At 25.7% G+C, this 134,688-nt stretch overlaps 2 long non-coding RNA genes across 2 annotated transcripts; both read left to right on the forward strand.

The window, feature by feature from the left end:
* Positions 1-4,686: 4,686 nt before the first annotated feature.
* Positions 4,687-5,529, forward strand: LOC129612088 (uncharacterized). Its single transcript, XR_008697202.1, has 3 exons — positions 4,687-4,847; positions 5,092-5,229; positions 5,292-5,529. It is a non-coding gene; the product is annotated as an uncharacterized LOC129612088 (long non-coding RNA).
* Positions 5,530-6,471: 942 nt separating this feature from the next.
* Positions 6,472-72,518, forward strand: LOC129612066 (uncharacterized). The gene is made up of 3 exons (XR_008697199.1): positions 6,472-7,298; positions 60,864-60,954; positions 72,149-72,518. It is a non-coding gene; the product is annotated as an uncharacterized LOC129612066 (long non-coding RNA).
* Positions 72,519-134,688: the final 62,170 nt, after the last annotated feature.

Below are 134,688 nucleotides of genomic sequence, written 5' to 3' on the forward strand. Positions count from 1 at the left end.
TATTCAGTAACTAATATATACTAAATATACACTAATATACTCAATATACTATCAAACTAATACACACTATAATATACTTACATAATACGTGTATAATTATTTTGCGATTTGTAAAAACGTTTAATACCTGTTCCTGTTGCCATTATAAAATTGTTCCATATTAATAATTTCGTAGTGAGCGATAAATATTTTAATTAAGAAATAAAAATTAAATTTTCATTATGATTTTAAAACCTTACAATCATTGTTTTGAATTCCAGCAATCCTTTTCAAATGACTCTGACTGTGACTTAATAGGACGAATAGGACTCAATTATTCTCATCAGCAAACAGAATTGAGTTATGGAATAGTTTACATATGCAGGAAGAGAAATTTATGAATAGAAAAATATGGTAATTACAGATCCGGGAGGCTAATACAATAGTAACATTTTTGCTCTTGTTCAATTATAATTATGGGTTATTTATGGTTACCACCTAATAAATGAGTTACATGGCATAGTGTTTGAAATTAAAGAAAATTTGAGTAATTTAAGTAATTAGCTTATAACATAAATAAAAATTTCACTTTCTGCTATCAAAGTATCAGAAGCTTTTCTAAATCTCTTAAAATATGAGCACAATTAGTGCTTTTTTTTTGTTTAATGGAAACGTTGCACTTATAGTTCGACTTTTGTAAATTTAAAGTAATGTCAGACGTTCTAGGTTTGAATAGAGAATACAAAGACACCAAATTAATAAAATGTCAGCAAATTAATAAAATGACTTTAAATAATTAAATTTGCTGAAAAAATTTTGACAAGATTTGAAAATTTTCATTTTACAAAACCTTGCGTTAGGTGGTTTCATGCAGTTTTCAACATACAATACAAAAAAGCAAATTTTTCGAAACTTTTATTGGAATATAATTTTTTGGATTTAGATCTTATTAAACGATTATATCATTAGCATTGCCTTGAAGAACTGCGTCTAAAGTGTACATTCATATTATTTATTTATGTATATTTCGATCAAGAAATTTATTATATTTAAAATAAATTTAAATGAAATTTTTTTATAAAATTTTGTTTTTTTCAAAAATATTGTCAAAAGAAATGAAATATCGTCAAAACCGAAAAAGATAAATTGGTTACTTTTTGTTTTTAAAATTTTTGCATAGTTTTACTAAAAAAAAATTTGGGTTTTTTTTTTCTTTATTGTTATTTTGTTTTTCTTCTTATGAAGAGCGATCCATGATTAACGGGTAATGTATGTACGTGAATATGTAAAATTCGATTTTACATATTATAAAGTCGTTCATTTTCAGTTGTTTTTGTTTATCTCAAATTCGAAATCTAAGAGATGAGTTGAGAGCAGAAAAAGCGTCACATAAATTCTGCTTGTACATAAATTGCGATTGTTCCTTTTTTGTCTTATAATATTTGATTTAAACTTCTTACAAAAATATAAATACGATATTACTTTATTTTTAAATTATAGCAATTAAATTCATTTAGGTAATAATAGCTTGGATATGTAGAAAGAAATACTGAGTACTCCTGCACCATAAACGAATAATATTTTTCTTACACAATATTCGATTTAAAAAGTAATCCAATCACAAAAATAATTTCTACGAGATTTACTAAACATTTGAATATTGAATTATTTATTATGTACCAGTAGTATATGTGTGACAATCTATAGTGTGTCCAGTTCAAGGGGAACAATATTCATCTTGACCCTTATTTTTCTTTCGAAGAAAATAAAATTATACTTAGAGTTTCCACACAATTTTTATTTGTGGTCACTATGAATTGCTCTCAAAATTATTACATTGAAAAAAAAAAAAAAATTTTTGTTTTGTTAAATAATATCGTAAAATTTAAAAGAAAAAACAAAATCTATATATTTTCGAAGAAAATGTGTAAAAATAAAAAAAATCGCCTTGAAAAGGTAAATAACGATCACGAAAAATTTGTGTGATAACAAGAAATAAGACAACAAAAAAAAAACAAATAAAAACACAATTTAAGTCAACGATTTTTATAGTTCATAAACCGTGGAATTTTTAAAAATGCTTTTCGTTCAATATAAAGAGTAGAATATAAAAGTGGTGGGTGGTAAAATTATGTGATCGCCAAAAATAAATCGACATCAAAATAAAAAAAAAAACAAAATGTGTGTAAAATGAGAAATGATAAGAAATGCTATTATTAAACAGTTATCACGACTTATTATGGGATATGTTTGCATAATTTGTTACTTTGTTTTTCTTGTCAAAAGAAAAATAATTACTATGAAATTAAAATAATATAAAACATAATTAAAAATGAATTATATTCTGGCCGGAAAATTATTGAGTTCTGACTAAACTAGCCAACTACTGTCTCAATTTTATGCTATTATAACTAAATCGACTAAGATTACATGCTATGTATATCGTCTTGTTTTTTAAAAACAAGTTAGTAATTTATTTACTCTGCCACTCTTATTATTTATATTCTATTGTTATACATACCATTAACAAGAAATTTGAAACACTTTGAAAAAGAAATTTTAAAACTTCCAAATTTCTTTATAGATTTTCCGAATTTAGTTAGAGCTGCAATTAATCGAAACCTTTGTTTGATTATCAGACAAACCATTTAAATTATTTTTTTTTAAATTTTTATATGTCTTGTTGCTGATCACTCAGCTTATTGAGGGTTAAAATATGTTGGAAAATTGAAGGAACATTGAAAATAATTTTATTAAAAGATATTTTCCTTTTATTGCGGTATCTAACGTATTATTCAAATTCCATAGTAGCAGTTTTTAAAGAATGCTAATAAGCAGCCGTATGTGTACATTTATATTATATTGATATACATATATGTATATATTACATCGGTTTCTCAAAGTCCACGAGAATGCGATCAAAAAAATTAATGGTCAATGATTTCGTGAACATTGTTTGATTTTCAAATTTTTTACATACACACTATCAAAAATAAAAAGTTATGCAAGTACCACACACATTAATTAAGCATTGAAACTTAAACTTTAAATTCATTCTATTAGAGTGCATAATATAAATTTACATGTTTTATTGAAATTAGAAGTCAGAATAGCCCTAATGCTGTTCATGCGCCTTAACCAAATGTAAGGGTAAGTTTGTCGGTTTTTATTTTAAAATTTAATAGATATTAAATTTAATTTTTTTTTCTTTAACATTTCGAATAAAAGAAAAAGAAATTTCTTTTTCATTTTAAAATAATTTCGAATTAAATGAAATTGTCTAGACTAAATTCTTATATTGAAGCAAAAATTATTGTAATTATATGTGAATCAGTCTAACCACCTACTCATTCCTAAAACAAAAGAATTTTAGCAACAATATGTAGTAATAAAGTCATTTGTATATTTTAAAATTTTAACCGGTTATTGCCAAAAATGTTTATATAATTAGAATAAGAAAATTTTTTTTTTTTGTTTAATAATATTATTAAAATAATAAAAATTTAATAGACATTTAAAATAATTATTATGGGAATAAAAATAATTGCTTTTTTTTTTCCTAGTTGCGTATTTAAAAATTTTCAAATTAATTTCCATGAATTTTTCCGTTTATTATCCGTAGAATTTATTTTGTTTTGATGTGACGCATTTTACGTCTTATAAATTTAAATAATAAATAGTGATTATTATTTTGCTTTAGTAATTTTGGGATATTTAAGATACAATCTTATGACAATCGAGAATATTCAATTATGTAAATTATTTGAAAAATTTTGAAATGTGCAGCATATTGCTAATTTTCAATGTTCATTTGTTTAATGTTTTTTTATAAACGGATGAGTGTTATTTACGGATAAAATATTATCGGCTGAGATTAAAAAACAGAAAGATTTTGTGTGCCGCAGGTCGGAATAATTATATAAATGTTAAAAGACGAAACTTTCAAATCTATATGCATGTACCGCAATCACATAGTTATGGAAAACTAGTTTGACGAAGTGTTTTACAAATGCTTCACAAATGTGGATTGAAGGTAATGTGAGTTTTCAAATTATCACTTCATAAATTATGAATCATGTTCTGCGACATCTTCAAACAAGTTATTAAAAAAAGATAAAAGTTTGTTAAGTAGATTTTTAGAAAAATAATTAAAAATTTTATTCCTAATGGATATAAGGGGCTGGATTTACTATAAAAATAAAAGGGCCAAGGTTTTTCGAACAATTTTCAGTGGTAGCTTATAAAATTGAATATAATTTTTATATGTGTAGACCTGATCGGGCTTTGATCTTGAGAACATTTTGTTAAAGGACCGATACAATAACGACTGCACCGTTGGTCAGGTCAGTTAAAATTATTTATACTTTTGACAAACTCACATACTTATGCCAAATGATATAGACAAGTTACTTATGGAATTTTTATTTTCCAGATTTTTTGTCGAATTCGGAAACGAATTGGATCAAGTTGCTATAGATAACATCAAACTGTGGCATTTGCAATATTTCTTGGCGCCACACTTGGTATGCCGATACCAATTATAATATGTATTATGTAAGTGTTTTATTTATGTTTTATAAATTTGAGTTGAATATGGACAATATTTGAAAGACATTTTACAATTAATAAAATGGTAGTAAAACCGAAAATAACTTTACAAATGAACTTGTATACGCTAACTAAAATTATTGCTCAAAATAATTCAGTTTGTGATCTTAGAACAAAATATTCTATAAGATCGTTCATCTATGTTTACAAAATATTGAATCATATCATCAACAAAAATTTCCATTTGAATTTCTTCATCATTTTAGATATCATTTTTTTTTTTGGGGGTCAAGAACTGAAACAATAATTTGATACACGCGGTAAGTATGTACATATATGAGTACATAAAAATGTTTATGTATATTTTAAACATTATAGTAAAATTTCTGTTTTATATTCTTTCATGTAAAAAAAAAAAATTTTGTTCAAATTCTACGTTTTTCTTACCTTATTATCTCCTTTATCGTTATGATTTTTGAAGAAAATTTATCCACATTTTAAAGAATATGCGCATTTTACAATTAAGAAAATTTTATCGTCATTTTATTTACTATTTCATTGCAGAGAGGAAAACAAAAAGTGTGAGAGAAATGAAACGAATAAAATGAAGATTGGAGAATATTAAAGTAAATTGAGAGGATGAAAATCGTTAAAGTGAGTTAATTTACTCACAGATTAATAATTTTGACAACAAACTGCAAAGTGGGAACTTTTATGTTATTTTATAGAAAATTTATAAAATATATAATGTGTATAATTTGCAGAAAATTCACACGTTTTTCGTTAAAAGTATTTTCAAGGTAAAATAAATTGTAAATATTAGCAACGCTTCAAAGAGGATGACATTTTAAAAGCGGCCATTTTGTTGATATTAATGAAAAGCTTTTTTATATTAAATTTTAGTGGAGATTGCGCTCAAATATAATTTTAATTGAACGTTTTATTTTAATATAAATTTGAAAAATCATCGTTTTTAACTTTTATTATTTATTTAAATTTAAAAGAAATTTACAATAATACAAGTGCCTAATTATGAATTTAATTATTAAAAGAAATAAATTTTCACTTAAAATGTCCGAGAGAAGAATTTCATTTACTTCAGCCTTTAAGTAATTTCAAAAACTTTAATTAAGTATTTACTTTTTTAACACCCTGTATCTAGTATTGCCTGAACAATTTGAATTAAGAAAATTTTCCCGCTCTCACTGTTTTAGTTTTATTTAATTTTACATATTATATTAAAAAATTTTTTTTTTTAAATTAAAAAATATTTTATAAAAGCAATTAATTTAAAAAAAATATTAACAGAAAATTTCAATTTACTCAAACAAATAGTTTGAGTAAATTAAATTTTACTCAAAAAATTTAAGAGAACATAATATGAGTGGAAAAGGATTTTATATACGATTTAGTAAAGAACAATCTCTTTTGATAATGATTTCTCTTTAATATATTATCGGAGTCATTCAAGCAGGTGGCATGCTGCAAAATAAACGTAAAGCATCATTTTCATTGATCACTTTATTAAGTGAAATCTTTAAAATATAATTTTTGAAAATAGTTAAAAATTTTGCTTTGATTCATCGCGCTATCATTGGCTCTTAACGTTGATGCTCTTGAATTTTTAATTTAAATTTTAAAAACTTATGTAAATTATATATTAATTTATAAACTAATAATTTTTATAAAATTCATAAATTAAATACTTTTTATTGAATTTAATGAAATTGAAGAGAAAAATATGAGAATAATAAAAGGATTTTAAAATCAGAAAACAATTTTTATGAGTTGTTTATAAGCACAGCATCTATTGTGAGAGAGAGAGAAAAGAAGAGAGCGAGATTGACTATTCTATTCTGAGAAATTTTGCTTTCTCTCAAATGTTTTTTATTTTTATTATTTTCTTGAATCCAATTTATTTTTCTGTTTGTTGTTATCTTCGAAATTTTTCTATGTTTAATCGCAATATCTATGACGATGAATTTTTCTTCATCACGTTTTCATGATGATGTTATGTGATGTTCGATAATAGTTGGCTCGGATGCACACACGGCACAATATAAGATTATTCTCGCATCTCGTATTTGTGTTTTCCTTTTGAAAATTTCTTTCAATTTCATTAACAAAAATAACGAAGAGAATATAGAAAAAAGAATAATAAAAATTAGTATTAAAAATAAAATTCGTGTATTTAAAAAAAAAAAAAGAAATATGTTAAGTATAAAGATATAAAAAATAAGATGGAAAACAAGAAGAATTGCAAATAAAAACTTTACAAAAAATAAGAGAAAAATTTAAAGAAAATAGGAATTTATTTTGAAAATAAAAACCTACAGAGTGTCATAGAACTATTGAAACACATCAAATCGAACAAGAAAATTTTATAGAGCTAGATTATTTTAATAATCTTTGGCAATTATATACTCTAAAATGACTCCCTCGATCAAAATTATCTATTTGAAACCGAAAAGTTTAATGCATCATAGCTCCTTTAAAAGTTGATACACTCCAAAAATTATTAAGGTTTGAATAGAAATTTCAATTTGAAAATCAAGTAATTTGACACAAAATGTGTTGCTATTCCACGTTAAATAGATTTAAACGGAACACCTGAATTTTCATAAGTTGGCCATTTAGATCGATAAAGAATATTTGATATTTGTTTTTGTACACAGCAACTCATATGAACCGCCAATTTTGAGTTATATTTTTACTTGAATTGGATTGGACATGAATACATAAGTGCTTGGAGTTCTCATGTATGTTTAAAGGTACGAATATTTAATAAAAATTCATTTAATTGATTTAAATTATATAAAAAAGTACAGGTTTAAATTTTCGGGGAGCCATAAAATTTTTCGACGTTACGATGTTCTATAAATTAATATTTATAATATTAAGCAAACGTATAAATGTATTTGTGAATTGAACTAAAAGAATCGCCACAGCCCCTTAAAGAATTTAGAATGTACTTGAAGGCATTGCATACAACAAGGAGAGTATTATTTTTACATTTCAAAATTTCGACAGTAATTCACTCTCCCTATTTGAGTCTTAAAGCAGTGTGATTCAAAGCAAAATGAGATTCTAACTGTCGGCTTGTTTCTTTTTTAATGCGTCGATTTTCGCCCGGCTGATTTTTATGAAATTTTATATACATTAGAGTTGATTTTGCAAGTTACGGCTTTTATTAAAAGTTTCTCAATAATTTAATCTTAAATCTAACTAACTAATCTTTCTAAAGAAATCTGGAAAAACAACATTTCTTTAAATTTTTTTTGTCAAGAGTTAATATAGAAAGTGATCATTAACGAATTTTCTCGAAATTGTACAAATATTTAATCTATCAATTAACAAAATAACTCTAAAATCCTAGAATTGCATCCGACAAAATTATTCGAGAAAGCCATGTATGTAGAATATATATTTTTTTAACACCTTTTAGTCATTTTAAAATACAACGATATTAAAATTACAAAAAACTCATTTTGCTAAATCATTGCGCTCAGATTTTAATATTTTACACTCACTTGCGATGTTATAAACGGGTGAACAAAACTAATATAACTTTCGGCTATAAATACTTTGCAGATAATAAATTTTCTAATGTTCACATTTTTTTTTTAATTATAGGCATATGAAAATGTTTTGTTAGAAATTAGAAAAATTTTGTTCTCGTGATGAAAAACAAAACAAAACCGAAAAATATTAAGTCATAGCAACATACACAGTTTATCATTGTGTATTTTGGGAAAGTGGAAAAACAAAAAATAAGAAATTAAGCAAAAAAAAAAAAAAATTGGAAAAACTATTTTTATTTTATTGTACTCTCCGGTTTTGTTTTCTTTTTTATTTCATTCTCTATTCTTTTCTCTCCATTTTTTTTTACTAAAATTTAAAAGAAGCTCCAGTCAAATCGGAGACATTATAAATCTTCAAAAGACGATGTCTGAATTCAAAATAATTATATACTTTGTTTTTTTTTAATAAAAATAGAATAAAAATTTGTTTTTCCTTTCATTTTCTTTGTTTCTTTTTTGTCTAAGTGGCTTGAAAGGTCAACTCTTTTGTCAGTTCTAATTAATTTACAAAAGAACTTCAATTTTTCTTACTTTTGAATTTTCAATGTTATCAGGAAATTTTTACTTTATTTTAAAAATATTTAACTTAAATAAAAAAAAAACACTAAGTGATGAAATGAAAAATGAAAATTATTTTTGATAGACGACAACAATGCATAATTGAAACCTTTTGTTTTAATAATTTCAAATTATCTTTTGCTCAACTTGGTGGCAATCGATAAGAAAACTGAAAGTAAAGTAATTCAATTTTCATAGTTAGTTTTTACATTTTATCAGAAGAACGGCATTTTAACAACAAGAATCTCTCAAAATAATTTTATTTTAAAATTTTTTTGCAGAATTTTGAATCTTTACAGAATTATGAAAATCCTGTTAATTCTGTATTAAAATATTTTATTGCTAACAATATAATAAATCTACAAACTGTTTAAAATCAAACAAAATTAAATTTTGCAGTTCCTTAGTACATTTACAACGAAATTGGAAAAAAATGTGCGCTTTCATTTCACTCTTTTGTTCTTATATTTGTCGGTTCGTGCGCTTGTTTTGTTTATTCAAAACTTCTTTCTTCCGAAATTCAGTAATAATGTGCAATTTTGTACAAATTACCTAAGAATATTGCCATAATGTAAAAGTTTTTACCACTCATTCATTAAATTTTCAATTTAAGAGCCCAAAAGTTTTTATTCAGAATTCTAATACGTCCGAAACAAATTTTAATTCTTTAGTTCAATAAATTTCATAAATGATTGATTTTCCCTGCAGAATATCTAATCAATTTGTTCTTTAACATTTCTCAAATGAAATTATTGAACAGAACGTAGAAATGAATTTATGAAAGAGGCGCTATTGGCGCTTTCATCAAGGTGTTTTTTATAATATTTTAAATTTTTTAATATTTAATTTTAAAAAAATATTTCTCTTCTCTTTGAAATTCAAAATATGACATACTTATTTTCTATAGTTTAGTGTGACCAAGGTTAGTTTATATAGCATAAAAGAAGAAGTGGGCGATTTCTTTTTCATTCACCATTTATTTATAATAAACTATTAATCTTGAACTTTGAAAAAATTTGTTGTTCATACCATAAGTATCATTGACAATATTCGCAAAATTTTGTGGCATGGAAGTGGAGTCAAATTGAAAAATGAACTTTTCATTGTGATTATGCTTTAATGGCTGTTAAAAAGTTTCATTGCTCCGTCAAAGTTTTATGACTAATTGATAGGGGCTAAAGTTTCATCAAAATATTTCATCAAAATTTCAAAATATGTTAAAGCCTTTTTTGATTTTTAATTTAAGTAGCAATTCCAATTTTTCTCTTAATATTATCACAAAAAAAAAAAATCTCCATTAATGGAAATCTACACTTTGTGTTAGGACGATTAACAAAAATTCATTCTTAGAATTCTTTAATGATGAATTTTCTATAAAAAAAACAAAGCCCTTACTTTTAGGCTCCCATTTAAAATTTTCAAATATCTTAGTATACCTACAATATAAAAAACAAATGTCCTTTTGTAACAGCTTTGGTATAATTTTCAATTTTCCATTTGATTTTTGCTTTTTTTAGTTTTTTTTCCCATAACCCTTTTTCCTATAATATTCGAAATCAAAAATTTTGTTTTTATTTTATCTTTTTACTGTTTTGTCTTTATTGTCTAACAAAAACAAAAAAAAAATTTTTTTTTTTTCATTTTATTTCGGGTCTATATTTATGTGCATGTAAATGTGCAAATAAACGTAATATAATTTTTGATAGAAAATACAAAACTGAAAAAAAAAAAAACAGAAAAAGGTTTTTGTTATTTTTCATTCAAGGACCTTTACACTTATTTATTTTACGAATAAAAATCTCTGAAATAGTCAAAAAGGAAAATGGTGGAGAATCAAAAAAATAAAGAATTTAGAAAAATATAAAGGGTTTGTGCAATATTAAATGAAAAATAAGTTGTGTAATAAGAGAGCGAATAATATTATTAAACAGCGGCGATGTCCACGACAATATTCTAAAGTTGAAATATGAGCAATCTACTGGGCAAATCTTTAATAATTTTCTAATAAACTATTGAAAATTTTATTGAAAAATTTCCTGTTTTACTGTCTAATATGCAATTCAATTGCAAAGAATATGTTACGTTCGTGTAAATCTTCTAGTCTGATATGATTGGAATACTACTAAGTTAATAAATAATTAAATTAATTCACTAAATTTATTGCTGTTCTTCCTTTTGCATAGCTAGATCAAAATAAGCACTATTAGAAGAGCTCTCAACATATTTTTGATTTAAAAAATATTTGAAAATTACGATAGTTTTTAATTTGGTATAGCAACATTGTACTGTTCGTAAACATTTATTGTTTAAGACAAAAAAACTTTCACAATTAACTTGAGAATATTGTTGTACGTATTGTTCCACTAAACAAAAATTTTTATTGCGAATTAGTCGACTCTGGCTCAACGCAAATTTAAATATTTTAGATAAAGCTTTATGTTATGGCTGATTGGCTTTTAATATTCTGTGGCATTAAAGATTCTTAGATTAACACATGTATCAGCATTATACTGGCTTATATTGTATGCTATTTTACGATGTCCTTTAACACCATATTTCGAAATGTAGAACCTGAACAATAATATAAATGACATATTTGACAAAGTCTGCTGAAATTTCTGTCTGAATTTATTTGTAAAATATAGTATGAGAAATTTAATGCCCCAGAATATTTAAAATTCCATATGACAAAATCTAGATTATGAGTCTAAAATTTTTTTACTTTATTTCTCATTTTCTTATTTTAGAAAATCTTTGTTCAATTATTAAATAAATGTATTTGAAGATTTTTTCTTTTAAATTTCATTCTTAAAATTATTGAACTTTTTAAAATTATTGAACCAATAAAAAAATTTATAAAAAATCAATGCTATAAATTATTATCGTCACTGTGACAAAATATACTTGTATTCTATTTATATTGATGTTTATTACTTTTGGTTCATTTTGCTTTTGTACAATTTTACAAATTGCTTATTTCTATTTTTATTACGATAGTCAAAATAATCAAAAAGTTGAAATCACAGAAAAACAGTAGAGAAAATATTGAGGTTTTCAATGTCCTAGTTAAAAATCCTTTTTTTTTTTTGCTTTGCTATTTTTTCAGTATTTTCTTCTTCATCTTCTTTGTACTCTATTGAAAATATTTAGGAATTTTATATTTTAGAACATAATAATATACAATAAGTATATTGGTATATAAATGTAAATATGTAGATTATGTATATGTACATACAGATGTAGGTACATTCAGAAAAATTATTTCATTTCATATGTATGCCTTATATGTAGATATAGATTTACAAAAAAAAAAATAAATTATAAATTTAATATAAGATTTTCAAATATACAAGTTGTTATGTAAATTCTTATATACATGTAGTTATGGTGTGTGTAATATGGCATGCTTATATTATGTAGAATATTTTAGTGCGTGTCATTATAGAAAAATGAAAATTTGTTTTGACTGAGCATTAATCCAGAAGAGTGATTTCCTTTTATATTTATTTTTTTTTTTTTTCATTTTGTACAAGTGTTATATGTTTTCCTTTTCTATTTGTTTATCAGATAGATAAATAAAAATATTAAATTTATTTTCTTTATTTAATGTTGAACGCACATACACTTATGATTTTCTTGAATTGAAATCATTTGAATATAGTGTATCGTAAGTTTTTATCGTTTGGAAAAAAAAACTCTTTACTTTCAAACAAATTATAATTACTTTGTAATTGTCAAAGAAATTTAAAATATATTTTTTGATTTTAGTTTATAACTACTTTTAAGTTTATAACATTTATAAGTAGGTATTGCTGTATTGTGAAACCCATTAAAATTAAGGATCTACTTTATATTGTCTACTCTTTAAAAATCTATAGAAAACTTATTAATTGCTTAAGTCTGTAGCATACAATTTTGAATTGTAATATAAGAGTGTATCAAATTTAAAAAGTTAGTACTGCTTGGAATACCTTAAAAATATGACAAAAACTTTTCTTAATTGAATTACATTTTCACCAGAATATGAGAAAATAACATTTACAGTTTTTAATTAAAATAAACTATTAACTATTTTAATTAAAATAAACAATTAACATTAAAATAAACAATTAACTGAAAATATTAAAAAACATTAACTCGACCTGTGTACGGCCTGTGCAGACGATCTATACAGTGTTAAAAATTGTAAATATTGTCTTTCTTGCTCTCTCTATTTTTTTTCAAAATTACAATTCTTATCGCAACTAATAAAATATATTGACTGGACAACTATATTTTTGTTATTCAAAACTAATATTTCCTATAATATATTTGAAAACTTAAATAAATTGGTAATAGAAGGCTACCGAAATTAAGCTCACACAGCGAAACTCAATATCAACAGAAACCACACATAAACGTACAGAATATGCAAAAAAAAATTGTGTATTTCAGAAATCTTATAATTTTGATTTACAAGTGATCTGTACAGGCCCGTTGAAGTTATATTTGAATTCGAATAACTCACATTTCTCTAAACGTCCTTTAAGAATATTAAAGTGTGTTATACAAATGACATATGTATTCAGAAAAGAGCCTTTATTCATAGACAACTTCCATGCACTGAATATTGTTGAATTAAATTATTTAGTCTTTGGTTTTTCTAATTATTTTTTGCTGTAATAATCCCAGTAATATTCTATTAATAAAAATCAATAACAAAATATTAGGCCGAAATACTGAAATGAGAAATATGTTTGTATGTATCTATGAAACAATCACAAATACTCTTACATTTACCGCATTTTAATTTTCGTCATAATTATTTCAAAGGCATCTATTTCAAAGAACTTAAAAGTGTTATAATAGTAATAGTAAAGAGTAAGGTAAAAGTACCAATAAAAGTTTCAAGAACATGAACAAATCTCGAATTAATTATTATTGCCGGTTGTTGAATATATGTAATTAAAATTTAAGCTCACATCGTATACCTAAGAATAATACCAGTAAATCGAATTTTTGTTTTTCTTTTCACATCATATAAATTTTGCAAATAAATTAAAAATAAAAATTAAATAGATAAAAAAGGATTCATTTTTTCTTCTTTTTATTTCATTAATGGTTTTTATTATTTCAGAAATTTAATTAAAACATAATGTTTAAGACAAGTTATTTGTCAATTTTTCGGAAAATTAATTTAAGTATTACTCTTGCTCCCGACAACAAAATTATTATTAAAATAGTGTTATTAACGATTAAGTATGAAGAATTTAGAAAATTATATCAAAAAAATTTTTTAATTTCTGCGTATTACCTATGTGTAGGTTAAGTTTTACATAAGTATATACACGCCATATCCAAAGAATTCTGAAGTATTAAAAAACGAACAAACAAAATTCCTAAAAAAATGTGTTCTTGAAAATTTTCAAAAAGAAAACACACACATATTATCTATGTATATTTTATTTCTCATATATGAAAGTTAAACATTTTGTCTACTTTTTGTATGAAAATTACGTTGATTACAAGGTTATCGCATGTTGTTGACTATAAACATTGTCATAATGGATAATTAAACTTGATGTGAAGCGTGTAATATAAGGAAATTAATTTAATAAAATTTTATTGTTAAAGTTTCATTTCATACATACGTACATATTATAATTCATAATTAGTATATACTTTGTGTAAAAAAAATTTTCATTTTTATCATGTTTTTGTATCATAGAGGAGTTGTTGAGTGGTTTTTAGGGTTTTGGGGGGGTATAACTTCTAGAGGGGGGGAGATAGGTAAAAATTTTGTTCTACGGAAATAAGTTTCTAGTGAAGATCTATGTACGTATTAAATTTCAGCTTTCTATCTTCAAAGGTGTAGAAGTTTTGTAAACAGACACACGGACAGACGGACGGACGGACGGACGGACGGACAGAGTGAAACTAATAAGCACTTTTTTCAAAAAAATTTTTGGAAAAGTGCTAAAAAATTGAAACTCAATTGGAGAGATTTACACAAGGGTTATAAGTGACTAATACATTTTCAGTAAGCCTACGAATGTAAAGCTGTTCATAGTAATACCAATAGCAGCGTATAATAATTGTAAAGTATATAAAAGTATCTGCAACGCTTTTTTGTCTAAAATTCAGTCATAACACCACCCAAAATGTCCCGTAAATGCTAAAGAAGCAAAATATCGTAAAAACACTATTGCAGTTTCTTTCAATCTTTAAAATATCTTGTGTTTCAAAGAATAAATTAGCGAAAAACTGAAATTAACTGAAAATAAATAAAATACTTGTGTTAATAATCACTTAATCATCATATCCGGAAAAATATTCTGCATAAATTTCTTTTGGATTCAATCTTTTTGGATCAAGAGTGAACATTTTGTTGTACCAGGTATACACAACAAGTCTGCTAGCACAATTTACACAATTTTGTTGAAATTGTAAATTTTGTACAACTACTATCTCACATTGAAAAATTTTCAAGGGTTTCAATGCTCGGAATTCGACAAAATAGATTTGTACTATAAGAACAGCTTTGCTGCTTCTTTACGCCTTTGTGATTGTACTCATCATTTTCCAAATAATTTAAAAAAATTGTATGACAATAAACTCCTTTCTATGCCTTTATTTTATTTTTCAAAACTAATTAAAATTTATGAAAAAAGTATTTATTTTTTTTTCATTATACATACATACGGTATAGAACAATAAAAAATTAGAATTAAAATAGTGGTATGTGCGTATACTAAGCAATACTTGCCTACATTTATTATAATCTAAATGTCCTTGAAAAACGAATAATATACAACATGCCTTGCAATAATTTTCTTTTAAAGTTATAAACATTTTAAATTCTTTTATCTTTTATTAAAATTCAAGAATATTAAATATAATCAGAAGTACATACATATATACACACATATTATGTGCGCATTCCTAGATCGTATTTTACTGTACTTATGGCTTTGTTGTATAGTAAAACTAACATTATAGTTTTAATTGAATTTCATTATTCTTTCGAAAGCTTAACATAAGTAGGTACATAATATTGTTATGTACACAAACCTATGTATGTATTTATAACTATGTAAATATGTGTATACCTAGATATTATATATATTATGCATCTAGACACAAAAAATAACATTTTAACTTAAACGCTATAGAATATAGAATTGAATGTCTGGCTGAAAGTAGAACATTTTTCTCTTTGAAATTTAATAAGGTTGGGAAAATAAATTTTTTCATTAATTTTTGTTTTTTTTTTTTTTTCATCCACTCTTTCTCTCTTAATATCTTCAACATTTTATTGTATACCAGAGCTTTACTTACCAGCACTCTATTTCTTTGACAATAACACCAAGGCTAATTTTATGCTACAAAACAACGCATAAAAATATCAAGGAAAGAATATTATAAAGATACAAAGGAAAACAAGGATAAAGAAAAACAGAAAATGAAAAAAAAAGAAACAATCTTATTTATCTTTAAACCTCCAAAAAAAAAAGAGCAAACAATTAATTCATATTAACATTCAATCTTATTCATATTAACATAAACAATTAATTAATTAACAGTTCTTATTTACGTATTTCGATGAAAAAATCTAAGCCTTTCAGTTTATTGTAAGTTCTACCCCATCAAATACTTGAAAATTGTAAAATTTTGGTCCTAGCTAAAAATTTACTCATTTGGGTACAAATTTGTCTAAAGTGCGCAAATAGAAAACATATTGCTCTCAAATATTTCCTTTTGCATTTCTCTTGCAAAAGGAAAAATGCATTACGATATTGAAACCCCGGTATGAGAAGTTGCATATGAAGACAATACTTCCCTAATGTGTGCAGTACGGTCTGTAAAACTAAAGGTTTTTAGTATAGGTACTCACCTATGTAGGTACACATACATTGTTCTTAGATGTGTGCGTGAGAAGTGTGTATATGCAACACTTTATGACTCTCATTTTTTTTTTAACTTGACAAGTTGAATTATGAAAAGGTTGAATGTTTCGGAAAATATACTTTATATGAGATAAAATAAAGGTTAAAATGGTTTTCTTTTTTTTTCATTCTTAATTTATAATTTTTTTTTTTGTTTCGTTTTTGTTTTTATTTTAGTGTCATTAAGACTATAAAAGTAGGTAGTTGCACTTTATGAATTTATTTTTTATTTTTTATGCTTTTTTATACTTTTGTACAAGCAATGTGTAATAAACAGGGTCGAACCCGCAAATTTTTTAGTACGAAAAGAATTTATTAATTTTTTTTCAATCGAATTAATCGTCTTATTCAAAGACGATTAAAGAATTTCAAGTATTTTGAGTTGAACTGATAATAAATATTTTGGTATACAAATTTTATTAACTAAATTCAAGAAATTTAGGGCAAAGTTGCGTTCATTATGCTATAGCAGTGTTTACACAATCATATTTTAATGACAATAATTTGAGTGATGAGCTGAAAGGCCCATCATTGATTTGGATCAAAACTCATGGATTTTCTCTCAATTTAATTTAAGCAAAAAAAAGTCTTATTTCATAGCGAACTTTAGAAGAAATTTTCTGCTTCAAAGATTAAAAATTTTAACAAGACAGTGGTAAATTGAATGGTTGAATAAATAAGTCAAAAAATATAACAATAACTCGATCATGATTTTTCAGAAACTTAAGCGACACTAAAGAAGTTCAATTATTTTATCTATTTTTGTGAAATATTTCCAGTTGAAAAAGTATAACAGCTTCAAAATATTCCTAATTTTTCTTTTAATTTTCTTAGTATGCCCCACATTTTGTAAGAAACTTTTAAAAATTTTTTTCAATTAAAAATTGATAATATTTTAAATTTAATGTCCTTTACAAATTTTTGAATATTAGTTATAAAATTGTTTATACATCTAAAAAGGTTTATTGCCATAATTTATCTCCTTTAATGTTATAAGTAACGTATTAAGTGGGCATAAACTCAAAAAAAAAATAGATGAGTTTCAAAATTTGTTAGTAAGTCAAGAAAAGAAAAAATTACAAGACATTTTTGTAGGTAATTTCTGTTTTTCTTTATGACTTTCGGACATTTTACAAAATAAGATTAGTAAAATGTCAAAAGTTTTGTATTAGACATTGATAAGGGATGTAAAATAAGAGTTTTATGTATAGGGTTTTTTTTTTATTACCCACGTAAATTTTTGATTAACACACAAATGTGGAAATAAATTTAATATTAAATTTATCATTATTTTAAACAATTACTTAAGAATAGAAAGAGATGGCAATGCCATTAGAGAAATATTAAAATTTCCTTTATTATAAAATTTTCACTCTTCTTAATAATTAAGATTAAATGCTTATTTGTTTAAATTTTTGAATTTAATTATACTATTAAAATATTTAATAATAATAATAATCTTGAGTTTATTAAATAAATTAAAAATTAAGAACTTTTACTATTTTTTTAAGATTTCAATAAAAGTTAAATTCGAAGATAATTTTATTTGTCGAAATTAATTTACTTGCACTGGTAATTTCCGAATATTTTAAATAATATTTAAACTAATTGAAATTTGGAAGTCATATTAATTAGCATAACATATTGTAGCGTAATACAATCTTACATCGATTATTAATTAAATTAAATATATAAGAATGTGTTTAAAGTATTCAAGATTATAGTATTCGAGTAACCATTAATATTCTATTCTGAAATTATTTTATAGGTAATAAAACCTATGTATGGAATTTAAAATTTTAGCAAAATCACACCTAATTAACTGTAGTGTTACAAAAATGATTAAGTAGTAGAGGAATTCTTAAAAATTAAATGAAGTTTATAATAGTAATTATCAATAAATATTTATAAATAATTTTATGCTGCATCACTATAAATTTCATTCTAGAAGTTTTAGCACTTCTTGTAGCGTCCAACTGCATTTCACCAAATTTCGTGTGTCGAGCTTTTGGTGGAAATGCGTTTTGTCCATGGTAAGGAGACGTGAATTCACTACCTTTAGACAAATACCGGGCAGTCGGTTTGTCTGTATTTTGCACTATAATAAATATCTCAAATTTCATATATATAAAACGTTTAAAATTTCTATTTTGTCTAAAGGTAGTCTTTATTCTCCTACTTTTATAACAAATTTTTCATATTTAATTTACAATAATTTATTTATTATTTTATTATACTTATAAAATGCTCATAGAGCACATACTATAACACATACTGTTATATTGTCTAAATATAAAATTCATTTAGTATTTATAGCTATAAGGTAGATGATAAGCTAAAAAAATAGCGAAAAAGGTTAAAATAATATTAAAATAATAAATTATTTAAAATATCGTTTGTAATTTACGCCATTTTTGTTTTTTTTTTTTTGTAAAACAAAATTTCATTTACCTTTAAAAGTAATGATGTAAATAAAGTATAATTTATAAAGATAAATTAATGATGAAATAATTCAAAGTCACATAAAACAATTTTGGCGACCCAATTATAGTCTTTTATAATTTTAATGAGTCCATTAAACCATCTAAAAACAAAAAGCAGAATAACAAATATAAAAACATTGTATGTAATGAACGAAAATATTGAATGACTACAGCAATGTGTACGAGTACACAAAATTTACGAGTATATTTTTGTAATAGTGTCTATTGTTGGAACTATTGTTATGAATGTTTTTATATAATACACCGGTTTTAGGAATTTGAACCGTTTTATATCCCTTTAAAAATAAATTTTAATAAATTATTTTTGTTTTTTTATAATCACCTAAAACAAAAATTTGCCTTACAATTAAAATAATGATGTTTTATATTTTTATATTATGTACAGGAAGCCGTAGATTATTATTTTAAGTAAACTGGGTGGAATTTAGATAAAATTTCTATATTGCAATTCTAGCGAGATTAAAGCGTAAAAGTTATATATCATATTTTGACGGTATGAATGTAAAATTTTTCAGGTATGGTTAATTGTTAATAAATTGTTGCTTGGAATTCAAGAAATTGAAAAATAAATTGAAACTGTTAAATTGTCATTCGAATGAATCTTGTAATTAGTCAACAACTTTATTGACATTAATATTATTAAATAAGAAAAAACTGTTGCTTAATATTAGTTTGGTTGCTATTGAAATTTTGAGGCAATTCTTTTTACCATTCACTTTTGCAGCATTATTGTATTATTAGCGCTTACAAGAAATTGTTTTGACTAAACATAATGGACAATCTGCCGCTTTAGTGCGACATATTTTGATATATTTGAGGAAATTAATCTCATATTTCATTGTCAAGAATCACAATTATTGCAAGGTTTTTTTTTTGCAGAGTAATAGCTCACTTTTTCGTTTTCTAAATTTTTTTTTTAACAGGGAGCATTCATCAGCTCAATATTTATTACTCAATACAGTACTGGTAGGCTTTCGTTTATATTATCGTAATCATGAGACACCCAGAACATCATTGTTGTTTCATTTGCCCTGAAAAACTGAACGGCATAGTTAAATTTTATGAAATGACCGTAAGATTTTTTATGATACTTTTCAAATTATCTATACACTTTAAAAGACATTGTCTATCTTAAAAGGCTTACATTTTCATATAGTATGAAATGGCTAAAACTCAAATACCAAGAAACATTGATAAATTCTCTATAAATTTTCTAATTTTTATTAAAATTAAAATTAAAATGCACTTACTTACTGGAAACCTACTATTTAATAAAACTGTTCAATAATGATTCAGTTCATAATTAGTGTAATATTGTAAAGCAACTTTCCTAAAAGTATGCAATATTTTCGTTCATTTATAAATTTTCTAAGTACATGTTAACAGTTTGCAGAAAAGTCATGACATTTTGTCTTATGATTGAAAAAAGAATTCGCCTAAAATATCAGTCCACTGCGGCAACACTAATGCATATTCTTACTTACTAATATATTTTGAATATGTAATTATAGTTCAATAAATTTCGTTTCTTATCAAAGTTTATTACATAATTTTTTTTTTACAATTTATTGTTACGTATACAAAATTTTATTTAATTCAAACTTTTATTTTTTTAATTTTTATCTTATGATTTCCGATTTTACTTGATTTCAGTTCTTGAATTTTTTACATAAGATGTAATATTTTTGGAAAAGCACAAAACCTCCAATATTCCAATGTTTACGAGAAAAAGAGTAAAGGAGGTAAACAAATTATTCTGATTACAAAAAGTTTGTTGGTAGATGCAAAAAAAAAAAAAGAAAATTATATTAAGTGTCAAAGAATTTGTCGTAAAAAGCCGATGTTTCTGACTGACATTTAAAAAAAAAAAATTTTTTTTTTACATAAATTTTTTACACAAAATTTTTGACTTTTTCTTTTCATTTGCATACAATTTTGGTTTTTTTTTGTAAATTATAAAATTGTCTATTTTTTTTTCTGAACATAGAAAATATTATAAAAATATAAAAATATTTTAAAATAAACTTTTTCTAAATTTTAAAGAAAATAAAATACAAGAAAATTTTTACTTTTATATTTTTTTTTTACATATAAGACGTAAACATCTGTAAATTATATACACCACATATTAATGTTATTATCGTATGAGTACCTACATGTACTTATGCATATAATTAGTATATATACATACATACATTATAATATTATCGTAGATTATTTCAATGATATTATGTGTGTTTGTATTAAAGGAGAAAAAATAATATAAATATTGTATAAATCATGAGGATCATAAAAAATATATTTTTTAACATTTTATGTTTGTTCTTGGATAGAAATAAAATTTTTTGTATAAAAATAAATATGTAAATAAAAGGACTTTTCTAGCATCTACATATATACAAACATATACATATTGTATATATATATATGCAATTTATATTTACCTTATGTTATTTATATACAGAGGACTATTAATGTATTTAAACATAAATAAAATTGTAAATAACAGTATATTTTGGTTTTTATTTTATAAATAAGAATTATAACGGTACTTACATACATGTATATGAATAAATTTATATGCGTTAAAAATATACCTACATTTTTATTCATAGATGTATGTACGTATTTATTTAAATAACATTATATTTGTAATATGCATAATAATGTTAAAATATTGGTGTGAACAGAGTTTCTCAAATAATATAGAACAATATGTGTACAATGTGTTTGTCTGCTTGTTGTTTTTTTTTATTTATTTTATTTTTATTTCTTATAGATATAGAGCTTAAGTTTTTGACTTAAGGGGTGATGACAAGAAGCGATTATCAAGAAAACAATTTTTCCTTGTGGTTTTGTGCATAAAATATTAAGGACATAATAATCATATGAAATTAATATCCATGTATTATTTACCATTACCATATTTATGTATAACATATTGTATAGGTATGGCTTTTCTATATAAATATAATAATTTTAAATCATCTGATGACAAAAATTTAAGGAGATCACATAAAATTTAAATGTAAAAAAAAAATAGGACAATACTTTCTTTTTTGGTTTTTCTTAAATTTATTAATTTTATAAAATAATTTTTAAGTTCTTGTATTGTACAATAAAATAATTTGGTAAGAGAAGAAAAAATAGTATTTACAAAATTGTATAAAGGTATTACCAGATGGAACCCGATTCAGCGTACATTCTCACAACTCATGAAACACAAAAACGGCTTGACTAAATATGCCCCAGCGTTAATAAATAAATTTGAAAAAAAAGTCGGAAATTTTTTGACACAAATTTTACTCGAAAGTGATATTGTGTACTTATACGCTTTGTAAGATGGGAAATATATTATAAGGTGTGTCTAAGTTTTTAAATTTTCAATGTAACGAAAAATATTTTTAATAATAAAATTTCCTTTAAAACGAAAACTGTCTAACTAGAATCTCGCCAGAATTATTCACATAAATTTAAAACTGAAAACTTCTCATAAAGTTTACTCGGTAAAAATTTAATGTGTGTTCCTTCATTTACGTTTTCAAGTAGGTTTCTTAAATTTTTACTGCTGAATAACCTGAAAGTTATTGCAAAAACTTTATGCTTTGTTGCATACTTTTAGGGGAAGAACTGAAAATAGTAGAACAGAACGTAATATAGAATTATGTTCTTAATTATAGAACGGCAGGAAAAAATTTTCTTCAGCTTGCTAGCTTGAAATACACTGAAAATTTGTAAAAAATTGCGTGAGCAGTCGAACTGAATTTGATTTGTATAAAAATATATAAAAATTTGAAAACATATGAAAAATATTCCCTAATGAAACTGAAACATTCAGTATTAAGAATATTAAAAATACTTTACAAATTAACAAAATAATTTGCTGATTTCAGCAAATTCAACAATTTCGTACCTAAGTTATTAATAGCAGCAAAACCCAAGTCAATAATAACTGGAATTACTTTAATCATGAAATATTCGTTTGGAAAAGGCCATAAAATCAACTTGTTAGCTATATAGTTATATAAGTGACTGTATTCTTAGAGTCTACAAAAATTTATACGAATAAAGCGCTATAGTCTTATCAAAATCATTTTCATAATTAATATTTTGTTGTCTTAACTATTATTATTGAATAATTTTAAACTTCTCATTTAATTATAAGATAGGAAAATATTTTAATCATGCTGTCAACGTTTCAAAAATTTTTTTGTTAATTCCACAACAGATTCATTCACCCACTATAATTTTTTTAATATTCATTTCAACATCATCACGTTTGCTAAAACTTTTATTCTACAATTTTCTCTATATTATTTGTTAATCCTCGAATGTCTCGTCGTAAATAATATCAAAAAAAAAGAAACACACACAGTTTCATTAATACGAGTATTAATTATTTTAAATTAAAAATTATCCTTTTAATATAAGAATAAGTAAATTTAAAAGTTTAAAATTACATTTTATCAATAATATTCAATAATAATAATTGTTGTCTAGTCCTTGTTATTTGATTGATAAAATAAGTAAGTATACCAAAAAAGGATAATGAGCTGAAGTTAACAAGCCATTGACATTTTTTTTTTTCAACTATTTGAGAATCATAGTCAATTATTTTTTTTTCTTTGTAGTTGTGATTTTTCTTATTTAATTTTTATCATCCTTTAATATTTATTTTCTCTCTAAAAAATATTTCGCCAGACACAAACAAATAATCAAACATCAAGTAAATGTAAATAAAAAATAAAGTTAAGTTGGCTATATCAAAAGAAAAAAAAAAAAAAGGATTCTAAAATTTTTTATTTGTACATTTTCTTTTATGTGCAAGTACACACAAACGTACCATTTTTACCAAGAGTATACCGTGTTTTGTGTACCCAAAACATACTTGCTTATCTATTCATTTTATTATAGAGAGAGTCCTATAAAAATTATTATTTATTATTACATTAGTACATAAAATATGGGTATATAATGTATATGTATGTTTGTGAAAAAATTCGTACTGAAAATAATGTATATGTGTATATGCATTTGTTTTGCTTTTTTCACATTTATATAAAAACGTTATTTTGATGTGGCTGTGGAGATCGTTGGAGGTTTCCCTATTAATTAAATTGTTTATGTCTTCATTAGTAGATCCTTTTTTCTTGTTGTTGTTTATTTGTTGTTTGTTCTTATTGTTTTTCTCCCTATGATGGTGAATACACAAAGTATTTTCTCTTCCTCTGAATCTTTTTTTATGTTTTTTTGCTTTTGTATCGTTTTGATGACTGATGAGTTTGTTCTTTAATTTTTAGAATATATTCGTACATATATATACACATAAAATATTGTTGTTGTATCATTTTTCCAGGACAAACATAGAAACGAAAGAAAAACCAATAACAAGCACATTATTTTTTTTTCCTCATGTTTATTTTGTATTAAATGAAAAAGGTAGCTAATGTTTATAGTTGAAAGAAAAGGTGTATACGTGGATAAATATCTAGAATAGCTACTTTGTGTTTTCCAAATCTATTTTATAATCATGTTGTTTTGTTGTATTTGTTTGAGGTGAAGTTGAAATATGGTATTGCTAGTAGGATTGTAAATTAAAGGTTTTGCTTCATTAGGCTTAAAAAAAATAATTTTTTTTTTGTCATTGATTTTATAAAATAAAAAAATTTTTGTTTTTCGTTACGGTTTTTTTTGCAGGATTCCTTCCTCTTTCTGGCTTAATTTAAAATTCCTTTTCGAAAGGAGGAGTATTTTAACCTTGAATATTTTTTACATGAAATTAATTCTTAAAAATTTAGAAATCACATGGTTTTGTAAAGTGTTGAAATTCTTGTTATTCGTTGTTCGCCGTCTTAATTATAGGTTTGGTAGGCATAGCATTGGTTTTTAAATATTAAGTTACTAAGGAATCTGAGATGGACTCACTGATTAGAAGTAAGAGAAATACTGAGACTGGAAAAAACGGAAGTGATTCTTCACACGACAAAAATAAAGATTCCAAGGTAGAGAGAATAAAGATTCACTTTGGGTTTTGCGGCTCGAATAATGGGTTAATACTGGATTTTTTTAACGAAACACGAAATGTCTGAATCGTTTTCGTGACAAAGCAATTGTTTTTCAGGTGATAGTTTCGATATATTGAAAATATACGAGATTTTGGAGGATTTTCGTGTTGTTATTAATAATATCGCATTTGTGAGAATCCTGCAGCTGCCATGAGATAGACTAATTGAGCCCATTTTCTTTATTGTTCGCGTAGGTTTGGCTGGTGTATCCGAAAAGAGCTTCGAAAATTAATATTGGGAATGCAAACGTGAAAGTCACATGATGGTGGTAGCAAAATGTTCAATTTGTCAAACAAGCCGCCATAAAAAATGCATATGCACCTCTGTAATTTTTAGATTACTAGTATATGAATTCTATGATTATTTGTGTTCAATTAGTTTTTGATTGTAATGAATGCAACTGTATGATTGCATCTAATAAAATAATCAAACATAACAAAAATGAATAGCAATTTTTTACTGTTAAATTGACTCAGTCCTTTTGTACTGATGTGGAATCTAATAAAGTGGAATGCAAATAATAAGATGGAAAACAAAAATTGAATTCTTACCGAAATTAATTACATACTAATATCTAATTATTTTATTAAATTTTATAAATTAGCGGCATGTATACTGCTTTTTATTTTATGAAGTTTTAAGACTCCTTATTAGATACGTTAAGAAGAACTTGCAATTTACTGACATTTTCCAAAATTAATAAAGCGAAAATAAAACATATTTGACAAGTAATTAATTTCATTCTGCCGCCCTTGTTTTTTCCTACCATTTTAATCCTTACCAGCAATGTGATGTTTAAATATTTCAAATATTTTTCATATTTTTCATAATTCTTAGGCGAATAAATTAATATTATACACGTTTTTATTATTGTATAGCTACGTTATGCTTATTTATGTTATTTTTTTGCAATATATAAGATAAGACTATCGGTATTGTTATCAGACCTAGAAAATTAATTCCGGATTATAAATTTTGAAAGAAGAAAAACAACCATTATGTTTTTTTAGATTTTATACTAAAGAAAAGAATTTTTGTTAATCTTAAAGCTCATACATATAGAAGATACGACGTGTGTATAGCCAGATGTGTACTTTGTGACATTTAACAATATCTGAGATATTTTATTTGTGCCGTCTTTTAAAAATAAAAACCTGTAAACAAACAAGCATATTTTTTTTACATAATTTATAAAAGGAAGAATATTCTATGTACTTTTACAAAAATATTTTTTTTTTCATAAAAGCAGAAACAAAGGGGGATTTCACGCTCTAAAAATTTCTTTTTAGATATTCCCATAGATTTTGCAGCCCGCGCTGTTCTCTCAGAGAAAGAAATCCGTTCGTTGTTTAAACCATTAAATTTATAATTATCATTGCAGTTTTTTTTTCTTGTAATTAAGCTTCTTTTTTTTTTTTTGAAAAAGTTGACAAATAAATGGTGTAATAAAATTTCCGTTAATTAAAAATCCTGAAGAGAAAAAACAATTTTTTTTTTTTGTTTTGTTCATAATAAAACCGCCAATGTTTTTCATTCTATTTTACAATGTCGAAAAAGGAAAATTTTTATTTATAGCTAATATTAAATGGGGGGGAGTTTGTTTAAGAATAAAAAAAAAGGGGCAAAATTGTAACTTCAATTCAATATATTGGGTCCAAAGAATTGAATAATGAAAGGCAACGTTTTGGATAATTCAAACTGCAATTTTTTCTTGGATGGAAAATAAATTGGTTCTATAACGAATTCAGATGAAATCTGAGACAGTGTATGAAAATTTCAAGTTTCAAGGACAACAGGTTAGAGCAACTTAAATGTAATTTAATTGTTCAATACTGAATTTCTTATAAAATAATGTTAACACTATCACTGGATCTGTTAATAGTCCGAGAACAAAAACCGTCCAATCTAAGAAACGCTAACTAGAAAATTATGGTGTCTTGAAAGATGGTTCTATTTAATACGAAATTATTTAATTGAATTAAGCCGAATTGGTATAGAAAAATAAAAAATTATAAAAAAAAGTCAATTAGGAGATTAAAATTTTTTCATAATTCCTAAGTCCAAACCATAAATATTACTATTCTTGCACAAAAATATTATATTAAAAATATTATTAAATAACAAAAATTTCCATAAATTTTAATTGTATATAATAAATTTCTATTTGAAATATGGGTATTTAAAGTACATTATTTACTTGTAACGGTACTTACGCATAAATAAGACCATATCCAAATATTACGGATCCATTCACATTAAAATATATACAATTCCAATATATTTTATATTTTTGGAATTATCTTTTTTATATTCTTTTATTATATTCATTAAGATTCGCAAAGAAAACAAAATAGAATTAAAGCAATTTATCAGGCTATAATTTTAAATAGTAAAATATAAAGATTATTTTATAACCTTAGCAAATGTCACCATATAACCTCTATTTACCACTGGGCTATAAAAACGTTAAAACAATAAAATAAGACGCTAATCTGAACTGGTAGAAATGAAAAAACAATGAAAAATAAAAATATATATGTATATTACTATAATCTTCAGTGCCGTTTAAATTGTATATTTTACGAGTACAATAACAAAATATTAATTTTCTAGAATAGAAAAGAAAATATTTGAAAATAATCCATGATAATGCTTCTACATGAGGTGAAAATACCATAATTGCATATAGCCAAGACAGAAATAATGAAATGAAAACTTGTTCGATGAGAAATATTTTAAAAAAATATAAGAAATTCAGATTACATAAATGAAAATCTCCTCATAACTTACTCAGTTTTTGTATTTAAATTAGAAACTAATTCAAGATAAGGTGGTTAACCTTATTAGGCTGTATCCGATTCTGTATAATTGGGTTCGAATTGTTGCTCTTATTCTGTTATGGCTACAAGCCGCTTCTGTTAAAATTATTCAACGAATATTGTTTAACTTTTTATTTAAAGTTGTTAAGGAGCACATGGCTGTTCAATAATTAATTAATTGGTTCTAACGAAATTCAGACCGACTATTCTATCTTTAGTATCAAGCTCCTCTTATACTAAGCTTCAGTTTTAAAATTCTTTTGTTTTAAACATTATTTTTCTAAATCCATCTGCAAAATAAGATAGAAAAATAATAAAATTGCTTTAAAAAAATTAGAAAAAAAAAAGAAATAAAATGTAGACAAAAAAAAAACAAAAGCTATAAAAGTTTTCCTTTACCTTACAAAAAAAAAAAATTTAATTTCAGTCAGTGGAAGTCGTAGCACAAAAAAAATTTTTCTTTTCAATTTCTTTTCATTATTGTTAATTTTGAGTTCTGCATTTTTATACTTGCCTTTTTTAACAATAATGTCCAACGATTTTGGAATAATTCCAAAAAAAAAAAAATCAACATCATCACTTTTGAAAACTTAACTTTTAATTTTCTTTGGTTAACACTTTGTTGGGACATACACTATACCGGGTATACAAACGATTAATTTTTATAGGTACAAGGCATTTGAATAACAGTGATGGTTACAGATTTAAAGTCAATAAAATTGAATAATTTAAGTGCTACACTGTGTTTATAATTAAGTCTTTTACATGAATTGAGCTTTGCAATTGGCATAATAGGAATTCTGACCATTTACGAAATTTTAATTCTATACGATTTAAAAGACAGACTCAGAATATTTCAATTCAATATAGAATATTGAAATTTATGTGAATTTCTCCCCAAAATCCTTAATATTAGAGACAGCGTACAAATATTATGCATAAGAATTTGCAATTTATTTTAATATTATATTTAAAGAAAATTGATGTCCCCTTTTTTGTATCGAATATTTTAAAGGATTCTCAAATTCAAGGTAAATTTATTCTTATAGAAAATTATTAATCATTTTATAAATTTTCAACGGAAGATTAATTATCAAAATTATTAGGGAAATATTGTCGTGATTTAAAAAGTTTTTAAGCAATTGTCTTCAGTATATATTGTTAATCTATACCATTTTAGATAAATAATTGGTTGGAAAAGGGAAAAATTATTAGAATTTTGATTTTCTCAATATATACAAGATACTTTAAATGATTAATCAGCTGATTGGGTGATTATTTTTAATAAAAACAAATTTTATCAGGGAATCAATAAAAATATTGAATAAGCATTTTTCATGTTCTCCCATAGAATAATTATTTTGCTTGTATTTCACCGGGGCTATAGAAAATATCGAGGTAATGATTTATGATTTAACGAAACGTGGTAAACTTAATTTTTTTTTGTTTAAAATAAAAAGATTTATTAAGATTTTAAATGCAATGTAATTTTTTTTTTTTAAATTACTTAAGAAATGTATAGGTAATTAGTTTTGTGGGAAATATAAAATTAAAATTAATTGGAAATATTAAAATTACCCATATTCGTGAGAATATTGAGAGAGGCATACCTCAGACTTGAGCAAGTATTTATAAAATATTAAATTTTAAATTACCAAATGCTTATGCGATCGATTGCAAAAATAAAAAAAAAAAATTTATGGTTGTGGATTAGATTGTTCAGCTTCTAAGCCTCTAATACAATATGCATACAAAACCTCTGTATTTGTCAACAGAAACTCCATAATTCCATTTTGTGTGGCAAAACAGATAGTAATTAAGAAATTAATAATTAAAATTAAAATTTTGGTATATATAAGACTTTTAAGTTAGAAATTGCTCTTAGACAAATTATTTTCAAAATTTCCTGATTATCTTCTTATATAATAATTAATATCAGAATTGTTGCTTCAAAGTTGTAAATAACAGATGTATGCAATTTTCATTTTGTACTTTTATTAATATTTTACATAATAATTTTCATTAATATTTTTTCTTTAAATTTATTTTGAAATTTTCAGTTCAAGAGACTCATAAAAATATTTTAATCATTTATTTTTCAATTTTTTTTTTCCAATTTTTATGGCTCATTTAAAATTATTGTATGTGTATAAGAAAAATATTGAAAATTTATTAAAGAAGAAAAATTTTATTAATGAAAATTATAAAATTCTAATAAGAAAATTTTTAATATTTTTAATGCCAAAAATAATAAGTATAAAATCAAATTTCATTGATGTTTTTCAAATTAATAACATTTTTTAGAAAAGTGTATGATTACACATGTATAAATGTATGTATAACTATAAAAATTACAAAATGTATAAATTTTAATAGTATGTATGGACATGTGTAAATTTGAAATTCAATTTAATTAATTAAATTATATGAGTATAACAGTTCAAATGTAAAATATTCTCATATTCTTAAATTATTTTGTTTAAATAAATTACCCGAATCAACACATTCATAGATTGAGTGCAGCGTTTCTTTTAAAGTTCTATAAAATACTCGGAAAACTACTGTCGGGGCAGTTCAGAGTATTTATTTTAAGTTAAAACAAATTAATTTAATTTAAATAACAGGAATTTTATACTAATAATTGCTTTCTATAAAAGTAAGTTCCTTTAGCAGAATAAATGTGCATAATCACTTCTCTCAAATTCTCGAATTGTGGCGGTAAGAGCATTTTAAGCGAAAGTGTTATACATTTAAAATGTTACTCATTTGGAGTGTTATACAACCCTCAAAAGAACGTACTTATTATATGGTATAGCCATGTCTAAGATCTCATATTAACAATGCCTCCTGACCAAATTACATCGAATCTGTAAGACTAACTAAATTTCAATAAATTAATTGACCACTTGTAGAACTCATACACACATACGGTGTACCTACACATATTATATAGAAATTTTCTTTTTACGTAACAATGACACAATACTCGTGTAAATAAAATACATGGCTACTTATATTATACTGTGTATTCATGTATATATGATATAAACATTTACATTATAAACTATAGTTTTGCAACATGTTGCGTTATTATGAATCACATAATTCTATAATATAATCGAAAAACTCATATACTCGTATATTAGCTGTATACATATAGAAAAATGTTATAAATATAAATTTGCTATTTTTGTGGTGTTTATTCTAATATTAATGAGTCAAGGGAAGTATATTTCAAATATTTATGGGAAAATATTTTTAGAAAAAAAAAAATTTGTTTTATTTTTTCATAAATATTTAGAATAGAAAATTATAGATAATAATTAAAAGATACAATAATATTTTTGTAATATAAAAATGTATGAGTTCATTATGTACGTGTGAACTTAATGAAAAACAACCGCGAATTTATTTTTTTTTTTTTTTATAAACAATATTGAAGCAGAATTATGTATGCTTTGTTGGAAATCGCGTTAAACAATGAATTTTAAGCATGTATGTATAACAATTTTCGGTTTTATATTTTCGAAGTTAATTGAAAATAATTAACTTTAAAAATATTTAATTGAAAAATTTTTTGTCTATATTATTTTTTAATTTTCTAATTTTTCATTAATTATGAAAATTGTTTTTGTATATTAATATTATTGACTATAATGAATGAGTTAATTTTATGATATCGAACAACAATGTTGAATGAAATAGTAATAATTATTAAAGAAATGGTATGATTTTAAATTTTGTAAAATGTTTGATCGACCAGATCTTAATAAAAACTCCAAGCACTTGTATCTATACTATGATAATTTGAAAATATTGTAAATAAAATTCCTATGGAAATACACACATTTCAATAAGGTTAGAGAAAATATTGGAAAATTAAATTCTCAGAATATTAGAAATTTTTGGAATTTGAGGTTTTTGGAAAACATCATTAATTTAGATCGACTCCCCTGCAATTTTAGATGCTTCAGAGTTTCAGATTCAAATATATTTAAAATGTTGAATATTACAAGGAATAATATGCAATTCGTTGACAAAGAGTTTTAATATTACAAGAATAATAATGGAAAACCAATTTAAATAGCAAAACTTTTCGATTCCTTTACAAAATGTGGCAAACATATAACAGATTTACTATTTAAATAATAAAATTAGTTTACAATTCTTTCATAAAAATTTTAAATTTTAAAAATTTTTAATCAAATATTATTCTTAATTAAGGGTTATCTTTAAAAATATCGTATTTGCTTTAGTTCAAACTAAGTACATACATCTAATTTTGAGATATTGAATGTATATTTTAGGTTAATTCCCGAATAATCTCGAAATAAAAAATTTGGGATATTCCGGAGACATTTTCAAATGATCTAATTCCAATTTCTTAGATAAAACAAAAATTTTGAACATTATAAGATTTTGTTAAAGAATTAAGAATTCTGTTTTTGAGTAAATCTTAAAATTCTTATTTTACACCCAAAATTCATACTCTATTTTCTATTTTCAAAAATGTCCTCGTTTCTTACATATTAAATTTATAAAAATTAATTGTTAAAGAATAATCAGCTGAGCTATTTTTGAGTAATTAATTATCTATAAAAATTTTCGTTCCTTTTGTTGTGAAAATAGAATTAAAGCGGTAAGCGGCAACGGTGAACGATTTCCGTTGTTAATCCAGAACAAGTGTGACGAAATAGACCAGCGGTACAATTGGAATTTAGATAGCCAGCGGTAAAATTGAAATTTGGACTATTTCACCATCGGCGTAAAAATCCATGACGGTAACTTCGATTGATTGTATGATTCCCATTTAAATATGAATCTATATGAATTTTGACATTCGCTGTCGAAAATTGCTTTTGTTCTATTGTTAACTTTATTCTTAACTAGGCGATCGTACGAAGAGGATATTGTGATATGATAGAACGACATCTTATAAACTCAATATTATTCGTCTCCGAATTGTCAAAATTAAATTTTCAATTAGCTTTGATTTAATTTATTAAGTATATATAATAATAAGTCTATAATAATAACAAGTGTGCCAATATAACACTTTTAATTTGAAAATTTCTATTAATTCATTTTCATAAAAAATTCCCACTTGCCTATGCTATTGAAATATTTAAAGTTATTTTCACACTATTTTAAAGTAAAATTTTTTTTTTTTTTGTATAACACATAATTATTATTACTGCTTATACAGAAAATATAATTTTTCTTTCCAAGTGTACTGTACTTAATATCTGATAACATTAGCAAAAATATTTTTTAGAGAAAAATGTAAAGAGAGAAAATTTATTTTGCAATAAGGAAAAAAAATATAGAACTTTCATTTTCATGCCATAGAAAATGCATTTTAAAAGTAAATTGTGCCAAATTCACAGAAACACAAATTGATTTATTACTCAAATATGTTTCTGAAATTCTTCTAATTTATTTTTATTTTTCTGCAGGATCCTAAAAAAATCTATATGAAAATATTTCATTTTTAAACGGAAATTTTATTTGCATTTTAAAAGAATTTCAAAAAAAAAAATAATTTTTTTTTCCAAAGTAGAATATTTGCTTAGCAGGGAAAAAAGAAACGTAAAAAATATAGTTTGGTGCTCATAACCGTAATGATTATTTTTTTTTTTAGAAATAAAGTCAGTATTGTCTTCATTACACTAACAAAATCTCAACAAGAATATACAGAGTTGTGCTAAACAAGGTGTCCGAGATTGAATGCTCTGCCGAAACATGGTGATAGAATGGATTTAACAATAACATTTTAGTTTTTCCACCCTGCTTATAGAGTTGTAAAGCCATAAAGTTGATTTTATTGAACACGTCTAGTTTTTATACATTTTTCAATATAAAGCCGGGAAAGAGAGAATTTCATGGCAAATAAAATAAAATTATTGTGAAGTGAACTCATTTTGTAATTTATAGACTTTCCGTTTCTTTACTCTCATCATTATAATTCGAGCAGACGAACAGAAAATTTTTCCCTATAATTTTTTGTTCGCCTGAATCTATTCTATCACCTCTTTCAGGAGTCCCCTTGGAACTGGGAAACCTTGTATATCTACTTATAAAAAGTTCGGTTCAATATAACCATTATTCTCCACATATTATTATATTAACATCCTTCAAAAAGAAAAAAAAAGAAATAACAAAATAAAATCACAATAAAAGAAAACCGAAAAGAAAAAAAAAATCTATTTATGTAAAATGAATAATGATGAAAGATGATATTGATAGCACTGATGATTTATTTTTCTTCTTATTTTTAAGAAGCTTTAAGGATCTTTAATTAAATGCTGCCATATAATATTTCCGCTTAAGTGCCTCAAAGCAATCGTTACCATATTACAATATATATATACATATATAGTATCATCGTCACATCATACATATAGACTTTATTAACTATTTATATGTTGAAGGAGTCAACATGAATCTAATGGTATAGAGTTGCTTTTCTTTCCCTTTTCATATTATTAGAAAGAGTGAGATAGAATTATAAAATAGAATGTTACAATAAGGGATGCTAAAATTACTTTTATTATTTTTTTTTTTGTTAGTTTCTTTTTTGCTTTTACATATAATATTTTTTATTTTGAGGGAAATAAAATAAACAAAACCAAAATAAATGCAAGTGGAACATGTAAATATGTGAACGCAAAATGAAAATAAGTTACAACATAAGAAAGATAAAGGAACACATGTAATTCAAAATGATTGGATGAGTACATAAAAATAAGATATTTGCATTTGTTGTTAAATTCAGTAGTCCCACGAGAATTGTAATATTATTTATATATATATATATAAAAGTAAAGTATGTATGAATATTTTTTTTTAAACACTGATTTGTGTTGCGTGTATGGTTGAATACATTATTGCACTTTAATATAGTTATACTTAAATCCATGTTTGAATTATAATATAAAATTTGTATGTTGTCCTTAAATAAAATTTTGGTACTTTTTGACACATTATTATTTAGTTATGCATTACGTAAGTGTTTCTTGTATGTAAGTCTTTAAATTTATTGATAGAAAACAATTTATTACGAAAAAATTTGCTGGTACATTTATTGTCAAAAACACTGCATGAGTTCATTCAATATTGTGAAGTCCAACTTATTTAAACTGAAAACTTAAAATTTACGATTTTGAATTACGCCACTTTAGATCTGTATGTTTTACGGTTAAATTACATTTTCCCTTGAAAAATAGAAATTTTATTTGATTATAGTAGTCATTATTATACCTTGTTTATGCTAGAAGGAATAGAATTTTGTTATTCTCGAGTAGCATGTTATGGAAAATGCCTATAACCATACAAATTTATTATATGAGAAAACTATGTCAAATTTTTTTCCAGAATAAAATGTTATACACTATATTTGCACTACAACGAATAACATGTTATGCTTAGTGTTTAACTACAAATTTTATATGGAAAAAATTTGAGAAAGTTAAAGGCATTTTTGTTCTCAAATCAAAGGAAATTTTAAAAGAAACTTCAAAACAATTTTAAAAAATTTTAAATCCATAATAATTTTTAGTAAATTTAAATTTAAAAACATTTCGGAATTTTTTAAATTTTTAAATAAACAAAATGTTAACCAAAACAAGTTTACTTTCAAATGAAAAAAGCTTATGGTGTGAATTCAATTTTCTATTACATGTTAATCGAACAGTATAACATGTTATTTTCCTGTAGTCTCAATAGGATATTATTTTAAAAAATCTGTTGCAATATTAATGAATTTTTGTTGAAATTTCTCAAATTAAACGAAATTTTTAGGGAAATAATTTTTTTTTTGGAAATTTAACTTCAATAAATCAAAAATGACAATAGTCAACCCGGTTGTTTCTTTAATTAATTTTAGTTAAAAAATTTAAAAAAAAATTTCATTTATGAAGATGTTAATTATATAGGGTGAATCTGATTTTCTGTAACATGTTAATTGTAAAGCAACAAAACATGTTATTCTGCTAAAATATAATCAAAACAAGGTATAAATCAGAACGAAAAGTAACCATCAAATTCAAAGCTATTACAAATACATAATAAAAAAATTGCAATCACCATTTTTATAATATTAGAATAGCCTACCTATTTAGAACCAAATATGTGAGTCTTATTTTTGGAATTCCTGAGCTAGAATTATATTGCAGTATGAGTTTTTATGCATGCTTGACAATTAATATCATTTGTATAACAATATACACTTGTTTCACGCTTAATTGTAGCAATATTAATAGAAATCATTTGAAGTGATCCTAAAAACCCTAAAAATCAAATAGCTTTTGTCTAAGCATCTTGGTTACGCATGGCCAGATTTTTGGCCAGAAGCTCACAATATTCATAATATTATTAGCAGAATTCTGTTTAAATTCGGCCTCTACCATAAGGATAATTTAAAATTAAACTATTTAATATAAATCTCTAGTTAATGCCTATTCGGAAGCATAAGCAGAATCAGTGAGCTGTCATAACTAAGTAAAAAATATAAGAAAATTTTTTATAAAGTTATGACGGTATATATTACGTATATCCTTAATTTAATTTTTTATAAGCCTTTAAAAAATTTACAATCGAAACATTCTTGAATCATTTCCAACATTTATAATTTCATATATTGTTATCGAATTCACTTTATATAAAATATTCGATTCTTAAACTTATATTGCGTACATGCATACACCAGTATAAAATTAATACTCTATGTTACAAGATTACTACTAAAATATCAAAGGAACGGAGTAAAGCGGTTGTGGTTAAAACTGAAGAATGAAGTAAACTTAAAAGTAAAAAAAAAAAAAAGAAACTCAATATGTGCAGTTGGAAAATTTTTTTTTTTATTTTTATTATTATTATTGTAACAATTATAATATATTGTTGAAAAAAGATGAAGGATATATGAAATACTTAACTAAAAGTAAACAAAAGGAAACCTCAATACCTTGAAAGAATTCAATAACGAAATATTTTCTTCATAAGGTTTCAAAAAGAATTTAATATAAAAATATTTAAAAAACAAAAAAAAATTGAATAAAAAAATATAAAAAAGATATTTTCAATTTTTTTTTTTTTTGTTTGAATATTCTTGTGATGAGCTCATACATACAAGTTATTTAATAGAAAATAGAAGAAACCAAAAGGGTTTGAGATGAATGGAATGTGCACTGAAAGTAAAAAGATGTAGAAAAAAAATCTCTGATCAGGGTTAATTTATTTGAAATTAATAAAGTATAGGGTTACAAATCTATTTTATTAAAAATGTACGTAATTTAATTCTATAAAATGTTTTTGCGCAGGAAGTTTTCTTATAAATAAAGAAGACATCAATAGCAATTTAATAAAATTTAGAATTTGAAAAATTTATTTTTTGAAAAAATAATTTATAAAAGTATTTATTTTGATAAATTTGAATAAGATTATGCAAGTTTATCGTACACTGAAAAAACCTGTAATTACATTGGCACAAAAAAGGCCATAACTATAGCTTGCTAAAAGAATGCTAAAAAGTAACTACTAAAAAAATAACGAAATTAGCAATATTTCTGACTCCACATTGAACATATATTTATGCTGTAGTGGTATACATAGCTGATTTGTAAACTATAAAATTTAGCTAAATTTTATGATTATTTTTTAAATGACTTTGTGAGAATTTTCATGCGTGCATGAAAAAAGCATTTCTAAAATTATACTGCGTAACATTGATAATTTAGCTAAATGTTCAGTGTTATCTGTAATCAAATGACTGTTTCGGTAACAAGACATATTCACTTACAACTCTCACACTAATATATTTTGTTTGTGCAGTAATAGCAAAATATTATGCTGACACTTTAGTCAAACCGCAAAGAGAATGCCTGAGTCAAATTGCATAGTCTTGCCAGAAATAAATGATTGCGAAAATAATAATGAATATGGCTTCTATTTTTTTGTGCAGTATCTATAAGATAACAAAACAGTAACTAATGTTAAAGACGGAGTGCCATAAAATATGACAAAAAATGTTATTTTTTCGCACTATCGCGATTTCTACGAGTTTGAATCACTAGTGGCAGTAATTTGACAGACTGGCAGTAATTTGAGTATTGAATATCTACATACTTTGATTTGTTATGTTCTTTTCTTACTCGCTTCTTCGTTCAACACTCACTCTTTTTGGTCTAATTCTGCAAAAGAAATCTGGCTGTATGCAGTAAGTATTAGTCTTTCGTTTCATTAGTTCGTGACATTTTCTTCATTTCACTTCAAGTGCTGGTGCCCTCTGTAATTTATTCTGTTATATTTTTATTTAACCGGTTTAGCTTGTGAAAGTTGAATCTGCTAAGACTTCTAATAACTTCCGTGACTTGATCTCGTTAGATCTATTGTGACAGTTTGTTCTGATTTGTTGGTATATTTGTGGATTTGATTTTAAAAATATTTAAATTCAAATTGCTCTCAAACAAAATAAAATGGTACACTATTGTTAATCGAAAAAAATCGATCGCTACAGTTGTTCTATAATTTGGAATGTTTAGATCAAACTTTTTCAAAATTTAATTTTCTTTTGCTATGTGTGTTTATTTTGTATAAGTTTCCTTTCAATAAGCTAAACATAAGAATTTTTTCTTAAAGTTTTGATTCTTCAATTTTTAAGTAGGTTTACGTTTATATTAGAACAAAAAATTTTTATTCAATTAAATTAAATTCAATATTAAAAATAGCAATAAAACAAAGTTATAGAGAAAAAACAACAAGAAAACCAATATTATGATAAAATTTGTTTTTGTCATAACTTCTTACCCTTCGTATTTAAGGTGGTTGATATCTTATAAAAAGTGAGTACTTAAAATTTTGGGAATAAATAAATTTCAAACAGAAAATTGTCATTACAAAAAAATATTTCAAATATAAAAAGACAAAAAAATACGGAAAAATTCGAAAGAATTTAACGCGCTCTCTCAGTTTATTACCCTTCACGAATTAGGAAATGAGTTCCTTTCCTTTATAATATTCAATATGGTGGTTCTTCTTTTATTTGGTTTTCAACAATATTTTTTATTGTCAATGTTATTTTTAATTTATTTTAAAACTAGATCGACTATAAAAACAAAGAAATAAGAAGAAATTATTAGAATTTTTCTTTATATTTTTTTTTATGTAAATTACTTGGGAACATACGCTGCAATAAAAATTTTAAAAGTTTTAACATTTTATTGTTTTTTAGAGTATAATTTACAAAATTCGAATATGTATTCCTAAGAAGAAAATATTTTTAATACGGAAATTATTTATAGTGCTGTGGCTATGTTGGAACTATAAAAAAAGAGTAAAAATCAAAGTATATTACGTAACTTTTAAATTTTTGCTGATATTTTCAATATTGCATTTCCAATTTTCGTGGATCATATTTAATAAAATCTAAGTAATATATTGCAAATTTTAATGCAAAATATATAATTTGGTTCAAAATTAATGAAAGGAGCCAAATGTTTAAAACAGCAAGAAAATTAAATTTAAATATCTCTATTAATATTCCAAAATTGCTTGTGAACAGGGTAATTATTTTCATAATATTCTGCAAACATGCTGCAATTTAAATATCCTAAGGGTAGTATTGATATTTTAGAATATAGAATGCTCTTTAAGTAGAAATCTGGTTCTTGTTATAAAGAATTTTTAATTTAAACGATGAGAGAACACTTATTTAGAAATTTAATGTCACCACTCAGAATAATATGTCTGCGAAATTATTTCTTCATACAAACTGCCGAAGTTGTGACGCTATAGACATAGCGCACCAATTACATAACTAATTATTATTTATACAGCATTTTGTTACAACACAAAAAAATATATACATATATGTATATAAAAATATGTGTACACAATTATATAAAAATTTTCTGCTTTTCTGTTTTCCTGCTTAAAATAAGGATATTAAGATAAAGTAGCTACATGGACATAACCAACATTTTGTTAACAAAACAATTGTTTACTTAGGACGAACATTAAAATAATGAAAAGTAAAATTACTTATATGACTTAATTTAAAAGTGTTGATTTCAATTTCATAAATGAAGACCATATTTTTATACTTTGCATTAAAATTCAGAAAAATTAAAATTTCTGAAGGAAGAGGCATTTTTAATCTTACGAGTATATAAAAATTAGTTAGAATTTCATTTACTCTGACTCAATTTCAACGCCAATTCTTCTGTTTACACAAAGTAAAATCAACACGAAAAACTAGTGAGTGTTAAGGAAAAGTATTAAACGTTGAGGCTTAATCTTACTTTAATTTAAATTTCAATTGAAAAATTCATTGTTAACTTATCGAAATTTTTGAATGTTATTTTAAAAAATTCTTTTTACTGTACAACAGTCTTACAATATTGTACCTTTAAGGCTATAAGATTTCACAAAATATCTACTTCGATTTGCTCACTTCAAAATATTAAACATAAATTTTCAAATTTAATATAAAATGTTAGATCTATTAAAATTGTACAATTTTGCTGCTTTATTGCCAGAAATATAAAAATTAGTACCACATTATAATCTGCAAAAATTCTTATTATTCTTCTGTGTGTGTGATACTCGTATAAGGAATTCTTACAATGAAAAGTAAATTTTATTCCGAAAGATTATAGTAAATATTATTTTTTTTTTATTAAAAGAATTATTTTACAATAAGGTATAGAAAATAATATTTATTTTATAATATGTGGTTTTATTATTGTTATATTTCCTATACCAATACCTATTTGAAATTTTAGCTTTCAAATTTTTACATTACAAATTTCTTTTACTATCATAAAAGAAAATCAATTCCTTCTTTATTGTATAAAAATTATTAGAATTTTTTTTAAAGCGAATACTACCGCTTATCACCATTTGATTAAACTAAAATATATAAATATAAAATGGGATTTTTTTTTTACAAAGTATGTTTACAATGTTCTACATTTATAACATTTAAAATACAAAATTCTTATAAATATTTCAATGTGGTATTAAGGAAAAGAGAAAAATTGTAAGGGCATTAAAAAAATATTCTTGTTATGTTAGAATCTATATATGAGTATAACATAAATGCATGTATGTATGTATTGTGTTGTGTTATACAACTTCGATCATATAATGTATAAAGTATTAAATAGAAATTGAACATTTTCTTAAATTTATTAACGTCTATAAAAATCTAGATATGATAACGTTATTGTCCTTGTATAACGAAGAATAAAAAGAATGGTCAAAATATACATATATTTTGTATAACATACAAGTACATTATTATTCACATGAGTATATGTGTGCCGTATGCGTATATACTAAATATGTAACAAAATATTATTATACAATAAGTTTGAAAACAAACAAATATTTATGCACAAACACAATACAAAATATAAATCAGTGTTTCTTCATGAATTCTTCAAACCAAATAAATGAGGGTGTTAAGATTTTCATTTATTTGGTTTGATTATGCTTGCTCCATGCTTATGCTATTAATTAGGCTTTCAAATCTTAATATGAATTTTTCGATAGATAATTAATTCAATTGAAAGCTTCGTTTACTTCATACCGTTTTGACTTTATATGCTACATTCTCAAAGGAAACTTTACAATCTAACTGATTATACAATTTTACTCTAAACTAGTAAGCAGTTTTATTTAAAAATCTATATATTGGAAATAATTAATAAGGACTTATATTCCATAGGTTTGATTGAAAATTTAATTTGAGGCTTTTGAGGCTTAGGCAATTTTTAGTTTTGCAACTCAATTTTGTATTCCATAAATTTATATTCAAGGACGCATACATGCAACTGTATGATCGCATGCAATTGAACAAGTAAACAGTATGATTGCAATTTTCTATAGTTTAGTTGGTTAGATGTACGCGTAACGATTCTACAATCAAACAACAATTGCAAAAATAAAAATTCCATGTATGTCTGAGCTCTATACTTATTTCCGTATAAAAACAAAATTTCTCTTATTCCATATTTATAAGATTATTTTATAAAGAAATAAAAATTTTTTAAAATACGAAAAAAAATTGAAGGAAAATGTGCATGAAATCAAATATGTTTGATTTCGGACATATCGAACATGTTCGATCCTAAACGTGTTCGATTATTGATTTTAGAAATAGTTATTAAATGCTTCATTTTATTATGACATTCCACAACATAAAATTATACTATAGTTTAAGAATATCTGCAATATAATATTAACAATTTTATAACCATAATGCAGAAGTTTTGTAAGTTCTCATTTTTCTTTTATTTTATAATATTCTTTAAAGATGTAAGAATTTTAATATGATTGTCATTGATATGCTGTTATTCAACTGTATGGTGGTGACTTAATACAGTTTTTTTTTGGTTTTTTTGTTATTTTACATTTAAAATTATTTTTAAGGATATTCACTAAACGTACATTTTTGTAGTTTTCTCGCCTTGTCTTTTTATTAATCTGATGAATTATTCATAAAATAAAACATTTATATTGATTTAATGAGACTTCTTAATATCTTTGCTTTTATTATTATACATTTTATATTATTATATTACTAGTATATGAAGTGGGTTTTTCCTTTTAGCATGACACTTCCATTATTGAAGTATTTATATTGTTTTTTTTTTTTGTTGTTTTAATAATCTTATATTCTATATAATATTCAACATGCTATCAAGATTTAAACTTTGTTGTTTGAAAGAAAATATTTGTAATGCGTACACATTATTTTTTTTTTTGCTTATATTTTATAAAGTTGAAAATGAAACTTAAAGAAAAATGAAAGTTTTTTAATATCTAATATTTGCGCTAATTAAAGTATTACTGCTGTATTAAGTTTTATAGCTTCCAAGTGGGTCATGTTGTATGATTGCTATAATTGTGATAAGTTCATTAATAAAAGAAAATTATTGTTCAATTGAATAGTTGCAATTGATAACAAATAAGTTGTGAATAAGCGATGTTAAACTATTTTGAGTTGTTGAAATTTTGATTTCTCAAATAAATGGAAGCCAGAGTATGTAGACTATCTTTGTATGGCAAAAATGAGAAAAGCCAACTGGATTATTATTTTGATTGTGTTCAGATTGAAAATCACAAAAAATATTAACCTTTTTCTTTTTCAACCTTTTGTTTTGTGTATGTCAAATAAGCAAAATAGCCTTACATAAATGGAATGAGTTGAAGCACAACTCTTTATTTGACGTTTGTTCGTTCATTTATGTGTTTTGTTGCATTCAACAACAAACTGTCGAACAGTTAAATAATCTTCATATTTCTTACCCCATAGTTTCCACAGTCAATTCCAGTTTTTCAAATTAGAAACCCGTTGTAATCTTTTATAAAATTTATTGAGTAATTATTTCAAAGGACCGAGTAAAATTTTTTTTTTCTTACTTCTCTTATTTTTAAATGACTTCTTTTTTTTATACATTATTATGTCCTTTCATTGTACCGTTATTAAATTTATGTGTTCCACATTATTATGTGTACGTACATCTAATTAAATTTAGTAGTTTTTATATAACTAAATTTCATCATGGTTATATTTACAAATATTATTATTAATTTACTTTATGCACACAAAAAAAATTTATGGTTTAAGAATGTAAATATTGTGTATGTATTATGTATGTTGGTTTGTATAATTATGTATATTATGTTGAAAATGGTAGTTTTCTTATTAATTTTTTGTGTTAGAGAATTACATTTGAAAAATAGAGAACCGAATACAAGAAAATTTTTGAGAGTTTGGTCTTTAAATTAATTGTATATGCTATTCGACCTTGAAGAGGAAAAACTTTTGTATAATAATAGTAGAGCTTGAATCTGTAAAAATCTATTATTTTTATTAAATAAGTAATTTATTTGCTAATATCCAAATCATGGGTCTTAAACTGAAATTTTACAAGTTTATTAAATTTTAAGTAAAAACAGAATTGTAATGAAAATGTTGAAATTTAATGTTAATTCTCAATCTTGTCGTTAAATAACCATAGCAAACCTCAGTTTTATTACATCCTTCTGAAGAAAAGGTTTCAATGTAGAAAATAATTATGTTATAAATAACTCACATTATTGCAAAGTGATAAGTTTCAGTAATGTGCTTATGAATTTCGTTACACAAGTATAAATAACATATACGCCAAAGGCTAAATTTATTACACAATATTAAACACGTGGTCACGTGAATGGGAAACTTATATACTTTATCCTCCAAAATTTTATAAAAAATCAAAAACGTTAGGGTTTCTTACACATCACTGCGCTTCGTATGATTTTTTTTTGATTTCGCGTTTCCCTCACATTCTCACAATATGAGTAAATATAAACATAAAGACTGACAACAACTAAAAATTTTTTCTCAAGGCAATTTACATAATATTGAAAAACCTTTAAATTTTAAACCTTCTTTAAAAAAGTGAATTGATTTTTATTTTTATAATACCATTAAATTACAAAAAAAAATTTGAAAATAACCATTTTTCAACCAGTATAAGACTAAACCGCCATTAATAACTAAATACACGTAACCGTTAAACAAAATTTACTGATAAATTAACAAAAAGGAAAATTATTAAAATATTTTAAAATGTCAAAAACACCGTTACATTATTAATAAAAGGACAAAAAAAAAGTAAGTAAACAGAAATATTGCTATGAGGAACTGAATTATGCCTTGTGTACCCAAAATCTACCGCATATTCTAATATTTTAATATCACCTGATCTCAACGTCTGCTATACGTAGTGTTTTACAATGTAATTTTTTTTTTCCTTAAATTTTCAACAGAACATAATAATAATGCTGTGTCTATAGTAAGGAAAGTAGAGGGCGGGGGGGATTTGCTAAAAGAAAACATAAATAAAATATTTTTGTATAAACGTATATACGCGGTTATCATATATATAACTATGGTTAACTTAAATATCATATGTTGAAAAGGACCCTTAAACATAAATGTGTTTAAAAAAAATTAACAAATTTACAAACATTTGGGGTTGTAAATGAAAGGAAGAACACAATATGTTGTGTTTTATAATTTTGATGATTTCGTTTTTTATTTTTTGGAAACAAACACACAAAATTCATAAATTTAAGGAACGTAAAAGGATTTTTGATTTCGTCGGCTTAGAGATAAGGGATTAAGTGTAGGACGTCAAACGACTAACTTATCAGATATATTAAAGATATTTAGTAAAATTGAGTATTTGATTTAGAGGAAACTTTTGTAAGAGGTCCAGCATAAATTGTGTGTTCTTTCCATACATTAGATTGTTTCAAATCTGTTTAAAATTACAGCAGTAAAGTACAATTATTTATTTCTTGCTCAGCTCTAACACATTAGACTTTGATTCATTTTAGCTATATTTTTCACACTATCTGTTCCATCAATAATATTCTAATAAATTTCTTAAAAAGCATACTAATATAGGACAGTTTTAATTCTCGGAAAAATATTTGGTATATAACTGCAATGGATATTGCGGCACAACCTCCAAAAAAATTTTACAACATTGTTAAAACAAATAAAATTAAGAGATTTACAAGCCTATCAATCAGTTTGCAATATTGCCAAAATAATTTTTATATTAAATTAATTTCAATTAATTTTTTCAATTTTAAATTAATTGGTTTTCCATTCTAATTAAAAATTTTTTGTTCACAATTCTTTTGTCTATTTTATTAAAATGTATTTTAAATTCTATTCACTTTGTATAGAACATACTAACATGTATTTTAAAATTCATTCACATAATTCTTTTAATTTGAATTAAATTCAAATAATAAAAATGTTGCCAAAAATTTAAATGCAAAATAAATTCGATTTCAATAACAGCTATAACTGATGTATGATCAGCACATAACCGACCACAATGTGTATTGTCTAGTTTAGTGAAAAGCTTACAGAACATTGTGAAAATATCTTCCAAACGGACTTCTTCTCAATTGTAAAGAAGTTAGTGAGTTTTTAGTTAGAATACCTAGAAAAATTTAAATTCGGCTCTTAGAAGAGATTGGTTTTGTGCTGTTCGAATTGCTTAAAAAGAAAATTCGGCAATTAGGTTCGGTGACAACCAGAAGTCAAATATTAAATTTTGAGAAATTTCATTAACTAGTTTCATAGATATTATAAAAATCTAAAATCGGCCTGTAGTTTCCTGATCTCTCCAAAAAAATTTATAGGTTTTTTTGTTTTAACACTACTATTATAAATATTAATTTGCTATAGGAAACTCCCACTAAAATCTTGATATCTGAAATTTGGAGTGATCGCATAACCTCCCTTATTACATGCAACGGGTTCGATAAAAAGGTTTAAAACTTGAATTTTAAGAAAAAGCTATTGTTGGGACAATCTTCAACTTTATAAAATTTTTAATGTGGGTGGATGAATGAATAACTCTTTTATGTATTTCAATTTGCGTCAACAATTCAAATGAACTTTCGTTTTCATTTGAAAATGTAAAATTAGATTTTTTCTTTCGAAATTGTGTTTAATATAAAATATCTTAAAAGTATCATGTTATATAAAGTTTTATTTCCTTATGTTATGAGAATACGGTCAGTATTAATGAAAATTTCTAAATTTCTTTAATGTTAAGTTAAACAAAAATATAATTAATTCTTTGAATTATACATTAGAGCTACAAAATATCAATTATCATAAAGCAGAATTGCATTCGCAAAATAATTATAGCTTGATGAGGTTTTACTACTTCTGATTTAGGGAATCCACATATTATATATAAGTTTGCGTTTTAACATGTAATATGAGGATATTGTGCTACATCAGTAATAGAAATCAATTCTATGTTATACACTCTACATAATATAAAATTTCTTGAATAATTTTCAATTTCTTAATTTTAAGTTTCGTCAGAATTTGATAATTTCATAATTTCCTTCGAATACTGCAAATTTTACAAAGTAATCATCATAAATTTCTAGTGAGAATTTTCGCAGAACCAAAATGAATACTCGTCATTTATAAAGTTTTTTGAATAAATATTTTATGAAAATTGAGGAGACTTAAAAGAAAATTTTACATTTAAAATTTCTAGTTAAATTAAAATTTAATTAAATTGAAGTTTCCATTTACATACTCACAAAATAGTGGTAAGGTATGTAGTGCTTATACATACATATCAATATAAATTTTTTTTTCTAGATTTGCTCCTACCCAAAAATTTATTAAAGTAAATGAATTATCATTCTTTATAGCAGAATATTTGAATGCATCAATTCTGCATTATTATTGTTCAACTTATAACTAATTGCTTATTCATTTCTAGTAGACATGCTTTTGGCAATGCAGAACAACTAAAAAATTTCCTAATAATATACTTTAAAGATAAAATATGAATGCATAGTGTTTTAAAATATTAATTTATCTATTTTTTCATTTTTATTATTTAAACAGAAATAAATTTGTAAAATTAGCGTAAACTTTTATAATATTATTATTTAATGGTATTTCTCTCTATACATACATATATGTAGTTCTATACCAGATATCTCGAATATGTAGTATTCTAAAGCATTTTTATAAAATGCGAGTACAAATAAATTTTATGAATTATTATGTCTCATGGTTATATGACGCAATATTTGTAATTAACATTGAAAATTAATTTTAGTTAGAAAATAATGGCAAAAAAAAAATTTTGTTTTCTGAAATTCGAAAAAAATTAAATACTTTTGTAAGGACCCAAGTATATAATCGTAGATTTGGATTATTTTTGCGTAAAATATGACTTCCTTAATAAAAGAAAATATGAGTAATAAAAATTTTGCTGCAATTGTGAGTGTGATTAGAATAATTTCAAAAATTTACTCTATACTTTAAATATGCTGTTGCAAGTTAAAGAACTCAAAGGAACTATTTTTGGCGAGACGTTACGCCGTCTGTTTACAGATTTGTTTAACTTTTTGATAGGTTGAATTTATTAATGTGTCTCGTCTTACATTTGGGATTTATCTCCAATTCTTTAATTTGGCTCCGTCTAAATGTATTCTTCAGTTGTTGGAATTGAGCTCGATACATATATGTTTCTAGTTGGTTTTAAGTCAAATCTTATTTACGTATAATTGTATATTGCAAAAGAAATATTTTGCATTGGATTCATTGGCATTCAGATTAACCTTTGAACATCGAACCTCTATAATATGTCTACAACTGAAAATTAAAAGCTTGTTTTTAGCAAACCAAAATATACTGTTGTGTAAACCCTTTTTTTTTAATATTTTTAATATCGCTTTTCTTTTAGACCGTAAATTGTATAGGTCTGAAATTTTAGCAGCTTTTAGATTGTCGTAAGGTATTTCGTAAGAAGAATTTTTTTCCACCTTCTCTCAAGTTAACGCCTCTCGAAACTTTCGGAATTTTCTTTAAAATTCGAATTTTCGGAACCATATACTTTCGAAACGGCAAGCTTTTCCAAATTTCTATAAATGCAGACAAGTAACTGTAAATGCCATGCCATCAAAAAATAAAATATTATTTTTCTTAACTTATGCAAATAATCCTTGAAAATAATGCTCGAATTATGTTAACGCCTCTTTCAATTATTGTTTGTTTTGTTCATCCTATACATATGCAATCTTTGAAATATTTTGTACGTGAAAGTTATTAAAGTAATGTATGTAACAGATTGCTTTTAAAAACAGTATTTTCACTTGTTGACAAGAAAAAATCCTATTTTACAAACCATCGTAAATTCCAAATTAAGATTTTCAAACAAAAAAGTGATTTCAATTTATCAAGCCTATAAAATATTTAAATTACAATTAAGTACGTTAAGAAACTCTTTAATTATAATATTTTCGATTGACAGAATCAACTCTTATTTAAATTCTGCCACAAATTTTTCATTATTTTTTTTTTAAATTAAATTTTAAGTTCATAAATCATATTCCACCTCACTTCTAATGATTTACCCATAATTTATTTTTTTGAAGCCGTACAATTTTTAATATACACAAAATTATTTTGTTAAGTTTATACTTTTGTATAAACTTAAACTTGTTTTGTTGTTGCTACTTTCGCTTAGATATATTACTAAATTTAATGCTTGTCTTAATATTTAAATTCTGTAATACATTCGACTATATGCAAGGCTAACTACATTGAGAAGAATTTCCGCTTCTAGAAAATCTTTATCGCTTTAATAATTTTTTTTTGCGCTGAAAATTTCTGTAAATAAACACAATTGAAAGCTCATATCGCACCCATAAAAGAGTACTGCCTTATTTAAAAAAAAATAAATTTCGCTATTTTTAAGGTTGTACGAGTATGATGTTAAGAAAACAATTATCGACTCGGTTCAGACGTTTCTTTATAATTAGAAGATATTTGCTCATTTCCAAAACAAAAAAATAATTTACTAAAGTTACAGACAAGGCTTCACGGATCTTAAAATAAGCTGTGAAAAATTGTAGTTTTCGTATAAATTCAATAAAATCTGCGCGAGAATATTATTTTACAAAATGTGCAAATTTTATTAGAAATCTAACAATTTTGGACTATAGCCTCAAAACATTAATGAAAGCAATTATTTCGTAATGCAATATTTTGTAGATCTGTAGATTGTTCAAGGAAACCGAGTGGCGCAGAGGTATTCTCCGGGCCAACGCAGCCATTCGCGACTTATTGTAGTCTCCAAACGTCCCTCATACAATATCCCTGTTTCAAGTATGAAACCGGAAATATCCCCATGGGAGTTAGACAGCAGTTCCCGAACATTTAAGAAATCCTATCCAAAACAATTGTGCCGCCGGCCAGCCAGTACCGGGTATTCGCAAAGCACTTGCACGGCAGTTTCATCACCGCCCCCGCAAAATCTGTACTGGGCAGAGCCCGATTTTCCTAGCCTCTGCAGGTGATATCTAACAGGGCAATGGCCCGTGAAAAAATTCGCAATAGCGCAAACCCGGCTCCTACTCATCCCCAACAGCTCCGTAGCAATTTTTCCCTGAGCATGTTGGAAGAAACATCTTCGTCTGACGGCACACTTCAATGCAATATCACTTTTCCGTGTTTATTGGTGGAATGTTATTATATCCTATGTGCAATTCGTAAATTTTATTATGGAAAATCATAAAATTTGAAATGTTAAAAATTTAGAATCTAATTAAAATTTAGAATCTAACACACTAGAGTTAGATTTAAGAATAAAACACTTTACGATTTAATTATTGCAATTTACTTTGCAAATAACATTAAATTTTATAAAAAATTTTTAAAGAAATTTTTGCAATAATAAATTTGCTTATGCGAAATAATAATATTAACCAGATTGTATTTCAGATATACACTGAAGGTCAAAGATGTAAGGTTTCCTAAATAATTTCAATACGAACGGTCGTTTGAGAATTTTTCGTTACAGATAAAATATGATTTATGTTGTTACAGATGTCTTTAGTGGTCCTGTTCAGTTAAATATTACATTTGATTGACTAAGTTATAGAACACATTCTTCGGGATTATACAGACCCAAGTACCCAAAGAAATTTCCAATTTTTCCAATTTGCAAGGGAATATGTGGAAGTGTGTTGAAACAGAATAGTTTGTGTACGAAAGTTTTTTCGGTTTTATCTACCACTTATCAAATCTGCAACAAAGTTATACTCGTACACATATTACTATGTGGGACAATGGAACAGTTTAGCTTTCACTATCCCTCTTGATGAGTTGTTTAGCAGGCATGCGGCTAGACGAAAAGTTCTGATGCAAATTATTAATTTTAATGATTAATTTTAATTCTGATGCAAATAATTAATTAGTTGATTTATACATGGCAATACTAGTATTAAGTGTATCAGTAATTGATCTCTTATTCATCGTCTTCTAAAAATTGATCTGCATTATTACAATATAACAAATTTAATTAAGTTTCAGCACTTCTCAAGAATCTATTTGTCATTTTTATTAATAATTTTTTCTTTTCAAGAAGGAAATTTCTATTCTAAGCTAAAGCTGATATAAAATGCTATAATTTTCAATAAATTTAAATTTTCAAATTTAAAGAACAAAATTTTTTTTATAGTTTTAAAGATAAGTTGAAGAAATATCTTACTGCAAGTGATTATTATTTGTGCAGAGGTCATTGGACCACTTTTTCCCAGTTGATGATTTCTTATTTCGATAGCAGCTATGTATATTATGTATATATATAACAGCAACACAAAATAGTAGCTCAAATATTAAAATGAATATTTTGTAAGAATAAGAATCTTAAATTATTTTCTTTTTAAAGCGATGTGCACAAAATTACAACTCATGTCGCAGTCAAAACTATGTTCACCTATGTTAAATGTATATATATTCCATATATTTCATAACATACTTGTATACCGTATGCTTACATGAATTTAAAAATCTACGTACCTATGTTTTACAAATCATTGCCATTGTACCGAAGTTTGATAGGAATAACTGTATAAATAAATTATATATATATATGTAGATAGCGTTCTGCATGCGCATAATATTTGTCTTACAAAGAAAAGCAAAGCAAAAGATAACAAGAAAAATAAACAAATGAAAAAAAAAGGATGTAAAAGCATCACACGAGATCTTTTAAAAAGAAAAAATAAACATGGTTAGGCACTTTCCAAATTTTTTAATCCTGTAAAAAGGTTTTTTATTTTCTGTGTATATTTAATACTAATACATACATATATACTAATAACACGACAATGATAGTTAAACGCTTGTCAACCAATGACAAAATGTACAAATTTCGAGAAATGCAGGCAAATGTGATTTCATATTCATACTTTGATTTTAATCTTGTCATTTAGTTGGAAAATTTTTATGGCAATCTTCGTTTTATTACTGGATTGGTATTAAATAAAATGTAGCTGCAGTATGACTTAAATTGCAGTCTATATAACACACACATTGGTGTTATAATAAAATAGGGGCTGTCGAAGTTTCGAAAAATGTGTGATCTGTAAAATGATTGAGTTTCTAAAACGATCATCTCCCACTATAGTAAATTAAAAGTGAGAACGATATATTAGCTTCTCTTTTTCAAATAGCGTAGAATGAAGTTCAAAGCTTTCTACATATAATTCAATATAAAACAGATGATTTACAAAAAAATGCGATATAATTTTGTTATTCAAATTTTATTGGAGAAGTTTCCATAATCAAAAATATGATAATTTGTAGAATCTATATTATATTGAGCATGCTAGAGTAGACTTCTGAAAAAGACCCCTAATTAAACTTATACACTTGCACAGAGACAATAATTTCCAATGTTCTCAATTGCTTATTGAAGATCAAGTAAAATTTTATGATATATAGGCTTCTCTTTTCAGAAGATTTCTGAAACACTGGTATAAATTTAATTTTTAAAATTTATAAAACTGTGTGTATATTAAATGTTTGCTTCTACTTCTATATATTATAATCTCTATGTAAATAATTACATCGTCTACTTTAAAATTCTTAAATCTAGAACATTATAGTTACATATGCAAGTATAAATCTTTAAACATATACATATAATTTATATATATGTGTTTTAGTGTACGTATAACAGTTAAGACGTGACAAAGTTATTTTATATTGGTTAGACACAATAACACGTCTTTTGAAAAAATTTAAGCAGCCAACACGAGGAAGATTGGAATTCTGTCAAAAGAATACATACATGTGAAGCAAAATAATCAAGAAAAAAAAACGAAAAAAAAAACAAGATTATCTAGACTACATTCATACGCATATTGTAGTATAACGATACACCTACAAAAATTATGTAGTCATTATGCACATAAAAATAGATTATATATGAGAGTAACATTTGCGTATGAGAAAACGTTTTATGCACGATGTGTTATAACAAAGTGTATATATATTTGTGTATAACAGAACAATCATATGTGTATAATATGAAACGTTGTGTAATCAGGATAAATTTTTTGTTTATTTGTAGCATTTTTAAATTAAAATCAAATGGGTAGGCTTATATAAATATTTGCCATCATTTTAAGACTAGATACTAATTAAGAGATTAAAGTTTTTTAAAATGGAATATTGCATATACTTTAATATTGTATATGCATTTTAGTTACTTATTTAATACTTTTGAAATTAAGGAATAAGATTATTTAATTTATTTTACCACATTTTGAATAGTTGTTATTATAAGCAGTCAAATTTATTTCAATTCAGCACAATCAATATTTTTTGCGGAATTCTGCATGAATCTTCTCATTCACGTTCATAATAATTTGGGTTTTTGACTATCTTTTATTTAGAATGTCAATAAGATAAACACAATAACACTATGAAGGTATATATAAAGTAGAAATATATAGAGTGGTTTTTAATTAAATTCAATTAAATTAAATAGAAAATAATCATAAAAATTGTTAAAATTCAATTTCATATTTACAATGATAACACAACATATTCGAAAATGCAATTAATATTATGTCACTTTTTCCAAAAATGTCGCTCTCAGCACCTTTTCATTCCACTTCCCATTTAAAAATTCTGTGTTCTACTACTTGTACATTTGTATGAACACCATTTAAATTTGAATTAAATCGAAAAAATTTTATTTTCTTCTAAATTTTCTCTTATATTTTATTTCAATCTCAATTATAATTTATTCAAAGAGTACAAAACTGCATCTAATTGAAGTTCTCGAAAATTTTACATTTAAAATTTTACTCTCAATTTAAACTTTAATTTCATGTACATAAATAACATATTATTGTGTACATATGTGTGTATTTGCTATACACAATCGGTACAATTATTAATTTCATTTTTAATGTGATAAAGTCATAATAAAAGTGAGTATTAAGAATGAGAGTTTTTGTCAAAATGAAAATTAAGTTCAAATTTATAAGAGAAAGAAAGAGAAATTTTGTAATTCTGTTTTTTTATGTTTTATGGAAATTAATTTTGTTTTTTTTTTCAATTTTTAAACTTATTGCCACAATTTGTTTTTTACTTTTGAGTATGTACGTTTGTATGAAATCATAACATAGAGAATTTTCGTATACCTACGTACATATGTACATAGATACAAGATTATATAAATTTGTTTCATTTTTGCAATATAATAGAAAAATTTTCGTAGAAATTTTTCATTCTTTTTTGTTTTTTTTTTGTTTTTAATTCAAAAAAGGAAAATTTCATTTTTATTTTGAAAAGGAAGAATTGAAACCATCTCACAAAGAAAAGTTAAATTAATTTCTCTTTTCATCTCCGGTAACTGAATTATTATAGAGAAGAAAAAATAAGGAGAAAAAAATAATGTAAAAGCGAAAATTTAAAAGTGAATAGAAAATAAGAATAATCGAATTTTTTTTTTCTCATTCATTTTTCTATTTCGTTCTTTCCTTCTTCTTTTTTTTTGTTGTTTTTTCTCTGAATCTTCATTCATAGAAGAAGTCATGATGTTTTTTCACGTAATTTTCGGGCACTAGAAAATTTAAGCTGACAATAAGCCAAACATAAACCGCTATATACAAGAATACACTAAAAACAGAGGAAAAAACAAAAAACGCAAAAACCAGAAAAAAAAACAAGACAAGGAAAACTGAACTTTTCTATTCATTTTAACTTTTCAGTATCGCCTAAAACTGAACCAAAAAAAAAAAGAAAAAGAAGAAAAAGTAAATTCCATTCTTTTTACAATTTTCGTTACTTGTTTTCTTTTTGTTTTCTATTTTCTTTCTTTGTGTTGTGTAAATTTTGTAAGGATCCGCAAGAATATCCTCTTTTTCATTTTACTATAAAATAGTTTTAATTTTGTTTTTTTTTTTCTTCTTCTTCTTCTTCTGTAGGTATCTAAACAATAGCCATCATTAAAAGGTAACATACATCATCGTGTATAACAATAAAAAAGGGGCGCTTCTTATGAATTTTTTTTTTACTTTTCTTAAAAAAAAATGAATGGAAAAAAAATATTAAGAATGTAAACCAATTTGGTTATTATGTAATATTCTTCGTCACAATTTATATTTCAATGGAAAAAAAAACGATGATAGAAGAAAAATGGAATAAAATTTTGTGTTATAGAAGACTGAAATTAATATTGCGTAAAAAATTAAGGACACTTTATGTACCTACTATATTCTTATATACATCTGTATACTCAGTTCTATTTTGTAGGATGTGCTTATGAATAATTTCTTGGTTTTTGGAAAAACTTTTGTCATACAAAAGTTTTAAGGGTTTAAAATGCATCTGTATATAAAGTGTAGTCATTGATGAAACCTTTTCTATTTGTAGATAATTAGCTGAAGAGCAAAATTACTATCAGATTCTGTAATAAACTTGTAGTACTTGCTTGATATTGTTTTTTATTTCACGCATGTATGGAAAGTTTTAGTCACAATTGAAGCGCTCAGTGCATTAGTGGCCTACTTGCAAAAATGACATTTCGAGTAAATTGCGATTGAAATATTTAAATATTTAATTCTTAAGAAAATTTTTAATAGACAAAAACAAACTTATGTCAAAATAGAGTGAAAAGAGGAGTATACTAAGTATTTTGAAAATATAGAACAATTCGTTAGGCCATTACAGCTCTATTGAACATAATAACTTATTTTTGCAAAAATGTTGGATAGACCACTAATGCGCTGAGCGTCTCAATTTTATATATTAAACATTGTTCATGCATTTCATTAGATTTGATAAAAGTTTGATTAAAGTCACATGAGTAAACGTCTATAAATTTTGTTTGATTGAAAAAATTCAGTTTACTTTCCATTTGAGTTTAATTCGGCTCTTTAAATTTTTAAAAACAAAAGTGCTTAAATTAAGTGAAAGAGAATGGAAAATGCATTGAAATGCCAGAGCATATTATTATTTTCTCGTTGTACTACTTTATTTTTGAAATTCTTTCACTAGCACAGCTTCAATTTCAACACAAAAACCAGTGCTTCGTATAGATAAGTATTCACTTATTATTGAGATTTGAACAACACCAATACTCATCCTGTCTAACACATTTCAGATAATTTTCGTGCCTCCCAAACGGAATTAACACATTAGGTCCCCACTCTTGTCATATTTACACAACCATTCCCGTCGTTGTCATATTATTCCTCTTGCGACAGTGACCGTAGTTATTATATTCATGAACATCATGCAGGCAATATCTAAAATTATATTTACGAGTAATTTATTCTTACATGATTTTACATTGTACATATTTCGCTACTTACTACAATATTATAGAAAATTTTTCAAATTTTAATCAGATACTCATACAAAGTATAACATTTTGACAAAAAAATATCGTCACAAATTACAAGTACCTACAGTATACACTAATAAAATTTGTATAAATATGCAAAATATTTTTTAACTGCTTGATAAAAATTTAAGATTCGAAAAAGTTTTTCTGAAAAACATGAAGAGTTCATGGTTAAATAACATTGTACAACCATCCACACAAACATACATCCATCTTTCAAACTTATATAAGATCTATGTGTATATTTGCATAATGTTGGTAGGTTGATTTCTAAACACTCAAAAAAATTTATGAGTCCTTTCTTCACGCAACAACAACAAAAAGCAAGAAACAACAAAGAATTCATAAAATGATGAAGCTAAAAAACTTTTGATTTATTGAAAATTATTGACTGTAAGCGATGTTATTTATGAGAATTTCAAAGTTGTATATTAATAGAACGAGACAGAAAACGAAAATCAAAAGAAGTTGAAGGAAGAGAGAAGTTTTTTTTTTTTTGAGTAATTCTTTTTAAGAGTAAATTTATGAGGCAAAATTTATCTTTTACCATGAGGACTAAATTATTTATTCTTTTCCATTTCTACTCGAAAAGTTCTGTAAAACTTTAAATTTCATTTTGAATTTAATAGATAAAAAAAAAAATTCTACTTCAAAGTACTTTGGAATATTGCAAAAAAATAAAAAGAGAAAACAAATTGTTGTAAAGAAATAAACGATCGCATATTTTTATCTCTTAAAATTGAAGCTTATATAAAATTTTTCGTTAACAAAAATTAATTATTAAAGTAATTTCTGTTTTTTTAAAATTCTAAATTTTAAAAATTTATAAAAAAATTTTATATTCTATATTAATATAAATATAAAGAAAATTTATCAAGAATTAAAGTTTTAGAAAATTTAAAGAGAAAATAATGAGAATTTTAACAAGAAAAAATCTAATTATAAAAATTGGAATTCACAACTTGTTGGAATACAAGTGAATTAAATTTAAGAACTTACTGGAATGCAAAAGTATCAGTAAACAAAATTTCAGATCAAGTTCAAAATTTCAGGATTCTTATGCACCGAAACTTATTTTAGAAACCGCCATTACAACGAACATCTCTATATTACGTGAAGAAAGCTAGAAGATTATCCTATTTAAATGAATAAAGAAATTTTTTAAAATTAGAAAAATATTATAAAATAAACTTTTGTGTAAATTTTCTATTAAATCCATTTCAATAATTTTGTTCTTAATTTGAGAATTCTTTAATCTTGAACACAAACCTATTGATTAACAAAAAAGATGATTATGAAATAATTAAAAAACGAGAGTATATAGCTAGACTTGACCGCATTAATTCTGTATTACCCTCATGAATTGGCGACTCAATGAATTCTTGTATGAAAATCGTATTATTTTGATCTCAAGAATTTTAACCATAATTTCTTCTAATCTATAATTTCTTGTTCGTCATACAAAAAATGACAAATTCATGAACCTTAAGCGTTTTCCGAAACATTAATATTCTCCCTAATATTCGCCATATTTGTGTACCAATTTAGTTTTTGTAAGAAGAATGAATAACTAAATTACTCGTACATTAGAAATTTCAATAGCAAGTTTCCGAACCATATTCAGTGTAATTTTACGATGCAATTCATTAAGCATTTTGTGTAAAATTATATTTTTCTTAAAAAATTTACATTAAAGGACGAAGAATGAAATATATTAAAAGAATATAGTACGGCATTCTCAAATGCACTACGTATACGTACTTATATCAAAAAAATACCATTAAACATTGAACTCGAAATCATGAAGGTTAAAGTTTTGAAACGTGCTAGTGTTATTACATAATAACGGTACCGTTTATGGAATACATGCAAAAAAAAAAATTTCCATTTCTTTAGAAAACAGATTACAAAATCCACATAATCTACATTTTAGAATTGAAAAAAAAAAGAAAATTTAAATAATTTTAAATGTCGGAATTAATTTTTGTACCGCCAAATTTCGTTCCACAGCTACTCATATTAAAAAAAAAATTCTTTTACATTTTGTTTTTTTCAACTTTTTACTTATTTTTCATTTGCATTTTTATCTTACAAGCATTCATATTCGTTATATATGTAAAATCATCAAAATAAGAAAAAAAAACAAACCAAAAAATTAAAAATTTGAAAGCGAATTTTAATTATTATTTCATGCATACTACAAAAAAGAAAAATTATGAGGACCTCATCCTTAAAGCTTTTCATTATTTTTGTATTTTCTCATTTTTATTGTTGTTCTTGTTTTTATGAGCATTATGGTTAACTGAATTTGGCATTTATATATTTAGTTGTACTTTTTACTTTTATGCTTGAACGCAGACATTAAATTCTTTTTGAAAACTGATACAATTTCGAATAAAATTTTCTTTTATTTTCTCGTTATACTCGTACAAAAAAATTTTAGGCCGGTATTTAAATGAAAAAATAATAAAAATATAATGAAAAAGGGAAATTATAAATGCTATGAGATAAAATTTGAATTAAAAAAAAAATAACGAAATATTTATGAATATTTTCTTTGTTATCATTGTAATGTTACTTGGGAAGTGAGAATATAGGTACTACGGGATTTTGAGAGGAAAGAGAAATTGTATTATTTTGTTGCAGTAAGAAAAAAATTTATCAAGAATATTTGTTATTTAAGATAATTTTTGCGTTCTACATTACTATAGTGCCTGTTCTAAATGTAATATACATGTAATTGTAACAAAATGAAAGTTGACCCTAGTGTGGTTGATGCTTAACAAAGATTTCAGATTACCGATTATAAATTCTCAAATTATACAATCAATATAAGATTAATTTCCTCATAAATATTGTCTCAAGCATATTGTGGCCTTTTTCAATAATTTATTAAGGCGTGCATAGCAATTTTCAAGTTGAGTAGTTCACATTAAAAATTGTTTTTAAAAAGTATATACTATAGAAAAATAGTGGATCCAATTGGAGCGTTTATCGCAATTTTCGTATTTAATATCGAAAATCTCAAAGAGAAAGATTTTATTCTCCGGTTTGAAGCCTTAATTACCTACCAATACTTTATATTTGAAATAATAAATACGTGAAAGATTTTACACTTCTTTGATCTGATGATGCAAACATAAAAGCCATAAAACATACATATATGGTCACACATACATGGAAACACATAAAAATTAAATGAATTTTAAATTAATTTTCCAAAAAGTTATTTGATATTCAAATTTTATTTCTACTATACAAAAAACGAAAAAAAAATTCGGAAAGTTATTGATGGCATTGATTCAAATTGGTAAAAAACTGAATAAATTTGCAATTATTTTTGAATTATTTTATATTTTGAATATTGAGATTTTATAATTTTTGTTAAACTTTTTCATAAGATACTCGTAAAATATTGTATACAATATTATTATCCATTATAAAATTTCATGAAAATATTTTTTTTTTTTTTTAAATTCAATCAAATGGCGAATATTTAATATTCATTAAAATTTCATAAATTTTTTATCAATTCGATTTTAATTACTAATTATGTATGTGTTTTCAAAAATTGTTAAAGAAAAAATTTCTCTTAATTTCAAATTAATTCTTTATTTAAATTGTATTGTAAATTTGTATTGTTGGGAATAAATGGGAACAAAAATTATGGTTCTTTTAAAACCAATATAACATTTAACTGTGGTTTAAATGTAGTTTTAAGGGTTGTTGTTCATCACATAACGGTATTTTTATAACACAGATTTTTAATTATTATTTCTGTGATTAAATTTTTATTTTCTATTTCCTTTCCCCAGTTTCACTATAACTTGTCCTTCATGAACTAGATTTACGTTTTAATTTAGAGTGCTTTAAAGTACTAATGTTTTCAAAGCTAACATCACTCCCAATTGAGTCACAATCCGTAAAGTATTGAATTACTTCACCTACATGATTGCACTAAGAATTATGACCATAAGCTATCAAAGAAGGTACACTAACTCTGAAGGATTTGCATTAAGGTTTGTATGTCAAGTTTCAATTTGAATTGATCATTTAATAACAACTTAAAACTACTTACTGTGGTGACCCACGGAAATTTTCGATATATTCAACCCTGAAGAACAGGGTTGAATATATCGAAACGAAGGGCTGAGAAAATATCTAGCGGCTGGCTGCTTAGAAGGCTTGATGCATTTACTACACTTATTTGTATCGGACGTTGTGTCAAGGCTGACCCTGAGACATAATTTGTTTACGTCGTCCTTAACTAACTTACTTCTTCGGAGATTCCATATTTGTACTTTTAGAGTCCATAAGGTTTTGCAATTTATCATTGAAGGATAACTCCCATCGTAATTGTAAATTCTCTAAATCTATTAATGACTGCTTGTTTCTGGGTTATCTGCTTAAAGTACAGTTGAGAGCTTCGTAATCTTTGCTTAATTTGCTTTATTCAATTCAGATGCAGTGCAAGTAAGGAAGATAGATATGCAATGCTTTTTAAATACGGCCATGCTGTAAAACAAGATTTGTGTTTCTTTATTTAAGATTTTTAATTTCTTATCAAAAAAAATTTTAATAAGTTTCTTATACAAAGTAAATTTTTTGTTTTTTCGTTTTAGATACCCATACTTTAAATGCAGGAGGGTAGTAAGATAGAGGCTGTTTTACGAAATAACCATGTCAAGGACTTATTGTTCTATAATATAAAAGGTTGGTACAGAATTAAAAAATGTATTTTAAAATATTCCATTTTTTGAAAATTTATATACTTTTAAGTTTCTGCATAAAAAATTATTTAATTTTTTATTTAAACAGAAGTAGCGACAAATTTGATTCCCTCAAACATTGAGATTACATGGGACAATCTGAATTTTAATTAACATTTGATAATCAATTATTTTTGAAAATTAATTTTCTCGAATGTATTGAAACAAAATTATCACGAAAAGTGTAACTTAATATACAGTTGAAATTCTGCAACACGAGCTTTATAATGTCGGAAACAAGTTCGAGTTTTTCTACATAAAATATTCGAACAGAGAAACTAATATATGACAAAATCTTTCAAAACGCTAACTAAACAGAAATATGTCGTTCGTTGTAAAAAAATTCTTCTTCTAACAAGGTAGAGAAATTTGGCTCTTTAATTTATTTATTTCTTACCATTGGAATTCGTCAAATTAACTTAGAAAATAATGACAAATATTATAATCTCTGTGTATATTGGCCGTCTACAGCAATAATTGTTAAAAGTTTTCTAAGTATGCAACAAAAATGTTTATCAAAAAATTTAATTTATTGGAATTAACTTCTGATCTTATTGTGTACAAGGCTAAAAAGTTAATGGTGCTTTAATTAAGTGACAGTAGTGACATAAGCCGAATTTAATTTCGAGCAACATAAAATTTTTAATACAGAACTAAAGTCGAGCATATTTTTTGTTTCTGTTAAAATTTCCAACATTCAACACATACTTGAAGAGAACACACCAATTATAAATAAAGTTATTCGTAATTTTTTATCGGTAACTTTCTTTTTATTAATGTGAAAAATATAAAAAATTTATTTAAGAAACAGAAAAGAAAAAATAAAGAAACTTCTACCTAAATATAGTACCAACCAGTTTTTTTTTTGTTTTTGCCCTATTTAATCTTTCCCCTAATACCATTGATGCCCATATAATAATTTCCAGATCACGTAAAATCGTTATAGGCATTTTCGAAATGCTCTCTTAATTTATTTTATTACTAAAGAAAAAATAAAAACAAAACTTTTTTTTATTTTTTCTTAAAAGTTTCTGTTTTTAGTAGAAATGCCCTCTAATACCCTCTCAAATAGCTATTCATATTTTATTGATCAAAAGTTTTTGATTAACTATAGTCTAGGCCAGATTGTATTTTTAACTTAAATTAAACTTTTGAGATGGGTCAGTGCCATATGTTTATAATAATATAACACTTATAGATGTATACGAATATATAGATGTGTACAATTATAGCATCTAAAGTGTTTGCATTATACACGAGTATTCATTATAAGGGAGGCAACCACGCAACATAAAACAATATATGGGTCGAATATTGTGTACTTTATATTACATGTGCTGTTTAAACCTAATATAATAATTCAAATCTAATAAGTGTTGACTTTAATTTAAACCTAAATAGCAAATTGCTTTTTATTTTGTAGAAAAAATATTATTCCGGAACTGTATATAAAATTAATATCCAATTGAAAAACAAATTTTCTTCGCGCTATCTATGGCGTTGTGAAATACTAATTTAAAATTATGAATCAATGAAATTCTTAAACTTTTGAGGTTTTTTCTATATTATTCAATTAAATTTTATTTTAAAGGGCACGGGAACGTAGTGATTTTAAAGTTAAGGAGTAGTTAATTGATTCACTCATATTTCTAAAAGTTTACATGGCACTTATATAGTCTGTAAGGCAGAATCTTAAATTTAAATCCAGAATTCAGTGAGCAGCATTTACTAATTTTTAAAAACTAGAATCTAATCTTACAATATTATTATTAAATTTGTTATACAAAAGTCGAATTAATATTTTAAATCTATTTACAAACTTAACAAAATTAAGAATCATTTAATTCTATTTTTATAGTGTTTGAAAATTAAAAGAGGAAAATATATATTTTGCCCTTCAGTACACAAAAATCTATCCGTTAGAAGTAATAAATAAATAAATAACTATAAAAAGCACACATTGTCCTTGACTATTACATCCTTGATATCAAATATCTACCTAAATGCAGTAATTTATGAAAAAAAAAATAAATATTTTAATGTCATTTTCCAATATAGTTCAAGGTGAAACAGTTAAATATTGTAATAAATTTATAGCAGAACTTCCGGTAGCGATTTTAAATTGCATATAATAACAATTTCTTCTATATTCGGATAAACTAATATGTGAAGGTGCTGTTATTGTATATGTATGTGTTCGTTTAGGTAGTAAAGCAAATTTCATATAGAATGTATTTCAAAATGGATTTTTTAAATTTTTTAGTAAAACTAAATATCGAGCTGAATAACTATGAACAGTGTATAATATATATATGAACTATTTAAAGAATATTTGAATAATCAGGGTTTTAGTATCAATTTATTGTAAGGAATATTAATGAAAATGAGCACGTGAAGGAGAGAATAATTTCACGAGATCCAGTTGAAATTTTTTTGTGGTATTAAAAGTTAGTCAATTAAGGCATTTATAATTTCGCCGCGAAACGTATGTACGAGTACTTGCTTTTAATTTATTTATAATTCAGTAAAAATGTAGTTCTTTGAATTAAACAGTTTGTATGACATATGCTTTAATCGAACATTGAGCCTACACACTCTTCGAAAATGAGAAATTTTAACAAAATCTATTATTTTTGTTCTTGACTTAGAAAGTCATCAAAAAACAGAAAGATTTCTTTGTATAAAAAATTAATTTGCAGTGCACTCACTACATATCGCATTACTCACAATATAATGTGATAATGTACTAAGTACTCTACTCTTTATTAACTTATTCTAAAATCTTTCCTAAATTTAACACAGTGAATGTGCGGTACATTTAATTTCAATATTGTCCGAAATCGATTTAGACTGAAATTTTATAAATATTTAAATAATAATAATAATAATAATAATTTATTTATCCCAAAATTATTTACAATTATTTACATAGGTATTAATTTTATTTTTTTTTTTGTACAGAGATTTAGACTTATTATAAGAGTCTTTACAGCTGTCAATACATACATAATTTTTAATATTAAGTTTCTTTTGTTTAATTATACTTTTTAAGGCAAAAATGGGAAAAAACCTCATATAAATATTATGTTTATATAAAACTTAAAACTAGTTATAACTATACCTTTAAAATTCTAAATAAGACTAAATAATTGGAGTATTTACAACCAAAAAAAAAAAAAAAAAAATTTGCCAGAATATAAAATTACTTTATTTGATAATATGAAAAGTTAGGTAGAGAACAACGATTCAAGTAGTTTGGTCGTCTGTTGCCGTTAAATTTCTTATAATGGGGTTTTTGGAATGCAAATTCTTCTCACAAAAGTTATTATATAGTTTGATTGCTTTATTAGCTATTAGATCAGTATTGGTTTTTTCATGTAACTTAGTCGTTGAATAATACAAAGGAAGATCTAGAATCATTTTTAATATTTTGTTTTGTAATACCTGCAATTTTTGTACATGACTTCTAGCACAATCTAGCCACACGGGGGCACCATAAAGCATCACAGGTTGAAATATTGCTTTGAATAATAATATTTTATTGCTAACACTTAGCTTTGATTTTCTATTTATGAATGGATAAAGTAATCGAATTAATTTATTTGTTTTATCTACAGTTGCACTTATATGACTTTTGAATGTTATTTTCTCGTCAAATATGATTCCTAAATATTTTATGGAATGACACCATGGTATATGTTTATCTTACAATTTTAATTCGTTGCTTGGTAGATAGCATTCCTTTCTTCTTTTTGTGAAAAAAATACCTACAGTTTTTCCTACATTTACACTAATTTTCCATTTTTTAAAATATTTTTCTAACGCAATAAGCGCAGATTGCAAATGTATTTCAATATTAATTGATAATTTATGAGCCGTATATATAGCAGTATCATCAGCGAATATAGATAGTGATGTATTTTGAAATTTAGGAATATCGGACGTAAAAATGTTGTAAAGAATAGGGCCAAGAACTGAACCCTGCGGAACACCTGCCAGAATAGGCAGCCTATCTGATTGAGTCGCATTTAACCTTACTCTAAAGCTCCTTCCAGTTAAAAAACTTTGAATTATTTTTAGTACATATACGGGAAAATTAGCCTGTTTCATTTTGTGCAACAATCCATCGTGCCACACAGTATCGAAAGCAGAGTTTATGTCTAGTGCAATCATGCCAACTGATTTTTTATTTTTTAAACTATCTTTGACGAATTTTTTAATTCTTAACAAAGGGTGGATTGTATTGTGATTGCATCTAAATCCAAATTGCTCATCAGGGAAAAGATTTATATCCGAAATATGTTTACTTATCCTAATTTTTATAATTTTTTCAAATAGTTTAGAAATATTACTTAATAAACTAATGGGTCTGTAGCTATTTGGATCATCATAAGGTTTATTTGGCTTTAAAATTGCAATCACACCTGATTCTTTCCAAATCTCAGGGAAATAACCCAATTTAAAACAACAATTGAAAATAAAGGTGATATAAAGTACAAAACTGTAAGGAAAATGTTTAATAAAGTTATTACTTATGTTATCCAAGCCAGGAGCTTTTTTAATTTTTAATCCCGCGATTAGATCAATAACATTTTCTGGCTCAATAAATTTAAAATTTGAAATATTTTGATTGTTAATAAATCTAACAGAATTTATTACTTCCTGTTCTGTTATCTGATCGGATTCAGAATCAGAAGCCCCAAACTTACTAGCAAAATGGCTTGCCAATAATTTAGCCTTCTCCTCTGCAGTGCAAAAATAATCACCGCCAGACTTAAGAGCTGGAATAGGTTTAGATTTACTTTTAATAATTTTTGTTACTTTCCAGAAAGGTTTTGAAGCCTTATCAAAACCATGAAGCATTTTAGACCAGCCATTATTTTTAAATTCTCTAATTTTAAATTTAATTTTAGTATTAAGAAATTTCATTTGCACATAATATATTAATTCATGAGTTCTGCACCATTTCCTCCTGACATAATTTCTTTTTTTAATTAATTGAACAATAAAATCAGGTAGCTTTTTAAAATGGGGAGTTACAGGCTTCCTGGGAATAGCAAGTTCTACAGCATTTTTAATGTTATAGTTCAGTTCCGATATCATATTATCTACCTGCTGTGTATAGATAACAGAATCAATATTTGGTATATCAGCAGCGCTATCAATTAAATATTTTCTGTATAAACTCCAATCGGCACTTTTATAATCAAGAAAAGTGGGTTGGAGGCCCACGATCCCCCCGTAGAAGTCAATATTTATTGGAAGATGATCCGAAGAAAGTTGGTTTAAAACTTTTGGTTGTGAAAACCATTCAGGGACATTACTGATAAACATATCTATTGTAGAAGGACAGCTTTTTTTGCTAGCAGGAATGTAAGTATGATCAGGAGGAAATAGCAGCGAAAATTTGTTTAATTGAACTAGTTCCCACAGGGTGTTACCCCAGCAGTTTGCTCTCAAACATCCCCAACTACGATTTCTGGAGTTGAAGTCACCAGCCACAATGAACTTACCTCATATTCTTGAAAATAATTCCAAATCCTCCCTATAGTAAGTATTTAAAATGTTTTTTTCATCCTTGTTTTTAGTTTTACCAGAAAAATATATTGAATAAATTTTTAATGTATTTTCGTCATTATAAGTAATCTCAACACCGATATTTTCAATTGCCTTAGTTTTTAATTTAGGTAATGGAGCGTGTTTTATTGTGTTTTTTATTATGATAGCTACACCACCACCAGACTCTACAACGCGATCACTTCTATATATCTTATATTGGGGAATAGAAATTTTTATATTATTATTAAGCCAAGTTTCACTTACTAAACAAATACCAACATTATATGTATATAAAAAATGCCTAAATTCATCAATTTTGTTGACAATAGAACGAGCATTCCATATGACAATATTTGAAAATACATTTGTTGTATTAACCATGATAATTTTTATAATAATATTTTGTTGCCAACTGAATGACCATAGTAATCTGCTGTTCTCTACCTGTACAAGAATTTAAGTTTGAGAAAAGTTCTGTTAGTAAATTATTAATTTCTTCAAGAGACAGAAAATCATGTTTTATTGTATTCTTATTGTTATTTGTACTATAAGTATTGTTGTTGTTGTTATTTAGGTTATTAATAGTTGCATGTTGTGCTTGCGAAGCGGCTACACCAGAATAACTTTGAAGTTGTGTAGTATTAGGAATATATTTATTATTTATTTCTTGCCTTGAAGATTTTGATAACGAAGGAAAATTTATGTTCATGTTGTCGTTAATATTAAATGAATTTTTATTGAAAATTACTTTTGAATTTTGAGGTTTATTTTTCAGACGGATGTATTGCAATCTGTTTGAACATTCTGGATCATTTGCTGTGTGCTTACCTTTGCAGTTGATGCATGAAATTTTAGTTTTGTCTGGACAATCGGTGGTTTTGTGATTACCAGAACAATAGGCGCAGTAAGAACTTATATTGCAGTTTTTCGCTCCATGTCCATACATTTGGCAGTTATGACACTGCGTGATTTTGCCAGGATGATCAAATTTTTTTGTCCACTTAACTTTAGTGCGATTTATATAGCAATGTTTTGTGTTTAATTCTTGGACGTTTACTGTATTTCTTTCAAAATAAACAATGTAAAAGAAGTATTTTATGCCGGCGTCGGTCATTTTTTCTATTAACTTTACGTTTAAGCATTTTAAATTTTTAGAAATAAGATCTTGTTTTACTTCCACTTCACTGATTTTATCTAATCTGGACAAAATTACCTTAAATGGCTTTTCATTTTTTAAATCATGGTAAAAATATTCACAATTTTTAGATTTCAACAAAGTTATTGTTTTTTCAAAAGATTCTATAGATTTAAAGAAAATTTTTATTCCTATTGATATAACCTTAATATAATAATCATTGATTTTATTTTCACTTAATAATTTATGAATAAATTCTGAATTATTTCTCACCAGTGTTAATGGTGGTATTTTAATTATTTTTTGATTGTCTGAATTATGATTCATTTCGTCAATGTTATCATTATCAATTGCACTTTGTGTTTGTAATGGCAAGATGTTAAACAGGTTTTTTGATTTCACTGAATGTTTTGTTAGTTGTGTGTCAACTATGTTGACCACGTTTTTACTTTTTTTTTGCTTTTTTGGCATAATAAAATTATTATTTGCAATGAGTAGACACTCATCGCTATTATATGACCTAATTCTTTTTTTGTTTATTTTATTTATTTAAGTATAAATTAGAGATGAAAATTTTAATAATAATTATTATGTACAAGTATATATTATATGGTTTATTTATCAATTTAGTTTATATTTATAACAAAGGATTAGAACGTGCGTATCCACCGAGTAGTATACTGATACTCCTTTAAATAATAAAATTGGAATTTTAAAGATTTTCTTCAATCTTAAGCATTGCAGTCGTATTACTTTCCCACAGAGGGGTTTTCGACTACTGAAATGATCATTCGTAAAGTTATGTGGAACACATATGCTACGTTTTACAATAGAATTACAAGTTTCAAGTAGAAAACCTTTCCTGCTTAAAAATTCAAGTTTAATTTACGCACTCATAACTTTTATTGTACATGATTGATTTTATTTTTTTTTTCAACTTATATAGAATATTTAATTTTAAATAAGAAGAAATTTATACAATATATTTGACCTTAAATTGACCTTATCGCTCCCTACTTGACTAACACATCTTAATAAATTTCAAAATAAAATAATATTTTAAATTTTTTTTCTTATTTCTCTTGGTTTTGCCTACGAGCTATATGCAAATTACAATAAAATGCATTTTATGAATTTTACTTTTAATAAACCATTCCCATACTATAGAATCCTTTTTGAAATGAAATTTTTTTCTTTATATATCTAAAACATTTAAATTGGAAACTATTTACGAAAGTTGTTTTTGCTTTAGTATTGAAACAAAAAGTAAAAAAATATAAACGACAACAGAACTTTAACATCTGAATATGAAATAAAAATAAATAAGGATAACAGAAAACAAAGTAAAGCAAAATAAGGAAAATATAAGAAAAAGAAAAATTAAAAAAAAAAGGATATTTTGGGCAAAAGAAGAAAAGCAAAAGACAAAGAAAAAAATAAAAGATAAAAAGTAGCTAGTGAAATTATCTGAAATTTATTGCAATGTTACCCCAAAAGCAATCAGTTTTTATTTCATTTTTATTATATTTCCCATCATGATTTTTTTGCTTGAACGAATTTTTATTGAGCTTCTTCTCTACTTCCTCTATACACACACATATACACAATATAATATAAACTTTCTCTACATAAATTAATATAGAAAAATTTTTATAAGAAAAGGAACCAAGGGATGTAAAAACCGGGAATAATATTAAATCAATTTAATAAAATGAAAAATAACAAATTGAAATCCTTTATTTTGTAATTATTTTCAGATTTCTTTTTTTTTCCTTAATAATTTTTCTTTTAATTTTTTCTATTTTATTGCTATCATTTTCTGAAATTCCAAAAGTGAATCTTTAATTTACAAAATTATTTGTCGTACAATTCATTCAATGATTTCTTCGAAAAGGTTTTAATCTTTTCAAAATATAAAAATTTAAATGAACCGTGAACAATTTTGTAAGAGTTTGAGTGTTTGATTCCCTTAGAATTTATTAGAATTATGTTAAAATTATTATTGCTATTAGTTTTAAAGGAAAACTGTTCAGTTTTAAGAACCTTTAATTCAATCTTCTTAGACTTTTAATTTTAAAGTGATTTTTTGACATCAAACAATGTTCGGTTCCCTTATCGAATATTTCTCTAAAATAATCTACTAATACAAATTATTAGTTATTATTAATACAATTACTATTAATAATAATTATAATATTTACACTAATACTTACACTATTACAATTATTATTAATACAGTTAGTCATTATTGAGAGAAATTTTAAATTAATGCCATTATCATTTTTATTTTCTAAAGAGAAATGAATTTTGAGATGAGACATTACCATAAAATTTTAAGAGACGTTTTCTTACGCCTGGAAAGCAATTCAATTTTATTAAAATGTTGTCGTGCATGTTGATTATGAAAAATGATTTTGCGAGTCAGTCATGCATTTTGGCCTTACAAGTTGATCATGCATGTTGGTCATGAAAATCGATCATTAAACTTGGTTACATTGTTACGAACATTGATACATGTTGGTTGGGCAGCATGTTATATGATACATATTGGTCATGCAAGATTGTGATGGAAATCGGTAACGTTTGTTGATCGTGCATATTGGTCACGTAAGCTCATCACACAAGTTGGTCACACATGTTGGGCAAGCAAATTGGTTATTCAAGTCACTCATACATCTTGCTTATGCATGTTGGTCACGCATGTTGATTATGTATGATTTTAGAAATCAAATTGGTCATATACAAACATATTATGTTGTTTGAACAAATTTGTCATGTAATTTGGTCATCATGTTAGCAATGAGATTTGATCACGCAATTTCATTATGCATGTTGGTCATACCGATTGTTGAAGTAATTTCCTTATGTGATTACAATTTTCATTTTAAAAAGTTAAATTTTTCGTTAAGTCAAGCAATTTTTTATTTAGAAATTTTTAAAATTTTAACAAAAGTAATATTAAACTTTTATAGGTACATACATTCATACTATAATAAATGAAAATACATAAAATGTTCATATATAAATATTTAAAAAAAATTAATTTTCTGAAATCAGGTTTTTAGAAACTCAAATTATCAACTCTAAAACTAAAACAAACTTTTCGAACTAAAAATTATCAAAAACAAAAGAACAATAAAAAAAATCTCAAACTTTCAATTTCCAATTTGTGTATGAATTTAAGAATTTTTTGTAAATATTAATTGAGTTTATTGCAAATTTATAAATTAAAATAAAAGTTATAAATTGCGAAAAATCTATTAAAGCGGAAATATTTTAAAAATTAAATTTAGATTTATTGAGACCTTCAATCAAACCAAACAAAATGTTTAGCCTATTTTACGAGTTTTCATTATCAAACATTGGAAATCCTTTAACATTCTAATGCTTAGTTTATTTATGTTTATGCATATACGAGCAGTGTTTATTGAAGGGTACAAAAATTGAAAATTCGATTTGTAATCGATATTCGAGGTCGATGAAAAATATACTCTTATATGTTATACCCTGATAACTACCCGTATCAATAATTTATTGACTAACTCAAAACTAATTGAATATAGCTTCACAAACTTAGTTCACATTTGAAATAGCAGTTCAGGTAGCTGCTAACCATAGAATTTGAAAGTAAATTGGTAATCTCATGTCGAAAAAAAATTAGGGCTGGCCATACAAGGTATTCAAAATATCTGAATTTTATTAGTATTCGAGATATTTGCTTCATAATGTTTATGAACGAAAAATTGAAACCTTTTTTTTTCAGTAATTTTTATATAAAATTTACAAACTAAACTACGTTGTGTTTTACAAGATAATCTTGCATTAGATCTGGTATTGTACAAGTTAATAAAGATAATATTCAGAACAAATCATACATGCTTTTTCACGATGTTGTACATTACTAACGTAGTACGCAAGAGCTGTACTATGTCCAATTTGTCTTTCAAATAATATTTGGATTTAAATGGCCTTGCAGTACTTGATATTAAACGAAATTCCTAAAAATCTATATGCATACCTACATATACTAAAAAATAAATTTACATTGGGAAAAATTCTCATCAAATGCACGATTTTTTTTTTCTACTTTTCCCAACCTAGGATAAAGGTTAATGGAAAGTATTTCCTTTCAAAAATAATATTTTAATGTTTTTTACGCTAATTATTATTATACCAAAATATCTTTTTTCATTTTATTACTTTGAAAATAATTAAAGTTTAAAATACTCAGAAAATATTAACATTAATAAAAACATTAGAAAACTTTCTAAAATTTCTAATCCTTGTAATTTCCGTTTAAAATAAAATAAGGATAATCTAAAATTTGAATATTAAAAAAATATGAATTTTCATTTTTCCTTTTTTTCTTATAAGATGAATAAAAAATATTTTATATAATTAAACTTAAATTATAATTGATTGATTTTTATATTAATATTTTCAGATTCAATTATACCCATGGGAAAAACCTGGTAATAATGAGAGAACGAAGATGTAATATAATTTTTTTTTTTTGGTTCATCATCAACTAGCTATGTACTAGGATATTTTAATAATCTGAAATTGGAAATTGATTTTATGAAGGAAGGAAATATCAGATACTCGATGGTTCAATGTTAATAAAATTAAAAAGCTGCCTTTGTCAAACCTATTTGCAACAATAATTATTATGGGTTGTTATATTGACTTAATTAATAGTGTCGTGTCAAAACATAACACTAATGAATATAAATATTTTCTTTAACATCAAATTGTATTTAAATTAAAATTTCAAGAATATTAATATTCTGTATGTATGTGCAATATAACATTTATTAAAGAAGCACTGTACTTGAGTTGAAATTACGTTGTGTGCTAATAAATAATATTATAAAATTAAAATAGAGTTATTTGGAAAATTTCTAACATTAAAGTATACTGAATGGAGACCTTAAATATTTTTGTTACTCTATATTTTTGGAATGTAATCAAAACCAAAATCAAAATGTAATAAACAAAATGTTAGTTGGTTCAAGAGGAAAATAATAAATTGCAATTTTGGTTAAATTGATTATTTGTATTCGACATGCAATTTTCTACTAGGAGGGATATACGGTTGTTGCGTCGTATAAATGAGAGCTATGCCTCTGTTTCGTAAGGAATTTGGTTGTAACTATATTAATCCTGCCCTTATTTTGTTTTATGTTAAATTTTTTTAAGGTTTGTAGTATTTATTGCTTTATTTATTGCTGGTATTTAATATCGAATATAATTATTGACATTAAATGAACCATTTTAAATATAATAAATAATACCACTACGCTTTTCACACTGCTTAATGATACTGAGTCAAAAATTGTAATAATATTTTCGGCGATGAATTTGATCAATTGTAAAATAAATATAGTGATAACGAAAAAAAATCTGATGTGCTCAGCACATAACCGACCGCATTGTGTATTGTCTAGTTAAATGAAAATGTTACAGAATATTATAAAAATGTCTGTTAAATACTTCTTTCCAATTTTTAGGACATTAGTAAGCTTATAGTTAGCATACCTAGAAAAATGTAAATTTGGCTTTTAGTAGAGTTTCGCTTTGTGCTACCCGAATTCCCTGAAATATTCGCCGGCTAGTTTCGGTAACAACCAGAACTCAAACATCAAATTTCAAGAAACTCCATCAATTCGTTCCGTAGATATGGTGAAAAATGTAAAATCGGCCCGCAGATCAGTTTTCTAGCCCTGATCTTTCCAAAAAATGTACATGTTCGTTGTTTTAGTACGAGGAATTCAAATATTAAATTTCAATGAAATCGGTTGATTATTTCTCTTTATATACACAAAAATGTATATTTGGCCCGTAGTAAACGTCTAGTTGCCGATGCCTGATTTCTTCCAAGATATAGGAATTTTCGCGGACGGTCGAGCTGAGCTTATATATAAAATTTCAAGTAAATCGGTTGAATATTTTCTTCAAAATGTTCAAAAATGTAAAACAGGCCCGCTAAAAAGTGCAGTTCCCGAGACCTGATATATACCAAAAGTTGATCAATCCGTGCCATAGTGGAAATAAACTTACATATAAAATTTCATCAAAATCGGTTAAGCCGAACTTGAGATACACGCGTGCACACACAGACCGACAGACCAACAGACCGACAGACCGACAGGTTGCTAAAAATAGTTTATTTACACTTCCCTACTATGGAGAAGTACGTTCCCACCGAAAACTCGATATGCAAAATTTTGTTGCCATCACATAACCTACCTATTGTTAACACAATACGGTCGATAATGAACCAAATTAGTTTTGATTATTATTCCATTCTTTAAAATTAAATTGCATATTACAAGGCGAATTTTATTAAAAAATAATGAATGAAAAGGAACTGTAATATATCTAATTTAATAAACTGTCTATGAAAGAACAAATTCACATCATCTCTTCAAAAGAGAGAAAATAGTTTCAATTTATGGTGACCTTTTCAGGTCTTTTATAAAATATTTTCCACAAATTTAAGAATTTTTTAAGTTGGATTACGAAATTATCTGATTAAAATTGACAAAAAATCCTTTTTACTTTTTATTATTAAAGGTCATAAACTCGTACATATTCTAATGGCATACAAAAAGTGTGCCATTAGAAATTTATGTTCCATTCATTGGATACACATAATTCTGATGGGGTTTTTTTAAAATTTATCTCAATAGAGAAAGAAATTTACGACAATAAGAAATTAATTTACGACATTTATATGAACGCGTATTATGTAAAAAATCAAATTATTTAATTCATATTAACAACAAGATTTTTATTTTGAAAATTCATATTTTTGAAATATCAGTTCTTATTGGTTTTGTGGTTGAATACCTACTATACACAATATTACATTTATACTACACTTACTATACTTTTGTGTACGTATACATAAATTCATTGCGTGTTTTATTTATTTGTATATTTACTCTCATAAGAGCCTAACACTTTGAGACCGCCAATGATGTTAAGCATTTTAAAACCATATACTTTTTTAACAGATGTAGGCAATAACACGGTTTAGGATGTATAACTTTTAAAGTATAATTACGTCTTACATGTATACAAAACGTCAAAAACCATAATATTATCTTAAAATATAAGGACCCTCTCAGTATAGGTTATACAGTATATATGAAAATATACAAACATTAAATATTCTTACCACATCACCACAGTTCAAGAAAATAGTAATTATTTACCAATTTATATTTTTTACTTATAATTGAATATTAAAATAGGTGTGCGGTATATTTATATATAAAGTATTATATATACATGTATGAAGTATATACTTTTATAACCTTCATGTTATATTTCTTATACGCAATATGACACTTTCAGATTCAAGAATCAAACATAATTTCAAATTTCATTTATAATACAGTTAAGTTGAATAAAACATTCAAAAAACACACCCAATTCCATTATACATGTACATGCAAGGAAGATTAATGGAATATTTACGCTCATGTATCAGTGTTGCCATTACAATAAAGGATAATTTTTATTAACATAACTTTTAACATTAATGGTATAAATATAATTTGATTACGTTTAAGTAACTTGTACAGGGTGAACCTATAACGGGGTATAATCTCTCGGGGACAGAAGAGTTCAACAACTTTATGAAAAAAATCGTTTCTGGGGGAGAGAATGCCTCTGAGAGATTAGATCACGTTACAGGTCCCTATGTATGTAAAATTGTTTTATACTTAAAATTTACCGTAAAATTTTAATAGGTAACATAGTAAGAATTAGTTACCCTATAATATTAATCAATAAAATTTAAAATTTATTTATAAGAAATAATGTACTTGTATAGTACTTTCTTACTTAAAGCACTACCATATTTTGTATGTACATGTATATATATACAAATATAAAATTGTAATAAGTATTTTTACATTGGTCACGTTTACGATAAGAATTAAGTGCCATTTTATTTTGATGTACGTGATTTGTGACAAATACACTCTTATATGTTCTTTAACCACAGAAAATATAAATTCAAACTTTTTGTACATACAAACATACAGAATATATAAATTCTTACATAATATTATGTATTATAAAAATCGATGCTCTCTAGAGATTAGATGATTTATTTGTTACCAATAAAGTTAAATTTAAAAAAAAAAAGAACTCTTTACTTTTTATCATGTCACATAATATGAAATATTATTTTATTTTGTATAAGTGACCGCCAATAAGATTTAATTTATTTTAAATTTTTATTTGATTTGAAATGAAATTTTCGTTATTAAAGATTTACACCGAGGAATTTAAAGATTAAACCTGGAAATAAAACATATATATATCTACGAGTGTGTATGTGTACAGAGTAATAAATTTAAAAATTTGTTTTAATATTATTAGAATTTTGAAATAAAATTAAATTTGGGAATAATAATAATTTATTATCCCTTTTGTGTACGATTATGGATTAATTTCGATGTGAATAAAAATTTTCATCTTTTAAAAATTTTATAGCAAGTAGGGGGAAATAATGTAAAATTCTCTTATGTAATGAAGAGTAAAAAATATTTTGAAACAAAATGTGAAAAGAAACGAGAATAGGAAGAGTTGACCGTGTCAAGTTTGCGATATCCGTACGAATCAATGATTTTAAGCGCTGTATTTTAATTGCTTTAATGTTTTACACATACTCATGGTTTTTATATATGTTTAAAAATGCGGAGCATTTTAGGGAATTCGAGTAGCACAAAGCGAAACTCTACTTAGATCCAAATTTATATTTTTCTAGGTATGTTAACTATAAACTTACTAATGTCCTAAAAATTGGAAAGAAGTATTTAACAGCCATTTTTATAATATTCTGTAACACTTTCAATTAACTAGACAATACAAATTGCGGTGGGCTATGTGCTGATCACATCAGATTTTTTTGTTCGTGTAATTATCTTCTCATAAATTTTATGAATAGCATCTACAATTGCGCGTATCTTTCGATAAAATTGAATTTCCTTGAATTTTTTTTCCATTATTGTGGAATAGTTCCGTTTTAATTTTGTCTGAATTAAATTGTAAAATATTTTCATTATTTATTAATATTATTTTACATATACAAACTCACATATGTCAATATCTATATTTAAATACTATTATCTTTGCTGTAGTGAAATGAAAAAAAATACAAAAGCAAGTACAAAACCATTAATTATAAAGAATCTACATACAATTCAGAGCAGATGTTTCCTTTACATCTGACACTTTTCCACATACATATTATATGTTTTGCTTTCTATTCTAAAATATTTATTTTAAAATCTTATAATATTTTGTTGATAACAGTTTTACAGTTTTCATCGTTTCAAATAAGGATGAGATAAAATTTTGCTATACATATAAAGTCTGTGTGTTATTACATGCTTAGCTCCGTTTCTCCATTAATATACTTATTCTTCCTTTCTTTTATGAATAGAATATGATTTTAATCCTTATTCTATAAAGCATTTGTATATTTTGTTCTTACAATCGGTGAACAACATATTATATTCTTAGCATTTGGATGCATGTGCACAAAGAATATATTATTTTATATAATAATATATGCATTTTTCAATGGTTCACTAAATTTAAAATAAAAAGGAGTAATAGCGGATTTCTCCTTTTCAATGTAATTAATATTATTTATAATTCTCTCTATATACATACATATATGCAATTTAATTGAATATATTTTTTCTATATTGTATTTAAATAGAGCAGAAATTGTTATTGCCTATAACTAAAATGCAATACAATGAATGTTAGAATTAGATAATAAGTGTAAGTATATCTACTGCAATTATATTTATATATAGAGGATTAGAAATAACTTTGATAATGATGATGATTTATTTATCATTGCAAAAAGAATTTAATGTACTATGAAATCCTTATAGCTATGTGAAATAGCAATTAGAATTTGTAAACGTATACAAATATTTTCGTGGAGCTTTTGAAGTAATAAATTTTGGTGGGTGTGTTTTCTTGAATACCGTGAATTGATAAGCGCTCAATAATCCCGAAATTTTAATTAAACTTAATTTGATTATATCACGGTATATTTTTTATAAATTTTCATTCGTATAAAGACTGAATTTTTAAATACACAAAACAAAACTCAATTCTGATAAAATTTTAAGCTTTTATTACTCAATTTTACCCTAATTTCTTGATTTAGAGAGCGTTTTACTCGTAGTAATAATAGTCAATGTATTCGTGAAAAATTCATGGTAATCAAGCTCTTCTGAACCATTATTAATCGACAGGCCTTACTGCCAAGAAATATTGCCTACAGATTTTTGTATCCTTTCTATAATGAAAAAAGACTAAAAGGAAGAAGTCAAAATATTATATTTCTTCATTTAATTTTGGATTTTAATTAAAATTATAAAATGCTCGTTAAGTGAATATTATTCATTCATAAAATTGCACAAACGTGAAATATTTATTAGGAAATTTCTACGATTAGAATCCTTAAAACCCGGACTCTATTTTTAATTTTAATAAAAATTAATAGAAATTTGGAACGTAGAATCGGAAAAACTTTTATAATTTATCAACAGGATTTCAATATCAAATATATTTCCAATTTTTCATTCTTTTGTGCTTTATTCTCTACTTAACATAAAATTCAAATTATATTGTAATTACTCGTATATTCACTAAACTACATTCATTCAAAGTATAAAATAAATTTAATGAACAGTTCATATTTGCGGATATAGAAACACTTGTGACTAGAACATACAAAAAGAGAATTTTATTTTAATTATCAATTTATAAAATTATAAGTAAATGTAAAATATAATTACAACATTTTCAGAGGATTAAAACCATTAAATTTGAATGACAATGACCCATTTGATATCATTAAAATTTCTATATTAATAAAAGAACATTTATTTAAAATTTTAAGTACATTTAAACATATTTTATTATATACTAACTGAATTTAAATATATATGTATATAATGTATGTATATTTTAAATTATATTCATACTCGTATATAGCACACTATCTATTTTGTTATTCGGTTTTGAAATAATTGTTGTAATTATTATTGTAATTTGTAATACGATTTAGTTACCATCAGGAGCATTTTGTAAATATATTGTAAATATTTAATGAAGCAAAAATTAGGATGCAATTATTTAAACATTATATTATATCTAAATATATTTACAAATACGTATATACATACATTTAAATAAATATGTGTACATGTGTTGTATTATCTTAATTTATGTATTGGAGAATTTATATTAATAAAAGTATTTTGAAGTAATTTTTAACATATTACAGAAAATTATAAAAATATCTAGTCTTTTTGACGAATAAATAATATAGATATTAGTAAATTTACACAATATTAGTAAATTTACACAATGAAAATATGCTCAGGGAGTAAGTAAATTTTTAAAATACTATTTTTGTATTAACTCATTGGAAATTTCTTGATACAACTGCAGAACGAATGGATGACGTAATGAACGAGTTAAATCTGTACTGCAGTTGTATGAAAAAACTTTCATTAAGTTAATATTATTAGTGTAATAGGCACATTACTTATTAATTTAACAACTACACGTTGTATATTAGTACTCCTTTTGTACTTTTCTCTTCAAACTTCAACTCTTTTATGAATAATTTAGAATTAGCTGCAATTAATATTTTAAGAAAACTTATATTTCAACACATACATTATGTAAGTATTCCAATGAACAGGCAATTTTTGATATTTTTTAACAAAACCTATTATGATCTGCTCACTAGCGCTAACTATAGAACTGAACATTTTGAATAAGTTCAAAATTATCAAAGCAAGCAATTCCTTAACTAAAATAAAACAATTTGTTGTCAAAATTCTCGAACATTTTATAAACAACTATTATAATATTTAAATTATTATAAATCTAGTATTGGCAGGAATGTTTTGGTTTGTTTCAAATGCTAGTTGCATATGAGTAAATATGCTGATTTTGAATAATCTATGAATATATTGCTCTATACAAAGAATAGAAGTTTATACCTAAAAATATCTTAATTAATAATTTAAATTCTATATTCCTTTTTTATTTTTTTTGAATATTTTAAAAATAAAATATTATTTTTAGTGAAAAAAGTAAAATCAAATTCTGTCAAAAAATGCCGATTTGCATTTAAATGGAAATTCGATAAAATTTTCTATATGATTTATATATATACATACGTATTATATGTACACTGTAAAAAATATTAAATTAAGTTTTTAAAACTTTCGATGAAGAAGGTAAATTCTTCGCTTAAAATAAAATTGGGTCTGTAAAGTTGTAAAATTTGAAAAATATTTATGGTTTCTTTAAAAATGTTTAGTGACTTTTTCATGTACTTGCAGGTTACATATGAAACGTCAACGTTTTACCTTCAATGGCGTATAAGTTTTAAAAACAGGTCCACGATTGGACAGAAGGACGAACGGGCGGACAGATACAGTGAAATTAATAAAGAAAAATGCTAAAAAATAAAAGCTAAAAATTAAAATAGTAAGTTTTATTCAAGAAAAATTCACTCTTTTCGGAGTTTCACGATTCATTTCATTTACTCAATTTTTAAGAGAATTTTCTTTGCAATCTTAAATGATTAATTAATTTATCTCGTGGTTTCATCTTAACAGATTTTGTAATAATGGTGAATAAGTAATACCTAAAAATTAATATTACAATTAAAAAACCTAAAATTTTCGCGACTAACAGAATATTTAGGGTCGACTTAGTTTATTAGGGTCCCAAGTGTTAACTTCTAAACCATTATAATAATATTACAGGAAAAACAAGCTTTATTATGGGATTCATTAAACGATAGTCTAATGAGTGTAATGATTCCTAGATTTTAAAATCTCTCTTCTCTATTATCTATAGTTTCTTTCAAGATTATATAACATTTTTTTACAGTGTATATGGCATGTATGAATACCTAATATGAGTTATGTTTTGTACAAATATATGTATGAATATCACGATAGATTTTAAATATACATGCATAATATTATTATATATATACGTAAATTTACCAATCATACTAGGATGTTTATTTAAAATGTTATGTGGTGAATATAACACGCAGCATGTTCAGTTGATTTCAATTTTTTTTTTTAAATCGTTTAAAAGACATTTTTTATCATGTGTGTATTTATAGAACATTTTATATACCTTCATTCTAGGTATAGGTCTACCCATTTATGCTTACATTTATATGCTTATTTGCATCATCTATAACAGTATATGAATTACGAGTTTGTATTTTCAAGTTGTGGTCGTCTTTATTTATGTGATAACACCAGTCAATATAAAGTTCATATATTTAGATTAAATTATATAGATGAATATAGATAAAAAAAAGGTGATTTTTCATCTTTTCAGTTTTTATTTCCCTAAATTTTATATAAAAAAATATTTATTTAAAAAATTATAGAAATTTTGCAGTTGAAGAAAAGAAAAGCCATTTTCAAATGAAAATGGCAAGAAAAAAACAAGAGAAAACAGAACTATCAAGGAATATTGAAAATAAACAAGAGCTGAAGCTTGCATATATATATAAAAAAAATTTGTTTTTTAAAAAGGACATTAAGGTTAATTGAATCTAAGAGATTCAATTTTTCTACCAGTTTTGTACTTGTACTTTATTTATTGTAAAGTGCACATTTGTTTTAGACTTGAGTGTTTTTTTCACACATTAATAAATTTCATGTAGCAACAAGACTTTTAAATTTGTTGACGACAAGAGCAGATGGTTCCATGTAGTTTGGTCATTTATGAGGATATTGAAGTTGTTTTTAATTTTTTTGCTAAAATATTGAACACAGTAAAAAATGTAAAGATTTTAAATTATATTAAAGACAAAACAAATGTGCTCATTATGATTATTTCGAACTTTTCCAAACTATTTCATAAGGAATTAATTTTATTTTTCCATCATGGGATACAAGCTTTCAAAATTTAACTCATTTAATATTGTTGCAGAAAATATTCCGAATTTCATATTGCAAATTTTGAAAATGGCCAAATGTTTTCGACCAATTTTGAAAAATATCAAATGCTTTAATTTAATTACATGAAATTGAAGAGCTTTAAAGTAAGAATCAAATATAAAAAATAAAGATTGTAAATTGCGACAGTGGTGATAATGATTATTGCGACAACATTAGGATTCTAAAGACACTTTCTGTTACACTTGTCATATCAATTATCAGGCGTAAAACAACATGTGTATGCCAGTTACAATTTCGATTATCCTATGAGTGTCGGCTGTACACACAGCTCTTTTCATGCAAAAAAGTATTTGCCTAAATAACATGACTGTTTATAATTAATAATTAATAGTCTACATAATTAAATAAATTCGATATTAATACATACCACACCTCTTTCCTTCTCTAATTCATGATTTTAATAAAGAACTTCTCTAAGCTGTTTTCAAAATAAATTTGTTTGCATGGGATAAAATCGAATGTGTTATTCGCTATGATAATATTCGGCAAACTTCAATATTTGACTGCAAAAATGAATAATTGAAAGCTTCTTAGAATTACAGTTTCAAGCCTTTAATATTATTATGTTATTTTTTATAGAATTTCACCTCAAAATTACTACACAAAGATTTTCAAAAGAATATTTTTTCAATATAAAATTTAGTAAGGTTTCAGGATTTTATTTTATTTTAAATTATTCAAGTACCTGTATAAAAAAAAACATTTAATAGGTACATAAAAACATTTTTTTATTCAATAGTCTTGTAGTAAATTTTTGATATTCCATATCTGGATTCCATATACCCTAAGTAATAGATGGAAACTTTTATTACTTCCAATTAACGAGTCGCATAAAAGCAAAATCCTGCTTGACCCATTTTTCCATTTATTTACTGAAGTAATTAAATGCAATTTTTTTTTAAATGTAAACTACACCTAAGCTTAACCATTTACATAAAGATTTTGAATACATTGCCCCATACTTTATTTTATTTTACTGTAGTCTAGTTTATAAAGAAAGCGCTCAATTTTAATAATTTCTTCTTTATAAATCAATTATACGAATTTCGTTATATGTAAATGTAAAAAAAAAAGAAAAACATATTTATTAAGTGGTTTCTTGTCTAGACTCTAAAATAAAGTAAAAATATCTCAACATATTCTGTATGGATGTCTTTTATTTCTTTTTTTATAAATTTAAAGATATTATAAAATTTTTACCATATTATGCAAATTGGGTCATGTTATAGAACTAGGTTAGAATGGGATAATATTTTTAATAACGTTTTATCCAAAATCAAATTTGTTTTTATTTCAGCGGATTAAAAGCATTTTTATTTATTTATGTACTCAGTAAATATGCACACAATATTTATATATTAGAAAATGCAATATAATCACGTAAACAGTATTCATTCATGCCATCTACAATAATAATTTATTAAATAACTTTAATTGAATTCAAATATTCTATGAATTTCTATACATCTATTTATATATGATATGCATAGGTGCATAATGCATAAATGCACTCACTTGCATTATGTGATTTCGTATTATAATGTATAGGCTTTTAGTTTCCATTATATTATATACGTTAAATATAATTTTTTCGTAGTTTTCATTTTTTCATTATTAAATCGTTTTTCCACGTTTTTAGCCTCTTTCATATTATGGTAACGCTATATATATATGTATATATAAGAGGGAAATTTGCTATATTAATACTTTACCTATAAATACATTGAATCCATATACACATATCTATACATAATATAAATTTCAAAATTGGTACAGTATGTGTGCATTGCTTGTGTCATAAAAATGCTGATTCAAAAAAAAAAAAAAAAAATTCATATATTTTTTATTTTCCAAATCGACTGAATGTCACATATATTTGAAATTTATGTATACAGAAGATTTAGTCGCAGGATGATGTGCTAAAGGACAATCTTTAGAGGCATTTTATAATATGGTAAAGTGATAAAGGAGTGTAGGTATGTATGTATATTATATTCTATGTATACGTTGGTGTGTTACTCTTTTATAACAGTTTGGTTGGGGTGGTGTTTTTAATGCGGTAAAAAGAGATTTTACAATAAATATTTATTTTATACTTACTGCTGTATATTTATTTAACATCTACATATACACATATGTAGATTTAAATGTATAGTTTATACGTCATATAAAATGTCAATACGAAAAAAGTAAAATAAACTTTGAAGTTTAATTTTTCTGTGTATTTTTGTTTTTTAAGAACCCTTCTTTTTTAGAATTTTGTTTTTGTAAATAAAATCATCGAACGTGTTATTTATTTAGAAATTGAATAATTTTTTTCTCATTTTTCTTTTTGTATTAACCTTAATTTTCCAACGATTTTTTCAACTTTGTTCACTCTCTTCTTTTCCGCCTATCAGAATCTTTTACGCACTGTAAAATACGTAAGTGCTAATTTCTAAAACACACAATTGAATTTCTTTATTTGTTCTGAACATATAATATATGGTACCGTCCTTCCAACGTATGACTTCCGTATAATTATGAAATTTTTGAATTAAAAAAATGTAGATTTACAGTTTGCAGTTCATTTAACACTTTAATAATCTTTCCTAATTAAAAAATCCGATCAAAACGACATCTACCATCAATTAAGATAATTTGTCCTCATGTAAGACCATTAGGTAAGAAGGGGTTAAATATCAAAATAAATGCTCTTTCAACTTGTTTTTATAATATAGTTTTGGGTTAAAATTCTCTTTTTTACCGACCGTATTGTGTAAACAATAGGTAGGTTATGTGATGGCAACAAATTTTGCATATCGAGTTTTCGGTGGGAACGTACTTCTCCATAGTAGGGAAGTGTAAATAAACTATTTTTAGCAACCTGTCGGTCTGTCGGTCTGTCGGTCTGTCGGTCTGTCGGTCTGTCGGTCTGTCCGTCTGTCGGTCTGTGTGTGCACGCGTGTATCTCAAGTTCGGCTGAACCGATTTTGATGAAATTTTATATGTAAGTTTGTTTCCACCATGGCACGGATCGATCAACTTTTGGTATATATCAGGCCTCGGGAACTGCACTTTTTAGCGGGCCTGTTTTACATTTTTGAACATTTTGAAGAAAATATTCAACCGATTTACTTGAAATTTTATATATAAGCTCAGCTCGACCGTCCGCAAAAATTCGTATGTTTTGGAAGAAATCAGGCATTGGCAACTAGACGTTTACTACGGCCCAAATATACATTTTTGTGTATATAAAGAGAAATAATCAACCGATTTCATTGAAATTTAATATATGAATTCCTCATATTAAAGCAATGAACATATAACTTTTTTGGAAAGATCAGGGCTCGAGAACTGATTTGCGGGCCGATTTTACATTTTTCACCATATCCACAGAACAAATTGATGGAATTTCTTGAAATTTGATATTTGAGTTCTGGTTGTTACCGAAACTAACTGGCGAGCATTTCAGGGAATTCGGGTAGTAGCACAAAGCGAAACTCTACTAAGAGCCAAATTTACATTTTTCTAAGTATGTTAACTATAAGCTTACTAATGTCCTAAAAATTGGAAAGAAGTATTTAACAGACATTTTTATAATATTCTGTAACACTTTCATTTAACTAGACAATACACAATGCGGTCGGTTATGTGCTGACCACATCAGATTTTTTTTTTGTACTAAATAAAGAAAATAATATGAAAATGTTTAAATATTGAAATTTTATTTGCATGATAATCCATTATTTTAATTATTATGCAGTATACAATACGTGGGTAGCTATATATCTATGTGTGTATAGCTGATTACTTAAAGGAATTTAAAAAAAAAATCTTGTTCCAAAAGAGGTCAAAGAATTATGGCTTTCAATAACCTTATAGTTAAAATTGCATTAACTATGACGATTTTTGAATTTTTTAAAAACTACACCAGAATGATAGCTAAAATTTAAAAAATTGAAGTAAGTATAATTTTATAGTTTGAATTCAAATAAAACAACCTGATGTAGACCAACGTACAACCAATTGTGATGTGTACTGTATCATTTAGTAAAAATATTACAGTTTTAGTTGACAAACCTAGAAAAATGTAAAATGTGGCTGTTAGTAGAGTTTCGCTTTGTGCCATCCGCATTCCTTAAAAAGTTCGCCAATTAGTTTTGGTAACAACGGGAACTCAAATATTAAATTTCAAGAAATTCCATCAATTATTTCAGTAGGAACGGTAAAAAATTCACACCAAAATCTCTCTAAAACCAGTTTATATAAACTTCATACCATAGAAAAGTACGTTTCCAATAAAAACTCTATAATATACAAAATTTTGTGTCAACTCATAAGCTCTCTTATTGTATGCAATGCGGTTTGTAAAAATGGAAATAAAATAGATTATATTCACTCACAATTAAAATTAAAATACGCATAGTTATAAATTTCATTTTTAAATTTTTATCCAATAAAATATTGAATAAAATTTCCACCATCAGAATTTCACTTAATTTCGTCTTCAATATAATTTTCCATATATATATACAATATGATTTTATGTATAGACACGTTTTCAATAAAAAGAAAAAAATCGATTCGTGGTTTCATTTGCAATTGTATTTTATATAAAAAGGAAAAAAAAATTACTATTATTTTTCATTGTTTTAAAAATGCAACACACATACATCAAATATACACACATATTTCCAATGATCAATTTTATATTATATTGAATAAATATTAAAATAGAGGGTAAAAAAAAATTACACATGTACGCTAGATATATTTTATTCAAATGCATTCTCGCACATCAATACAACAAATTTATTTTTAAAATAACACCCCAGTATTATTTGGATTCCATATATAAAATATTTTATTTTGTATTATAAAAGGTGTGCAATATTCATTTACCTACAATATTTTAAATATAAAATATTCTTTTATAATCTCAAATTCTTTAATACCATATAGAACGTATGTGTGTACGTACTTGTACATTATACTGTTATAAATACAATCTATTATTGTAATAATAATAGAATAACAGAAAATTTTATGCAATATAAAATTGTACAGTTGATTAATCTGTCAATATAATACCGAAAAATAAAAAAAAAAAACAAAAAAATAATAATAAAATAATAATAGAAGAGTTAAAAGTAATTTGAACAGGAAAGAAACCGCATCATGTTAAGTCAATCATTCATTTGAAAAATTGAAAATTTAAATTAAATATAAAATTTTATTACACAAACGTTTATATTTTATACAATTGAGTATATTTTGTCATCATTATAATACCAAATCCTTTGATAGAAATATCCTTTGAATTGCAAAAAATAAATACAAGTACCAATAGCTATGCAAAATTTATATAAATAATTTGTTATGCATATTCTCAATTGATCCTTCATTCTTCACACTTTATACACAAATTTCATTCCACAGAGGCACACAGACGAAATTTTAAAGTTCCAGTTAAAATTTTGTTATATTTCAAAAAAAAAAATTTTTAAATTTAAAATAAAATGGTATTAAATTTTTGTGACATTTTGAATAATTATTTAATATAATAAGCAATTAGAGTAAAAATATGTGCAATGCATTTAAGACATTTCTTTCCAGCTTAAGAAATTCGACATTAAACAATGGAATTGCAAATTGAAGCTAAAGCAGTCAAAAACGCAGAGAAGATGAAATTAGATGAAACATATTCGAATTTGGTTTTTTTTTTCGTGGCAAGTATTAAGCCCAATAATATTTTTTAATGAATAGTTTTGCTTGAAATTAACTCAATTAACTTGAAACTTAGTTAGCTACAACATAAATCAACATAATTCTCGAATAACAAAATTTTAATATCGAACTCTTGTATATTTTTGTATTTAATGATCTGGTAAACTGCCGAACCTAATGTTGCCGTATTCCAACATATTATTTTATTGACATCGAAAAGATTTACTGAAAGTAAATACATGTGTATAAGCTATTCGTGGTGACGCTACGATGACATTATTTTCAAATTTTTATTTATGAGCCTAATAAATGAAAACTTAGAACCCTTTACATAGTTAGTTAATAAAACAGTTTTTTGAAAAATCCGAGAGAACTTAGATCCGAGAGTTTGCGTACAATTTGAGATATTTAATAAAAAAAAGTGTATGTTATTATACCCTGCACTTCGTGAAGGGTATATTAACTTTGGTATGGAGTTTGTAACTACTTGAAGGAGTCATCTGCGGTATGGACATATATATATATTCTTGCTCAGCGTAAAATTCTGTGTTGATTTAGACATGTCCGTCCGTCCGTCCGTCCGTCCGTCCGTCTGTCCGTCCGATCGCACGATAACTCAAAAACGAAAATTGTAATCGACACCAAACTTTCACAAGTTGTTTCTTTTGTGCCAAGGACGAACCCTATTGTTATTGGACCAATTCGGATAACGGGTTCGGGTAGCTGCCATACAACTCAAAGAGTTTATTTTAATTATTTCAAAAACTAATAAAGGTACAAATATAGAATTTTGTATACATATTGTGTCCAATTATATTCTACTTATGCTCTAAAATTTTTAATGAGATAGCTGCACCGGTTCGGGTGGCTGCCATACAACTCCAAAAGTAAATTTTTTATATTCGGCAAAATAATAAAGTCAGATTCATGAAACTTGGCAGTTGTGTGTCCAATTATAGGTCAAAGATATTTCTGAAGTTTTGGTGGAATTGCTTGACAGATTCGAGTGGCTCCCATACAAGTCCAAAAGCTTATTTTAAATATTTGGAAAAGTAATAAAGTTAGATTCATGAAACTTGGCAGTTGTGTGTCCAATTATAGATCAGATATATTAGCGAAGTTTTAGTGGAGTTGCTTGGCAGGTTCGGGTACCTGCCATACAACTCCAAAAGCTAATTTTAAATATTTGGAAAAATAATAAAGTCAAACTCATGAAACTTGGCAGTTGTGTGTCCAATTATAGATCAGATATATTTCTGAAGTTTTAGTGGAATTGCTTGGCAGGTTCGGGTACCTGCCATACAACTCCAAAAGCTAATTTTAAATATTTGGAAAAATAATAAAGACAGATTCATGAAACTTGGCAGTTGTGTGTCCAATTATAGGTCAAAGATATTTCTGAAGTTTTGGTGGAATTGCTTGACAGATTCGAGTGGCTCCCATACAAGTCCAAAAGCTTATTTTAAATATTTGGAAAAGTAATAAAGTTAGATTCATGAAACTTGGCAGTTGTGTGTCCAATTATAGATCAGATATATTAGCGAAGTTTTAGTGGAGTTGCTTGGCAGGTTCGGGTACCTGCCATACAACTCCAAAAACTAATTTTAAATATTTGGAAAAATAATAAAGTCAGATTCACGAAACTTGTGTGTTCAGTTATAGATCAGACATATCCGTGAAGTTTCTATAGAATGGTTTCACAGGTTTGAGTAATTGCTATACAACAATGAAAGGTGCAGGATATAATTCAATCGGTTCATACCGACTGAAACGTTTTTACTTGTTTTTACTTTATTTTACTTACACTGCTACAAATCTTAGAATTAACGCTTAACTCACTTATGTCTTTTAAATTTTTATGTCACATTTCTCTCATTTACGTCACGTTACTTAAAGCTCTTTAAAGTTCACTTCATTCATATTATTTAAAAAAAAAATTTAAAATGTAAATAATGGAATATTGTTTACGCACAATGTAAAGAATATAATATTTTTTTATACAATAGGTAAAAAACTTAAGATTGTTGATCTAAAATATGAGAAATTAAGAATTCTTTTATAACAAGTAAATAATCCGACATTGTTTACGTAAAAGCTAAAAAACTCAATATTTCCATATAAAACATAAAAAACTCGATATTATTTTTATATAAGACGCAAATAATCAAGAATTATTTACGTAAAATGTAAAAAATACTCTATTTCTTTATAAAACGTAAAAAACTCTATACATTTTCATATAAAACACAAATAATCCAACATTGTGAACGTTAAAGGTAAAAAATATTTTATTTCGGTATGAAACGTAAAAAACTCGATATATTTTTATGTAACACCAACATTGTTTAGGCAAACTGTAAAAAATACACGGTTGTCATATAGAGTGTAAAAATAAAACTCAATATTCTTAATTTAAAGTTAAATAGTGTTTAGACAGACATAATAATATGTAAAAAATCAGCACACAACGTGTACCAGTCTACTAGTTTTGTATAAAAACTAAATATTAAGGTAAAAAACAGTTAAATAATTACAAAAAATATGATATTATGCATAAACCTTTGTACACTGTATGATTAATAACCTTTCATTTTTACCAGACCTATACCCTGTACGGTGGGATATGAGAAATCATTGTGCCTGTTTGCTAATTTTTGCTTAGAATAAAGTCTACTGCAACTTTATGTGCTTGTACAGCAAAATGTTGTATAGCACAAAATGAAATGTATAATATTAATATTATTATTTTATAAAGCAAAGCTGACTAAAACGGAAGAATTATTTTAATACTGTCCAGTAAAAAAATATAATAGTAGATTGAAAATTTGAAATAATAGAATGGAAGAAAGGGTAAAAATGTTCTAATCAACAAAGTTGTACTTCAAATTACTAAAAGCAAAACAAAAAGTTCATAAAAAAAAAAATTTCAAAAAAATTGAGGTTTTTTTTTTTAAATTTTCATTAAATTTTCTTTTTTTTTACTAAATTATTTTTTCCAAAATTTATTCACCCATTAATCCAACGAACGAATCTCATGAGAAACAACTGGTTTTGGGAAACAATTTTTTTTTGTCTTTCATCCCAATTATGATTCTTTTTTCTTTCGGTTACCTAATTTGTATTGAACCCCAAATATATTGTTTTTATCTTTATCTACGTATCTAAATATGGCAGCAAATTGTGTGCGTATTGACTCCTTACACTAACAAAACGTTCCGCGTAATTTAAGTTTCTTTTGTTTTTTTTTTTTTTCATTATAATAAAAAATTTTTTAAATTGTATACCTATATACTGAGAAAAATAAAAAAACAAACAAAATGAATACTTTAAAAAGGAATTATATTTAATTTGTTGGAAAAGGATATTTTGTGTATGCCTTCCTTTTAAAAATTCTTTTGGATATTTATGTAGGTATTCCTTTTCGTGTTTTTTTATGAATAAAAATTTATAAATGGTACACATAGATAAATAATTTTTATTTCAACTCTTCTGTTGTAGTTTTTGTATCATTTCGGTTAATTGAAGCAAAATAAAATACAAATTTGAGTTAAAGAAAAAAAAACAAAAAAAAGGAACGATTTTCAAATGTTTAATTAAATCAAAATATTTTTTTTTTATTATTAATTTTTATTTAAAAATTAATATAGGTACTTCGTTCATAATACTAGTAAGAATAAATTGAAATTTAATTTGAGTCTTTTAAAATACAGATATTTCGAATTAGAGCTGTATTTAGTTGAAAATCCTGCTAAATAGTTTTCAGTCACTCTTTAAAGCAGTAAATAATTTCAATCAGTCTTCACAGCAAAAAATAAGCTTAAAGTATAAAAAACTTGAAGGATTACTCAGAAAATGAATTGCACGCTAGCTGAGCTTAAGATTTAAGAGAAAAAATTACTTTAAGTGCCTATTTTTGTGATAGGCAATATGAAATAACGAAAACGAACTTTAACAATAAAATTTTAAATAGTTTTGAAAACATCACTCTTATTAAATTATTATTGAAGCTGTTAGGACCAAGTTAAAGATTGACTGTTATATGACCATTATTTATGGCTTATAGGTCATAAGAAATTTGATTTTAAAAATTATGTTACAGTTTGATTAAATTGTACAAATTCCTATGGCCAGGAGGCTTGGAGTCACCGCGACGGAGGTATGTCGTGAATATCAGGATATGGCGGAGGTGGAGGGTGAAGAGCATGTTCTCTGTGCCTGTCTGTCTCTGATGTGGAAGAGAAAGCGTTTCTTTGGGGGCTTTCTTTTATGATGGCCTATGTGACCCGTCCGGAGTGTCTCTCTTTGGCTTTTATGGTTCGCCAGGGAAGTTAGCTGGTTCGGATAGGAGGTTTGAGGAATCGTATTGCGATGGGTTTTTCTGTTGGTCATTGAACATCACGCGGATGTCCGGGTGAGGCCCCCCTCTCTTACTACTACTAGTTCTATACATGTGTTATCTTATTCGAACAGCTACTAGGCCTTTGAAAAGCTGTTAGAAAAATTAATGTTATTCATCCTTATAGCATAATGTTAATACTCTTGAACCACACTTCCAAAACAAATAAAAGAAGAGCATTTTTGAACAAATTCTTCTTATTGAAGATTTCGTACAACACTAATAATAGCATTATTGAATATATTGAATTGGTAGATACACAGAAAAAAATTACACAATAAAAAAAACTTATTCATATTTTGAAGTTAATAACCGGCCTTAGAGTACATTCGACTTCGAATAAAATTGAATATAAAAATAAATACGAAAAAAATAAAAAAAATTATATTGGAAATATTAAATTCAATAAAATTCATTTACCTTTTAATAATTTTTCTATGTTTTTTTGGATTTTTTTTTGTATTCTGAATTTATTTTACTACCATCTAAATATATGCGATTGAATAATAATAAAGCTATAAAGAAATTGAAGGAGAAAAAAATATTACGTCAGAACAGTCCCTGATTGACAGTCCGCATTTAATGATTGGATTGGAATACAAAATGAAACCTTTTTACTATATTTTTTTTTTTTTCTAATGCGAAATTTTTATTTTATTTGATTTTATTTGTAATTTTATCTTTTTATTTGATTCAATTTTCGTTTTTTTACACCTAAAACATAAAAATAAATAAAAAAAAAACAGGAGCCTTTTTGGTCCTTTTTTTCATATTTATATACAATAATATTATTTTTGAAAATTTTTTTTTTATCTAATTTAATATTTTGTTGTCGTGTTCAATAATATGTGATACAAGATACGCCAAAAAAAAAATATAATCAAAATGGCGAAATGCAAAGGCAGATAAAAAAGGTAGGTATATAGGGATAGGTACATAGAAAAAATTAAATCGAAAGGAATTTAATTTTGATCACAACGTAAGTCACGGATTGTTTTTTCTTCTTTTCATAAATTAGAACATTTAGAAAAAAAAAGAGGATAAAATTTTATTTAATTTTGTTGTTTTTTTTTAGCGACATTTTTCATCCAATAGAGACCAATATATTTATTGACTTTAAGGAATGTAAGGGATTTTTAATTTCATTATTTGAATCTGCGAAATAATGGAAGTTTAATAGAAAAGGTTTACAAAGTGAGGATCACTAATGTTTCATATTTAATTAAATTTAAATTTTGCATAAGTCAGTAATAATTTCGATTTTTTTAAAAAATTCTTCATTGATATAGCCATTATCATCTACCGCAGGAGAAATTAAAGTTTCATCCTTATTTTTAAATTAAAAGCAGCACAAGTAAATATAGAAATGTAATAGTTTTCATTTAAAAATTATTATTCGACAAACGACAATATAGCTTCAAACTTACGAACTACTCACACGAAATTAAATTATCAATAATTCTGTCACAAATTATTCATTTATAGCTGCAATAGGGCCTAACTTACTTGGGATTTGTATCAAAATATCAGAATTTATTGAACCAATTTCAATGAAATTCATTGAAATTCGATAAAGATTGAAATAGGAAGAATTATTAATTATAATTCTTTAAACAGTCCTGATACTGTTGTAACAGTACTGACTAATGTAAAATAAAATGCAGAAATGCTGAAAATAATTTCCGTCAAAAAGTGTAATTGAAGTATGAGGTGCAATAAAAGCATTAAATGTGAGGGGTAAAATTTGCCGCAAATCGCCACCGAAAAATATTTGTAATAGCTATATTTTGGCTTAAAACTATTTACTAAAGCATCTTGAGGTGAAAGTATAGGTATGAAACTATTTTAAACGTTTTCTTTTAAAAAGTTACATTTTCCATAATAAAAAGATGATTGCCTTCTAAACTAATTCGAAATAATTTTGCAAAAAATACGAAATTAAAAACTATCATTCACTAAAAAATTTGCTTTAGAGACTCAGTTTGGTTTGAGTCTTAAAAACAAATTGAATATAAAAGAAAAATTTCATAAAAATATTTTTATATTTTTTTAAAATAATTATTAGAATACGAAGTAGTTATAAAATGTTGTAAAATATTTGATTGAATCTGAGAACACTGGAAAGTTGCACATAAACATTCCTGCATTACAAATGTAAATTTTCTATTCAATTCGATGTTGATGAAGTAATGAAGAAGAATAAAAAGAAATGAAAAATATTTGAAATCATAAGAGATTTTTGGAGAACTTTGCAATATAACAATATTAAATTATGTTGTTATACTTACGTACAATAAGGTTCTTAGTATAAGTATATTTGATATGAAACTTTAAAAAGTATTTTATTTCTAGCTAGTTTAAGTTTTATTATGAGGCTTTAAAAAATAAATTTCAAAATAATTAAATATTTTTTCTAAGAAAATAATAAATTGTTTCTTTAGCAGAATCAGTTAAAATGATGTTGAAAGAATTCGAAATATTTATGAATGCATCTGTGCTAAAATTGAAGAAAGCTCTAATATTACGTCACCTATAAAATTAACGTATTTTAAAAATGAAAAGTTAAAATTTCTAATTTTTTGAGCTTTTAAAAAAAATCAATCGACATGGACTTTTAGCACCTGTAACTCCGAACCTGCTGAGCTGTGAACATTGTCTCCATACTAAAGTTTTGTCAGTTCATGAGAACCTATATAATGGTGTACAGCAGCGCACTTTGTATATATCAATTTATTGCATATATTCAGGATGAACGGAAAAGTTAAAAAAAAAACGTTGACAAAATAATGATAGAATTTGATGAGTGATCAAGTGATTTAAAGTAAATAATTATAATTTTGACGGCAAAGCACTTACCGTTAGAAACTTGCTTTTGTAGAAGCTTATACTTTGGAAGATATAAGGAGCTGAAAATTCAAATTTTACAAATTTCATGTGGCAATAACTTGGGGGAGGGTGGAGGTGGAAAATAATTTTCTCTAACGAAATAAGTTATTTATAAATTTCTTTAACATAACAATTAGAGAGAAATCTGATGTATACAAAATTAAAACACAACTTACGAGGTTTCCGTGACGTAATAAAATTTGACTGTTTCGACACTTGGAAAAGTAACAACTCGTTTAATAATATAAATGAAATTATTCAAAGTATCGACTGTTAAATGGAATTTTATTTGAATATTTCAGAATTTGAAGAATTTTTAACATTGGTTCAATAAAAAAATTTTACTGCTCTCTAAACTTAAGAGCTAAAAGACGAATATAGTATAAGCATTTATAAATTGAAGAATACTTAGTTTTTCTCAAAATATGTATACTAAATACTATTATAGTATATAAAGCAATTCATAAATTATTGATTGGAATCTTTTTAAAAACAATATTCTAAAAATAGTAGCATCTTGCAATCTCGACGAATTTCCATTGTCAATATCATAGTAAACGGCATAAAATAATCAATCATACCTTTGGAACTATCACATTTATAATTCAAGTAAGGAAAAACTCATATTATATGTAATATAAAATGTATTCCTTGTTACAAGTGCTCTCTTATACTTACATAGAGAAGGTAAATTTATAATTTCTACTTTGTATTTTTAAATCATTAATATCTGTATGCAATATTTATGTTTTCTTTTTTATTGAAAAACATCCTTCTATATAAATATTCTAGAGGGATCTCTCCTTTAGAAAATTTCTTTTTAAATTTTTAATATTTTTCATATTTTGAATAAAAAAAACTAACTCTTGAAAATCAAAATAAAGGTTACTATATTGAATGTTTACTTTACGTTGATTATTTTTATATATGAACAAAATGTTGTAAGTATCTATCTCTTCAGAATTATTTTACTTTTGTAAACATAAGAATTAAAATCTTTTAATATATTTTATTCATTTTGTAAAATTTATAGTTTATTTCAAAAATTTTATGTGATAAATATGGTTTTTCATTTCGAATATTCCATGAAGGATGAAAAATGTTAAAAATAATTGCAGTTTGAAAAATATTCATTAATCGCTCTGAAGCTTTATTGGATTTCTGATTTGAAAGTTATATCAAAAGAAAATTACTAATTATTTGCCATAATTTTGTAAGTAACCACCCTAATATTTACAAAATCATTTGAATCTAAAAGCTCAGATAGACAGGCAATTTTTAATCTTACAACTGCTTGATTGTTTGTTTGTATTCCATAGGTAAGATTATATGTATATTCATATTTACAAAATGATTGCAATTTTTATTTAAAGCATATTCGATTTGAATTGAAGTGCAATTGATTAGATGTGCCCGCAACGATTCTACAATAAAACAGAAATTGCAGAACTAAAAACTGTATTTCTGCCTGAGCCCTAATAATATAATCTTGGTAGCATTGAATTTAACTGGAATATTAAATAAATTAGTTGTGCGGTTATATAGAAAGTTTATCATTCATTTTTGGAACTAAATGTCAATTTAAAATGAACTACATAATTATAACTCGGGATCGCAATTAAAGATTTTTAATATAATTACCTATTCCATTTCTCCAGGAATGAGTTAAATTTTAAAATTATCTTATGTTTCTTATCGTTTCATTACAATGTCAATATTTTATTTCGTATCATCACCAGATGGAACTCGAAATTTTCTATCTATTGTCATAATTTTTTCTGTACATATACTAATTTTATATGTATGTACTTAATATATAAAATATTTATGTATTGTTCTAGTTTTATTTAAAATGCTTATTTTTCATTATTTCTCTTGTAAAATATATTATTTTGTATATGTATTTGTATAATATGTACTCTATATATAAAATACAGTATGCAAGGTTTTACTCTCTATATTGAGATTTATTGTATTTGAAAAATAAAAAGCTAGCAACAATGTCAGTATAAGTGCTTTTTAAATAAAAATGAGTTTTTAGTTTTGATATAAGCACCCGTTACAAAAAATACTTTAGATCTATGTATATAGTGCATATTATATATATGTATGTACATATATAAATGTAAATGTATATGTTACGAAACAAACCAGGTTGATAAGTTTCAATGAATTGAATTTTCAATCATTGGAAACGTGAAGAATTTTCAAAATATTTATACAATATAAAATATTTACTAGAAATATATTAAATAAACATACATATATACATAAATTAAGTATACATACATATATGTACGTTTTATGATGGTATATTGTTTATAAATCTTAAAAGAAATAAATATATAATGCATACATGGTACATAATGTGAACATTTTAATATCATTACATACTTACATATATGCACTCTTATTTATGTGTATACAGCATATTTGAAGAACTTCAATAATTTTCTAAAGTAAAATCGATCATTTTGAAAATTACATTTTTTTTTTTTACCTTTTCTATGTTTCATGATTTTTCTTATGCTTGTTTGTTTGTGTATATTTTCTTTTATCTTTCTATTTTTTGTTTTTTATCCAATATCATTTTGAAATGGTTTTTCAATAAGGAAAATATGGACGCAGTATTTCTTTTGTTTCGGGAATACCATTGAGGAACAATTAATTAAACTCCAGCAACTCATTTACTTTCAAAATTCTTAATGCCGTTTCCATGTTGTGGAAATTAAAAATTCAAAAGAAAAAATTTTTAATACAAATGAGAAATAATTAATTTCAATGGAAGGTCTGTGATTTAAAGTTTTATAAAATATTATTACTATAGATTCCTACGCTCAACATATTGAGGAGTACATAGGTAAGCTTGCAATATGGCTTAGTATTTCATTTTCTTGTTATTGATTCTAGAGCATCTAAATTCTATTAAATACTACAGCGGCGTTAAGAATCTTTGAAAACACTTAAAAATCACAATAAACGACTCTTTTGATGAATTATATACATAAATAGATACGAGTACATAATTTCTGCATTGTATTTTCTACAGCAGTATTCGTTTTTAATTTTTTAACACTATTATAGACATTATATTTCATAATCAAATATTTTTTTTTGGCGGTGTTTAGTTTAAGAAAGGATTTCCTTATATCCGCCGATTTTATAGAAAGATAATTTTGGATAACTCAATTGCTAATCAGTTACAAGTACCAAGTCGATTTTTCAAAGGACAATATTATACTTCTGAGCCCAAAAGTTTGTTTAATTTTATATTTTGAGTGATGGATGCCATATCTGCATACAAATAAATCTACAATGGAATCAAGTAATCAATTTTTTAGTGACTGATTAGTATCCTATACGAAAATTCTGTTATCTTCTGATTTAGAGAAACAAAGAACTCATAAGCATTTTTAATTTTTTATTAATTTTTTTTTTAATTAATTATACCTTCTCCACATAAGATTCGTTTCTATTGAAAAACCCTTTACAATATGGTTATCTAAAAGAAATAATTTTAAAATATCTGAAATCTCCCCTGTTGCGAGTATATAAGTTTTTTATTATATCTTATATAAAAGAAAAAGTACAAAAAAAAAAAAAAAAAACAAAAAAGGTTTTTCATATTTCATTTCGGAAAATGAATGAAGAAATGGAAAGGTTTTAAAAGATTAATTTATGTGTTTGGCATGTGTTTAAAAATATTTTTTTCACCTTTATTACTTTAGAAAATACCTGAAAAGAAAATATAAATTATATTGAGAAAAAATCATATACACATAATGTTTTTTTTTTTCCATTTTTCCTTTTGAAGTTACATCAATGTACAGATACCATACTGTGTGTGTATATATGTATATACATACATATAAAGCATAAGTACATGTAACAAATTTATAAATTGAAAGCAATGCTTAAACATCTCACAAATATTATATTTTATATTGATTAATTAACTTTCCAATTTGAAGAGGACTCATCTAAAACGAGAAAAAAGAGAGCCAAAGAAAAAGAATATTATTTACTAAAATTTAATTTTATAAATTTAAAAAGAGAGAACTGAATTCAACATTTTGATGAAGAATATTTTTAACATTTTATTGTTGAACGTCAAGTCTGAATTGTATACTCTTTTAAATATTATACAAAGACGGTTAATTGGAAACTATGCTTTTAATAAATTTTTGAGAATTTTTTATGCTAGAGTGTTATATGTATCTAGAAATTTTTCATATATCTTGAAATTTTTTCCATGATTTTCTTCTGTGATTTTCATAAAAAATTAGTTGTTTTCCATTCTAATATGCTATGATTATATTGAATGGATTAATCTTAGAGAAATACTGAATTAGTCCATAACATAAGATCAACAGTTTTAGAAATAACAATTTCAAAGTGTTGATCCCACTTAAGCAGCCATTTGTATGCAGTACGACATAATATGTGATATGGTTTATGTTATACTCGTACTTCTATCTAATAGTCCTGAGTTCAGTGCAAATGAAACATGAAAATCATGTATTTATTTCTGGTTTTCTATATTCTATTTGCACAATTTCCTTGTGGAGTAGTTGATAATTTGACATAATAGTTTTAGTCTAGTACAGAATCTAATAATAGAAATCATTAAAATTTGTACTTGCAAGTATGGGTGTTTTTGCTCAATATGCGCCTTCTTTTTCCTCTTAATAATTCCTATTAATAATCCTACAGTAATTTTTATTAGTTTTCATTTTTAGGATAAAAATAATTGAAAAAATTGGTACTGAAATATTTTTGTATTCGAACTTCTTGAAATTCAGTTGTCTAAATTTTTGAAATAGCAGGGGGTAGTATTTTTTTAATATTCTTTTACTGTGTATTAAAGAAACTTTATTATCGTTTCATTTAAAAGTAATTTATCCAGCTGTTAATATTTTTTCAATATTTCAATAATTCATCAAATTTTTATTAAGAATTTATTTATTTTGATTTTAATTCAACACTTAAATTGTAAGGACTGTGACCGTTTATACTCGTATATTTGCGTATAAAAACTTCTTTATAATTTGTTTTTGTTTTATTCTAAAATTTTTGCTTAAAATTCTAAATACTGTTAAATACTTGTTATAACAATGTATTAGACAATTTCAAGAAGCCAAAAGCTTGGTAATATAAAATTAATTTGAAATTCTAAGCTAATTCAATCATTGATTTTAATATGATATTTGTAGGCTCATAAGAATCAAAACAATTGAGGAATCTAATTACAAATGTAGTATAAAAGTTATCCTACTTTTTCTGTCTAATGCAGAAATCTGAAATAAAATGTTTTCTTCATCAAATAACCAATTTGAGTATTTTATAATTTTAATTGTTATGGAAAAAATCCGAATAATTATTCCCAAAAAATATTTGAAATATTTTAGAAACTATTTAGTATAAAATACAATTTCTAATTTAATCTTAAATTGCTTCAATATAAAATATAAAGTGTAACATGTATAACAAATAAAATCAAATATCTTTTAATAAGGATCTTCTTTATTATAATGTGCGTTACAATATAATATTATCCTTTAATTATTCATAGAAATTTTCTTTATGATTTTTGTTTTTTATCAAAAGACGAAAAATTCTTTGAATAATTCTTCACAAAATATTTTATAAATTTCTTTTATATATCAAGTACATAATTACTATATATATATATATACCATCTTATATAATTTAATTGTGCAGTATAATAAAAAAAAAATTTTTTTTTTGAAACAAAAGGATTTATTACTATGATAAACTTTACTTTTAGTTTAATGAACTGAAAAATATTTATACTTAACACTATAAAGTAAAAAAATTTTTTTAAAATGATTCTATGTAAAATATTAATACTTTAAAAATATCTAGAAGACATGAATGAAAATGAATTTTAAATAACTTGTATAAAAAAAATATTAATATTGTTTTTTTGTTTTATAAAAGAAATTTAAAATGTTTATTTTAAAAGAAAACAGGACAATGAATTTTAAGTATTGACTTCATTAAATTGTATTGAATTTCTTTTGAAAATTTAAGGTCCATATAATTTGTTTGAAAATAATAATATGATAAATATTTTAACCAAAAAATACTAAAACTACTAAGAATAATACTAATGGAAGTTTCGTCATAGAACTGCAGAACAGATGGTGATTTTGTGTTTCAAATGAAGATGTAAATGTAGCGTCCCATCATTACAGTAAAAGGCAGTGTGAAGAACAATTTACCTGCAATTTCTTCATTATTCTGTACTTCAGTTGATAGAGCACCCGCCTGAACCTCTATCAGTGACCAAAAGGTTAGGTCAGTGATTCGAGTTCAGTTCGAGAAGAAAAATTTTAGATTTGTATAAAGAAATTTCCATTAGTTATTCTTTTAAGAATTAATAATAGAGATAAAGGACTACATTTAATAGTGTTGGTATTATTTATAATACCAAAACTATTAATTTTATAACATTACTTAAAATATTGCCATAGTAAAAAGGCATAAACTTCTATCTATAAAATATTGCCATAGTATTTTATAAACTTTGAACCTGGGCGATTCAAAGTCAAATCAAAATTATTTCATTTATTTTTCACAGATTGTTCCTATAAAAATTATATTATCAGACGATTAATGAGGTTAAGCATTTAATACTATATGCCATAAAGTGGAAGGTGTAAAATAAAAAACCTCACTGAATAGCATAGGAGCGAACTCTCACTGACTAAGCTACAACATCATCATTTTTTGGGAGTTCATGCAAAAAATCCGTTAATATACAAGAATATAAGAGGAGAAAAAAGGTAAAAGGATGAAATGACATTAAAAATGTATATATTCAGTTTGCTGCTAATGTATAATGCTATATCCGAAAAACTTAAAAGTAAAACTAAACATCCAACACGCTTTCTTCAAAGAAAGCCGAATTGTCATGTGAATTGTACTCTTAAAAGTAAAATTTTATCAATTTTAGTGTATCAAAAATTCTTAGTTAAATTAATTATTACGACACATTTTGGCCTGGCTATATCGATTATTAGTAGGTGTAATTATTATTGCAACACAAACTCAAAAATGTAATCGATCAAATGATTACTTCGACTAATAACCCCGTCACATCAGAAAAAGAGAAGGTGAAATAAGTATCTCTTTATAAAATTTTATAATCAATTCGAATGTTTTGCTAATAATTCGCTTTCTACGAATAGACCCAAGTAATTAATAATTTTTCAGTAATACCGTGTCCTCAAAATTTCAATATTATATTTTAGCTTATGAATTTCTCATGTTTTGCAAATTGTTGTGAAAATTTTGCGTTGTGCAAAGAACATATTGTATAACAATTTATTAATACCAAGATCCTTACATTTTATATTATCTAGTTCATTTTTCAAATTTTAAAAAAAAACTATTTTATGCGATTAAAAGCCTAATTAGACATATAAAATTAGAATTTATAATCACAATTCAACCAAAACATTAAAATATTTTAATCCAAAATGGCTGTATAATAATAAGAGACATTTATATGTTAAACATATTAATTTTAATTTGATTCAATTAAATTAAGTGTATAAAAAAAAAACGCTGTTTAATTTTACATTATTCAAATTAAGCAATAACACTTTATTTGTATTAAAGTACTCAATATTATAAAGCCCCATAATTATCTACATTGTATAATAATATAAAAATTTAAAATGGGAAAAATGTCCATTATTTTTGATACATCATTTTTTCAATTTTTTTTCTCCCATGTACTTATTTGTATGAACATTTACTAGAAATAATACATAGGTATATAAAATTTTAATATAGGTTTTTTTTTTCTCGTTTCCCCCAAAAATAATTCCTAGTGTATATATATATAAAATGAACAAAACCACAATTACCTATCCATTTCAAATATTTATTCATTTATTCCATATATTTAATTTTTGAAAATAAAATTTTATTTCATCAATTATTCTAAATTATCTCTAACACTTCTGTATTCATTTATGTGAAAATAAATTATGCAATATACCAAAAATTAGCTAATATAACTGATTTAACTTAAAAATAACTTTAATCGATTTGGTGGTAAAAATAAAATCATGTTTTATATTTTATTCGAATAAATTTAATTTCGATTCAGCCTGTCATTTATTATATATAATATTTTCTACTTAAATCTACTTAATGTATAATCAATACATATGTATGTATGTACATTTATGATGTACTTTTAAATGAATATAGCATAGATGTAAGTATTGTGTATAATATATGTAATCTTAAATACATAATATATAGAATGTATAATATATGTGCACCTCAAAATAATTCCATTTTAATTTGTTAGAGAAACCTCAATATAATTATTATATACGTATGTATGTATGTATGTATTATATTGCATGAAATGTATAAATTCATAAATAAAAATGTATAAAATACATTGTAAGTACATTATTTTATATTATAGTAATGCACACACATATCCTGCATAATATACAAATATGTAGATTTAATACTCTATTACAGTAATTTCATATTAAAGCACAATACCATATATGTATGTATGTATAATATACTGTATATATGTGAATATTGTAATTACATTAGGAAAAAGGAAACCTTAAACGTGATTTCTATCAAAGAAAGCTGCTGGGTTAACACTTTTCTTTTTTTTATAATATTTTCTATTGAAATTGACACATTTCTTCAGAACATTAATTATTCCCACAAAACGAAAAGAAAAAGCAAAATGTAAAAAAACACAGAGGGGAAAAAAAACGAAAAACTTTTCAACTTTTAGGGATGTCATTCATATATCCTTATTCTTGTCATTTACATCCTTATATTATATTATAATTTCTTTTTACACATTTGTATATTAACCCACGTATTCACATTTAATTTTATAGTATTATATTATTATACACGCATAGTAAATGTACCTACATCTTAAATATTTTATACCAGTGGACAAAATATCGTATAATGTCAAGGAAGGATATGGGTTACAGAAACAGTAAAATTAAAAAAATTAAATTATTTAATAAATTTGTATGTATTGCCAGAAAGATGTACGGCAACGTAATCTATTTTTGCAGAGTCGATGGAAATTGCCATTCCTAGAAAATGTAAAATAAATTATTTTGTGTTACTCGTATTTTCATGAATAAGGACTTATCGCATGGGAATGGTAAGGAGAATAGTAAAACTAGCTACTTCAGCCTAAGTGATAAATGCACTCTTTATTGGTCGTGTAGACTTAATCTAACATAACCGAATCAGTTAAGGGAAATATTGAGAAAAATTTTGTAGTTTTTTTAAAACCCGAATAAATTTACTATTTTCACTAAAGAAACTTTGTCTAAATTTAGTAACTTACTTGCCTTGCTTCGATAAAATTGGATCGTTAATGCAAAAGTAGTTAAATTGTTTCGCCAATACAAAGTTCATACTTATTTTATGCTTCTACTCAAAACGTATTAAACAAATTTTTATTAAAATTTCATTATTTTGCTTACTGGGATTATTTTGGCATATTCGTGCACAAATATAGATTTATACTATCATATTTTGTAAGTATATAATATCATAAAAATGTGGTTAGAATTTTGTCTTTGATTTGGAAAATTTTAACATTTTAAAAATAAGAGTGAAAACCAAACTATTTAGAGAAGAACTACACCCATGTATTTGCATCCGGCATAAATGAACATTTTTATAAGAAAATATTTTTCAATTCATATACATACGAATATATATGTATGTACATATATGTACATTTACGTGACTTAAATTGTTACCCTGAAATAATAATAAATTTTTTATTTTATAAAATTAAATCATTAACAATGGGAATTTTTGAAAGTTTATTAGTTTATTATTCAAAATAGTTAACCAAAGTTATTTATGTAACTATATTGTATTTAAAATTCTTTATGAAATGTAGTTGTAGTGTACCATATACTTACTGTAACATACAATATTACATTGTATAATGTTTGTAATTTAATATGGAAAGAGAATAAGTAAATTTAATTTTGTAGTATAGGCCCAATCAAAAAATGTTAAAAAAATATTAGTAAAATTATTCTTGGTAAATGTTCTAATGTAAACGAATTATTGGTCTAGAGCGTCCGTCTAAAAAGCGGTAGGTCATTGGGTCGAGTCCAGTTCGAGGAAATGTTTTTTTTTTTAATTTTTCTGCCATAACTCCTTCCTTTGATTACATCGTTCCTATCTGATAAAGGTATCATTCACCCAATTATATCAGATATTTTTAAATTAAACTGAAGGAAACGGATGACGGTCAAGATGGTTAATTATTTTGTGATTTCTGCACATATTGGCATTTCCTCGTATTTTTTTTTTAGGATATTAGAAAATGGTCACCACTGAAGTCTTTAACTATAACTTTTTATTTATGATGAAGTTGAGTTTTGTTCCTTTAACAAGAAGATCTTATGAGTATTTGAAGGGCAACATATAGAATTAAAAAATTTTAGAGCTGTAGTTGTAATACAAAATGTTAACAAATAAAATTTCTAAAAATTTAATGCAAATTTTTCAAAAATAAATTAAATTAATTTTAAATTCAAAATTTTATCTTTTAAATTAAATATACATAATTGTACATATACACATAAACATCATTTTTAAAACTTAATTTTCAATAAATCCTTAAAATATTCAGTGAAAAATGGAATGGAAACAAGAAAATGGCAAAATAACAAAATAACAGCAGTAGAAGGCATGAGAAATGATGAAAAAAGGATGAGAAAGGATGTCGGTTTTTTAATACCAAATAATATTCTGAAAATTTTTTTTTTTTTTTCCAAAAAATTGTTTAGATTTATATTTGCGTATCCGTTCGCAAAATAATATATTGGATAGATATGATTAAATTTAATTTATAAACGTACATACACACATTTTATCTGTAATATGACGTACATTGAGAATATCAAAATTTATCATCCATCTGCATTGGTACGCAGTATCGATTTTTTTTATTTTTTCTTTCATCATCTCTAGCTCTAGTTGTCAGCATATTCTAAATATTGTTGAAATTCTTATTGAATTTTGTTTTTATATATATATAAAATATATTTATATGTATATATACAAGATTATATTCAAAGATTTTTAGAAATGCCTTTTTGAAATTCAATTTCAATACTTTTCAAATATAAAGTTTATTTGATTGTAATATTGTTTCCAGTTTTTCTTTATCAAATAAAATAACACCAAACAAATTCAGAAAACAAAAAAAAATTCAAGAAAATCAAAACTGTTCATCAATTTGAAAAATCCGCGTAATTTCTTCAACCCGTCATAAAGTCTCTTCAAAACTTTATCACTTATTTTATTCGCGTTGATTATTTTATTTTCATTCCTTATTCTAAAGTGGTATTTATTTTATTCAGAATGGCATTGATTGAATTTTTTTTTCAATTTTTTTTTTTTTTTTGAAAAATTTGCATTAGTTTTTCCTCGTCCTATGTTGTACACATAATAATGTACATATATGAGTTTTTTTTTTTTTTGAAGGGTTTCTGTTTAAGCGAGAAATCTGCTTTGAATTTTGAATAGTATTGTGTTATACACTAACATATATATGCGGATATAAATTCAGTTTCGTATATAATAGTTAGTAAAATATGCGTAGATATGTAAAAGTAACAAGAGAAAAGCAAAAAAGGCTTGAACAAAATTTTTTTATACAAAACAGAGCAAACAATTGAAGCATACATTAAGTGCGTTTATCAATCTTTTCACGCAAAATTCGTTTATATACGTTTCAAATGAAAATGTTCTATGTTTGACAAGGAATTTAAAAAAAAGTATCTATTTGTTTGAAAAAATTCAACCCACACAAAAATTACACATATACTCTTTCAATATAAATAATAAATAAATGGTATTTTAAGAGTGAATCTCAAATATTTTTTGAAATAAATAGGAAGGAAAATATGCAAAAACTTTAATTATAGAATATTGCGATAAGTTTGGAGCTAAAAATAAATTTCATAATTTGAAAAAACTTGCCTCATGCTATTCAAGAGCTAGATTGTACTAGCTTAAAATTGTAAGACTATTACTCCTAAAACTATTAAAACATTTATAACTATTTAAGCTTTAGAAATAATTTAAAGGCTATGGTTAAATAATTTTTAATAGTTCTCCAAGCATGTAACAAATTCTGTTACAAGGAATTAATCGGGAACTTTACCTACATGTAATTAAATTGTACGCAATATAAGTGAAATTAATACGTTGCGCGAAGTTAACGAGAAAATTCGCCCTATAGTTGTAATTGGTTAAACTCAATTCAGGGCAAATAGTTTAAAAAAAATCATAGCGAAAATTCCTTAATTATATGTATTACTAAATTCATGTAAAATGCATATTTATCTAGCTATAATAACTAATAGGTTTGTGATTATAAGAGTAAAACTGATTCAACTTTATATAGCTAGATTTGTCCTTTATATGTCCAAATAAGAAAAAATTAATTTTTGAGAACTTTGATTAACTTTTCGTTTTAAATGTTTAAAAATACGAAGCTTCTTTCGCACTTATAGAGTCAATATTTTAGTGAACTGTACTAGCAAAAGTTCTTTGTTAAAAAGTTAAAAATTAAAAGTCGTTGGTACAATAGGGTCCTATTCGTCCATTGGAGCAGACCTTTTGTAAAAATCATGTTAATAAAATATATACAGTCTCTAGGCAATATATGCAGCAGTATGAAGTTAATCCGTCCTTGAATATCATTTAATAAATGCTCTGATACTTACACTTAATTAATCCTCTGTATACGGGCTCCATTTAATTTAAATGATTTATTTGTAATAGCAACTGATATGGAAACTTTCTATATACTGCATCCAGCATTATTTCCTAATATTATTCAATATTTTTTGTTTTTGATAAAAGTTAAGCATTACGATTAAAATGACTTTATTTTGAAAACAAATTAAAAATTTCAGAAATCAAATTCATTTAATCGGAATCGCAATTTTCAATTATACCGAATAAAAAATTCAATACCTAAAACTGTGTAAATAGAAAATAAATTTTTTCAATTTTAAAATTTTAAAATTTTTTTTGAGCTGTCAGTTTATTTAGAAAATATCAAGGTATCAATTTTCGAAGTATATTTGCCATGCATTTTCCGAATTTTATTAAAAATCTTTATAAATTCAAAATGTTCAACTTTTTTACATAATATTTTTTAAACTTTTAATACAGTTTAATGGGTTTCTTTTTTTTTGGGGGGGAAAATTATATTTTTTTGTCCATTAATTTTAAAAACCATTTAAAATGAAATTATTGCTAGATTAGTGCAAAATATCTACATATATTAAATATAAATGGAGCTGAATAAATCCTATTAACGATATTCATTTTTATATTCTAAAAGTTTGATAATATTTAAATTTATATTTTAGAGTTCAAATGTGTATGGTATTAAAATAGATTTTTTTTAATCAAACGTGAAAAATTCGAAAATTTAGAAATTTTTTTTTGTGGTATAGCCGGTATAGGTAATTTATTTTCATTATAATATCGGGGTAGCCTAGCGAAAAAGATATTTGAAATTAACATGATAAAATTTTTACCAACAAAATTAATTTGTTTTAGTTTTACAATTTTAATTGCTTTAGAATTTTATTAAAATAATTTTTCTATGTTGATAAAAAAAAATTTATTTAATATTAGTCATTCGAATTTAACCAGAAATTTTTAATTTGGAAGGACGAAACTTTAATTTCTCACAATTTGAAAATATAGTTTGTGTTAAATCGTTGTAATTCAAATTTCGGCCTTCATTTTAATTGTTCAGTATACACAAGATGTGAACTTTGTTGACAAGCAAAACACCGCAAAATTTAATATATTTTCCTGTAGTTCTTAAAATATTTGCATATCCCGCTAATATCACCCCGGTTCCAAGCAAATATCCGAAGATATTCCTCAGGGAGTTGGATGTGAGTTCAACAACAATGAAAAAGCCCGGCCGAAAAAAACCGCAGCTCCTGCCGGCCGGAGCAGGCCAGCCATACAGAATATAGACGTCTGTCTTCTCATTATGCCGGCAGAATCTAACACAAAGGAGTCCGATTTGCCCAATTTGTGAAGATGATAATTCACCGGACAAAGTCCATTATAAAGAAGCCAGTAATAACTCGAACCCGTTTTCGATCTATCCCCAGCAGTTCTGAAGGTGACAGGCCGAACGAAAGGAAGTTCAGAAATTTTAAAAATCTTTGATATCTATAGATTTTTGTAAGCCAGAAGTATGACATACTTTTAATACGATTTTTTAAATAAAATACAACAATATTCCACATTAGGATTCATATCTGATACTTTCATACTTTCATAAATTTCATTATACAAGATCTATTTACTCAGCTAATATAAGAAGAAGAAAAAAATTTATAACGTTAATATTTAAAGTTCATTACGAGTACAAATACTTAACTAGGCAACTACAACCATTATGTTATACATATGACTGTTAATAACTAAAATACGAAAATTCTAATTACTTGTCTGTCTTGTTATTACAAAAGATAAAGTCAAATCAAATAATTTGAAATTGTATTTGTAATTAAACCTCATGATTCTATATGTATAATATCTATACCTTTATAAATATTTAATAAAAATTCCAACTTATTATGCATATTTTTACTTTTATAATAGAATAAAAAATGTTAACTTTATAAATTGCAAACTTAATATTTCAAAATATAAAATTTTATTTGAAAATATTATTAGAAAATTTTATTTACAATATAATACGGTAAAGTGTATACATACATAAATAGATATACTTGTGCCTATTTTATATGTTAACATGAAAATGTCCTACATAAGCCACAATAAAAAAAAAATTAAACAAACTTATTCACATAAAATAGCAAGTCATATTTGTATATTATGCATATTAGTTTCGAAATTTTATATTTTTTGAAAATATTCCAATTTATTTACCATAATTTTCATGCAAAATCACTGTAATTTTATCATGTTTTACAAGTATAATACTTCTTTAAAATATTTGTACAGAAAGTATTTACGTTTCAGACTTGTATATAGAATGTGAATGTATGTATAACTATTGCAACAATTAGCATATATGTACATAGGTACATGCAATCTTGTGTTATAAAGTGCATTATATACATATAATTATGTAGATTTATATAATAATATAGAGCACATGTAGGCATGTAAGTACTCGTATAATGAAATCGCAATTTTTGAATGGCTCTAAATTTAGATGTGGTTCTATAATTTTTGTATTATATTTTTTATCATATAAATTTAAATGAATCTAAGTTATATTTTATCAAATGTATGAGTATGTGTACATAGGTGTATGTATAAATTAAATGTATGTATATAAAGATTCATGCGATACATATGTATGCATGTCTATAGAAGTGAAAATGAATTGATTAATATTTTGTGTTTATAAATATAAGTTTTCTTCAGAATTTTTTAGAATTCACAAATGGTAAACGTTTTTCTTGGAAATGAGGAGTAACTTGGTCGAGTTGCATATAAATTTTAATATGTTCCAATAAAATTTTCATAAATATAATCAAAAATCGAAATTCTGCAATCGGGACTGAGTACAACTGTTAATTATCTGTAGTTGTTAAAATTGTCTGTAGTAAAAGTTTTGTTAGTAATATGAAAAATATTTTCAGAAAAGAATGCTTTAACATTTTTAATATAAAATGTTGAATTTAAATGAGATTTCCACTTTTGACTTGCCTTTAATTAGTCAAATGCGAGTTAATGCGAAATTATACTGTGAAATTATGGCATTCTTCAATAAGTGTTGCAAAAAATTTCGCAAAATATGGAATTAAATAAAAATTTCCACATATACTTTTTACATTACATGAGTTTTCCCACCATATTTCACCTTAAATTGAAGTAGAGTTGAAATTAAACAAAACTGTATTTGATTTCACCTTAAAACATAACCTGTGCAGTTGCAAATAATTTTTAAAGTGAATAAAAACCAAAATTTTATTTAAAATTACTTCGTTTTTTCAAAATCATTTACAAATTAACAACCCTGTTTTATAATGACAACAAAATATATATGTATGTGCATAATATTATGGTATATACGTACATACCCTATATAATACATACTTTATTATAGTAAATTGTCAAATCAATTTATTTTAGTGTGAAACCGAAAAAGATTATTTTCACAGGTTTCTACATTTGAACACGGATGCCTAAAATTTCTGTGGAATAACACATAAAATTGGTTTATGATAATTTAACATGTTATATAATAAAAAGACAGAATGAATGAGAAGGGAAGTACAAAACAAGCACTTAATAACGAAAATGCACATAACGTTCCAATAGATAGTTATATATGTACATATACATACATAGTAATAATAATACACAACCATTTTCATGTAACAATTATTTAAATAGACAGAGATTGCTTTATTTTCAATAAATTAAATAACAAACAAGAACGAAAAAAATATATAACTTTTTCCTCATATACTTACATAATGCTATGTATACATGAATGTGTAACAGTGAATTTATAAATTTATTTATTGTTAAAAATATTTCGATTTATTCAACAATAAAATTTTGAGGTCTTTATACTATTAAACCACATCCATAGTGTAATAAGTTTGACAGAAAGTAAATTAAAGTTCGAACATTAAAATGTTATGCGTGTGAATTATATTTATTTGTACAGATACACACACATATGCGTAGATACGTACAGATTAAATGAGTGTAAATGTTTTTGAATAAATTGGATAATGTAAGCAATAATTATTATTAATTGTACATACATATGTGTGTATAGATTTGTGTTTTTTTCATTATGTTATTTGAACAAAATTTATTTTATATAATTTAGACATTTAAAGCTGAAATTGTGAATTATTTTAAGATTTTTTAAGTTTCAAAAACTTGTTTGAGTAAGCATATTAGAGAATAAGTCGGCTGTTTTAAGGAAAAATTACATAATTCGAAGAAAAAACGTGCTTTGAGTTTAGATTTTAAAATTTAAATAAAAACGAGAAAAAATAGAATTGACCGTGTCACGGTCGGACGGACATACGGACGGACATCCAAAGCTAAATCGACCGAGAATTCGATGCTGATCAAAAACATACACTTGAGTCTATATCTAAGACCATTATTTCTTAGTGTTACAAACAGTAAGGCAAATTTAGTAAAACTTGCCTTCGAACATACGTTCGCACTGGTATAAAAATGTGATGTGATCAGCAAATAACTGACCGCAAGGTGTATTATTCAACAAGGTGTATTACGAAAACGTTGCATAAGATAAAACACCCTTTATATACTTCTTTCAAATTTTAAGAACACTAGTAAGCTTTTAGTTAAATTACGTAGAGAAATTTGGTTCTTAGTAAAGTTTCATTTTAGGCTATTCGAATTCACTGAAAAGTTACTTCCGATTACAAGCTAAAGTCAAATATCAAATTTCATAAAATTCCGTCAATTTGTTCGTAAAAAATGTAAAATTGGCCCCTAGATCAGTTTAAGAGCCCAGATATTTCCAAAAATTTCATAAGTTCATCATTTTAAGACCCTGAATTCATATATTAATCACAATTTCAAGGAAATTGGCGAATAATTTCTCAAAACAAAACAAAAAAAATTTTGCCTTCCAAGAGTTAGGTGATTTCTCGTACCGTCACACAAAGCTGATATATAAAATTTCAAGTTAATTTGTTGAATACTTTCTTGAAAAACGATCAAAAATTTAAAATCCGTTAAAAGGTCTACTTCTTAGACATACTTCTTAGAGGCCTGACATATCCCAAAAGTTAATCATTCCGAGCCAAATCCAAAGTAAACTCGTCTGTGAAATTTCATCGTTCGGTTCAGTTGAACTTGAGATATACGTGCACACACCCAGACAGAACGACAGACCGACATCTATCAAAAAATAGTTATACAAAAAAAAAATTTACAGTTTGTAATTAAATAATATTTTCGAATAGTTGCAATAGCAAAAATGCTAAAGGGAATCAATTAAAATATTATTTTTTAAAACCAGTTCCCTTCTTGTAAATGGGCATTAAAAGGTTACATAACAGAACAGAAAATTACATAAAAAATAAAATTACTTTCAAAAGCAATTCAAACAATAAAAAAAAAATTAAGAAAGACAATAAAAAACGCGTTAAAATTTTTCAAAGGAAAATTTCTTTTTTTTTTTTCCTTTTTTTCACAAAATGCTCCTTTAGGGCATTTCAAATAACAATTTGGTTTTCTTTTTGTTTTTTGCACTAACTTTTTTTGAAAACAGTACCATAGAACAAGAAGGGAAATGAAAAATAAATAAAAAAGAAGTATGAGGAAAAAAAAATAAAACAAGTACCGTTTACTTCTTTATGTACACTATTACTTTACAGTTACTGTGACAATAATTCATGATGACTGTGGTGATAATATTCTCTGTTAACAGTTCAGTAAAGTTAACTTGTGTTTAAAATGAGACAGTATTTCTTTTTTTTATGTATCACAATGTTTCATAGTGTACAATGTAGAATCCTCATCATGTCCATAAAATAAAACTGCTGGTTGTCAACCTTTTGAGTAAATTTTTACTGCAATTTTTAAATTTTAAGGATATTAAACTAAAGTAGCAGAAAAATTAAAGACAAAGAAAATGTTCCGAAATAATTTTTAACAAATTCTTTTTGGTCAAACATGGCCACATCTTATTTCACACAATTTTAATTTTATAGAAAAAATTTTCTGAATATTTCATGAGTAACAAAATAATTATTGTCAATTATTAGAACGGAATGGTGTATATAGTGGGTGTTGTATTCTTTAATTATTGGATAAAACCACATTTGCATAAACCGGAACAAAACTCGCGTAATATATTCGAATATTTGCCTACGACTGTAAAAGTAATTTTAACTTCTGTATTAAAAAAATTTCCACACATGTATTAAAATAATTCAAAATTTATTATTTGAATTTCATTTCTTGTATATGCTCCCCACTAGATGATTTCCACAATTACTTCCCATAATAACGACCTTTGCAATTTGAAAACAAATCCAACATTTAAACAATCAATTGAATTACAGGACATGTAAATTATCAAATAACCATATAACAAATTATTGGAGCAGACAAACCAAATAAAATAGAGTCCGAAATGAGCGAAAACCTAAGCTCGAGTAATTTAATTTATCAAACTAATGAATATTATCTCATTACCTTTTTAATTTTTAATTGTACTAATTTAAGGAAATTCCAGAATACAAACTTTTAGGTCACATACAAGCATATTATTAAAAAAAATAATTTAGAAAAACCAATTTAACACAGCAATAATTATTTGAAAATCTAATTGTTTAAAGAAAATTATCCTAATTTTCAATAAATTTTTCTTATTATTTTTTTTTTTGTATAATATTCCTTAATTACTTAAGTACTCGTACATTAAAATTATACAAAAAATGTATAGGATAGATAATATTTTGTATAGAGTTAAATTGAGTCGCTGTGACAACAAGTAGAATTTTTTTTCAACTTAACACACAAGAAATAAAGTTCTTACCGTTCATGAAGTTACAGTTTTTAAAAAAAAATGTAAATTTATGCAATTAAAAATTCAACTACTTTATTATTATCGCAATATAAGTTGTAATGGTAATATTATTGGCGTGTAACAGACAACTAATACCCGTACGTAATTGAATTTACAATTTTATAATTTTTGCAACTGCAACTCAAATACAAGCGAGATTTTATTTAACAATAGAGTAAAAAATGAGAAGAAAATGGCGACAACTTCACAATAATAAAATTCAAATAGAAAAAAAATATAGACGTACGAACTGTTATACTTTCATGCTCTCATTTTATTTGCATTTAAAAAGATTACGAGTATTAGACTAAACGTAAAAAAAAAAACGAAAAACGGAAAAATTTCATTTCCTGCTCTAATTGTAATAAGGATTATTACGAGAATAAATTTTTAGCACTCTTTTAAATATGTTGCACTTGATTTACGCTTTTAAATCTTTAAGGTACGTGAAATAAAAACCTAATTATTAAATTAATGAGAATCATAGAAGTTATATTTGTGTTAGTAGATTTTCAAATATAAGAGTTTTTTACTATACATACGCAAATATTTGTGTTTTCCTCAACTACATACACCCTTTTCTTTTCCATGTAGATCTTATATACCTTTAGGAAAAGGAAGTTGTGTTTTTTTTTTTTCAAATAAGCATTACGAAATAATATTATTACGATTAATAAATTGTATACTTAATTACTTGAAGAAGGACGTGACATTTTTATAAAATTTAACAATTTCTTTTCTCTGTCTTTATTAAAAATATACTCGTAATACTCGTAATATGTATTTGATTCTTATAGATACATAATTTATGTTCTGCATTATAAGTTGATGACATTGGTATATAATTATTACCGTATATTATAGTGAAACCGGTAATTAAATTAATTTTCAAATGATTGAATTATTTGGGCCTTTATTTAATTATTACCATAGTTTTAATGACAAAACAGGCATAACATTTTAATATATGAGAATTCGAAATTTATTTACAGTCAAAGGTGAACTCTAAATAAAATAATTAAACGGTGGCTATTCAAAGTCCTAAAAATTTTCAATAAAAATGAAAAATAGTCATAATTTTTTGAGTTTATACATTTTATTAAGACATTTAAAAACGGGACATAGAAATGGTTTTCGTGCTATATCTCCTCTGTCATAGAAGATATTTTAACGGTTAATGGCCTAAATTAAAGCTTAAGCAGCTGGGCAAAATTCTGTTAAGAGAATTTTGGATGGTTCAAAAAAATTCATGAGAAATTGTCGGCACAAAAAAAATTAAAAAATAATAGATGAGTAGAATTGGAATTTTGCCAAAGTTCGAATGCTATTATTTTCGAAAAAAAACATGCGAACTAAATAATCCACTAAAGCCTTCTTATTTGTTTGAAACTTCTACCTTGTTTGGAACGGAAGTTATAAGCAAAAAAACTTAAAAATGTTAAAATTTCGCCAAATGCTCTTCTGCAGCTTGGAAACGGTTCCGATTTAACACTATGTTCCGAATAAAAATTTATTCATTTTCGATTCTCTACCCCCAGTGATTCCCAAAGTGGTCTATATAGACCACCAGCGTTCCATGAAGATCTGCTAGGGGTGTACAAAAAAATGTGAGTTTAATTAAATAAGTATTAAGGGAGTCTATCAAAAATTGAAAAACACGACAAGGGGTCTACGAGGGAAAAAAGTTTGTAAGCCTCTGCTCTACCCAACGGTATATTACTCCTAATTTGTCGGTGAATCATCCTGTAGAACGCCATATTAACATTATGTAATTGAAAATTAGAATTCGTGTTTGTAAAACTTTACTCCATTATTGTATTTCAATAACTGCCCCATAAATGTCTACAATTTTCTTTAATTTTTATTTGGTTATCTATACTGCTAGTTCATACTTTTAACTGATATACACTATTAATTAAAAATATTACTATTCACACTGTTCTGTAAACAGTAAGAAAACTTCTCTAAATTAATGTTTACATATCGAACTTTTTTCAAAAATTTTGTTTGAGTCAACAAAAGCTTTGTACAAAGTTAGATTTTGTTTGAATTAAAAATTAAAACAATACTCAATCGGATTTTGTTCGTAACAAAATGGCAAAACCTATAAAATAATTCCACGACAACAATTATTTTTGAAATTTTGTCATAATTAGAATTACTGTCCGATACTTTTAAATTTTTCGTTTATTATCCATTGTGTACATGATTTTATTTTACGCAGTTCTCCAATTTGTATCCCTAACTAAACTTAAATTAAAAAATTCAATTGAGTTTGTGAGAAAAGTTTGACATTCATAGCTAAACACTGCTCAAAAATATATTTTTGAAATTAATTTTCTAAAATTAATATTCAAGTATAGCAAACGAATGTCTCAATTTTACCACTTACCTTAAATTTATTATTTTCATGTTGAATGAAGTGAAAATAAAAGCTATTGTAACATTTTTCTACTTTTATCTCTATGCATGAACATATTATGTAATTATGGTGGTTAATGACACTTCAAAAATATTTAGTTTAAATAAAAATAAATGAGAATGTTGAAAATGTTAAAAATATCGGCATGTTGAAATTGATTAACATCAAAAGTACCCATTGATTAAGATAGAAAATTTTTTGTTATATAAAAATAAAATGATTTGAATGAAAAAAACTGGGTCTTTATTAACTTACATACCTTACATTATATTACACTAATTTAGTATTTTTAATCATTACTAGAGCTATATTAATTATAATTATTATATCATCATCATTATTACTGAAATATTTTATTGTTGTATCATTATAAATTCATCTTATATTTCATACATTCTTCATATACAATTAAAATTAAATAATAATAGCAGGAAAATCAATTCACCTGAAATTTAACTATGGTTCATTTAGCATACTATGCGTCACATGCTATGTATACTCTATTTCTATGTTATATTAAACAATTTATACATTAAAATCATTCATGTCATATGATTCGGAAGGAAATCATTTTCAATATTATTATGTAGTTTTCATATTGTATTCATTGAATTTTAAATATGAAATTTTAAGGATCTTATATTTTTTTGTTCATAATATGAACATTCAACATATTTTTTGTACTCGTATTCAAAAAAATAACCTACACATATACACATTTGTATGTCCAATGTATAATTTTATATTAACTTTCATATTTTATTATTTTAAATTGCATTTTATTTTAAAAAAAAATATAAAAATTCTATTATTTTAATATTTCAGACATACACTGTAAAAAAATATGTTTAAAATTATTGTAAAGAAAATTTTAGTTTAATATTCAACCGATTGTCGGACTTGAGAAATGGTGTATTTTGCGATTCAATTTTATGGAGATAATGCACTCTTTTATTATTTTCCAAAACCACTTTTTTTCAATTTATAATTTTTCTGAATTGGCTTCAAAACTTAATTAGTATAGATTTTATTTTATAGTTAGGTAAATAGATTGCTATAATAGATTTCCTGATAAATTCGGGAACAAATAATGCCTTCATAGCACATACATTAAGTTTCGGACACACGTCGGAATTTTAAATGAATGTTTTTGGCCATTCGGATGGTGGAACAAAACGGCTATTTGAGTTCAAAATACTCCCGCTATTTACTATAAAATATTCCCGCAATTTGCTTGACAGAATCTCATAATTTCTTTGCTTAAAATTGTAACACAGTTTACGAGGCATGCACTGTATTAATCAATATTATTATACGTAATTCGCAAATCCAAACATCAATTTGGTAATTCTGCAATGAGAGTATATATGAACCATTTGAAATTTAATGCAGCCATTCAATGAATTTTTTGTGAATATACAAATATGTTCAAGGAGTAGGTGAAATGTCCATTAAGAGTGTCTTAAAATAGAAAATATATTTATGTATTATATTTAATGAATGTGTTATACAGGGCTAAATTATTGAAGTCAAAAGCAATTAAATCGAATCGTCTCTTTAAAAGTCCCATCAAAAAAGTATGCTACTAAGGAAGATGTTTTCACTAAATAGATTTGCTAAATAGATATTAAAATCTCCCACTAACAATGTCGCCAATTTTGAAAGCCGGCAATATACTTCGACTTATGGTCTATTTGACGTACAAAATTGGTTCTAATTCAAATTCCATGATTGACTTCTTATATTTTTTAATGTGTAAACCCAGTTTTTATGTATAGGTTTTTTTCATTCCTATATTTTTTTCTCTTTTCATTACTGTTCCTTTTGTTAAACACAATGTTAAAATAATGGTCAAAGAATTTTTTTTAAGAAAAACAAAAAATCATACAAAAAAACGAAGAATTTTTTTAATTTTTTCCTCTCTTCAAAATAACAAAAGAATATTTAATTTTTATATAATAAATACAAAATTCAATTCAGAACTATAAAAAATAAGTTTTGTTGAATTTTCCAATATACATTCAAATATGAATAGTTGTATATGTATAACTACCGTGTTCATAAACTTTATCATAATTATTATTGTGGAATATTGGGTTTCATAAATTTTTCACTGGAAATATTTATTTCTTTCTTTTAACTCGGAAAACTTGACATACCTACATATTTATGAAAAAATGATGAATATATGTATGTATGAATGTGTTTAAGAAAATATAATACAATTTATAATAATCGAAATAAAATAAAGAGAAAAAAATTTTCAATACAAAAATATACGCTGTTGATATTTTCAAATCTTCAGTAATATTCGACGTGAGGATCCGTCGTTTGTGATGGTAAAAAGAAAACGCCTTTTTTTGTTATTCTTTATTTTATGAAATTGAAGGAAAAAATATACAAGTATAATTTTTTTTTTTATTTTTTTTTTTGTCGAAAACATTATTTATTATATTTTAAATTTGAATTGATTCAGATTTAATTCAATTGAAAATTTGTTTTGTGAAAATAATAACATACATTTAGGCACTTTTCTTTTATTTTTCTTTTTAATTTTTTCTTTAAAATTTTATGCACAATAAAAATAATCTGGTATAAAGGTAGGTCTTTATGTTCGTATAACATTTATTATACCTATATGTAGGTATTCTCATTTAAAGTTTAAAGTTTTTAAAAATTTATTGAAAATTTATTTAAAGAAAATTTTGTTTTCCACATACAGGCGTTTTATGAAAATATTTTTCTGAGAAGAAAATATTAAAAATTTTAAGATATGAAAGAAAATAATTTTAAATTCAATAAAAATTAATCATTTTATTGTATATGAATAAAATAATATTGAAAATTATAAGAAAAAAAATTGTGCAAGAAATATCTAAATGGGTTATGGTGGGGTTAAATGCTTATGCAGTTTAGTTCTAGTTCTATTTTATTGACTGGCAATCTTAAATAGATACGTATTTGCATCTAGCATAACCAAAAATTTTTTCTTCTGTTGCTTCATAAAAGAGGGTTGATTTATGTGCTGTTTTAATTTCTGAATGAAGTTGATTTTGAATGAAAATTTTACCAAATTCGTTATGTTAGTTCCATTTAATACCATGAATAATAAATTAACAATCATTTTTAGGTGCTTTATTCGATATTATGAATTTTTTATCATAATATATTAATATCGTAGTAGACGATTGCCTTCAATATTAATAAGTTTGCAACTTCCACATCTATTTCAAAAATAATTTTAAAATTTTAGAAATCTCGGACTTTCGATGGAATGATATTTTATCGCATATTCAGAATATTGCACACTCCTTTCCGACATAAAATCTTATTCATTTTGCAAAATTTTTTCATTTATAAAATTGTGAATAGCATGCGAAAAAATATTTATAAGCAAAACCAAATAGTTAAAATTTAAACAAACGTTATAGAACAAAAAGCTTTGAAAAATGTTCTCAAAATGTGAAAACCTCAAAAAAAGAAAAACGTATATAGAAACTTTCGTGGTAATTAAGAATAGTCTAAATGTTTATGTACAAACTATTAAAAATGTCTAATTTTGTTAAGTTTTTTACTTTATGCGGTTAATTTCAAAAATTATTAATAGAGTAAGTTGAAAAAATTTTAAATTTATAATTTTATATTTTGATGTCATATTGAATTAAAAAAAGTTCTTTATGTACTATGTAAGTTTTGGAATAGCCATAAAAAATTTTTCTAATATTTTAAAATTTTTGAATATCAAAAGTTTTTAAATTTAAACTTTAATAAATAATACTGAGAAAATTAAGGAATCATTGTGTATAAGTTGTGGCATAAATAAAGATGAAATTTAGCAATCTTTATGCAAGTGATAGCGAAAATAGTAAATTTTAAAAGGAAAGTCAGACTAATTAAAGTATTTGAGCAGAATTCAACTATACTTAACAAATCGACTAATTTTCTAAATTTTACAAAATTAGCCTTATAACATTAATAACAGAGCGAAGTAAGAAGAGTTGAGAAATGACGAGTACGAGTAGTACGAGAAATGGTAATATCTTGGAATGAAATGGAAAATTTATCAAAAATTTCAGAGAGTTTAGGACAACTTAATTCTCATTAGAATTTTTTTTGTAGTGCATAGTATCATTGAGTTTTTTTTGTTTTTTAGAAAATTAAAAAGAAACACGTGTTGAAAAAATTATTATGGATAACCGCAGTTACTATTCATTAGCATTTGCGGCGCCGAACAGCCAGTGCCGGACAGTCGCAGAGAATGTGCACGGCGGTCTCATCGCCACCCCCACAAAATCTGCACAGGGGGAGCCCGACTTCCCCAGCCTATGCAGGTGGTACTTCACTGGGCAGTGCCCCGTGAAGAAATTCGCAATAGTGCGAACCCGGCTCCTGCTCATCCCCAGCAACTCCGCGGTGAATCCTCTGGAGCACGCCGAAAGAAACACTTTCGTATGACGACACCCTTTCGTGTCCCGCCAGTGACGGCCGCATTCCGCCACGAGCAGGCAGGCAAGCCTGGCCCCCACGGCGGAAGAAGGCAGACCGCAGAAAGGCAGCGGCTGCACAAAGTCAGCCCCAGATCCCCTCCGCGCCAGCTCATCGGCAACTTCGTCGCCCGCATGGCCACTATGGCCCGGCACCCAAATGAGCGTCACTCTGTTTTCCGAAGCCAATTCCATAAGTGCAGCAAGGCAGCTCCAGACTAGCTTGGATGTAACCGGAGCTGAACGAAGCGCCAGCAGTGCAGCCCTGCTGTCTGAGAACACACACATAGATGGTGCGGTTTCTATACCCCCTTTCCAAATTGATTCTCAGACAGATCTCTATTGCATGTATTTCGGCCTAGAACACTGTGCAATACGGGTCAAGGGTTGCATATACACGCGTGTCCGGACGGACACGGTATACGTCCGAACCCACACCTGACTCCGTTTTGGGCACGTCCGCATACCACACGCTCCTAAGTACCGGACCACCCAGATCCCACGTCCATCGATCGGGAAACAGAATCCTGTACCTGTGGTCGAAGTTGTACCGCGGCAGACAGGTATCCGACATGGTTATTCTTAGAATCGGATCACCCCTCAATGAAGTCTCTGTGAGTCCTATGGGCCAACTTTAGCCCTGCCCCGTTCTCGCCAGAGAGAAGTCGGTAAGTCACTAGCCGAGCTTTCTTCAATATATGGCGAAGCAGTGGCGGTCATCGGATCATCACCTCCAATGCAGCAGTGGGAGCCGTCCGCATTTACCGGTCACTCTCAAGCAGGCCAGTCTCTGTAGCTTTTTCAGCTTGGCCCGCACACCCGTCTGCTGAGCCTTACGGAACCATACAATCGACGCATAGGTTATGATGCGCCTAGCAAGGGCCGTATATAGCCACAGTGCTATTCTGGGAAATACAGAATTGGGCTCGTTAATCTTTCCCTGCTTCTGCGTCTGAAGGCGACTACAGTGCTCTTGCTTGGATTTATATTTAACTCAACGCCTTTGCACCACCTTTCCACAACACGTAAATTTTGCTGTAGAAGATCAGAAATAGTGCTCTCAAATTTTCCCCGCACGACGAAGGCCACATCGTCGGCGTATCCGAAGACACGCGCCCCAGAGCCCCTGAGAGCAGCGCTTAGATCATCTACTACAATGGACCACAGGAGGGGCGAAAGAACCCCGCCCTGCGGACATCCTTTTGCAGCGGAGATAAAGAGTATATCATCAGCTATGGTGGACTTAATAATCCTATCCTGTAGCATCCCATTAACCTATCTGCTAGTCGTCGTATCAATCCCTCGTTTGTGCAACGACTCACAGATGACATGATATAGGATGTTGTCAAAAGCTCCCTCTATATCAAGGAAGCAGCCAACTGCCACCTCCCGCACCTCAAGTGAGTTTTCAAGGACCCCCACCATACTCTGCAGAGCGAGTACAGTAGACCTTCCCGACTGATAGGCGTACTGAGATTCATGCAAGTAATTGCTTCCCAGTGCATCGTCCCGTATAAATCTATCAATCACTTTTTCCATTGCTTTCAATAGAAAAGAAGTAAGGCTGATTGGACGGAAAGACCTTGGGTGGTTGCTTGGTCGCTTACATGCCTTCGGAATATACGTCACTTTAGCCACCCTCCATGCCTGAGGGATGTAACCCCACGCATAGCTGGCACGAAAAATTTCCAACAGTGCTCTGGCGATATGTTGGAAACCCCTCTGCAAAAATGCAGGATATATCCCGTCATCACCTGGAGATTTGAAGGGCCTGAAAGAGAAAACAGCCCATCTAATCCTGCCCATCGTGAAGACTAGACGGGATCGTTTCCAGTGATCCCTCCTGGGCCAGGATGCCCTCGGTTCTATGACCGCATTTGAGTGATTCCGAAGAATCTCTGAGTCAGGAAAGTGCGTTGACGCCATAAGCTCCAACGTCTGCTTTCCGTTCTCAGTCATGGAGCCATCAGGACGTTCCATTAGGCCCAACCCGCTAGCATACATTTTGGAAAGCACCCTGTGAAGACGCGCACTGCTGGAGAGTTCATCAATGCCCTTGCAGAACGCCCTCCACGAGATTCTCTTCGCTTTCCTAATTTTTTTATTGTATTTTGTGAGTGAGTCTTTATACTCTTCCTACGAACCCGACGCCTTGGCCTTATTGAATAGCTCTCTGGTCTTTAGTCTAAGCCTTGAAAGCTCTTCATTCCACCACGGGCACTTCCTATTGCTCCGCCTCGGCTTAGCGCGGCAGCTCCCGTGATAGGCATTAGTAATATCCGCCGTCAGGGCCTCGCTGGCCAGTTCGATATCCATCACCGTTCTGACAGAAGCAGGAACGGATCCAATCCCATCCATGAGGAGCGTTTCGAATTGACTCCAATCTGTGGATTGGGGTACCCGATACATTTCTTCTGCCAGGCCCCCGGAGACCATGATATCAAACCTAATCTGCCTATGATGGAACATGGATGTCTCGTTTGAGACATGCCATTCACCAACCCTACTGCCGATAAATTCAGTGCAAAGGGTGATGTCAAGGACCTCTTCCCTAATTGCATTTATGAATGTCGGCCTATTGCCCTCATTCATAATCATTAATTTATTGCTATATATAAATTCACCTCTTTTGTTTATATTGCTGCTTCTCCAGACGGTGTGGTGGGCATTGGCATCACTTCCTATTATAAGTTGGAAGTTCCTCTTTCCACAAAAATCCACTAGATCCTTCAGTTGCTCGTTCGGGTGGTCACAGTCCCCCGGGAGGTAGGATGAGCACACAATGAACTCTGTCCAGCCCCCGGAGGACTTCACCTTCACCAACGCAGCTACTTGATCCTTAGAACAGTAATCTGGAATGGGAAAATACGTTAGCCTTTTACTAAACAAAATGCAAGCCCTAGGCCTGCCCCCAATTATATTATCATACAATAGCTCACCTGTTTGGCCCTTAACCTGATCCTTCACTATGTAAGGCTCTTGGATAAGAGCAATATCGAGGTGATCCTTCATAAATCTATGAGCTAGAACATCAGTAGATGACCTAGCATACTGTAGATTTGGATGCACCTCACAGCCATATCATTTCCTCTGGCTCTTGTCTATGGGCTTTGGCCCCTTAGACAAAGGCTTTACATGAGCCTTACCTACAATTGCCGCCTTTTTACACATCTTGGTGGGCGCCTGCCCTGCCACAGCCTCTTTTGCCGTCCCAGGTGCCACGCTAGCCCCTCCAAAAAAGGGCTTGAGCCCTTTTGGTTCACCCGGGACGCTTGTATTTGGCGTGCTGGTCGATGGTCCTTCCGTTTCCCTTGCCGCCATTTTCGGAGCGACTTCAGACTTTCCAATGAGGTTTGGCTCTTTTGGTTGCCCTGAAGTGCTCGTCGTTGTCGCGGTGGGCATTAGTTTTTTATTTTGTTCTGCCCTGCCGCCAGCACCTTGAGAGGATTTTCTTTCTTTAACCCGAACGGTAACACGGAAGAAATTCAGGAAAAATCGGAACTCCGCTTTCCGTAGATCTTCCATTCCGGAATCATCCACGGAAAAGGTGAGGGAGCAGTCCCCGTCCTTTTCCTTATCCATCCTCAGCACCCTCCAGGAACTTATCTTGAGGCCGGGATTTTGCTTCCCTATCCTACTTAGAAATTTGTCCCTGGAGAGACTGACAGTTGTCTCGTCCTTTGGTATGTAGGTGACGCAGACATGCTGTTTGGGCATGTTGTCGCCATCCAGTACCACGACGTTGCAACCGTCCCAAGGCTTTATCTTCCTGCAGACACTGATTATCCACTCCCTGGTGTTTTGATTGTTGCATGGTACGGATATCCATCCGTCCCTTTGCAACCCTGCAGTGAATTGTGGATGAGAGTCCACAACTTTATCCATTTCATCCATGATGGCTACTTTGATTTTCCCCATCTGAACTTCGGATAGCCTTTCCTCTGGATGCAGTCTATGAGTGATGGCCACCTTGACCTGTGCTACTGCATCCCGATAAGAAGTCATTTTCGGGTTTTGTTGAGGAATGTTCCCAGGGACCTTTTCCTCAACATTGCCCTTCATCGACCTCTTTTTTGAGGGCCCTGCATCAGGGGTGTTGCTTTCCGACCTTTCCTTCTTCTGGGGATGTTATTGTTGTTGTTGCTGTTGTTGTTGTTGTTGTTGCAGTTGTTGTATTTGTCACAGTTGTTGTTCTTGTTGTGTCTGTTATTGTTTATATTGTTTATGTTTTCCATTTCTTGTTCCCACGAATAGCGCGGGCAAGTATAGTCACCCATGGCAGAGCCCGGCATGCCATGGGAACGTTGGTTTAAACTGGAGGGCGCCTGGTATCCAGAGTCCGCATACTAACGACTAAGCTCCCCCTTAGCCACGCAGTCATCGGCATATGCTGTTTCACCTTGACTTGGGACGCCTGTCGTCTGCTGACGTATAGATATAGGGCTTAACTCACAAAGTAAGAGGCTCGCCGCGAGACATGACCACGACACGAACGTAACTTTGATCGTTTCAATCACCCCTTTATCCTCCGCCATTACCGGGGCCCACCACTAGGAGGTGACAGTGCGGTTTTGGGCCACCATTTAATGGTTAATTTAAGCATGGTTTTATTTTTAAAAGAAAATTGTTGATCATCAAGTAAGCTTTTCACTACTGAAATGAATTAAGTCAAAATATATTGCGTGAATGCAGAATCATTGGCGAGAGCGTATGTATGTAAGTCCTTATTATAATCTAAGTTAAAAATGACATCTTCGTTTTTCGCTTGTCGCTTAGATTCTAGCTTAAAATTAAGATCAAACACAAGGGAATTGGGCAAGATTTTTAAATCAATAAATGAGTTTTACAAATTTGCAATGGAAAATTTTTATATTATTATATGGTAAGTCAATGTTATATTTTTAATATATTAGAACGCCGGTGAGGATTCACTAAGTATGTATTTATAATTAAAATTGCCAATATTGTTACATTTTTATAATGAGTTTTAGCAATTTTAATCACTTACAACTTAAAATAAAAATTGATTGTAATATATTCATAAATAGGATTTGTTTTACAATATTAGAGTTCAAACGAACATTACTATAATTTCGAAAGTATAAGAGGACATTAGGATTGTTATAAAAACTTAAGTATCACATAAACTTTTGGCAAAATACCATAATCAACTCCTCTCCAGTGTAAGTACATAAATACACGCATATCTTTAGATTTTTTGGGTATTTTTTTAAACCTTATTTTAATAGTAAGAAAACCTAATTAAATTTACTATCTAATTGACTATAAAACTAAAGTGAATATTCAAATTAAAATAGTTTAAAAACTTTATTTTTGTGTTTTTTTTTTTGTATCTAAAAAATATTGATTAATTAAATTGTCGTTGTCCCTTTTTTTTTGGTGTTCATTTAAAAAATTTCAGCAAAAAAATAAAAGACAAGGATTATTATTTTCATTTTTAATTTCTTTTTAAAGTTTTTACGTGATAAATATAGAAAATTTTATAACCACTAACTGTTATACATGCTAATATATATCTATGTTTACAGCAAATTCTACCTATATATATACGATATGTTATACAACATTGTATAGGTCAAGGATACCCCATGTACATAAAAATTCACTAATTGGATATGAAAAAGAACAAGTTTCCAATATAGGATGACGATAGAAATTTCAATTTATTATATGCATACATACATATGTATACAAAATTATGAAGATAAAAAGAGAGAAAATTTTTATGAAAGAAAAGACTAACTTTTGAATAATAGAAAAACTTTTCAAAGGGTTAGAATTTTTCAATAAAAAAAAAGAAAGACAGAAAGAGAAAATAAACTTTAACATAAATTATAATTGATTAAGTTTTTCTTTTTAATATTTAAAAATAAAACCAGAACAAGATTTTAAATATTTTTGAAATTTATGTTTACCAAAAAAAAATTTTTTTTTAATATGCAACAAGACTATACTCAAAAAATTTGATGGAACAAACAATATATTAAATTTTGAACAATTTCAAACCGCACATAGCATATACATTTCAATTAATTTAAAAAGAGTGCAAAGCCAATACCTATATACCCTACCCTTAACAAAGGTGTGGGTTGGGTATAGAAATTCCCTATACCTTGGTGAGGAGTATATTATCTTTAGTATGGAATTTTATAACCACTTGAAGGGCCAGACGACAGTCTGCAGTATGCAGCAGTAACAAAACAATAATTCTGATTCGATTTAGATATGCTCGGCTGTCCTATTACTCTAAAACGAAAATACCAATCACCATATTTAACTTTCAGAAATTATCAATTTTCTGCCAAGAACGTCTGCTATTGTAATAAATCCCATTACAAACAAGGAGTTTGGGTAACTATCATACAATAATTCAAAAAAATTATTTACAATTATTCTAAACCTAATAAAAAATATTCATATGAAATTTTGTATATGCTAAAAATTTTGATGGAATGGCCTTACTGGCTAAGGTTTTGTTACCATATACAGACTTAAAAGATAATTTTAAACATTTCAAAAACTAACTAACTAAGACGACTCCATGAAATTTAGGTAAGAAAGCATGGAATTGTAGTTTTCATACATCTCTATAATTTTATTCAGCTAGCTTACTAGATTCTAATGACTTGTATAAAATTTTCAAATAAGTTATGTTTCAATATAATTCCTCAAAATTTGGCCAACTGGGTTGCCGATGTGTAGGAGATGAAGCCGACTAAAACGTTTTTGTACTCTTTGTTTAATAATTATTTCAAAAAATTTCCAAAATTATTACAGAAAAAATTTAAAAATTTTCTGAAATTGCTTAACTGAAACTATGTGAAAGTATTTGTTATATGAGCAAAAATTTTTTAAAATAAAATTTATATCTAATTTTTCTCAAATATACTTAATAATTATGTAAGTTTGTGTATATTTTTGATTACCAAAGAGATTTGGCTTTTAAATATACGAGCATAATTTGTTATCAGAAATAAAAATAATAACAATAATACGAGTAACAAAAAAAATATGAAAGTTAGTGTTGATATTAAAAACTTTTTTATATTTTTTGTTTTTTTTTATGCTTTTACAAATCATTTATAATGAGGCGGTTGTCATGTGAGCGAGACATAAATAATCGTATAAAATATTTGATGGAAAAAAAAAAATTTTTTTTTTATTGTCTCCCCCATTTATTTGTGTGTTTTTTAAGAGAGAAAAATTTTCCTATGAAATTTTATCCTTAATAAACCTTTCGTTTTTTTCTTCGTCTTTTTCTTCTGTTTGTGTTCCATAAAACAAAAAAAAAAACAAAAAAACAAGGAATAAAAAGGAGGAAAAAAAAATCCTTCTAAAATTTTGAATATTTTCAATTTTCTTTTTTTTTTTGTCATTTTTTTTTTTCGTTTTTTTTTTTTGAAGAGAAAAGAATTTCACATTTATTAGCTATGTGCTGTGGTATTTTTCTCTGTTTACTTTCTTTCATTTTTTTTTTGCAATATAATGAAAAGTAAATTAATAAAAATATTTGAAATTTTCTAGCTTCTACAATAAACTTCAATCAGTTTGTTGTTTCCTGAGAACTGAAAACAAAAACAAGAAAAGAAAAGCATATTTTAAAAGAGAAAAATTAATTGAAGGTTGTCCTAGCAAATTGTAAGGTTTATTTTTTTAAATTTTAAACAATATCAAAATTATAAATTCATGCAAGTAAAATGGCATTCAAAGAATAAAGGTTAAATATGCTAAATATGGGATAATTTGTGCAAGTAGGTACACATGAATTTCATTATCAAATTTATTTCTAATAAAAATTGTGTCTGAAATACACGTGAATACTATAAAAGGTTCATTGTATATCATAAAGTATTTATGTACAAAATTGCTACTTCATTATTTGAAATTAAATTTAATCAACCGGACGCAATTTGTCTTTTATTTTAGTAGAATAATAAATTTTTGAATATTATGAGTTATTCACTTGAGTAAAGGACTATTATTAATTTTCTCCATAAATAAGATGAAAATTCTTTAATAAACGCATACAAGATGTTACAAAAAAAAAATTAGTTGAAACTATGTAGTTATTATATGACTATTAAATTGTTTTTAAAATTACTTTAATATTATAATAATATATGAGTTTATTTTAAATTCGTTCCTTTGACTGAATTCTCACTTCCAGTGTTAATGTACATACATACGTAGCTATACATAGATAAATATAATATGTTTTATTTCACTTTTTAACCTCTCTGTTATCTTCTACATTATTATTATTATTATTTTGCATATTTTAAATGTTCCATCTCCTTTTATTATCTCATTCACCATTTTAAATATATTTTGTAAGCATTATCAACTTAATGTATTAAATATACCTTTTGTTAAAATGTCACGTATAATAAATCTTCATGATAGTTTTTAAGGATATTATAATATCTATATACATATATATACACTGAATTTCTTATATAATAGATTTAATAAAAAAAAAAAACAAAAAGGTGGAAAGAAATTACATAGCAGAAAGTAAAAAGAGAATAATATTATGATAAAAAAAAATGGAAAAAAAAAATTAAAAGCATCTTGAATTAAGGGTCCCTTGAATATATCAGCATGAAGCAGGCGTAATCGTAAGTATCATGTTGAGTGTGTCATCTACATTGCATATAGGTACACGTAGAGTGTTGTCTTTTAAAATGGAGTTTTCTTTCTTTTTTTATTTAATTTCCATAGAATTTATTTTTTTTTTTTTGTTATAACTTTTCTTTTTTCAATTAAATTTTTACATAGAACATAAATATGAAGATAATTGCAGGAAGGAATAAGATGAAATTGTTTTAGTTTATAAAAAAAAACAACAAAAATAATGAAAAATTTCGATATGACGAGGGTAGAGATAGAGAAAAACAAAATGTTTATTAAAAATGTAATTAGTTCTATTTATGATAATCGTAGTTATTCTATTATAAAAACAATAATGAAAAGAAATAGAGAAGAATTTGCTTTTTGAACTTTTTTTTTCTTCACTCTTCAATCATGCATTTAACGTATAATATCTTTCTCTTAAAAAATGTACAATAATAAAAAGAATTTTAAAAAAATTGTAATTTAGCTTTTAAAACAAAAATTATTGCACTTAACATACGAGTAGAATACCTGTAATTCTTTTTTTTTACATTTTCATAAATGTTAAATGCGAAACTTTTACATTTAAATGGATATAAAGAAACTATAGCTGTATTTAACAAAACTAATTTTTATAATATTGGATGTTTTCACTCAATCATTTGAAAATTGAAAGGAGCTAGATTCATTTTATATATACGTAAGGAATTACGCTTTATGACATCGTATACTGCGTAAATTGTTGCTGCTTGGAATTCCGACCTTTACAATATAAAATTTTTCGAAACGAATTCTTCGAGTAGTTGATTGTTTTGACAAAATATTTTTAGTATTGAGGAAAAGATTTTTTTTTTCAATTTGACCTCATACCAATTCCTTACAATTCGTTTATACTTGCAATATACTGTCATTTAATAAATAACAATTTTATTGTATTTGATTAAAAAAAATCAACATATAATATTTTTCTCTACCTCTCATCCAGTAAAACATGTTAATTTTGTTTTAGAAACACGTGAAAAATGCACTATTCAGAAAATTTCATACAAATTCCTTATTAAGCACCCTATATTAAAAATATTTATTGTGTGTTACAGTATACACAATATACGAAAAAGAGAGAAAAATATAAATATTTTTTAAATTTAAATTAAAGTTTATTAAGAACCTTTGTTTTTTCACTACATTCATATAATTTTCAATTTTCCAATCTTTAATTGAGTTATTCTTAAATAAAAATATTCAAATTATAAATTTTATTTTTAACTCGCAAAAAAAAAAAAGCACAATTTTTTTTTTTTTAACACCCACATAATTAATTAAAATGAAAATCACCACATTAAAAAATCAATTATGAGTTAATAATGAAATGTGTAATTTATCATAACATGATCACATACATATAAAAATTATCATATTCATTATTATTCACATTCTGTACATAATATATACATACATACATGCAATTATTATTATTATTATATTAAAAATAATTTTTTGGATTTCATTTTTCAACACACGGCGATGACTTAAAATCATTCAGACAATTAAAATTCAAAAGATTTTCATAAAATTTTACAATTTCAAATAATTATGCATTATAATTATTTTTTTTAATAAAAAAATAAAAATTTTAAAAAAAGTATTTATTTCTCATAAAAATTATATTGTGAGCAGCATATGAGAAAGAATGCGTACATTTGAACATCATGTTTTAATGAAGATTATTACAGTTTTTTTATATAGCGTTTTCCTCTTCCATATATTTTTTTTTATTTTATTAAAATGCTTACGCACATATGAAAATATTTTTTTTTTAATTTTAGACAATGACTCTACATATACACATACAAAACAAAAAAAATTAATTTAAAAACAAATTAAATAAACCAACTTGGTTATAAAAAACACCTGATTCATCGTGTCCTTAAAATAAATGAATGAAACACAAAAAAAAAAATTAAAAAAAAAAACAAAACGCAATTATTTTAAATTATTTAGCAACATTGTCGCATTTTAGCTCATAAAAGTATTTAGAGTAAAAAATTCTATTGTAATTTGGCTTACCAGAAATAAATTTTAATAAATTTGGCAATTATTATTGTGCGATAAAATATTTCTACCAAAGGCAGTGCAACATCTTGAGCCGAATTAAAGAAAATTGTTCTTATTTGAATTTTAGGAAGCTAATCCATTGGCTAAACACCCATTTTGTCATGCAGTAAAATAAAGCACAATTTGTTTCCATTTATAATCCAGAGCTATTGTGGTTAGAGAACCTTTGCGATTATTGTATAGATAAGTTCCTTTTCCATATAACATTCCTGAATTTGTAATACCGAATCACATAAATATTAACTGAAAGTTCAACGTTAATCCAAAAATCAATTGGTTTTCAATTATTCGAAAAATTTGTATGAAGCTCACAACTGCTCGTACCAGTAATAAATGAACCATCTCACACAATGTCACATGACCTTTAGAAACATAAGACAGACAAAATACCTTAAAAAAGTAATGTGTAAATAAAAATGACTTTAACACAACGTTTATATAATAGTATAACAATAAATTCTCGCTTACGGAAATATGATGTTTTCCCACAACGTTCTATAACAGGGTTAGTGCAATTTCATATGAAGCAAACTACAATTTTCTTACAAGTTTCTAGGAAATAAATCAATTAAAGAGGCTGCATATGTAATTAAGATTAAAATATCTATTCGCATAAAATTTTTAATAATAAAATCTCATGTATCATAAATTTTCATCTCTGTACGAGAAATTATTCTGATGAATTAAATTCTCATACCATGTGATACACCTCATAAATTTTAAGATCTTTATATTGTTATGAAGCATTTTTAAATAATATTTTAATTTGTGGATTTGAATTTTTTGGCAAATTTCAAATTTTAAGTAAATTTTGTTTTAAATTTTACAACACCGTAAAGTTCGAAAATTGAACCAATATTTTCTTCTCCAAAGTACAGTTTAACTTTAAAAAATCCCTTCCTAACTTTGATCAAAGGGCAATAATTTGGTAATTTGCAAAAGTTTTATTTGGCTGACATACATTAAGAAGTTGTTTATTAAATTGAAAATATTTCACCTATTGTTAAAGACAATCAAAAATTTTTGGTCAAAATCTTGGATAATTCTCTTTAATTTATGAGATTTTATATTCGAAATAAAGGAAAATTTTAGGTTTATCGTAACACTACTGTACCCTAAATATAAAATTCGTTATGCAAGTGTGAAATTCTATTTTCAGATTAAATTTACTTCCCTAATGTGTCTAGTGGTCTATTTTCAAATCATATTCATTTATACAAGATTTAATTCAATTAATTTTATTTGTGAAATAATTATAATGTTTTTTTTTATTTTTAATATTATTACTCAGAAAAAAATATTTCACATTTATTATGAGTTTTCCGTAAATGTACCAAAAAAAAATTTGAAATTGTTTACCAATTTTATTTTTTGCAGTATATAATTTGTGAAAATATTATAGAAATATTTCCATTAGATAAAAATTATAAAATGCAAAAAATAAAGCATGACTATTAAATCTGTACAAATAGTTGACACAAAAACGACTTAATGCTATTACCTTAGCGGAACTTAGCGGAAGTTCCGCTAATAACTTAGCGAAAGTAATATTGAAATTTAGTTCAAGCTTCTTACCAAACTAAAATTCATTGTAGTGGAAAGCGATATTTTTCTCCAAAATTACAGGTTTCAGAGAAAACTTTAAGAATTAAACGCAAATTGTACTTCCGAAATCATTAATTGGTAGCCATTGTATGATGTGCTTTGATTGCATTCATATGCAAGTCAAACCATTTCTATAATCAATACACCATTAAAAAAATAAATTTAACTAAAGAAATTTTTCTCAGTGTACAAACAAAAAATATTAATGGTGAACAATCATTATTAAAGAATTTTGTAATGCTTAAAAACAGAAAAAAAAAATTTATATAAATTTCATATTTAAATTTAAATTTCCTAATTTATTTATTTATTTTTTTCTTGTATATATTTTAATAAATATTTTGAACTAATTTAATTCATATAAATTAATTTCTTTTTCGTTTAATAGAAAATGCAAGTGTAATTATAAATAAAACGAGAAAGATCAACCGAATTCCATAATTTTTGTTTTCTTTTGTCGTGAAATTTTACTTTTATTGAATAATTACGCAACAGTATTTGTTAAGCTTTGATTATTATACACTTATCGCATGTCGTTGAGTTCGTGTTATAATATTCTGTAGCCGTATATCACACGTAACTACCGAAACGTATCTAAGAGTAAAATTTTGCGTTGATTTGTGCGTCTGTCCAATCTTCTATCCAAGCGTCCGATCAAAAGTTTACTCAGAAACAAAAACAGCATCACCAAAGTTTTAAAAAGTGTTTCTTTTCTTCCAAGGACGGCTGCTATTGTAATTGTCACCTATTGGAGCTATAAAAATAAACTACAAATATTTGAAAAAGTCATAAAACTGTAACTGCACTGCATAAATCTAATTTTAGCTCAGATATGTTTAACCTGAAGGTTTTTGAAAAATGGCTTGACAGGTTCGTTATAAAATTAGTTTTATAACAAATAAATTCTCATGCTTAATTAATTTAGGGTATAATGGAAAAGGTTACAGTCTGCTGAAATGCTTTTACTTGCCTTAAGTTCGCATCAGAATATCGATTTATCCGTATACCAATATTAT

The sequence above is a fragment of the Condylostylus longicornis genome, unplaced genomic scaffold (genome assembly GCF_029603195.1).
Source record: "Condylostylus longicornis isolate FDR11 unplaced genomic scaffold, ASM2960319v2 ptg000055l, whole genome shotgun sequence".
Taxonomy (NCBI): domain Eukaryota; kingdom Metazoa; phylum Arthropoda; class Insecta; order Diptera; family Dolichopodidae; genus Condylostylus; species Condylostylus longicornis.